The sequence below is a fragment of the Coturnix japonica genome, chromosome 3 (genome assembly GCF_054131305.1).
Source record: "Coturnix japonica strain WE chromosome 3, WE-NBRP24, whole genome shotgun sequence".
Taxonomy (NCBI): Eukaryota; Metazoa; Chordata; class Aves; order Galliformes; family Phasianidae; genus Coturnix; species Coturnix japonica.
Genome location: NC_140665.1, coordinates 74,184,560 through 74,328,738, shown reverse-complemented (window position 1 = coordinate 74,328,738; position 144,179 = coordinate 74,184,560). Strand labels below are relative to the sequence as shown.

General features: G+C 38.9%; 2 protein-coding genes and 2 long non-coding RNA genes across 8 annotated transcripts; 1 reads left to right on the top strand and 3 right to left on the bottom strand.

The window, feature by feature from the left end:
- Positions 1-17,343: 17,343 nt before the first annotated feature.
- LOC107312002 (uncharacterized) lies at positions 17,344-28,217 on the bottom strand. Its single transcript, XR_001554340.3, has 3 exons — positions 27,728-28,217; positions 22,300-22,409; positions 17,344-17,655 (listed from the first exon to the last, which is right to left on the bottom strand). It is a non-coding gene; the product is annotated as an uncharacterized LOC107312002 (long non-coding RNA).
- A 27,931-nt stretch (positions 28,218-56,148) lies between these two features.
- On the bottom strand, positions 56,149-110,137 carry IBTK (inhibitor of Bruton tyrosine kinase). Of its 5 annotated transcripts, none has more exons than XM_015859007.3 (30): positions 109,961-110,137; positions 102,813-102,885; positions 102,214-102,562; positions 98,993-99,089; positions 97,643-97,767; positions 96,109-96,219; positions 95,041-95,211; positions 93,715-93,832; positions 91,999-92,179; positions 90,710-90,833; positions 88,766-88,943; positions 87,509-87,686; positions 86,126-86,722; positions 85,203-85,289; positions 84,176-84,258; positions 84,039-84,076; positions 82,111-82,207; positions 81,635-81,736; positions 80,691-80,808; positions 79,072-79,132; positions 78,152-78,279; positions 75,784-75,896; positions 75,081-75,229; positions 74,347-74,510; positions 72,834-72,926; positions 71,415-71,573; positions 67,011-67,163; positions 59,535-59,603; positions 59,305-59,437; positions 56,149-57,518 (listed from the first exon to the last, which is right to left on the bottom strand). In XM_015859007.3, exons 3-30 carry the CDS (start codon positions 102,535-102,537, stop codon positions 57,393-57,395), a joined length of 4,077 nt encoding a protein of 1,358 aa, XP_015714493.2. In that variant the 5' UTR covers positions 102,538-102,562; positions 102,813-102,885; positions 109,961-110,137; the 3' UTR covers positions 56,149-57,392. The 5 variants fall into 5 exon arrangements, 4 of the variants coding, with proteins under 4 accessions (XP_015714493.2, XP_085398074.1, XP_015714495.2 ...); XM_085541948.1 differs by having other exon boundaries at positions 87,509-87,683; XM_015859009.3 differs by having other exon boundaries at positions 71,415-71,570; positions 102,214-102,885.
- A 454-nt stretch (positions 110,138-110,591) lies between these two features.
- On the bottom strand, positions 110,592-113,930 carry LOC146761498 (uncharacterized). The gene is made up of 3 exons (XR_014944188.1): positions 113,792-113,930; positions 111,758-111,876; positions 110,592-110,718 (listed from the first exon to the last, which is right to left on the bottom strand). It is a non-coding gene; the product is annotated as an uncharacterized LOC146761498 (long non-coding RNA).
- Positions 113,931-131,645: 17,715 nt separating this feature from the next.
- On the top strand, positions 131,646-136,387 carry TPBG (trophoblast glycoprotein). Its single transcript, XM_015859015.3, has one exon. The coding sequence runs from the start codon at positions 132,194-132,196 to the stop codon at positions 133,331-133,333; it is 1,140 nt and encodes a 379-aa protein (XP_015714501.2). The 5' UTR covers positions 131,646-132,193; the 3' UTR covers positions 133,334-136,387.
- Positions 136,388-144,179: the final 7,792 nt, after the last annotated feature.

The following is a 144,179-nucleotide window of genomic DNA, read 5'->3' as shown; positions in this document are numbered from 1 at the left end:
AGGAACTGGATTCATACCTCTCTTAATATAGGCATAATAAGGTTTTAAATGTCTGGGGGAATATGGCATATTGTAGGCATAAATTCTTACCGTTTAAGACATGCCAAACAAGAGCAATGTTTTGAACTGTTTTCAGATTCATTGCTGTGGATACACGATGTCCAAGCTCACATTCTCCACACGCCCAGAACTTCCACAGAATGCTTGTGTCACTGCATGGACACAAGGAGAGTCTGCAGAGAAAACTGCTATAGGAAAGCTAACTTGGGAGCTGAATTTGTCCCTTGCAGAATCACAGAGGTTTTGTTGAATTTTCATAGTAATTTCTTAATAGTTCATCACACATAAAATATATTTACACTACCAATACTTGGCGACTTAGAAGTAAAAATGTTGCAACAGCAGAATATCCACAGTTGCATATGTAATACGCATTATTAATCCCTCACCCTGTGAGTTAATGTGAGACACAGTACTCATTTAGGAAGAGCTCTCAGTAGGAGCCTCTGAAGTGTACAGCATGCCAGGATTTCCCTGCCAAACCTGGTTCTGTGGAAGCACTGGCATCTCTTGATCTCATCAATTATGGACTGAGACACCCTTCTCTACAATGCATCCCAGAACTTTCCACTGTTCCAGTAGTTCTCTTCTCCTTAGATCAAACTCACACAAAGCTTCATCAACTCATCACTGACAAAACTAGACATCAAATACTCCTTTCTTTCCTTGTTCCTCGCTCCCAAGTCCCTTAGTCATTTGCACATCATCCCTTTCTCCTTTCATTGTTACTCTTTTTCACTTATAAATAGATGACTTGCTGTATCTGACCTTTGGTTTGCACAGTTTTCTCCACCCTATGGCTCAGGGGAGAACATTTTGGTCTTTCTGGTTTTGCAGTTCTCCCAAGAATGTAATTTCCTTGGGGAAAGGAAAAAGAAACAGGAAAAAAAAAAAAAAGAAACAAAATCTTCCCCTTTCATATCAAAATCATTCACCCACTTCTAAGTTTAGTTTCTCTTAGCAAAAGCTATCCTGTAATTAAAACACTGGGAGATGAGAATATTACAGAGCTTTCCAGTTCAAGTGAACATTATTGTTTAACATGATAATCTTGTGTCTGACAGTGTGGTAAACTGACTGGCTGAAAAACATGTAGGACCTTCCAATCTTAGGCTTACAGTGAGCACTTTACACTCTTTCACAGGTAGTATTTGCATCTCAGCCAAAACAGCTGATAGATTACAATAGACCCACGCTGATGAGGATTAAATGCTGATACCTACCAGCAGATTATTTAACTTTCACAGCACTGAGCTACCCTCCAATAGGGGTTCTTTACACTTTCTTGGAAAATCTTCATTCACACTTATTCTAAATGTCAAGCAACAGCATCTTTGAAGAACCAAGACATGAGAACTTCCCAACTACACTTACTACTCAAACCTCTCAGTTTTCCTAATCTGGGAAAAAGGGCTCATACTGTCATATAGTATGTTCAATATAACCAGTTCCAGCGTCCACAATTATACATGCATTTTTGCTTGTAGTTCCACTTGTGTGAGACATCTCTTTCTTCAGCATGAGTTTGTACCTCTTGTTCTTGGACTGAACATTGAGTCTTAGGAGAGATGCTGGGAGAAGCATACAACTTCTGGAGATAGGAGCATAGGGGTGTGCATTCCTCCAACAGAGGGAGGGTGACTGTAAGACACTGGCTGTTTTTTGCTTGGATTTCTGCATATAATCATTTTTGTGCTTTGCTTTCTGTGCAGGTGAAACATTTTTAGCTAATCAGGGTCATGACAGTCACCCAGTACTGGATGAATCTGATGCACCTATTAGAACTTAAGTGGGGGCTTCCAAAAAGTAAGCTGGCTCTTCACACTAAGAGAGACTCTCCCTTGCTCTCATCAGTGTGCCCTGCAGCATGCCAGGAAGGAAGCATGCTCTCCCACATTCATTCCTCCTGTCTGCATGCATCGCCTGCTTTGAGAGCCATCAGTGCCTCCTACAACTTCTTGTTACACATTGAGGGATAAAGGATTAGCCTTCTAGATTCAAGAAGTAATAACACACTGCTCAGATTTTGAAATCCAGTGTCTTCTGCATATTCTCCTGAAAATAAGTTAATTGTCAGATTAAAATAAATAAATAAATAAATGTTATGCATAAATAGGATATCAGAAGAGGACATTACATGCCCAGTCAACATGCACAGAAAGCTCAGTGAATCCACCAACCAGTGGATTCCAATCACATAAACTTGCTACTGCTTGCCAGCATAGGATTATTTTCAGTGAAGGTATCCAAGGTCAGCTTGCACAGAACAGATGTATTACACGTGCTTGCACGATTACTCCTTGAACCACAACAAACTCTAAAGAAAGTTGAGCTAAATGCCAGCTAACATCACAAGGTCCTCTTCCTCCACATGCCATGAATGGCTGATGCCAATGAGAAGGGACTACCCTTTCTGGCTCAGCAGACTTTTACCTGTTCTCCAGGGAGCTGAATGCACACTGAAATCATGTCGGTCTACAAGCCAGCCTAAAATAAGAGCAGCTGCCTGCAAAGACTGCAAAGGACACAATCAAGTTGCTGGGTATGCATGGGAAATTTCAGTTGGAGCCAATTAGAATAAGAGAAAGTGCTTGGAGATGCAGGGTGGTCAGGCTCTATTGTCCTGGCTTCATTCAGTGACTCAGACTGTACACTGAAATGCAGTTTTATGACCAAAGAGAAGAAACAAATCTCAGTGGTTGATGGTTTTGTTGTTGTTGTTTTTATATTAACCAAAATTGCTGTCTCTTGCAGCATAGCAGCATCTCAGCACAGTAATGGCATTCTGTGAGTTCAGGCTTTCTTGCCTTCAGTTTGTCTTCCCCATATTTTCTCCATACTAGCCTTCTGGTATTGACTCCAGTCTCTCCCCACACACAACTACTATACAACTCAGTTATTCACAGAGGAGCATGACAGCTGTTTTTCCTCACACATAGTGTTAATGCTAAGTCTTTGGGGATGTGGGGGGAGCAGTGCATTATGCAAGCTAAGGACTGAGGCTTTGAATCAGAAAATCAATTCCGTGCAACACAAGAGAGAAGAGAATTTTGTGTAGCGCCTTGGTCTGTCACCCACTTTTTAGCTCAGGAAAACTTAGAGCAAAGGCAAACAGCAAAAGCAAAGAAGAAACTTTTGGAAACTGCAAAAACTGATTCTGCAGAGGCTCTGGGAGCAGTTAACACAGTCTTGCCTGCAAGCTTGGAGATCCTTACTCCTTCTAAAGAGACAAGTAACATATAAGAAAAGAACATGAAGACACATGAAGTATGAGCTGGAGTATTCTCATTTAAAAGGTAGGAACTGTTAAAGGCTTGTGGTCTGCTCAGATATGCCACAGTTTTCTTAAAACTGTAGAGTTTGTAATTATGAGTTTAAACTCTTAATCAAAGAACTCAGATATACCAGAGAGATAAAAAGCACCGTAGAAACCACCACAGATTTTCACTGGCAGTACACTGTATACTGAAATGTAGTCAATTCAAGGCCAGGCTGGATGAGGCCTTGGCAGCCCAGGGCATGGTGTTTGAACCAGGTGGTCTTTGAGGTCCCTTCCAACCTTAGTCATTCTATGACACATTCATGACTATGACTATGAGAATTATTTGCACAGGTGAGTGGATTACAGACGTTCCTTCTCCCCAGCTCTGAAGTGCAGAAAAAAGGCGGTTGGGGAGTGACCAGTGCTTGGTGGAACAGTGCTCAAAGACAAAATGCGAGCTTTTCTGTGAAACTCTGTCAATGTGGACAACTGAACTATGCAAAACTAACATATCACACTCCCATCAGAATCAAAATTACTGCAAACTGTATATGTCTCACTATAAAGCATTTCAGATGAGTCATTTATTGCTTTTTCAGGCTTCCTAAAGCTAGATCTGCTTCCTACAAAGGACCAACAGAAGAACCACTGAGCAAAGCAATTAAGATAAGACAGGACATTTTCTGTCAAAGATAGCATAGCCGTTGCAGTTGGGAGCAGACATAGAAGATCTTTCTGTAGCTAGTTTCTGTACTTTATCACAAAGAGACCTCCTTTGGTTTCACTACTTTCTTTTTTAAGTTCACGCTTCTTTGTTCCCATGTCTGATGTAAATTCAGAGATTCCTGCTTGTCTCGACACATATAATTCTATTCTTTATAGTCCTTTTTCACAGTGATAGTTTTTAAAGTTTTTTGAAGGATTACAGGCAAAGCTGAATCCATCAGATGATATCTCATAGGTACAGACAAAGAAAAGAGAGCAGAGCTTCATATCTGAAGTGTAATTCTCCATGCAAACTGTACCATCTCATTTTCAGCAACATCCAGTTGTATTAAAAGAATCTCATTCATTTTCAGGCTCAGGTTATTCTTCTTGTTGCAACAAACAGAGAAAAAAGTGTTAGTACCTGCTTCACGTCGTCTCTGTTCTGACAACAGATCATTAGGCAGCCCACTAGACTGGAAGAGTGCCTTACTGTGGGTGATAGAATATTTGCTTTCTTCTCTGTCAGTTTCTATTTTGAAATGTGTTTTTCTCAATAACGGTTTATATGTGAGTTTTGTGCGCTCGGTGTGGGTCTATCCTCTTGTTTTTCATTATTGCTTTTCACTTGTCTGTATTGAAACAAAATTTGGCAGATGCCCCATCATTGGAGACACTCAAGGCCAAGCTGGACAGGGATCTGGGCAACCTGCTTTAGCTGCAGGTGTCCCTGTTCATTGCAGAGGACTAGACTAGATCATCTGTAAAAGTCCATTCCAGCTCAAACAATTCTCTAATTTTATGAAATTTCCTCACAGCCGTTTTTGGAAAAGAACAGGGAAAAAAATTCATGATCTAATTCAAAACATTGCTGGGGCATGAGATGCTGCATGCCCAGAAGAGAGGCCACACTTGAAGGAAAGAGGGAAGATGCATTCCTCCCAGGTCTAACCACGTTGCCACAGACAACCTGAAGGTGGCCCAGGGATGTTTATAAGCAGGACCAACAATCCCACAGCCAGGCACAGAACTCTCAGAAAATCAGCTGGGATCCTTCTGAGTGAGTCTCCATCCTAGATAGGACAGCAGTCACAATATAAACCATTAAAATGGATCACCTGGGAGCCTACAGACAGAATCCAGTTTGCAGGATGTCTCGCTCAGACTTTTTTGCCTTTTCTTCATGCTCTCACCATTTCATAGCAGGTCTTCTTCCTTGAAGGAAGTCAGTGCTTGCCTTGCTGGGAGGAAATGGCAAACGGTGAATGAGTCAACACATGAGTTGAAGAAGGACCCCAAACTTGGAACGAGTCTGCTAGCTCCCAGATCCAAATATGTGGACAGCTCCAGTTCCACACAGCAATCCCCCCAGCCGTGTGTTCACCTCCCCCAGGAGGTAACAAAAATGAGGATGAATATCATGAATTCCCAAATGATTCACAATTAAATGTTTCATTTATTCTGAAAAAAAAAAAAATAAAAAAAAAAAAAATAAAAAAAAATAAAATAAATTTTAAAAAAAGAGTTTTCAGAGCTTCTTTTCCCATGGCAAGAGGGAGAAGAGGTATTCTTTCTATTCCAATTCAGGGGCAGAATTAAACACTGGAACATATCCCCAGAAGCAGAATGTGCGGGGTTTTTATTTTCAACTCTGTTTCTCTATTTGCAGGTGAGAAAGAAGGTGAGAACAGGGCAGAAGGCAGAGATGGTGATGGAAACTGGAAAATAACTGAAAAGGATGGGGTTAGTACTGGGCATCCAGTCTGAACTATGGAAATTCGGATGAACTCTTAAAGACTAAAATGTTACAGATGTGTAAAAGACATGCAATTACACAAGCAGAAACGGCCTTTTGCTAGATTTTTCCCTTTTTTTCCTATCAGCATCAAAAAATATGAGTTTTTCCCCTTGTCAGAGGCCTGAACTCCTGTTGTGATGAGCATTCTGCAATGCAGTTCTGAAAAAGTTCCTTTTTTGTCACTGGCCCCATTACCTAATATTTTGCAGCCCTGCCCAATAAAGATTTATTCATCTCATATGTTCCTGGTTGTGACCTTATGTTCAGCCGTTGTTGGACTGCTTTGTGCTCCACGGCTCTCGTCTTGGCGTTCCCAATCCAGGAAGCGCTGCGCCTGGGAAGACCAGCCTGGGAGCCGGGCTGGGCAGTAAATCCAGCCTTGAAGGACGAGCCTTCCTAAATCAAGCACTCAGCCTCATATGTTTTGTTACTGCACTAATACTGCCCTTAGGAAAACCATGAATAAGCATCCAATATATTTCCAATATGTCACTTAGCTGACACATGTTTTGCTTAGAGTCAGTTTGAATATTGTTTAACTTTCTCTTGAATCCCCTTTCCCTGTGTTTATGATGAATGTCACCGAGTTAACTTTTGTACTGCAAAAAGGAGCCCACCATGAGGGCTTGCACGACTGAAGTCAGCGCTGCGCTCACCTCTCCAGCCCCCTGGAAATAAGTCCAGACTTATTTCACACATCAGTTTTCCACAGTTAAATTCTATCCTTCCACAAGCAGCTGTGTAATTCAGAAAAGTGAGTCCAAAGTTTTCTTTCAGACTATTACCCTCCTTTGCTACCACTTGCTGGCCAGAAGTTGATGGTTTCTAGAACAGACCAAGAAGAAGTGAGAATCCCCATTCCCAAAACACACTGCTCCTACTGCCTTCAGTATTCTCTCCTTCACTTCTACTCCTCGGCCCCAATAATACACTTCCCTCCTGATGAAACTCCATGGCAGTTCCTGTGCTGAGAAATAATAGCAGTGTCAATTCTGCTCAAAGGAGCTCCAAATGACAGAGGAGAGGCTCCTGTATATAGTGGGGAAATAAAAGTTAAAAGGAATCACTGCTGCTGAGGCAATGTTTCAGAGCTGTGCCCCTTCTAATGGCTATTTAACAATGATCAGGAGAACTTTGACCTTAATTACAGATAAATTCTCCCACTCATTCTTCTGACAGAGAAGCTTGAATTCTGACAGATTAACTGCCCTTTGTTACTTCTGCAGCTACTTGTGTCTGATTTATCACTATCTATCAAGCTTTGTTCACACACTTAGTCAGCAAAATGACCTGAGCTTTAACCAGGAAAGGTGATTTAGATTCTATTATATAGTTGATAAAGAATAATGAAAGATATTTTTGAGAAATTCTAGTGAACTCAGCTCTTGAACACTTCATCTTGTATTTATTAAGACAGCATTTGATGGGAACTTCATTGATCAGTTTGATGACTGTGATATTTCTCCATGTATTTTCATACATATAATCCACTATTGACAATTAACATAGCAGTTATTAAAGTAATAGGTTTGATGGTGAGGGCTAATAATTTTTTATTTATTTTTTTTTAAATCAGAGCTTTGTTTACTGTGGGACCTTTCTCTCATCCTCGGCTTAAGTAACAGAACGTTGTGGTTGACGTTCTTTGAGGATTGCACTGCAAATAGAATCACTGTGTTTCTTCAAGAGGAAAAAGTTCACTCTGACACTGAGCTTTTCCTTTAGTTTTACCCAGTGAGAGAGAAATCAGCTGTGTCTGACCTAGAAACCTCAGGCCTCATTTTGAATAACTGCAGAAAAATAGTTTTTAACAGGATTGCATTTCACTGTCCCAGACAAATGTGAATTCCTTTCTCTTTGCATGGATTTCTCTAAACAGGGAAATCCAGTTCCCTTTGGATTCTTCCCCTCTGAGTAAAGGATGAGACTGAGTCATCCATTTGTTTGTCTTTGATGACGAATATTACTCTCTACTTCCAAACAATGTCGGCAACAAAAACAGGGCATCTGGGGCTCAGTTCAGTTATGCTTACACCCTTCCAAAACATTACATAGAAAATATGCCTATGCCTAACTTTAAACAATTGAATAACTCCACTGGCCTTAGCTTGAATATTTCTAATATGAACATTAGCTGGATTAAGGTCATCATATTTACTAAAGCTGTGCACCATTTTCAATGGTAATTTGGCACTGGTGCAGCTCTGCCACTCCTGTCAGTGAAACATGTTTAATAATTTGTTAGTTTGGACATTCTCTTGTGGGAGCACTGTGGCACTCCTGATCTAAGTCAGCCACTCAGGTTTCAGGCGCTACTTCCATGCAGGTCAGTGTTTTTGGCTGGGCTATGTGTCACAGTCCCTCTGCAGAGAGCACTGCTATGCCGCTTCCCTGTCAGACTTGCCTTTGGCAGCTGATAGTTCCATTTGTTCTCCTGTGAGTGCAAAATGCATCGTGTGATGGAAACTGTTTGAAAGCAAAAGCCACACTGCAGCAAGAGACAGCCCAGCCTGGGATCCTAAGCCTTCTTCATTCAGAGCTAAAAGTATTGTCTTGTCTGAAGCAGTGATAAAAGCACAATGCTGCAACTCCTATTCACCTATCCAAAAGCACAATGCTGCAACTCCTATTCACCTATCCAAACTAAAGACAAACAATTCTGCAGCAGCCTGCAAAAATCTGCACACAGAAAATATGAATATTCATGTATTGCAGTTACGGTTAACGAGTTCTCCTTGCCATCTTTTGTTCTGTTCTGCAGTGATATAGGAGTTCTGTTGAGCCAGGCTTCTCTTACAATAGGCAGGATGAAATTGTTTCCTTGGTTAGACAGCTCACCCTTGAGGTATGCTCAAAAAATATCCTTTTTATTTTTTTTCTTTTTTCTTTTTTCTTTTCTTTTTTTTTTTTTTTTCCACATCTATACTGCAGTTTCCAATTAGAAAGGCAATATAAGCAGCAAGAAGCAGCAGGGGAGGGAATAAGATGTTCTTTCTCTTCAGTCTGAAAATCCTATACTGACAAAAAAAGAGTTAGGATTCGGCAACTTGTAAAGTTTCTTTGCTTTTATTATGCATTCATGTCAGATAATTCACATATATGTGCACTCCTTTCCTGGAGGGTTGGAACTGCTGCCCTCAGAACTTGAACTATTCAGAGAGCTGGAAAGATTTGTCTGGTCCTCTGCAGTAACACTTTTATGGGGAAAAGCTTTTTTCTCCCAAGAATATTCTCATTTGGAAATGCGAGACAGCCTCCTCTCCATCTGATAGTGGTTTTCCATTAAATTCTGTCTGGGCAAAATAACTAATCAAATCCCACTGCTATTTCTACTTGCTGCTGAATGTTTATTTTTTGAAGTCATTGCTAATGCAATACGAGATGAGAAAAAATATTTTTATAATAGGGAACAACATAAATGCAAAAAATTATTTCCAAGTTGCTGTTCCTCATCAGCAAAGCCTGTGGTGGTCTGACAGTTATGAGGCATCACCAAGCAATGCATAACTCAGGTTAGGTAATCCAGAAAAGCTCCGTCTTAGTTGGGATCCCAAACAAAGCTTTGGGGCAAATCTTTGGGAAAGTCCCCAGAAATATTCCCTTCCACATGGCTTTTTCTTGAGAACACAGTGCTGACTTGATTATTTTCAGGTGTGACATCATTATTCTGCTACGTGTGCTTATGCTTGCTATAGATTGCAACATTTCAATAAAAAATTGCTGTTTACCCGGGAGTAGAGAGGCTGGGCAGTATCTGGCTCAACCCAGACTGAAGGCTGAAGCAGGTTTGTGCTAAGTTTGAGCTCTTCGTGCCACCTTTTCACCCTCTGAGTTTTTCTTTCACTTTTGGCTTTGTAGGCTCAAAATAACTTCAGTCAAAATAGCGGAGCCTTGCCAGGTTTCAGGTCAAAAGTATGTCAAAGTACAGTTTTACACGATTTCCACTCAACAATAAATCCCTCCCTGCATCTGATACTCAGCCTAAGCTCACTTGAAAAGTATTGGGTTTTTCAGAGAATATTTCTCACAACTGCTCTGAAGAAAGTTGAAATATCGTACTCCTCTCAGAGGGCTTTATCCAAATCCTAGCTAATTGGACTACCAGGGGCAGTGGATCTAGGAAAAGATTTGCTGATCTGCAGAATCAGATTCTGGAACAGTATACACAAGATGGGCCAGACGGAACAATAAAACAAGATGGCAGTGATTTCCTTTTTCAGTTACTTATGGAGGGCAAAGTTCCTGGCAGACATCTCATGAATCACATTTCTTCTTTTACAAACACTATTAGAATTAACACCATTTTAGAGTCACAGCAACAAGCACTGTATTGAGACTGCTTAAAATAGTCAATGCTGCACCTTCAAAGTGCAAAACCAATCCCAAAAGAGGGTTGAAACCTCCAGGCACTATCTGCTCATCTGCAACTATGCATTTTGGCAGTGTCTGGACAGATAGCAGTGTACAGCTTACCTCGTCATTATATATATCTAATTCTCAGAACACAAGCTACCGATTCTGCCCTAGCTATGAGGTATACAAGTAAGGGTATTTCTGAACTGTCTTGATTTATTCACAATAAAGACTTAGACACCTTAGTGTCTCAGCACCACAGCTCAGCTGCCATCTACCTTCAGATATGTCCAAAGCCCCTTCTTTTAAATCATGTTTTCAGGAAGAGAAGAAGAAATTAGATTATTTCTTTTCCTTTTCCCTTCCTTTATTTCCTTACCTTTTTCCTTCATAACTGTTATTCAAAGGCCATGAAAAATAGCTCAGTACTACCAGCTATTACTTTCCCTCTATTTGATAAGATACCTGTACAACACTGTTTTTATATATCATGCACAAAAAATTAAAAAATTTGAAGAAATTGAATTGAAAACATTGCAAAACAGAAAACAAACAGTCTGTGTAAAATAACACCTCATGCTGCAAGATCCCTTAAAACCTATCTGTGTTCTTAATCACTGGAGACAAGGACGTCCTTCAAGGAAAAGGAAATTCAAGGTTTCCTATCACCCATTGTGTTCTACAGGAAGATGGACACACCTGACAGCAACCAATGGGAGTTTCTGGATAGGCATGTGCTCTGTTCATCTACAGAGGACAATTTCCTGATCCTTATGGCTTAACAAACAAGAAAGCCTGGTTGAAAATGAAGCCCTGCAGGTCAGTTCTGCAGAACCACAAACATGCCAACAAGCAGAAAGTGTTATTAACCTCCATTAGGACTAGGCTATCCTTTCAGGTTTTGTTACTCAGCTTTTCCAAAAGTATGTTAGAAATGGGCAGACTCTGAGAAATACCACCCAAGTCCTTTTCCCTCTCTTCTTCTTTTTTCTTTAATTGTCAGTTAGTTTGATGTCCTGTAGAGAGAGAAAAAAAAATGTTCCATGAAGAAATCACTTTGAAACTTAATTTTTCACTGTTGAAGTACTTGGGACACTCACTTTTTTTCCAGCCTTTCTCTAACTCTTATCACTGCTGCTGACTCATCTCCCAATGCTGAAGGAAAAACAGTTTTATGGGAACATGAAGAGGTCACCACTGAATTAACTTTGGCTGTTATAAATGGCTCTGCAAATCATTCTCCACACTGCTATGAGACAGATTTTCATAATTTCTAGGTCAAAGCTCATGCTGCAGGGCAAGAGGATGCTCAGAGTAGCGGAGAAATTCAGGCTTACTTCTTGGGTGCAAAGACCACCTCTCACAGAGCTGCAGCTGATTCCACAGCAATCTCATTTAGTTTTCCCCAGGAAGAAAAAAGATATCTCTCTGACATCCTCCATAAATGCTTATGAGGTGCCGTAAATCAAGACTGATTCCTCAGAAAGCTCCTAGAAAATATAAAAGCTCTACTCTTTAATTTCCCTACCTCTATGATTTACACTGGGGGGTTCTTGTTTGTTGTCCTTTTTATTTCTTTTTTTTTTTTGGTAAAGAAATAAATAAAACATTGAAATATATTTTCCTCCTCCATAAAATCCTTTGTGCTTTTCACACATCTATATTCACCAGTATGCCTGAGAGCAAGTTAAGCAACCCAAACAAATCACAATAACAATGGATTTCACCTGCGCTCGCTGACAATGAATCTTTCACCTAGAGGATAGGAAGTGAATAGTTTTAGCAGAAGACATTTGTAAATACCTCTTGGACAAAAAAAAAATAAAAGAAAAATAAAAGAAAAAAGAAAACTCCTTAGATATTCATGCTGTCTACAAGTACTTCAATCTCTATATTTATAATGACATTGTGTGCAAATACATTCCATCAGTCAACCAGGTTTTGTGCCTGTTCTGTTTTCAGAGGCAGAATATTGTGTGATGAGAATTTAAACAGCCTATGCAGCTGAATGTAGCATTGATCAGTGACAAAACTGTAAAAGTTTCTGCATTATTCAAGAATTTTCAAGGTTATTAAAATGTGCGTCTGTGTTAAGATGGAAGAGATAGGTCAGAGACAGACATAAAACTGAAAAATCACTTCTGGCTTTTAGGAACTACTCCCAAATATTTTTCTCACCAGGATCTACACTGTAGAAGCCACAATGCATGTGTGAGTTAGCAGACTGTTTAGTTATTGCTTATTAAGAAATTAAGGTGTATCTCATTGCCTAATTGTTAAAATAAGTCCTAAATTATTTCCAGGAAAAGTGACACAGTTCAAATAAAAGAATTTTTGCTTGCTTCTGTACTGAAACAGGTTTTCCTTGCAGTTCTCACACTCATCAGACAAGATACCCAGATTCAGCAATGCATTCACTGTACTGTTGCACTAAAAGAGCACTGCGCCAACATGAGGACAAAGGGCATTGCTGCTGCACATTGTACATGAGACCATCTTGCGGCAAGTGTACCAGTTTCATATCACCCATTACATTAATACCTTCTAGCAAGTCAGGCTGAGGCAGGCTGCTCACGTTTGGTGTCCTCATGGACACCAGGCTTGCAGGTTTCAGGCAGGAGAAGGTTGCTAACCACTTACCATTACCACAGAGACAGAGAAGAAGTCATGGACAGAGAAGAAGCCAACTTTGGTTGCTAAAAGAGTGGTGATAAAATACAGCTAATGTCCGATAATCCCTATGTCAACAGTGGACTTCACAGTTGAATAAACATACTTCTAAGTACTGCAGTTTGATTTGACTTGCTTTGTAAGCACGTACCTTCTTTATCCCTTCACATGGAAATGGCTTTCATAGGAAATTTAAGATAAACAGAAGAGCAAGTTCAGTATAGACATGTGGTGTTCATCAAGGAGACCTTTCAGATCAGCAGGAGTTTTCCTTCCCAGATTTGGGAATCATCACCATTATTATCTACTCATTTGGATAACTCCAGCACCCATGGCTAAAAGCCAGTAACTCCCTTGCCTGACAGTTAGACCAACAAAACTTGCAGGACTTGAGTTTCCAGAGAATGATAAAATCATGGGACAAAATAGTCAAATGATGAGTGCTTGCTTATTTGTATTACCAAGCCTGAGTCCTAAGCTTGTTACTCATTGCTATTAATGTGAAAAATCATCATAGAGATCACAGTCAAAATGTTTCCTTGTGATGCCAGTAAGAGTTGCTGTTGGCCACTCATTGTATGGAAGCACAGTTTACACTCACCCTCTTTCATGAGGTGGGCACGCATTTGCCTATTTACATTTTCTAGTTATAAACAGCTTCTTCTTTAAGATTGGATGGCTTGTTTTGAATCTATTAAGGACAGCATTAAATAGCTTCTCTGCAAGAGATCATTGTGTCTCTTGTGTCTTATTTGTAGAAAACAAAAAGAAAACCAGCTGCTGTTTCTCATAGGCAAGGATACATGGGATTATCATATATTCTGGGAAGAATAAAGAGTGTCATTGGCTCATAGCTTTTTTTCAGGGCATCTAGATTTGTAAAGGAAAATAATAATTTTCTTTCTCATAAATGAATCTACCCCTGTTGATTCCTTCTGAAGCCTTTTTCTGCCTTGCCTGATGTTTTGGTTTAATTTTCTTGTTGCTTCTTTTTATTCTGACTGTGCTAGCTCCTGACAGTTTTCCATTAGCCACTTTAAGTGCTCATACTCCTCAAAAGCTATACCTATTCTGTTTCTATTACATAGAAATGTAGTTTGCACACACCGCATATATGCATAAATCTGGTAGAGGTTTTATAAGGTGTAGTCATCTGTGGAATGTACTTTGCAGTATGGGATATCTCAGAGGCCACTACAGAAACGGGGACGTATTCTAGACAGCAATTTCACTTGTTAGCAAGAGGGAAGCTTCCCATGGTTTTATTTTGTTTTGTTTTTTTTATATGAAACAAGTCTGGATGTGCCAGATGAAATCCTGGATCTGCCAGGAAGGAATATGTTGCAGAGCTATAATTTCTCCATTTATCTCCTTTCACAAAAGCTTTGCCCCTAAATTTACAGAATGAACTCTCCATTCTCCAAAACACCACATGTCATTTCAGGACATAGTGAACACCTTTTCCCCAAGCCCAGAGAATGTCTTCTTTTCTTACATTACCAAGCCAATCCTTATGCTTGGAACAGTTTTCCTTTGTAGCAAAACAGTAAGCCTCTATCCAAAGCTCCTTCGAAGGACAGCTACTCTACATGCATCCTGCACAGTATCCTGACCTCTAATCCAGAGGTCCCTGTCATAGAAATATCTATGAAAGTCATTCGCAAAGAAAATTGCCAAGAGACAGATCCTTCCAACTATCAACAAACATAAGATTATTTTCTCCACCTCTGAAAGTTTTTCCTAGGCAACATGCTGAACTTTGTTCTCAACACAGTTAAACTTTGACCTAAAGTAGATTCAAGAAGTCCAAAGAAAGTGAATTTGAAAATATAATAAAAGCTCCCTACCTGCCTGGCGATTTCACAGAATACCCGCAGAAGATACTGCAAAAGCTTTCAAGTTTGATTTCTGCCATATCATTCTCTCAATTTCCATTTATCTCACTCTGCCGCACTCATCATCCCATAGGAATCCTTTTTGTAATATTACCTTGATATTAATTTTACAAACTAATTTGGAAAAAAAAAAAAAATCTGTACAGTTTTTGTTGCTTTTGGATGCTAAATGGTTTTCTGTTATCCTTATATCATACAGTTTTACTGGATTCTTGTAAGAATTAGACTTTAAAGAAGCTTTGATATCAATACATTTCTATTACAGATTTTTTTGAGTATTTCCAAGCCCTTGTACATTACACTAATAACTTACACTATCTGGTCATGAACCCAGAATGTCAGCACCAGAGAACCTCATTAGGATTAATAGCACCACACATAATACCAGATAAAGTATCTTCTCTCTTTCAGGTTTTCATAGCTAAAAGATAGAAGCAAAGTGACTATGGAATGTCCCCAGGCATATGGGTGCCCCTTGTCTAGCTACTTTGCTAATGAATTAGATGAAAAATGGCAAAATAATGAGACTGAATTTAGGTTTCTATTCAAGCAATGTTCATTCCCGCAGAGACAAGTTATTCCCCGTGTCAGTAGTTGCTTGCCTCTTTGGAAGAAAATTCAAAACCTTCTTTCAGCATCTGAAATGAATTAACTCTGTGACTGAGCTCCTGCAGGATGTAATGCATAATGTCTCTGTAGTTGTTCAGCAGTGTTCTCAACAACCTTCACAACATGTGTACACTTCTATGTCGGCAGGAAACTGAAACACTGATCATAGAAAAGTAATTGCCATATACAGTCCTGTAGAGCAACAGATACACTTCCATCAGCTTATGTTTACATGGATCCCTCTCCATTCTTTCTGTCTGGATATATATATATTTATATATATATAAATTATTAAATTTATATATAATTATTAAATTTATATATAAATATATAAATTTAATTTACATTATTTATTTTAGTAAAATAAATAAATTAAATCAGACCTTTAGTATGGAGGCGATCACAGCATCTATACTGAAAAGGCAATAACATCTTCATGAAAAAGAACCACCGACCTTGCTAGAGTGTCCACCATTGCTAACCCTTTCACCTTCATTAAGGATTTTAACGTTCTGTTTTATAAGGAACAGCATCCTATGGTGAAGGCTTTGACCACAGGTAACTCTACTAAAACTTCTGATACTGATACACATCATGTCAAAAAAAATAAAAATAAAAATAAAAATAAAAAAAATTATTCCTTTCAGATCAATAGTAATGCCACAGTTTATTGAAAAATGTCTGTTTGGCCAGTCTCATATCTCCCTTTTGAAGGCTAGATATGTTATTTCTCCAGATTCTGCAAGCATTTTTTGTTTCCAAATATCAGGAGAAATGTTGCTAGACCTTTCATTCCCTTTCACTTTTAAGCCATTTATTATTTCTAAAGCAATGGATGACCAAAACTTGGACTTATCAAGTACTACAATTCAGTTTCTTTCTATGAGACATCATTTAAAGGTAAATTTTGGACTTGGCTCATGCACTTAATTTGGTTGATGCTATGCCAGTTTTTGAACAACTCTCTTATAAATATCTCTTACATGTTTTGCTTGAGCTTGTACTATTAAAAAAAAAATTAAAAAGGATAAAATAAAATTTCTTAAACAAATTACTTTCATTTGTTTCTAATGAAAAAGGAAAATGGAAAAGTATCAAATGGAAGGGAGGGTAGATTTTTGACTGACTAACACAACTAGTGTTCAGAAGAAGTGAGATGCTGATTCTAACAGATCCTCAGAAACAAACAGTGAAAGCAGATACTCTTCTACTGATTTAAAAGAACATTATCCATTCTTGCAAGTGGAAAATTTGGCTCTGATGTTGCATATGCATCTGGCTAGGACAGCTTCAGACTAAAGTGCCTTCTCATAAGTTGTAGCACATGCTGACTTGTTGCATAAGAAAAAATAAAGGCAATGCTCTTCTAGGTGCATATATATTCATGTAGATAAAAACTATCCTTTCAAAAGGTTATTAAACTGATAGAACAGGCCTGAACAGTGCACTCATTTGCAGTTTTCCAGGGCAGTCACAAAAGCTGTGACAGTATATAAAAAAAAGAAGTTATGATGGTACCAAATAAATTTAAAGACCTTACTAGCCAAACTGTACACAACAGTACTTGGATGAATAAGCTGGGAACAAAGGACACATGGGGAAATCATGTGAACCTGGGTGGTTGTTTTTTTTTTTATGGTAGGATAGGTGAAAGAAGAGGAAGATGGTTTTTCTAGCCCCATTTGCAAAAAAGTCAGGAGAAGTTACCAAATAGAAATCAAATAGAGAAAGAAAATATTGTTTTTCTAAGCCTTCCAATAAAGATAACTTTCATTGTGGGAAATAAGAACAAGCAGTGTCTGGAGTATGGGGATGGTTTCTACAGCATATAGAAAGTACTGTTTATAAATATGGCTTAAAAGAGAGAGTGATGCACCAGATTTTTCAGAAAGGAAACAACAGAAATATCTCATTTTTCCTACTGAGCCATTGTCTTTAAATACAATGTTTGCTCCCAGTTAATATATGCTACACCAAGAGCTCACCTGTAATCCATCACATGACAATGGGGAAACAATAACCTCCTAGCATATTCTCAGATATCAAAATGAAGTCATTAGGAACATTATGCAGAACTTCAAATACAGAGCATCCACCATTTGTTTGCATATCTTAGCTTGGATTAAGTTTTAGCAGGGTATGTCCAAAATACTCCTTCATTATCTTAATGGAGAAACAGCCTTTGAAAGATTTAGAGAAGTGAGCTGGGCCATCGGAAAGTTCAGGTCAGCACTGATGCATTTTCCTGGGGCACTTCTCTCCACACCAGGAATCCAGTTTCAGTTCAAGGACCAGGTCCTAGCCTGCAAAACAGTTCCAAGAGGTTGGCTTGTGTCACCTGCTCAAGAAATTGCCTGTGTTCAAAGCTAATCAAACTTTGCTTGAGAGAATTTGGCTGCTAGCTGGGGCCAAGACACCATGGGATTTGATTTAGTAATCATGATCATTATTGAAAGTAGTAACTATTTACCACAGACACTCTTCAGTTCTAAAAGATAAAATGCCATGATATGGTGCTGCTCTGAGCCCAGATGATAAAGAAAATAAGCTTGAAAATCAGCTAGGTCTTTTAGGCTTGAACTGGCACCCATCATCCTCATGCTATAAAATAGAAAGTAATTGGAGAAAAGCCCTCGGTTTCAGTTTCAGAAAAGAGTATCTAATAAGCAACCAAAGGCTGCAGTTTCAACCTAGAGCTAGATATATCTGGAACTCAGTGATAAGTTGAAAGACAAAATTAAAAATATATATAAGTAACAGAAACAAGTAGGTCTTGCATCATCTTCTATAAGACTGTTCCAGAGGGCATTATGTCACCCAAAAGCATTTTAAATGTCTCTTTTACTTTAAAAATATCAACTTCAACACACTTGCAATGAGGACATTTTCACTTTAACCATGTTTATGCAGATGTTATCATTGGAGAGAAAGGAATCCTGAGTCACCACTGCCATTCAGCCCCACTTGATGTGTTTGAGACCTGAAAAGTTGTCAAAACAGGTGAAAGCTGTTCCCAATAACAGTGAGAAAAAAACAACACACAATCTTCAACCTATGAGATACTGTGTACTTACCTGCTGTGCACTCATAGTTATCACTGATTGCATGTGAGCAGTATTTTGCAGGATCAAATCAAAAAACAAAACTGGAAACACTGATTATAAGTCCAAATACTAACTACTTTTTTGTGTTGATTTTTTTTCTCCATGCATCCAGCTAATTTACTCTATGCACTTCAATTAGCCAAGCCAAACAGCAATTGCCAGGTATCCACAAATATGATTCCTGTCTAATTGAGCAAGTATTACTTGAAATTCATACTTGATTATAAATCTGAACTGAGGCTCCCAGACCTGTTTCCATACAAATTCATGTGAAAAGCAGTCTCCAATGAGCATCAAATTATACAGCTCTGATTTGCACCTGTCAATTTACATTTCTTTTAATTTAGGTATAATATTGCCTGGGAGTTTGCACACACATACAAAATGGAAGGAGGAAATGCAAAAGCAGTAGTTCATCTTTCAAGGCAGATGCAGTTTTTACATAGCAAACAGTGTTTATTCGCTTCAGACAGCATGTAAAAAGCAAGAGAACTCTCTAAAGGCGATGCCAAATCTTTTTTTGGCCTCACAGTGGTAACTAAACAATAGGTGAGTTTTCAAGCACAAGAGCACCTCTTCAGGTGTGCCTGAAAAGTTGATCCTTTTTTAACCAAACCTAATGGCCCCTGGATGTACAAAACATAAAGAATGTGCTTGGATGGGATGAGAATTTATTATCAGATGGCTCCCACAAACAGAGCATCTTCCTTAGGCCTCACAATCCAGGCAGAAGCTATGATTTTATCAACTTGTGCTGAAAAAAAACATTTAAACACACCCTTGCCTTTGCAGGAACCAAGCCAGTTTCCAAAGCAATTTGCCTTTTCCTTGTTGCAGCAGCTTAAAGAAAGACACCATAGTTGGGTTACAGTAACACTGCTGTCATCCCTAATCCACTAATCTAAGTGCTGAGAGCCATTTAAATACATTTGTAGGTGTTCATTGGGGTTTTTCTTAAAAGGAAAACAGGAAAAATGTCAGTAGGACTCTTTGAGGAAATGTGCTGTTTGAAGTACTTCATGCTGAGAGGGCATACACATATAGGAACCATTTTAATTCAAGTAAAACAGGATGGTGTTTCTACTCCAGATCCATGATATTCATTAACGCCAGTCAAACATAAGGCTTGATTGGGCAAGGAAAACAATTTAACCTTGGAAAATTTGCAAAGTATTTCAAACGACCAAGATTTCAGCATCTAGAAGGAATTTATTTACACCAGATGTCATAGATGAATTTCAGTTTTACAAGCGAAGATGGATGTTCTCCAAGTGTTCAAATGTCAGTGTTTTTTGAGGTGTAACAAAAGTGTGGGAATCAGAGAAAAAAAAAAGAAAAAAAAAAAGAAAAAAAAAAAGAAAGAAAACCACAATCATCTACTGCACATCTTTTTCTGGACTTCTAATTCATGACTGGGAAAAACTCCTTTACATTTAGAAGTGTCTTGTAAGTGAAATTAGTAAGCTGAAACCAAAAGCTTAAATGTTAAACATTTTTATCATGTTAAGAAATATTTTATTAGCATCATATCTACACCATTATATCTATCTACATCTATAAGCGTTACATATGTGGGAATGGTATGCAATAAATACATGAGACATCTCAGAACCACTTGGTCTGAGACACCTTCTACTTCTTAACCACAGGATGAACTCTGCATCTTGCTTTAGTTTGCCACAGATATCATTAGCCCAAAATATTTTAAAACTGAAGGAAAGCTTTGGCACAGTAAGAACTCTGCTTAACATGAGCATCTCTTAGCTGATAGCACTGGTGCATAGATCCTTCATCAAGAAGAGCTGCTCTGCTAAAACTAAAACTACAAAGTATAAAGGGTAATGTAAAGATGCTGAAAAACATTTCTTTTGTGCTCCTTTTCTTTCTCTCCTTTATCTGTCTGGGGAGATACTCGGTTGTCTCAAAGGGTAAATCTTCTCTATCTTATTTATCAAAGAAAATGAATGGAACCACATGTAGCCAGTACACTGTGTTCTCCCTTGACAGCCCTGAACTAGAAACAATTCAAGCAATAAGCTCCATTTAGTAGCTGCTGAGAGTAGCTGCTTTTACTTTCCTCCTTTGTAAGCAAATGCAAACTATAACTTTATTTCCTGCCTTGTAAACCATATGAGTTTTGTTATACATACAGAGCATGGTTCAGTTCTGAGAGGAATGATGGAAATTTTTCAGTTTGTTTTAACAGGAATTGGACAGAAGAAAAATCATTGGATCCCAGGCATAACAATCACTTATCTAATTGACTAACTAAGACTTTTACACACACCAAATGTAAAGCTGTAAAACTCTTTAAGAATACACTGGATAAGAAAGAACAGGTTCCTGAAGGGGAAAAAAATAACTGGTCTTTATTTACCATTAAAATGAGCACAAGATGGTGAAACTGGACCATGTCTTAAACTACAACTGCAGTTTGTTATACAGTCACTAGGCTAGCCTCAGCAAACTGCTGACTGCTCATAAAAATGTTCTATGTAGTAACTTTTGCTGATACTCTATAACAGATATTTGCTGAAATGAATAACACCTGATTACAAAAACATATCAGTAACAATCTCCATAGGACACCTCACCATCGCCTTCTTAGTGCTGTGAAAATAATGGGAGCTTTAAGATCTTAAATGATTAATGCACTGCCTTAAATTATCATCTTACAGAAATGCTCATCTAATTTTAAAAGCTACTGAATTTACCATCAAAATAGAGGGACACATAATAAACAAATTAAAATGCATATTTTAAAACAAAGAAATCTCTCTGACTTTGTTTACCATTGGGAAATTGAAATAAGACAACACAGTGACCCGATGTAAAGCATTCTCAGATGGAAGTCTAATATTACATTATTTTCAATTGCAACTGCATAATTATCTCACAACGTAGGCCCTTGGAAGAGTTTTTACAATAAATACTCAGACCTAGGTTTTCAGATGTCAGGGACTGCTTCACAGAACATCTTAGAGCAGTTAGGTTATGAGTAACATCTGTGTTACTGATGAAAATACACCTAACTTTACAAACAAGCCATAAGAGAATCACAGTATCATAGGATTTGGAAGGGGACCTCTGGAAATCATCTAGTCCAAGCTCTGACTGATGTCTCATTTTCTAAAGCACATTGTGACTCATCACAAATACTTGACCCATGGATTTTGTTCTTTAAGCTTGAAAACCACATGCTGCAGCCACAAGTTTAGTACAACAACCTAGTTGCTTGAAGGGAACAATGAAGTTCTAGAAATACAGAATCCCAGCAATGAAAAAGCACTATTAAAAGCAAGAAAAGCAGATTGGTAAAGGCCAGACTAAAACTTATTCCTTTATATTTCTGCTGGGCATCATTTTCTGTTAAAATCAGTTATATTTTAGCAGTGACAGAAGTTGCATAGTTGCTACTTTGGACAGTGTGGTGATAAAGAAACCTTGAGCAAAGGAGGCTCCTTAAGTCTGATTTCTTTTTCCAAAGAGAATACTTAGGAAGCAACTGTCTATTTATTTTTATTATTATTATTATTTTATTTTACATATTTTTAATTTATTTATTTAGTGACAAGCTCTGCTGCTCCCGTTTGTTATTCCACGTCATTCAAAGGATCTGAAGCCTACTGATGAGCACTGCAAGCTGAGGCCCAGTACAGATCGGAAGCAGTCCCAGCTAGCCATAATGCCTAGGAAACGGAGCCATGGAAGTAAGAGCATCACCTCCCATTCATCTGCAGCTCAACATTACCTTGTGGGGACCTTCATCCCACATTGGAAAGTAGTGATTATTTCTGCCTAAAAGGAAGTAATAAGACTCCAGTAAGCCTCATCCTTTCTCACCTGTCATAAAATTCTGAGGTGGCAAACAGGTTCCAAGTATGGTTTGCTTGTGTAGAAACAAATGATTACTCCAGCAGCCCCCACAGCCTGAGGACAGGTCAGTCAGTACACTACAGGAGAGAAGAAAGATAAATGAATTTTAAAAAATAAAATGTTTTTTTCAAACTTCCCAAACTGTACTATAGTTTTTCTGCTTTCTTCCTCCATCAGCATAATCAGCTTAGTTACGGTTTTTTATTGAGCTCAGCACTGGCAAAGGGGAAAATGCTCCTGGGAAGACTTATCTGTCTGATTTTATAGCGTAGACTTTGGAATGAAGTGAATGATCCATGGTAATTTATGTTTTTTAATTAATCTGCCTGGAAAAGCAGAGCAGTCCAGTGCTTGGGAGAGTTATATCTTGTCTTTATCTTTTCATTTTAACTGTTTTTACCAACTGGGCAATTGCCTCTGCAGTGTCTCTCAGTGAAACTGGTAGAAGTTCACAAAACTAAAGTAGAAAGCATTCCAACAATGTAGCACTTAGAATATCATTACTTACTCATAGGATATTTGTGGGAAAATAATGGAAATCCAGCAAGAGATTTAAAGTTACACATATGTGGTGTGGAGGCCTGACCACTGGGGTTCAGACAGGAGATAACCCCTTGGGAGACCATCAGAAGCCTATTTTGAAAAGAATACTGTGGTGGAACTCTGCTACATGTGATGACAAATTTCAGAGTCACCAAAGAATCTGACTCAGTTCTCACCACAGCTGTCATGCTGAGTGGGATGCAGCAAAATAGATTAGCATTTGAAAACAAGTTGCTAGATATGCCAGTGGGCAGCAGATTAGAGTTACCACCTTAGTTTCATCTTTGGAAGAGGATTTTTGTCCCAAAAATTACATCTGCATAATGCCCAAAATGTAAACTGAAGTAGGCTTGCCATATGAAAATTGTGCAACTGCACTGCTAGTACTCTCCCATGGATGGGTCACTATACTCTAGAATTAAGCAACAGCAATAAGCCAATGACAAATACACCAAACCACCAGCCAATAGGTCATACTGTCTTCTTCCATCATTTCAATATGTGATCTTCTTTCAGAAGGTCTAATAGTTCAAAAATCTCCAAGGAAAACACAAGAAGTGTTGGTGAGTCAACGCATGACTTATCTTTCTGAGTAATGGTTCTGCTCAGCGGTTCTTTCAAAAGGAAGAGTTTTTCTGCTGATGTAAACAGAAGTTGACCATAGTATCCTAAGGCAGAGATGGTGAAATTTCTTGGTATTTGTGGCTATAATTGTTAACAGTCCAGTTCCCTTTCTGGTGACTTCAGGCCAGCGCTCTGCCACTGAACAGTTTGCCATGGCTGCTTGAGGAGAAGAATGACCTGCGCATGAAGTCCAGTTTCTCTTTGAAGGAAGGTCCTTGCAAGTCTTATAAACAAGCTTACTGCTATTTAGTGAATCACTATTCAGAGAAAAGAAGGCAACTGCTGCACAGTAATTCAGGGAAATAAGGTGATGGAAGTAAAGTGCAGTAAAGCTTAGGAAAAAAAAAAAAAAGAGGAAGTGAAGCCTCTTTAAGCAAAATTACAGCTAAGATTCTGACCCATATCTTGCAAAAACTAACAAGATACTTTCAAACAAACCTACTGATCAAAGGCTACAATTGCACAGCATTGTCTGGTTCTGAGACTAAACGCTTTACCATGTCTCACATCACTCTCCCTTACTTTACACCCACAAAAGACTATCTCAGTCCAAACTGACTAATAGGAATACTCTGGGGCCAGTATGCTCATCTGACTAGGTTCAGTGTGCATGAACCACATCAATTCACTACCTGGAAACACACTAGTTGCCACTAACCAAAATATTGCGTGGGAGCATGCTAGCAATTGAATGCTCACAGTGCAGTGCCCTAATTCATGCCCTGCCCCAGTCCTCCCCTCACATGGTCATATGGATAAAAGCAGAACAAAAAGGAATAATATCCTTTTGAAGACTGGGCATGGTACTCCTCACTTCTCATTATTAAATGTTAAGGTATACTGCTGTCTGCTCCACAGGTGCCTCCAGCACATTCATTCAGAATCTATGTTAATGCAGAATAAGATTAATAAAACGAAATGAGATCTTCACACTTTCAATATTTCAATAATAAATAAACTCAGCACATGAAGAATGAAATCTCAACATGGTGCCCTTGGCCAAAATACCCTTTAGAGACAAAGATGAAGCATAGTCTCCAGTTTCCACCAAACTGCATAGCCAGGAACAAACGGCATGGTTACATCCACAGAGCTAGGCTTACAGGTCAGCATCTTCAACCAGCTGCTTAAGTGTCTCGAGAAAGAAAAACAAGTAACACAGAAGGAATACTTCTAGAAGTGATATACACTATCTCACAGTGATAAGCTCTGTTTTAAATTTTAACCTTTTAATATTTCTGTGGGAATAGAAAGACAAGCATTGTGAAGACAAAACAGGACTGGAGTTTCCATTTCCATGGCACTTTCTAAATGCTGCTGTTACATATGGTGACATTTCATAAACTGCTTTGAAAGGAAAGCTTTTAAAACAAATGCAGTGCCCACATTCTAAACAGAGGAAGAAAGAAGTTTTCAAGATGTATTTTAGGTTTACAGCTCTACACTGTTTTCGTTTTTGCTTTTTGATTTGTTTGTGTGGGTATTTTATTTAAACAGAACTATCAGTATGGAGATTTTTGGTTGTTGACTTGACTTTACACTTCATGTAATTCTAAAGCTCCCTCTTGACACAGCAATTTTATTTTTCTACTCCATTGAAAAAGGAGGCTTTGAAAAGCCTGATTGTTACAGAAATTGACAGATATTAAATCTGACAATTTTGGGAAAAGAATTAAAGACTTATGTCAAGATTGAGTAGATTCTCAGGACAGATGGAGTCTCTGCTACCGTCCATAATTTTACCATGACCTGCTGCTTTGGCACTATTTTAATGTTTGCATTTGCTCAGCTGTGTTTGATCTCTTATCACAGCTGGCTATCAGCCTGCTACAGCTGCTCCTTCTTGACCTTTTGCTTGAAATATGACTTCCTCCCAAAGCCCTTGAGAACACATAGGGCTGAGCTGAACTTCCCTGTGGGTGACAAATTATAACGGCTGCTCCAAAACTAACGCTTCCTACTTTATTATGTTGGCCTATGATGTCAGAGGCTGATACTGGTAGTGTGAGAGTAGAGGTCTAACCTTCCTGCCAGTATTCTGTTATGTTTTCTTGCCACGTGACAGATGGCAGAAGAAGGGCAGTCTGAAAAAAATGCCACATGATATGGAAACGTTTATGAAGAAAAAGTGTGAAAGTGGCTTCCTTCATGCAGAAAAAAACCAGCACCCACTGGCATCCACTGACATTTTCTGAATATTTATGGAGACCAAACAGTGGATGTGAGCACAGTGAGGTGGTGGGTGGTGTGTTGCAGTAGTGGTAAGAGTGACATGAAAGACTCCTATTGTTATACTAGCACTGTGAAGATCAATTTCCTATTATGCAAATGAGACTTTCCAATTTCCTAATTTTCTACTTGCTGACTCTACACAATAGCCAAGGCAGGAGGAAATGATGCATACCCATTACAAATTATCTCTAGCTTTCCTCTACCCAAACTGGTGAGAACGTGAGGGCTCATTCATATCATTATGGTGTTGTTTGAAGAGCAGTAGAGCAGATGACAGAGGTCATTGGTACAAAGCAGAGCTCCACTTCTGCCAGAGTTACAACTTTTTTTCTCTTTGGCTTCTCCTGAGCCTCTCAGGTTCTGTAGGTGAAACTCACCAGCACACTCACTGATCTCTAATCAGATGCAGCAAAAATTAAGAAAAGTAGTTCAATACCTTATGTTTTGATGTGGTTTTTTTTGTTGGTGGTGTCTGTGTGGTTTTGTCTGTTCTTTAATGAGATTAAATGTACAATTTAGGTATTCAGTTCTGCATATATCTGGGCTCAAGCTAGGCAGCTCCTCTAGCAAAACAGACCTGCATATCTGAACCTCTCAGTATTTCCAGGTTAGGCAGGGAATTCAAAAGGCCTGAACTCCACAAGTGTGCAGATCTGTACTGACAAGTACAAAGCAAATTCATTTTACAATATTTTAGCTCATGACCTGAATGTCTATGTCTGTATTTACAGGGGAGGAAACAGGTAAGGAATTATCATCTTTCCACCCTCAGTGTTGAAGAGCAGTAGAAGTACCAGTTATTGATTCTGGAGACTTTAAGGTTCATCCTGCTTATGCATTTACTAATAGGGCTTGTTTCCACACTCACTTGTTTCCAACACTTTCTCCAGGGCTGTAAGTAGTGTTGAAGATGGATTTTCAGCAGATACTGGAAAGAGACCTGGGCTTCCTGTGTAGCACATCTCATCCCTCAGCATTGTCTGAGCAGCCCCAGAGTAATGATTCCTTGACCAGGCACAGTGATGCGGGCAGTGGTGGAACTGCCATACAGAGAGGTATAGCCTACACTTAGACAGCTTCATCTAGGGTGAGACAATGTTCCACAAAGTACCAGTCACTAGATGTTCAGACTGCAATTTTTCTGCCTTTGAAACCAAAAGAAAAGTAATGACTGCCTGGAGAAACCCCGGAAACTGGGAAACAACAAGGGATAAAGATGATATTGACACAGAGCTTATAAGAATGTGGTATTTCAGATCAGATGATTCATTAGCAACAGCTTGATAGGATGGAGGAAGAGGAATTTGGACTGCAGTGCTGCTGGGAACATTTCCTTCTTCCTTCTCCTCATACTGCCTATCTATCTCTTCCTTTCTGCCTGCCAAGGAAGCTTGTTTATCCCTGGCAACTGCAGGTCAGCTCACAGCTGATGCTTTCAGAACTGTGCTTTTTTTACTCGTCAAGATTAAATCAGCTCTGATCTTTTAATTATACCTGAAAGTTCCCCTCAATAAAACAATGCAATCAATGGAAACACTGATTTCTCCTTTGAGGAGAGGAGAAAGAGCAGTAGTCTGCTAAAAAAAAAACCAAAACATAGCAATTGCTACCTGAGCCTCACCAACAGCTGGAATCAAAAGTCAAATCAGTGTGCTAAACATGCTATAGCATTTCCAGTTATGTATTTCAGAGGTAACTGAAGCAGGTCAGAAGAGCCCTGCCAGTTCCACGTTCTTTGGTGTAGAAGGCTCCTAAGGTGAGTCAGTGGCCAGTCTAGCCACAAGCCATCAACTCATAAACCACAACAGGAATTTTAGTATAAGCACCAGAGAACACACATATGCGCACATTCCTATTTTGTAACCAGGCCACCGTTAATTAAGAAACAGATGTTAGATGTTAAACATCCCCTTTGATTTCAAAAGCAGAAATTGCTCTGACTCGTAGCAGCCTTTGCCATCAGAACAACCATATTGAAGAGCCTCTGTTAACTTACCCAAGTGACACAAGGCCACTCATCTGAGGAACAAGATGCAGATCCCAGTCACTTTCCATTTGGAAGCCCAAGACTTGCTACATACTTGCAGTGGAAGGCTGAGGCTACAGCAGCATCCTTGTCACCAGACCTTTTTGCCATCAGTCCAGTCCATGGGCAAAGGAGCTATCCACAGTCACACAAGGAAGCCCCACCAGCAGTCCAGGTTCAGCAAGAGACGTGGGGAATATTCCATCCCAACTCATATCTGGAAAGACGTTGTCATATTCACCTGTGCAGGCTTCTGCAGAAAACTGAAATGCAAATATCGCAGTTTGTACTTTCTCCTTGACTCCACTTTTCCAGGTACATCCAGCTACCAAACAAGGAGAAGAAAATTACTTCATTCCAGCATTAGGGAAGTGCAATTTTAGGGACTGCAGCAAAGAGATCACCGAATCCAAGCATCAACCTATATAAATATATGCTGTTTCTATTGACCAAATCAACATTAAGCTGGTCTTGCTATTTAAGCATTTCTCTGAACATTAGATGGATAATGAACTTCTGCCTTTTCAGTGACTGCACTGATGGCTGGGAGATAACAAGTCAAAGTCATTCCACATTTCTCACAGTTTCCAAAATTTGTTCAAGATCACAACAGAAATTTGTGCCTAAGAAAGGAAGAAAAATTCAAATCCACATGCTATCAGTCTTGCAGAGTACTCAAAAGTGGATACAAAGATATGCAGAGAGAAGCGGGCCAAGTTTGGGGGTAGGGGAGATAAGTTGCAGGAGTAAGTTATTCGAGCATTTAACTTCTGAGTATTCAGAATGTAATTCAGCAAGATACTTGAGCATGTTACAACACAACAATATGAGGTTACACAGATATGCAAAATTAAATGCACCCATAAAGTGCTTCCAAAACTATAACCACTGAAAAATGAAATGCGGGAAATAAAAATGCAGTTTGTGATCTAGGCTCATTCCTGACGGCATCCCAGAAGCAAGAGGAAAGACTAAGTAACATAGGAAAGATTAAGTGCTAAAAGCCTCTTTAGAAAGAGTGTTTTGCCCTTTAAAAATAAAAGTCCATCTTTAAAAAAAAACAAACATCATGATCACTCCAACACTGTACTACAGATATTTCTTGACTATTATGTTAAATGTAATCTTCTGAAAAGCACAAACTTCTGTATGACTAGGACACTGGGAGGTGTTTGTATGCCATTCCTGTTTATACAAAAGGACTGCAGTTTATGATATAGGTTCGGACCACATCCTTGGCCATATCCTATCCCAAGATTTTAAGTTATGTTATTGATTTGACAGTAGCACAGCATATGGAGCAATGACAGATACTGTTTATCAGAAATCATATTTTCACAGCCTGAATGTAAGTCTTCAAAATTTTAAAGGAGAACTGTATTTCTGAGTAAAGAAAATAGCTAGAAAGGTGTTGTCAAATTAGTATATCCAGTATTTGCAGTTATACAGGAATGTGAGTACTAAAAAAAAAAAAAATAATAAATAAAATTAAGAAAGAGTAAAACTTCAATAGCTTACTTGGTTTGTTGTTTTGGGAGGTTTGGTTTGGTTTGGTTTTTAATTCTACAGAAAAGTGAATGCAAAAACCATATGCTGCTAAGAACATTACAAGTTTCCTGGCATTAATTTGGCTGGTGTGAAAAAGCAAGCTTAAAAATGTTTCTATTGCAAGAGTCTTGGATCGAGAGCAATTCATTTCTGCAAGACAATAACAACTCTCCAGCATAACAGATAAGAGAAAGGTTATTCACTCTACATGCAGACCTGTAGGTTCTTGACCAAGTGATGAGCTGGAAATATGAAGACCTCAGATTTCTCCAGTCAAAGAGACCATAACATTCCAAAGAAGTCTCACTAGAGTTTTTCCTCAGAAAGAGAATCCTCCAGCAGAATAGAGTGGATAATTAGAAATTCCCTTTGCCAACATACACAACACCATTTATTCTGCAGCTAACATGGTTTGCTTTCCTACTGCCAGTATGTACAGACAGTCAGACAACACGAAGTAATACAGATAAGATTATTTTTTTTAATTAAACAATGCTTTAACTACTTCTTTTTCTGAAGCCAAAAAAAAAATAAAAATTAAAAAAAAAAAATAGTGGCCAGGACCATGTCTGAGCCCTGTTGAACCCCTCATCATTTAGTTTTTAGAAGATATTGATTGCACAAGAGAACGACATCACAAAAATTCTCATAAACAGGCTGGAAACAAATTCCAGCTCTTATAAAAACAAGCAACATAACAGCTGCTTTAATTCTTCCCACACATAACGATTTCCCTATTATTTATTCTTCAAATTTTCTTTTCCAATTCAAATTTTACACAAAGCACCAGCAATAACAGGCTCATAGATATTCTGTTCCATCTTAATGAAAGATGCACAACAGGTTTCCAAACAATCTCCTTGAACTTTGGGCAAAGACTCAGGTTTTCTAAATCCCACCATTATGACTGAGCAATTCATCCTTCATGGCCTGACTTGTACATGGAGAAAAGGCTTTGACTGTGAGAGTGCACCAGGGTAAGAGGTGAAATGCAGCTGCTCAGAGAAAAATACTGGGCAGGTTTTTTTACCTGTAAGAGGTATCTGGGAAGAAGAGGAATGCTGAACATAGTCCATTAGGCCTTCATAATAACTACAGGTTTCTTATAGTTCTTCCTGTTACAAAGTAGCTTGGTCCATCAGAGAAAAAGACATCAATTTAAATCTCTTCAAAACTAACATGATAGTTTCTAATGAAATAATACCTGGGCTATGCACTCTGTATATCTACTTGCTTGAAGCCTATTATTACTATTATTATTATTATTTTTAATAGCACCAGCACCATCGACAATGAATGGAGATTGCTCCTAGTTCCAGCATAGCCATAGCATCACAGGCTTCAGCTTGGCAAAAACTGAGTGGTCATGTCTAAAGCACACCTCAGACTATCCTGTAGGAAGCCTGAGGGTAGAGCAGTGAACTAAATTCAGTGCATTCAGGTCTTAGAAAAATTCTACAGCTATCAGACCTTCCTGTTTTCTTGAGTTTAAAAGCTGAGATGAGATTGAGATGAAATCCCTCAATTTTGTTTTCAACATCCACACAGGTGATAATATACATTTGACTATATCAACTTTCTCAATTGATTTTAACTAGGATAACTCCATCAAAAGCAAAAGACTGTCTTCAGAGCCCACCCCAATAAACTTAACTCCAAAAATAATGGATAGAGAGATCTGTCCTGTTACTGACAGTAATAGCTTGTTTTAGCTGCAGATGAAATTAATTCCTTTTCAGTTAGGTGTGTTTCAGCAGCACTGTAACTTAGGTTATTGCTTGTAGCTGAGGTGAAGGAGGTGTCCAGGGTTTTATGTAGCCCTGCAGCAAGTAGTGTCAGTTATATAAAACCTCCTCTATAAAGTATGCTGCATTAACTTGTTTACCACAGGCTTGCAGTATGCACATGACCAGTCTCAGTAAATCAGATGCTCACTGCCAGCTTATGATGCCAGTGCACTGGCAGAGGGTAGATCTCCCATAGTGTATGCAATGGTGCCACCTGTTACCCACGTAACTGCTTATAACTGACAAATATATTAGGTGCTACTTTCATTTTACAGGTGGAGAGCAGATAATTTTTTAAAGAAGTGTCACTCAGAATGACAGGAAGTGCCAGGGAGCACATCAAGTCCAATACAAACTCTTCCATATGTCACTCCTCTGTGACCATTTGTATTATTTTCTTACTTATTTGCTGCCATTAATTGTTAGTGCCACAAATCCACTTTCAGAATCCAGTGGGGCTCCAAAATTTCTGTCTGCTGGGCAAGGTGCCCCTCCTGCTAAAAAAATAAAACCAAACAAACTAACAAAAAAAACAAGTAATTATGCATTTACTAATTAACCATAATTCTCCAAGCCAGCTAGCCATTAGTATGCAAACAGCATGCAGCTGGCTTGTCCACAGCCTTAGGAACAGATACGACAACAAGTGCCCACACTTTGGTAGTCCACATTTTGTCTTCAGGAACATATCTATAGATATTTAGCTCAAAACAAATTTCAGATACAGGCTGAATACCTCAGGACAGCACAGCTTCACAGAGCTGATTTTTCTTGTTCCTTTAAATTATTTTGAAACATAAATACATACATTCAAAAATCAGCAGATGATAGATAGCTCCAACCACATGCCTGTTCATCTGCAGTCAAGCAAAAAAATGATAAGATCCCTACTGTGCCAAACACATAGATTTAAGTATCACATTAAATTTGACCACTGTAGCAATACTCATTATATCTCCACTCAAAATGGCATCATCAAAAACAGATGCAACTCCTAACAGCACAGCATTGCTTAAATAATAATTTAGATTAATTAGTTCTTTTTTTCTTATTAGAAAGAATGTATTTTCATCATGAGATTCACTAATTTTCTTTGAAAGACAATAACTGACCAGTAATGAGAATAATCATTAGCAATTAATGCTTTAAAAATAAACTAACCAATTTAAAATCTAAAATTCTGTTTTCCAGTGCTTGTAACTTTCTGCCAGTTCCAACTTCGGTGTGCAGGGCACATAGAACATCAAGCCGCAGTTACGCATATCTTGTACATGTTCCTACCACATGGCTTTGTTAAACATTTCACTATCATTTGATCTCTAATACATTTCCTTTCAGAAAGCAGTGGTGGCCCCTGAAGAAGCACAGGAAACCTCATGCTTCAGTAGCACTATGAGATATATGTAAGAGTAACCACAGGATGATTTAGAGTGGACAGTGACAGCAGTGACAGATGCATTAAGAAAAGTGCTTACAATATATGTGAAAATGTCCCACAGCATGCTGAGTTGTCCTCTCTACTTCCATTTCTCCCCAGTGGGACTGGGATATCAGGGAGTACACAGCCTCTTCAAGCTACGACTGCACTGTTCCATCCATTTCTGTTCTCCAGATTTAATTGGTTGATTCACTTCAGACCACATCTCTGTACTTCAGAGTCACCACAGCATGGTGGTACAACAACATATACCAGCAGAGACTAGCCAGTATTTGTTAAGAGCTACATCCAGCCTCTGAACTCACAGTAATTTAACAATCCACCACAAACAACTGCAACATTTTCTACTTTCATGTTTTCTTAAGTTAATGGAGAGAGAGAAATTTCCCTGAGAGGTACAGGAGCTCCACAAAACATTACTTGCCCTTATTTTAATAGCATTATTTTTGCCAATGGAAATTACTCAGGATGCATTAAAACATGTTTTTCTAACAAAGCGAAGTCCAAATCTTGTTTCCTGTACCAATGTGGATTTTCCAATGATAGAAAATAAAACTTCCCTTTAGACTAGAGAAAATACTATTTAAGCCTTTCTTTTAATCACACAACAGTGGTACATAAAATACATACCTCACCACGCTTTAGTTTGTGGGTAACATAAAGATTCCTCAGTGACCTCAGTTTGATCTTGTTTAAAGTCTGACACATTCTGAAAAGCCTCACAGGCTCTCTAACCCTAGCTACCAGGCATGCACCTACCTCCAAAATAGAGAAGAATTCACAAAAACATACCTGGTACTTTTCTGGGGCTGCGATCTTCAATTTGACCTCTCTATTGCAGAGGCTGTAAAACTTACAAGATTACCTGGGTACCAACAGATATAGCCAATGATTTATTTCTAAAACAGAGAATAAGTGTAGGGTACTCACCCTGTAGTTGCCTGAGGCTGCTATCCCATACTGAATTCGTATTGTCCCCAGAGGAAGCCAAGAGCTTACAAATGATGTCCAGGAACAGGTAAAGTTAGTTACTGGGCATGGAGCTGCCTCAGCAGGAGAGGAAATTCTTTTGGCACCTACAGACCCTGGAGCAGTCTGGGGTTCCTGTAGAGAATTTAAAATCTATCTGGAGGAAGTCAGAAGCCTACAAACCATTCCCTGGAGGATGTAAGGGTAGAAACTGCCTCCAAAATAGACAAAAATTCTCAGGTATCTACCCTGAAGGAGCGTGGTACTTTTACCTCAATTTCAGCTCTCTCAGGAGGAGGCCACAATACTCCCAGCAATGCAGAATTTTAATCCAGAACTACAGCAGAATTTTAAGCAGACTACAGCTCCCTACAACACAAACAAAGCCTCTTAAGTATCTACCCTGGAAAAGTCTCATGCTTCTACCACTTTATTTCAGGTGTTCTCAGGCACACATATCTTCAGACCACTGTTTTCAGATACTCATGCAGAGAGGATGCTCCATACACACACACATACACACAAAAACAACTACTGTTCTGTATGACAGAAGAGAATCTATGAGGATTATGTTCCCTAAACTTGGAGCTTGAGTAAAAATTAGGTTAGCTAAGTTATTTCTAATCTTGTGGAAGAAAATCACTGAGAAACTCCATATGGCTCATATACAACAGCATTTCTCATCTCAGTCTTAACTTCCAGGGTCTTTGACCAACCTACATATCTGGCAGTCTATTATTTGTTTCAAATATAATTAAGTTAGAATACTCCGATCCTTGCCAGTCCTTTCAAAGAGTCAGCTACAACTAGCTTAAATGTAGCTGGGATTACACATAAGTTAAATAATGCATAAGAACCTCATTTTCTGGCACATGCATTTCAAGAATTGTTAGAGGCCTTTGCAACTCATAAAGTGATAGGAACATTTCTACTACCTGTATATCTGCCTCTATTTTGTTTTCCTTTATCTGTATCATCCCAGGATTGCATTAGAATTGTTATTATTTTTTTCTTAACCACTTTGTACTGCAGGATGTTGGATGATCTATTTCTTTTTTAAGCGACAAAATAATAATGACTTTTCAGATACATCATGAGAGAGAAAGTCATTCAGTTATGCACTGCCTAGTTTATACTTGCAATACTATGAAGTTCTTCTAGCAAATTGTTCTGCTGTCAACATAAACTATGTTTATATTAGACAAGTTCAGTGTTCTGGTTACAGACAGCTGATCTAATGAGACTACAAAGCCATTAAATTTTTTCTTACAAGTGAATGGCTGCACTGCTCTTAAACAGAAATTTCTGTTCTAATGAGTTCTTCACATCTCATTTTCTCATACTGTAAGATTAAATATTTCATCCTAACAAGGAAAAAATACTAAATGTATTTTGCACATTTTGTGCACTTTCACAAATAAAGGCACAGGAGATTCTGTTATTCAAAGTAAAAAATACTAAGAAACAAGCAAAGTTATAGAGAAGTTTCTTGCAATATCAAGGACAAACACAGAGGATCACTGCATGAATGTTATCTTCCTTGACTGAAAGGAAAAGAAAGCTATCACAGAACCACCAAATTGCAAGGGTTGGAAGGAACCTCAAGAGATCATCAAGTCCAACTCCCCTGTTACAGTATGTTCCCTACAGAAGGTCACACAGGTAGGCATCCAGACAGGTCTTGACTGTCTCCATAGAAGAAGACTCTACAACCTCTCTGGGCAATCTGTTTCAAGTGCACTGTCACCATTACTGTAAATAAGTTCTTCCATGTGTTTGTATGGAACTTCCTATGTTCAAGTTTTAGGCCCTAACTCCTTCTCCTAACACTACTCATCACCGCAAAGAGCCTGGCCTCATCCATTTGCCTCCCTGTAGATATTTATAAACATTAATCAGATCCCTCCTTAGTCTTCTTTTGTCCAAGCTGAACAGTGCCAGGTTATTTGACCTTTCCTCAGATGGGAGATGCGCTTGGCCCTTTATCATCTTTGTTGTCCTCCACTGGACTCCTTCTAGGAAATCCCTGTCTTTTTTGAACTGGAAAGACTAGAACCAAATACAGTATTCTAAATGTGGCCTTTATGGAGTAGAGTAGAGGGGGAGGACAACCAACCTCTCTCAACCTGCTGGCCATGCTCTTTTTAATGCACCTCAGGATACCACTGGCCTTCTTGGCCATGAGGGCATACTGCTGGTTTATGGGCAACTCTGCTGCCCACTAGAACATCCACATCCTTCTTCACAGAGCTGCTTTCCTGAAGCAGGTGATTATTCCTTCTCAGGTACAAGACTCTACACTTGTTGAATGGCAGCACAGCCTTCCAGTATATTAGCCACTCCTCCCAGCTTTGTAACATTAGCAAACTTGCTGAGAGTGGGCTCTGTCCCTTCATTGGGATCACTGATGAAGATTTTAATGGTCCAGACTCAGTTCTGACCCTTAACCCCCATCACTAGTTACAGTGGCTGATGCTTAATACACAGTTACTACTATTCCTTAGGAAAAAATAATAAATAAACAAATGAATCTCAATAGTAAGTGTGTCATTTTAACACAATTGCCTGATGCTCCAGACTTCACAGCCACGAAAGCCCACTGATACCAGTGGAACCAGAAAAAGCAGGACAAGCACAGCTTGTGCACCACAACAAAAACTGATGATTGAGCCAAAACAGTGTGTGATCTTTCACAGGAAAAATGATGACTTTTGCATAGATGCCAACTCAGACCTGAATTTCTAGCCTCTGAGCTGTTTGACCCATGTTTTAAATATACATCAATTGCCACAACACAAACCTACCTAAATAAACACCCACAGGCACCTCTGAAAGGATGAAGTGTTGAAACACCCAGAGATATTCTGATTAACCAGTTACGACTGTGGTGTCTATGAGACTCAGTTATGTTAAGCCAGTTCAGTCAGTAATCATGGTGACAAACCAAATCAGCCCTTGCAGGATTTGCAATGACTCCTGATGTTTTTCTTGTTACCTCCAGGCCTTTTGACAGAATGGGTAAAGTTCTCCAAGTATCACCACTTTGGCTTCTGCAAGACTCTGGAGAAACTAGTGCTGAATTCTTGCTGAGATGGATGTCTGCATGGTACACAACACGGTACTGTAGCCATATACAGTTGCTGCAGGGTGGAATCATGGCCCTGACAGAATCTTACCTACATTTCACAGGTTCACTGCACAATCAGCCCTGAGAATTTTCATAAGTGACTTGACTGCTCTTTTCTCACTGTGGCACCATTTTGGAGTTTAAAACTTTGCATGAGAAAGAAGAAAAGTTACAAAGGGGAAGAAAAGGAGAGAGGAGAAAGATAAAAGAAAAATACCTTACAGTAACTCTGTAACGTCAAGGTGCATTGTTAACTAGGATTCTGTCCTTTGGGGCTCATTCAGCTCAGGTAAGTAAGATCAAGCTGCTTTGGCAAGTGTCCTGCCCCATATAAATATCTTATCTACCCTTGTTTCTTTATCATTCAAGGAGTCCTGAAGCATAGGGACTTAATACCAGGAAAAAGAATTACTAAACAAATAGACAAAGCTCCTAAAAAATCATGGTTGTTTTAGGTTAGCCCTTCTGTATTCTTTCAGAGATTACTCACACAGATCCCACCTACCAGTTATTAATACACACAGTTCCAAGCACACTAAAGGTTTTCTCAGACATGATATTCTGAGATAGGCATTCAAACTGGAAAGATGGGCCTCATGAGTAGTGCTCAGAATATGAGCCATGTCACCTACTGTTACTTTGGTAATTTCAGGAACGTAGTAGTTTTTCAAAACAGGCAAGATGTTCTACAAACACATACCCATTCCTGAGCATGTCTGGCCTGTCTAACAAGTTTGATTTGTCAAATGTTCTACAGACCAAGAAGCCAAAAGTTTCCTCATCCTTGATGCAGTGTGCTGTCGCCCGTCAGTGCTACTGTACCTCCAGATAAAGGGACGTTCATCAATTTGGCAGACAGGTTTTATGTCTTGCATGCTGCTGGAAAAACTACATGGTTGAAGGAAGTCTATCAACACTCCTGAAAACATCTCAGCAAAGATCTCATTTATGACAGGTATTTTTAAACAGAGTCAGATCTAGATTTTGCTGCAAAGACTTTCTGAGTATTTTAGGAGAACACAGAGGTACTCAAATCTAAATGGGAACAAAATCAAAATAATAGGAGTGAATAAACAGGATATATTGATTGAAAAAAAAAAACCACAACCAAGTACTTCAAGTGACAGGAAGGGTCCAATAAATCAAATTGTTTACTGCTTGAAAGAGAATTTTGCAGTCTTATTGGCACTAACTCTTCCAGTGCCCAGTTAACCATTACTTCATCAAAATTACAAGCAGAGGAATTACTGGTGCTCTCAAATAGTTTGCAAATTTCCCAGAACTTCTTTTTATTAATGTCAATATGCAGTTGGAACATTCTATACTTGAGTTAGTGACTCACAATATTAGATAGAGGCCTATAGCAATCAAAAGTGTCACAAATATCTCATAGTACACTGTAGTAGCAATGTCCTGTAAAATATCCTTTGCATCTGGAATTCATCATTTCCTAAGCAAGCTAATAAAAATGATAAGTTTAGAGATGCCTGCAGCAATGCAGGCTGTACACAAGCCCTTCTTCCACATGTCACTTCACAGTGCTGCTATTAGCATTCATGAGCAGTAAATCTGGCTGGTGGGAGCTAAGCATTGGCTGTCAGCTCATCATGTTCAATCAGTCACTGCTGGTATGAGCTTGTGAATAATGCAGTGTATAGCGAGCACTTCTGCAGATAATGACAAAACATCAAAACAGCAGTAAGGTCATTATGAGTATAAAGCATGAGACTCATTTCACAGTATGTTTTATTTAATAATACTGACAGAAAAAAGGGCCTTTTAAACCCAATAAAAATAACTGTGATGTGGTACCATCTAGACATGAGGCATTAGAGAAGTCCTGTATTGCAGCTAAGAGAGAAAAGGAGAGAAGCTCCATTCACTAACCATCCATGGAGAGGCAGATCCCCAGGACTTTCCTGGGGACATCAGATCTCCAGTGTCCCTGGGATCACCAGGCATTCCAACACCAGGGACACCACTGAAGCAGGCTGCTGTCCCTAAGGCAAACCCTCACAAGATGCTCTTCCTAGTGAGCACATAGAGAACTAGGGTTCTAGATCAGAGCAATTGCTTGTAAAGAATGCTATGAAGAATGAGAAATTTTTGCTGAGGAAAAAGGAACATGATAACTCCAGCTCCATGCAACATTACCAGTTCATGAACACTCGTCTATCTGGAAATGCGATTAGAAGATCATAGAACAGCCTGAGTTCAAAGGAGCTTAAATATCTAGTTGTAACCCTCCTGTTATAGACAGGGACACCTCCCACTAGACCAGGTTGCTCAAAGCAGGATATAGTCTGGCCCTGAACACATTAAGGAATGGTGCATCTACAGCTTACCTTGGCAATCTACCCCAGTGCCTTCACAGGAAAGAACTCATTCTGAATATATAATTTAAATCTACTCACTTAGGACAAGATGCTGGGTATATATCTTCCAGTCACGTAGGTTTCCCCAGGCTCTACTAATTTTTATTTGTATGGGAATATTATTTTTCCTTCAGCACTCGCTTCATGATCATTGTCAACAGCAATGATGACCTGCAAAGTAATTTATCATTTCATGCACTCACCCACCTGCAGAGCTCTTTGTACACACAGAGACTTTCCTACACAGTGCCAAATCTGATATGATATATATATATTTAAAAAAAGGGGGTGGGGGGTGGGGGGGAATTCTTAAATTATATAACAGAAAAAAGGAAGAACGTTTAAAGTAATCTAAGAAGGGTATGCTGTGCAGGAAAAATGTAAGAACAGATTAACATCTCCAGCTGCAAAATGGTGATTATCCTTAAGCGTTTGAATTTTGGATGGGTAATTAACTGAGAAAATGATTATATGTACATGGCCTGAAGTGTTCTTAGACTTACTTTAACATGAAAGGTAATATCCATACGGAAGAAGTGTTCTCAGAGAAAACTAAACACATTAATCAAGTCTTTCCACGTGGGAGGACAAATTCTCTCCCATAAATTATGAAGTTGTTCTTAGATCTTTTTTCTTCAAGCAGAAGAAATCCTACCGTGATTTCATGTAGAGATTTTGATGGCTTGGTACTGTATGAGCATATTCAAGATTAATCTGATCTCAATCCTAGTGCTGTTGTTTCAGTACTTACTTGCAGAGACTATGGTAGCAAGTAAATAAAGTTGCATAGATTCATTGAACATCATTCTTTCATCAGTCAATTGACAAGGCACTGAAAGTAAAGTAGGGCTAGTAAATACAAAAATGCAGCTTATGAAAATAAATGTAGGTGGGCATGACTCACTATTTTCACTTTTTCAGAAACGCAATCTTGTATCATACAAATGATGGACAGGATATTACCTGCTTTATGGAAATAGAGTAGCTCCAAAAGTTCACTTCTACTGCCAGATCCAAATTTGGCTACTCGTTCCCAGAGCTACTGATGAAAATACTGGGTTCATCATTCCATGGGTACGACATTTACTCCTTTTCTGGAACTGTCCCTGTTCACTCCACATTTCTTAGAAAAACAGCTGATAGAGGATGCTGTTCTCTTGAGATCACAGTTGGGGATGAACAAATATGATCAAAAGATGATGTCAATCCATCCAGCAATAAAAGCTTAGAAGGAACATTCCTCCACCAGACATTCAAACTGCTTCATATGCTCTTCCCAGTAAGTGGCTGCAGACCCCCACCTATTCCCCAATGAGAGAGAAGAGAAATAGCTTTAACATGCTACAACTTCCAGCTGTTACTGTAGAGCTGCTACTCTGAGCCCTGATGCTTCTATAGTAGGTATACATTTTATGAAATAGTAACTCCAGGCACCACACAGAGAGTAAGGTTGTTTTCAAAAGCAACTACCATCAGTCTGTGCTCATACTGCAAAAAACACTTTAATCCCAACTCCGCATGACTGCTTCAGACTTCATAAAGAATGTTTTGGTTATACTGAAGGAACACAAGGATCTTCAACACTCCTGCTGAGAGAGCAGAGGTGAGAGATGTGAGATACAGCACACAGAAAATCAGCAAGGAGGGAGCAATGAGGGTCCTTCGAAACCTGCAGGATATTTTCTATCTATCTCCAAAACACATTTCTGAAAACAAAACAAGGAAGAAGCGTGTCATGCAACAACACGACAAGAAACTGTAAGAGAAAAGACACTGCACAGGAAAGAGAGAGAATAAATGAGGCAGGAAGAAGGAGGAGGGAACACAGCAGAACTCATTTTGCAAAGACCTGCAAGAAGCTGAGATTCCAGAGATGACATCCATAGTCAGGTTAAAACTAAAATAGATATATTCACAGTCAGTTCATCTACAATAATCAAAATTATACTAGCCTTCTTCCTGTAATTATTAACACCAGTATATCGGGTCTTACTGCTGTGCAAGGTTCAAACAGTTACCCACATCTTGACCACTAAGCCATATACATCTATCCTCTGCTGACTTATACAGTTACAGAAAACATCTGTAAGAACTAAACCATTACCAGTGGTCAGGTATCGACACAGCAAGAAGCCCTTGCTCTGGGCTGGATTGGCTGAACTAGTTTGCATTCCAGTTTGCAGACCAAGAATACATTATTTGTTGGTGGTCTGTGGACAGCTGACTGTTTAAAGCTTTCTGGCTCTCCTCCTAATTCCACTTGCTAAATTGCCTTATAAAGTAGTTATGTGACGGCAAGGATTTTTGCTTATGGCATTTCATAAGTGTTTATCCTCAGCCTTCTTGCATTTCACATCACTTCCATGTGTCAGCAAGTGGTATCTTCAAAAAACATCTTGTGTACTCATGATTAGCAGAGGGAAATGTCTCGCAGCACTGTGAACTGGGAAGGCAAGGGGCAGATGTGATCCACCTGCTGGCATGATAAAATCCCAGCTGAAACATCATGCCTTGGAGGCAACCTTGGAGTCTCTGAAAGAAAATTCTGATTTCTCATTCTTCTTGGTATGCATCGGTACTGCTGGCACAGAGGGACTCAGACTCTTTACAGGATACAGACATGCTTCAGCCGCAGATTACCCCTGTGTATGGTGATACACAGAGGTTTACCTCCAAGTTCACAGCCAAGACTTTGTAGGTGCTATTGAACCAGAGATCTACTAAATCTCCTCACAAGAATAAAGAGTACAAATTATATGATTTGGCACAAAGGGGAACTATGTCTTATAACTACAGCTCACAGACATCTAAATTGGATAAATCAGGCAATATTAATTATTATATAATTAATACATATATATAATACATAATATATAATTAATTAATATTAATATTAATTAATATAAATATAGTAATTAATAAACAGAAATAATAAATATATTATAATAAGTATAGATAAAATATTAATAATAAATATAATGGATAATGAAAAATAATATTACTGTCATAATGGAGGAAAAAAGAACCAGGCTGAAAAGTACAGACACGGGAGATGCTCTTAGTGGGAAGATGCAAGTTCAAACATACTGGAGTTCCTGGAGTGAGAGGGCAAGGTATATGAAGGCAGAAAGGAAATTATCTTCAGTCTAAGGTGGAGAAGTTCCTTTCACAGTAGTTTTTGCCTTTTACTGAAAATTATTATGTTTTGTGCACATTGTTAAGCTACTATTACTCAAAAGCTTGCCTTGTTCATGGGTCAAGGTAACATGCAGCTGTACAGTAAGTGATCTAAATGTCCTCTCTTTGCTGCATCATGAATATTTTCTCATCCACTTTGAGATCCAGTACAAACCGATTGCATAATGGGAGACTAATATTGTATACTGATGGTAAAAACCAAGACTATGGCAAGAAATACAGGTGCTGCATACTGTCTGGAATTTCCTATAGTCTCTAACCAGAGCAGTCTCAAAATGAAACATGTTTCTCCAATACCTGCTCAGATATGCTCTTGCTTTTCTAAAATAAATAAATGAATGAATGAATAAAAATCAATTTATTCCCCTCGTTTAGATTTTTATTTTTCCATCTTCTTCATGATATTTAAAAGGAGAAAGTGAAGCAGGCTAAAGTGACATCGACTGAGCTAACCATAACCACTAGGAAGAACACAAACTTCAGGAACCCATCACCACAAGAAAGGAAGCTAGAATAAAAATATCACAATAAAGTTTGATTGGGACTAAATCATTGTGTTTTCATTAAAAGGTCAACTATTACATCCTGTAAGTCTAAACTTTGAAAGGCTACACAATTTCATACCAAAAGAGTATTATACAGTATGTTTTTCTTGGGGGAAACACACTTAATCTGAAATACAGTTACAAATCCACATCAAGAGGTTTGGCAGTTCAGGGCAATTTTCATAGCAGGGCTCATTTTCTTCTTCTGCAGATGATTTGGCACACAAAAAGGTGTTAAGGAGGTGTCTAGCAATCAATATCCTGCAATTAATTTTCTGTAACTGAGGGAGCTGGGAGCAGCACACGAAGGTCAAGGCTAAAGAGATTGCACAGTTACTATTAACTACATAAAATAGAGCAGATGCATTACGCTATGTGCGTCAAGCTACTTCCCTTTTCCATATGCACTTGCACATTCATACTGCTTTTGTACATTTCCACTAAAAGCCAGGTACTTCTGTTCTATACTCATGCATCAGATTTCCAAGATAAAAGCACCTGGCTCTCTCTACACCCACCAGATTTGCCAAATCACAGTCTCTCTTTCTTAAGAACATAATGGGTTTTTAAAGGGAGTGTTTTACATAAATTCACACAGGCACAGTAGTGGTAGTACGTTATTTTCATTGAGATAATAGTAAGCTCTAGCTGCTCTGAATGGCACTTCAAGTGCATAGCTGCATATTCAAAGCCACTCGCAGAAATAAAATGGAACAATCAAAATAATTCCTGATTATGCTTAAAGAAAAGCAATTTCAGAGTAGTAGAAATTGGTAGGCCAGCCAAATATTGTTACTCAGCCATGACACATTAGATTTATGTTTTGATGCCTATTAGTTCTCTAATCATTTTCCCCTCAAGCATTGATTTATGGAGATTTGATAGTTCTCCAGGGTTGCTATCAATTACTCAGAAATGATCTGTCCTTAAAAATTTTTCATTGTTCTTGATAAGCGGTGAATCTAAATGCTTAGCTGCATGATTCATGCACATCAACTCTTATTAAAGCTCCTCACACAAAAGTACTAAAAGTTCACTGCAGTAATAACACCATTTAATGCAGAAGCTTTTCTCTTAATAGCTGTCTTTATACAAAGGTGTCTATTTCATGCATATGTCTGCGCTGGCAGAAAGTTCTTTCTTTTTATGATGCTGGTTATGATTTCAGGCAAACCACTAAGCAGGAGGATATTTGCATGAGAAATGGAAGAAATGATTTGGACCGGTACCCTGCTCACTTTATCCTGAAGTGGGCTTAGCTATGCATGCCTTAATCCAGCACGTTTTTAAAAACTCTGGTGATTAAGTCTGCCAAGCAAAGTCACGGTAAGACTTTATTGTTGCTGTTATAGTGGTTTTCTTACCATTTAACTTTAGTCCTCCATGCTTCAGTTCTCTTCCTTTTTCACCACTGACATCAGCAAAAGGTGTTTCTTTTCCCACATTTTAATAGATTCCTGTTGCCATAGATGACCCTTCACCATCCTTTTCTTGAGATTAAACAATTTTAATATTTCCAGTCTTTCTTCAGTTGTGAATCTTCTACACCTGAAATGATTCTTGATAGCAAACTTGTCCACCTCAGCCAGAGGAACTGTGCAGGAAAGCAAGTCCAGCCAACTTTCACAGATATCGTTTTACTGTAAAGGCATAGCAGGAGGTGCTCCAAAAGCCCAATGTGCTGTCTGAATGCAACAGGCATTCCTTGGGCAAGGACTTAATGCAAGACGCCATACGTTCATGAAAAATCATATGTACAGAATTAAGAATGGAAACCATATTTTCAATATTTTCAATTTTCAACCATATTTTCACTCAAGAAAAAGAGTGTCTATGAATAAAACAGTGATAAAAAGCTGCATGCTAGGACTTAGCATACAAACAGGTTAGAGGGTTACTGGGATTCTGTGCATGTCAACAAGTCAGCTAAGAAGATCGAGGAAACATTGCACACACACCCCAGTCACTTGGTTCTATGACTCCCAGTGGAGTGCTGCATCAATCTGCTGCACCCAAATATACATATTCCAGAGAGAACTAAAAACAAAACCTGCAGTGTTTCAAATGAACTGCTGAAATAACCAAAACATGAGGAAAGGGCCCTAGAGAGAAGCATTAAAAAATACAGCATATTTTGTTTAGAAAGTTACCCAGTTATATTCTTTGGGATTCTAAACAAATTCAAATTTTGCAGAAAAAAAAACCCAATATTGGGACAAATGGTGGAAACTAAAACTAAGTAAATAAGATTCAAAGTCTGTTCAATTTTCTAGTGTTGGAGACAAGGCTTCACAGAGTATTTCACTAAACAATCAGATACTTCAGTTGACTTTTGGAAAACAAGCTATGAGCAATGTCAAAGAGCTGCACTTACATCAAGATTTGATTAAGTTATTGTGGCAATTTTCAAACTTGCTGAGTTTTAAAATTCTTAATTCATTGGGTTGTTGTCAATGTGTAGCTTTTAGATACAGCATTTTGTTTATTCAGATCAAAAAAGGAGAGCCAGAATAAAATGAAGTCTTAGACAGGAGGAATCACTGATATTGTCAAGTTGGAAGGTCAATTTGATTCTCTGTCAGTCTCAAGGTAAGTGGGAGCAGAGGCACCTGGGATGGGGAAGTACAGACTTAGTTATCATGGAATCACAGAATTGCTCAGATTGGAAAAGACCTTAAAGATCATCAAGTCCAACCACACCCTAACCATACTAACATCTAACCTAACAACCATCCGCTAAACTGTGACCCTGAGCAATGAGAGGCTGAGGGAGCAGCCCCTCTGAAAGGGACATGAGGGTCCTGATGACAGCAAGCTGAACACGAGCCAGCAGTGTGCCCCGGCAGCTCAAAGGGCCAACCATACCCATGGAGCGCACAAGGGAGCATCCAGCACCCACCCAGGGGTTGTCCTGATCTGTTCTGTGTGGCCTCACTTCAAGCACTAGGTGCAGTTCTGGGTGTCACAGTACAAAAAGGACATGAAGCTATTATACAGTGTCCAAACAAAAGCTACAGAAATGGTAAAGAGTGTGAGGGCAAGGTGTAAGAGAAGCAGCTGGGGTCTCTGGGTTTGCTCAGCCCAGAGCAGAAGAGCTCATGGAGGCCTCATGAGGGCTGCAGTTCTTCACTGGGAGTGGAGGGGCAGCGCTGAGCTCTGCTCTGTGTGACAGCAACAGGGCCAGAGGGAACGGCATGGAGCTGTCAGGGGAGGGGCAGCTGGGGGTCAGGGACAGGTTCTGCACCTGAGGGTGGTGGGCGTGGAATGGGCTGCCCAGAGCAATGGGCACAGCCCTAAGATGCCAGTGTTCAGTGAGCATTTGGACACCACTCTCAGACATAGGGCTTGCATTTGGGTGGAGCAGTATGGTTCCAGGAGTCAGATTCAGTGATCCTTGTGTGTCTCTTCCAACTATAGATATTCTATGAGTTATGCATCTATTTCACGTGCAAATCTACTGAACAGATAGAGAATAATAAAACAAGGGCAAAAGAATAATGGGATCCAAATCCAACCTTCATCTAAATCACAAGCAAAACTTAAACATGAGCCTTGCTGGCAGCAAATAAAGCTTCACTTGTACTCCTATCATTCCCTCACTGCAATCTTCTGTGCTTCTCAGTTTCTTCTTAGACCAGAACTACATGCCACCACTCACAGCAGCATCTCTGACCTCCTGTGAAGTATTCCACAATATATGAGAAAGCCCCTCCCTGTACCGCAGACTTGCAGTCAGGCCCACAAGAAAATACAATCCAGCACAGACCTCCCCCTGAACTATTCCTTTCTGCACAAAGCATGGCCAGACACCATTTCCAAGACAGAAATATGCTGTTGTGCTTCCCACAACAATATTGACATACACTCCCCTAGTATCAGCTCATAAAAACCTGGATCTCATTTCTCCAAAATTATGTCAGTTCACTCAAGAGTCAAGATGCAGGAATCAGACATTCTATCTCTGGGTTTGCTACTAGAGAGAGCGGAAAGATTATATTCCTGGGCTCGCAGGATTCCTCTATTGATTCACATTCTCTCACTCAAATGCCATTTACATCCCTTAATTTGATTACACATGTATTTAAGTTACTGAAACCACTAGTTGCTGAAAACTTGTGCATATGATAGTGTATTAAAGGGTACCAGGCAAAGGGAGGCCAGGTGGGTGCCCTTCTGAAATGGCTGTGACTGTTCAGTATCCTGGATAATCATTAGCAAAACCAGTGGAACAGCAAATTGCTTCCCAGGATGAATGCAACTGCATTTTTACAGCACTCTGCAGAAGAACAGAATAGATAGTAAACTTTAATCCGCTTTCTAAGTTGTGTAAAAATGAAACACTGAATATGAGGAGAAAAAAGAAAGAAAGAGAAAAATTAAGAACCACTTGCACTGATATTCTATAACGATGCTACAAAAAGAGAACTGAAGGGTGATGCTGGCTTCACGATGACTCCAAGCTAGAAACACATTAGATGCAACATTACAGAAGTGCCAGAGACAGACATGAAATCAGGCATTGTGAATATCACAGAGCATACATAAATAAAACATAATCAGTAAGAACCTGGTACTAGATCAGATTGTTGTCTACAAGCAGATGAACTTTACAGAGGAAATGTTTAATAAGTGAGTTTTCTAATGTAGACACCATGAAACTGCCAAAAGAGGAGATAAAGGGAGAGGGAGGTAAGCAGTGGAAGGAGGAGAAACATCTTAAATATGCTGCTATGTAACAGTGGTATTTAAATCAACCATGAAGTAGCAGGGGGTGAGGGAGGGAAATCTTGGGAATTCTCCCAAAGACATTTAAATCCACAAGAAAAAAAAATCACATAGAAAAGACTTTTTGAACATTATAATCAAGACGTTGAAGAAATCACACTGTAATATTTCATCAAGCTACACAAAATGGCTGACTCATGTAATGTCCCAGTTTTCAGAGCTAAACAGATGGCATTAGTAACAGAAATGGAAAATGCAATAGCTGAAATGAAAGCATAAGAAGTTTATGCAAACTCTTCCAAACACTGGAGACCCAAGCCAATGCAATAAAAGAGTTTACATGCAAACACAAGTCGCAAATTAAACAGGGGCAGAGACAATACATGGAGGAGGAGGTGGCAAGCAAGCAAGCAAAAACAAACAGGCATGGAAAATAAACGGGCACCCACTCAGTACCAAATGTAGACGAGATAAAAAGAACACAAGGAGAAATTCAGTGACGTTGTGCAGGAACCTCAGTGAAGTAAGTCTTACACAGAGTCATTCTGTAAAGAGTTTCAGGGGGAAAAAAAGACCCATCAGTGACTTAGAGATTTCTCATCAAGATATTTCAGAAATGCAGAAATGAAAAGCAAATGTCAGCCAGTCCCCCCAGAAACCAAGATAGTAGCAAATAAATTAAAAAGATGAAGAGAGAAAAAGGAAATTTGTAGTAGTGTAAAATAAAATTGTAGAAGATGGTAAAGGGATCTTTATTATAAACAACTATCAGACACAGGAAAGGGTAAAAAGATTGACATTTCACACAGGGTGGAGAAGTCACAGCTTCCAACTAAAACTAAGTGCATATATTAACTTGCACAAAACAATAAGAGACATATATGAGATAAAACCAAGACGGTGTTGAGTCGGTCACTAATTCAGAAGTGAAACATCTGTCAGTCACTGAGCCTGGAGAAGTACTGCAGGTCCTCATCCTGAGCACTACCAATGCAATAGCCATATGGAGGTGCTGGGCTAATACATCCTGAAAGACCTCCAAGGATTCACCATCTGAGACAACAAATGGAGTAAGCTTCTACAGGACAGTAACTCATCTCCCTGCAAATGGTATATCGAAAGGAGATGGAAGCCAGCCAGCACATCCTGAAAAAAAAACAAGCAATGAATGAAAAGGCAATCAGTGTTCAGCATGAGGTCAGGCAGACAGAGCAGGTGAACCACTCCAGCAAAAGGCAGCGAGCTGCTGGCTTGCACCTCAGCTTCATCACCAACAGATGATCCAGAAATACTTGAAAAGTACATTTGAGGAGAAATGCCTGCTATTACAGCTATCTTTGTAAAAATATATCAAAAAGAAAGAAGGTACTTCACTAAGGGAACTGAGAGGTACCTCAATAATTGGTGAAATAGAGGGCCCAGGCTGTATGAAAATGCCTCAACTTATCAAGAAAGTTAAACTCTTAAACAGAAAGTGCCAGCCATTCCACTTAAATGGAAGTTTTAGGCTGGCACCAGAAGGAGACAGGAAAATAAAACATTCGCGTTTATCATCGTGACAGGCTGACCCAGCAGTGGGAGGAAGCATCGTCTGTCCTCTTGAAGACATAAAACATGGAGACAAACTGAGCCAACTTGAAAGCATTATGTTAAAGGCAGCGTGCATCACTGAGAACTGAAGTATTGTGAAAAGAGCTGCCGTGAGAAAAAAGTCAATTCCTGAAAAGCTGGAATTTCAGAAACTGAAATTAATCACCATTACGTGCCCAGCAGTAGAATCTAAAGAGGTGCTAAAAATTAGAAATATTTCGACAAGAGTAGGAGTCAAAAAGACAATTCTACAGCCTCCTGGATGTCAGTATGCTGCTTCAGACAGACATTCAACCCTGACATAGTGACAGGACTTACAATAAGTTAAAGAAATATTAATCACCTCTTCATTCATTTCAGAATGGGCTTCGATTAATTAGCTCTCAATAAATAAAAATCATCAGCTTTTAATCCTTGATAAGTCTTTAAACTGCAATGAGTTTGCACTCCCTCATGCTACCCACTGCATACTAATAGGTGCTATGAGCTATTAGTAACATTTGCAGAATGAAAAGCATGGAATAGTTCCTTTCTGCTCTAGATGTCAGAACTGACAACAGATGAAATAGTGACATCACCAGTGGTTTTTACCTCTTCCCATCACAGAGCCATAGAATCACAGAATGACCTGGGTTGAAAAGGACCTCAAAGATCATCAAGTTTCAAGCCCCCTGCTATGGGCAGGGTCACCAACCACCAGATCAGGCTGCCTAGAGCTACATCCAGCCACATCCACTCATCACCTTTCCTGAAGATATGAGTACAGATGATAATGCAAAGCATAACTGTGCTCCTACATAAGATAGTCAATTTTTTCCTTCATTTGAAGTGGGAAGAGACTCTTGCTAGGCCAGCACACAATCCTTAACCAGAGAGAACGTGTCTTTCTATCATTTCTCAAATGTAATTTCATTTACAGTGAGAAGGACGACTAGCAGCCATCAGTGTGACACAAATAATGCAAGCTACCTGTAGTGGCTCAAAGGATGCTCATTACACAGCAACAGCATTTCCAGTTGTGGTTCAGCTTACAGCAGGTGCAGATTTCAACTAGAAATGTTACTGTAGATTTTTGTGTTCACACTACTGCATATGCTCATGCACAAAAATATTGCAACTGAGATAGAGGAACACAGTATGGAGACAGACTCCATTGCACCAAGGATAGGAGTCTCTCAATAGACCAGTATGCCTTTTGATTTCCCTGCTTCAGTCCAGCAGGAATCAGCAAGCACCTCCTGTATTTCAGATAGAAAGCATCAGAGATTTCAGAAGAACATTAACAGACACAAAATGACAAAACTAATTTGAAATACTCAACACTGCAGACACTGTACCGAGGCTATCAGCTCTGGAGTGACAGGCAGAAAGGCACCTTTGAGAGGCAGTACACAGTGTTTGTGACACAGCAGGTTTTTGTTCCTGAAGGCACAATCCCAAGAGGGATTAAATCCAGCTTCTGTGATGATTTATCAATATTGTGCTTTTAGTTATTGCTGCTACTTATGGAGTTGCAAAGGAAGAGGAAGAAAAGAACTGAATAAATCCTCGAAATGGTGCTTCCAGGAATGAGGAGACTGGAATCTGTGAGATGAGAATGAATGTGGAACAGCGTAAACAATTGCAGCTTGCAATTCCCATTGAGTTTTCAGAAACCCAGCCAAAACTTCCTTTCTGTTTGCCATCGGCAAGAAGAGAGCCCTAGCAGCACAGTTCCCACCTCTGTCCATTTGTACCACTGCCCAGCCCTCACAGCTCTTCTGAAACTTCACATGGATACAGTGACATCGCATGCCTCAAAATGTAACAACACGCTATTATTATGTATTTAAAAAACAAATTAAGCTTATGATTTTTCACTTGAATCATTTTGCCATTTTTTTTTTTCTCTCTGATACCGCTCCCACCCCCAGGCCGAGCTTCACTATTGGGAATCATTTTGTTTTGCTGCTACAAAACCCAGGAAATCCAGGTCAGACATGAGGATTTTCCAGAGGCTGAGGGACTTGGAAGACATTTCTGAACCAGATACTTCAACACAGTCACCAAGAAACCGCAGACAGTTTTCACCTTTCCCTTAGCCATCTCAGAGGCCACCATCACTCCTCCAAGCTGTGGGCACATGCCTGATGTTGCTGGGCCTTCCTGCAAAGAAACTATTGCCTCTGCATTTGGTTAAGCCACCCTGTTTAAGGTACGAACATCACACTAGAACTTTCTGGTAACAACCACCATCAGGTTGCCAATGGCACACTAAGCACTTGTTTGATGGAAATATTCGATCCCCAGACAAGTCATTGCCTGTGAACATAGAATGAAACTAAAAGAGAGATGCAACTCAACCACCTTGTGGAGAGCACACAGGTCCTTCAGGGCAGGAAACAGTGGAGCTTACCCCCAACTGGCAGCTCTGGTCACAAGGCTGCTTGCCTCAAAAAGCCCAAGAAAGGGAGAAACAAGCCCTGCTTCAGTAGGATTTGCCTAGATTGGCAGTGGATGCCCCATCCCAGGAGGCGCTCAAGGTCAGATTGAATGGGACCCTATACAGCATCATCTGGTGGGTGGCAGCCCTGCCCATGGCAGGGGGTTGGAACTGGGTTCCCTTCCAACCTAAGCCATCCCGTGATTCTATGGTTTTATTATTTGTGCATAGCTTTTCTGAGCTCAGCTACATGCTCTGTGTATGACTGGGATGGACAGCTGGAAGAAGAGAGTCCCAGATTTTCCCCCAGGATACGGCATGACATTTAGCGCTGAACCTGAATCACCATTTTGTAACTCACACATTGGTGACCTTCTGGAAGGTAACAGCTCCCTGTTACTGTACCTCACAGATACAGTGAGGCTTACTCATTAATATTTGCAGAGTACAGAGAAAATGTTCAGATGAAAAGGTTCACTACTGATTTATGTATATTAAAGAAAGTGAGCTATTATAGTGCCCATGCTATCAAATAAAGAGATTGCACAGTACATAAAGATGGAGATGACAGATAACACGCCAACTCCGTTTGCTGAAGCGGTGCAATATAATTCAATCCTGCAAGTGCAAATAAATCAAAGAGTTATGGTTACGCACACATGCATGCACACACATTCTCTGTCAGCCCTGATTCTGACGGCCACTTGTACAGTGCATTAATGCATTTACAAAGATGGGATCCTGGAAGCCCTGCTGTGTTCACAGCTTGATGGCTTAATTTTATCTTCACAGCATGCTTATATGTGGGCAGCGTGTCTTGTAAACATCTTAAAATATACACAGTAGGAAAAGGACTGGGATTCTGTATATTTTCCTTTCCTTTGCAGTGAAGACAGCATCTAAATGCAGGCTAAACAAATCTGTGAATTTGCACAAACAAAACACAACCTTTGTACTTAACGCAGTCTTTGCATTTTCTTTTTTGCTTGGCTATTACCTGTTGTTCCGAGCGTCGTGACACTAGATGGCATGAGTGTAGTCCTCATACTCAAGTGCTGCGCTGCCATTGGTGACATTTAGCAGTAGTTGGGGTCTGCAGCAGAATGAACTGACAGGCAGAAAATAACCTTAAAAGCTCAGTCACCCTGCCAGCCTGTAACAGCTGATGAATCATTATGTCTGGAGAGAGCTAAGCTGGAGCAAGTTACTGGTATTTGCAGTGTGGTTCTCATGACCTCTTCACTCAGTGTACAGAGATTATGGACAGACTCACAGAACAGATGTAGCTCCTGTGCTTGAAACGAGGGGTGCCAGGCATTCTCCCACCTACAAGAGCATAACCTGTGAAATAGGCAGCTCTTTCCTTGCAGTCAGGATTTACCGACACCCTCCTAAAGAATTACAGGATGCTGAAATGATTAAATTAAGACTCAATTCCTTTAAAGTCACTTTAGTCTGAGGAGATGTAGATATTTAAATGATTTACCATTAAGAGAAACTAGTTAGGGATCCAGTGCATTTGGATTGTTGCATTCTCCATGTCTTCCTACAATAAACTTCGGAGGAACAAGAAGGAAAAAAAAAAAAACAGCAGGAAGAATAGAAAAACAGAAGATTTTGGGGTCAATTTTTCTTGCTTACTTTATTATTTGAGAATGAAAAAGAAGTTATTTTTTCTTTTAAGGTAGCTGACTCTTGGCACTCCAGTTGTATGTTAACACTGCAGAGAAAACACGGTGCACTTGCTGAAGTGTGCTCTTTTTGCTTGCTTGCTTACCTGGTTTTGGATACACGTAATATAACTTACGCAAACAAAGTTAAACAAGCACGGAGAATTGGGTGGAGAGTATGAGGTTCAGCACGTACAAATGTTGAGTTCCACCCCTGGGGAAGAATAACTGCAAACATCATCAGGGACCGACCTGCTGGAAAGGAGCTCTGCAGAGAAGGACTGGGTGTCCTGGTATTCTCCTAACAAAGCTGCCTGAAGGAGATGCTCTGTTGGATAAAGCTTAGACTTTTGGCAATCTGCTGGTGTTACCATGAGAAGGTTAACCAAGAACTTCTCATCCTACTTTCTTAAGGCTGAGATGCAAAAAAACAAAAACAAAACAACAAAAAACCACCCACAATCAACAAATCACCTTCACAAGCCAAATTCCCATCAGAGCAAGCTGAGGGACAAATGGACTGGAACAGGGTGCCCCAAGAGGTGGTAGATATTATAGAATCATAGAATTACCCAGGTTGGAAAAGACGTTGAAGATCATCAAGTCCAACCTCAGCCTAACCAGTACCCTAACTCTAAAAACCCTACACTAAGTCATACCCCTGAGCACCACATACAAACGGCTCTTAAACACATCCAGGGATGGCGATTCAACCACCTCCCTGGGGAGCTTATTCCAGTAATTAACTACCCTTTCTGTAAAGAAGTGTTTCCTAATATCCAACCTAAACTTGCCCTGAACTGCTTTGCTGTATTGTTCCTATAAACATTTTCATACAGAACATACATTATGGTCATGCAAATTTGCTGGCCTTCTACAATTAAGTGCTTTCTCAAAGTTAAATACCTAGAATTACATTCCAAGAATAAACCCAGGAGTGTAAGTATTCCAGTCTATTTTAACCTAGAAAGCAGGTAATGAGGAGGAAGAAGAAAAAAGTTTTGAGTTTCTGAGGCTAAGAACTCGAACATACCTTCAGATCTTGCCAATAACATTCCTCAAAGAACATTCATAGAGATACTAACGACATTGTTCTCTTTGGGTTTAGAAATTTGCAGACATATGACTAACCTTAATGAAGTTTCAAGTTTCATAGTACTAGTCAGTGGTCACAAAGATGTCTGTATTTCACAGTACAGCAGGCAAGCTCTGCTGGTTCCCTCATTTCTGAGGTTTGTCACAGCTAGAACCTCAACAGGAGACAGTAACCTTTTCATACCTTGTCCACATCTCACCAGGGTGAAGGGCACTTTACTTTGTAAATAAAAGAATTTGATTAACAGGCTCTTTAATGGAGTTCTACAGTCTTGTGGTGGAGTACAATGCGTGGTACCCACTCTGAGACCATTTGATACCTTTGTTAAGCAGTTTCCTGTTACTGCAAAGGTGATCATAATGCTATCACCTCGACCTTGCTCATTCTCTAACTTATCATAGAAGTTAAATACTTACAGGTAAAGTTGTTTCATTTTAAAATCAATCTTTCACCTTCTTATTCTGAAAAAGATCTAGTAATCCTGTAAACTGTTCTGACTTAAACTGTTCACATCAGAATAAGCATCACTTCCAGCAACAATAAAGTTCAGATTGTTAAGCAGCTGAAAAACATGACTGCAATACTGGAACAGCCAGTGAAATCTTTTAGTTGAGCACTGCCGAGAGAACTAAGTTTATTCCAACTACTCAAGAAGAGGGAGAAAGAACAACCATTGAACTTCAAAACTTTAAAGGCACAGTGCAACATCCCTGTAGCAAAAGAACCCAACTTTGCTGAAGCCTTTGTAAATAAATCTTGAAGTTTTATTTATCTTTTAACTCTTGGGGGGAAATTCTTGGGGATTGTTCAGTCAGAAAAAGAGAAGGTTCAGGGTTAATAAAGTGTATAAACAGTCAAAGGGGCAAAGGGAAAGAAAATAGAGACAGACTCTTCTCAGTTGAGCCAGTTTGGGCTGGACAGGTTGGACCAGGTAATCTTCAGAGGTTTATTTCAGTCTCAATGATGACGCAGTTAAGACTGACATGACATTAATCTCAGGAAGTGATGCTGTTTTAGATCAAAGCAAAGTATGTAACCAAAGAAAATTTCAAGTCTTACCACTTCCATACAAAAGATATTTACATCTGTTGATGCAATCGTCTTGTTCTGGATTTTAGTTTGGGCCTTTGCGTGTGCAAAAGCATACAGAGTGAGTTAGAAAACACTGTTTCTATTTCCACTAAACTCTGACAGATATAACTGCATTCCAGGCATTTTACACTCTTGAATTCAAAGTTTTAAGAAACAAAAATAGGATCTAAGCTTATTCAGCTTAGAATCAGTGACAACAAAAACAAACTACTGCAATAAACCCAGACTTTAAAAGCAGTCAAGCTCATCATCCTGGGTTGAAAAGGATCTCAAAAATCACCTAGTTTCAACTCCCTGCTATGTTCAGGGTCACTAACCACCAGACCAGGCTGCCCAGAGCCACATCCAGCCTGGCCTTGAATGCCTCCAGGGATGGGGCATCCACAACCTCCTTGGACAACCTGTTCTAGTGCATCACCATCCTCTGTGTGAAAAACTTCCTCCTAATAGCTAAGCTAAACCACCCCTCTCCCAGTTTAAAACCATTCCCCCTTGTCCTATCACTGTCCACCCTCGTATACAGTCATTCCTCCTTGTTTATATGCTCCTTTCAAATACTGGAAGGCCACAATGAGGTCTCCCTGGAACCTTCTCTTCTTCAAAGATAATTTCACTTAATGAAAGAATATTGAAAGAATCACCAGTAGAATTTAATATACAATTAAAATCTACATCTTCCTTTTTCTGTGTAGCTCCAAAATGCCTACAGTTTTTTTTTCATACATAGAACAAGCACTTCCATATTACTCTATACTTACCTGAAGTATTGATTGTACATACACAGTATGTAAAAGTACACTAACTCAAGGTAAATCAAGATCTTATGGTTTATTGCATTTGTTTACAACTTCTGTGGAGGATTTTTTGGTGTAGCTTAACCTGAAACCATTAGACATATCTACACAGCTTTTTTCAAGACTCAACTCTTATCACACAGTGATCAATTCTCTACATTCATCATCTGCAGCTCTCTCAATTCCAGTTTTCCAGAGTTTGTGAGTATTGACGCTATTGAAAAAGTAGAAGTTCAAACACACCTATACAAACAGACAAACTAAACAGAATATTGTAGATAAGGCTATCCTTTTTTCTTTTCTTTTACGTACATATATAGATTTTTTTAAACCAGGCACAGAGAACTTCAGAAAACACAATACTGAAAGCCACCTATGATAATCTCTGCAGGTTAGGCATTCACAAATTCCACGATCAAGCATTCATCCCCATAGCTTCAGCTTTAACAATGAACATACAGATCTTGCATTTCCTCAGCACTTCAAGTGAACCGTACCTTAAACACAGTAGTTCTAAAACTGTACCATAGTTACCAGAATAAGACTACGGATTAGCTAATTAAGTGCCACCATGCTGTATTCAACTGTGTACTTCACAATGGAACTGACTGCTCAAAGGCCAGTCTCACAATGGTGAAAAGAACATGCATAACCAAACTGAGAGCAGGCAATGGTTGGGCACTTAGGTACAGCACAGAGGTCCATCGTGGAGCATGACAGTTAAACATACTGGTCATAGCAGTCAGAAAACCAGTACATACTTACATAAGTTAAGGAAAACTGCATTACCAAACGTGTACTTATACATCAAGTTCAAGCGTGAACTTTTTGCTATATTCCCAGTTTGCCAGAACTCTGAAGAACATAACCCCCCCAAATAAACTTTAAAGATGTATAATTCTGCACAATCAATTCCACATTAAATCACAAAATAAGCACTCAATTTTCAGCCACCTGTAAGTTTAACAAAAAACCATTAAAATTAGCAAACGCATTTCCAATCTACAGCTTCATGTGACACTACTAATTAAACAGGGCTTGTTAAAGAAATTCTCTCAAAACATACATACAATATATGTTGTGGGTGAAAAACACAGTGAACAAATTACTTCCATTACCTCTACCATATACCTACCGATTATGTGCAATTTTTAATGCTGATGTTAAAAGTTACATGATTTATACTTCACCAGTCTCATTCTGCCTGTAATAAGGATTTCAGAAGTGCATGTATAATAGGGGTTGTTTAACAGTACAAATTAGTGCTTGTTCCACATAGGCGTGGCCATAGGTCCCTGTGGAGCCCTTTCAACAGTCACAAATTCATCAGGGTTGTCAAAAGCTTCGTAGTGGATTAACAAATCTTGAATAGCACATTCCTCAATCTGGAACAAAAAAAGAACATGTATTTCAGTGCTAGAATTGCATACATGCCACTAATAGTTACGAACAGGTTGTGGTGGCCCTGAGTACATCTGCTATAGACCTCATCAGGAAGTAGCAGTACCAAAGGTCTCCTTCACACTACTGTTATGCTTGCAGACCTTGGCCCTCAAAGGAGACCCTGATATCTGCTGGAAGGGCAACACAGAAGAACACATATACCTATGACACTGATGGGATAAACTCAAACTGTTAAGAGAGTGTTATGGGAACTTGCCAGTATCACTCCAAGGCCACTGTATAAAATATTTTTGAAGATTGTGGTGTGAAGATAGTCCTGAGGACTAGAAGGAAGCAAAACGTCATCTTCAAGAAGAGCAAGAAGGAGCATCTGGGTACTAACTACCAGTCATCTTCACCTTTATCCCTGGAAACCTGATAAAACAAATCCTCCTGGAAGTTATTTCTAAACACATGCAGGACAGGAAGGCTACCAGTAGTCACAGTACATATTACAAAGGGGAAATTATGCCTAATGAACCCAACAGCACTCTCATCACAGAAGGGTGGCTTGGTGGATGAAGACAAAGTGGTGGACACTGCTTACCTCTTCAAGCCTTTCAACATTGTCTCCCACATCCTCACAGACAAGTGGAAGCATGGACTTGATGAATTTAAGTGAGATGGACTGAAAACTACCTGAATTGATAGTCTTGGAAGATTGTGAACTACGTCTTAAGACATCTTAGTGCAGAGCTGCTAGTATTAAAACCAAGATCAAGACTAGGGTCAGTACTGCTTAGCATCTACATTAATGACCTGTGTAACGTGATATAACACACTGTCGATGAGGTTGTAGATGACAAAATCAGGGGGAGTGGTTGGTACACCAGTGAGCTGTTCTGCCATTCTGAAGGCATCCAGCCTATCTGGGACATTAGCTGAGAAGAACCCCATCAGGTTCAAGAAAGGAAAATGTGAAGTCCTGCTCATGAGAAGAGTGAAACACAAACACATAAACCAGCCAAATGAATGGAAAGTAGGTTGGCAGAAAAGGATTTGGGGTCCTCGTAGGTAAGTTGACTATAAGCCACCAATGTGCTTCTGCATTAAAGAAGAGTCCTTCTATTAGGGACAGGACTTTCAGTAGATTGAGAGAGATGATTCTTCCCCTCAACTGGTGAGAAACATTTAGAGTTTTGGGCCCAGTTATAGAGTCCCCAGTAGTATGAGAGAGTGGGTTCAGTGAAAAGACACAGAAAGGATTAAAAGCCTGGAGTCTCTGATGTGCAAGGAGAAGCTAAGAGAGCTGCAGTTGCTTAGCAAGGAAAAGATTCAGGGAGATCTTAGCAATGTGTATTAACAGCTGATAAGAGAAAGTAAAGAAGATTGAGCTAGATGTCTCGGTGATGTCCAGCAACAGGACAAGAGGCAATGGACAGAGACTGAAATACAGAAAATTTCATTTCAACATGAGAATCTTTTTTCCACTGCTGGACACTGGAATAGGCCTTCCAGATAGGCCTCCATTAGACTAGACAGTTTACAGACTCTGACTGCAACTATTTTGTGATTCAGAAAATCTATTAGCCATGGATTCAATAGTCAATCAAATATAGATCTACCTTATCAAACTGCAACAAGATGTTATTATTAAATGACATTTAACACCATTTTACAAGTGACGCTAAGTATAATGATACATAATTAATGCCAAAAACTGTTTTCTGAAACAGCCAGTGGAAACTCCTGGTGCTAATACCCAGCTGCAGAAACTTAGCACTTTACCTGGATCAAAGCCAAGGGTTTTTCTCTGCTCCTAATAAGAGCAGCTTCTTGCTGGCGCTCTTCCTCTACAATAGATGCAAACATGACAGGTGCCACAACGGAAGAGTTAACTGGTGATGTTGCTAACCAAGGACTGCAAAAAAGCATAAGACATTATGAGGCAACATTTAGAACAGTGACAGCACAACAGAGAGAAAACAAATTCTGGAATCTAAGTGAGTCAAACTTACTTATGGCTCTCCAGCTGAGGCGAATCCAAAACGTGGCCTTCCGGACCTGGGCTACTTCTAGCTGTGCATCTGGAAAAAGGTAAGAAAGGAGGGTGGAAGTCACTAACAAAGGACTTTCCTCAATCACAATTAAAAATTCAAAGTAGCTAGTTACAAATTTGTACTTTTTTCCCCAGAAGATAGACATTATAAAGTAAGACCAAGTTTGTCTTTAAACGCGATATTGTGACATGAGGAAACACTGATACTCATTTCTGAATGCCAGAACTTACTGGATTTTCAGTTTGAGCTCTGGCATTTCCTAACATTTGAGCACTTGAACAAAAACACTTCAAAAAATAACACACACACACACTTAAACCTGTAAAATATTCAATCGAGTTATGCACTGACAGCACGCACTGTAGATCTGTTTGAAATTTGCATGGAAAGAAACACGGCTTCAAGATAGAAAAATCTTGCATTTAAATCAAAAAGTTCATGTAAAAAGAGCCAGTGCTACAAAAGCACAAGCAAAATATTTCCTCAAGTATAAGCCCAGAAAATATGGACTTCCAGGGTACGTCCTGCAACCACCTCATATTCATATGTGCATGTAACTAGAATTAACCGAATCGGAAAAAAATCCTGAAATAACAACACAGAATTGCCAAGAAGGAAGATTCCATTCTAAGATGTTAACCCGTCTACAAAAATAAGTCAAGTTAGGTATATTCTATGCCTTAAGACATAGTATATTTGACAAAATAATAGTACATCAATAAGAGAGACTTATTCTTGTTATTTAATCTCTCTCTTTGGCAACTTCTGCAATTTCCAGAACTCTAAAAAAGTTTTATAGCATACTATGAAATGCTAACTGACTTTTCTGAATTATTCTATGGCATTGCAAAAATTCTAATGGCATTGGTATTTCAATAAATCAGTCTCAATTTTCTTTATGGCTTTGGTAATCCTCTGTAAGTGGCCACAAACTCTTGGAAACAGGGAAACATCTACAGAAAGCTATCTAATAAGAGAATTCCAGTAACTACTAAGTTCTCTGCCTGGAATTTTTTCCCCACAACACAACTCCAAGGACAACAAGAACCATGATTCCTACTGCTAAGCAATAAAGGCAAGATCTCAAAAAACTTGAAAAGGAACATCCATTACCAGAAATGACATTTCAGTGAACCATGCCCAGCCTTATGTCACAAAACGTAATCTTGCCCACCCAACAGCCAACTACTCAAAGAGCAGAACAAACACAACCATTAACATTTGCCAAGGCATAACAGTGGACTTTCAAAATAGGCTCTATGCAGTGTCACTCCAATGAATCAAGCCCAGCAGATCCACCTTCTGCCAGCTCACACTGCTTCTCTGTTTCCACTGGAAAAGTACAATTCACATGAGTCAAGATGAGACTTCACCTCCATTTTAAGTAATGCTGATCATATCAGACACTAACAAGAAAGTCAGTGCAACAGTGCATAGGGAAGAAGTCAAGAAGGTATGAGGTATGGTACTTTCCAAACTGTCTGTTTCTGGGTAACTACTATTCCAGAACTTCTGAAAGAACTGAACCATGAATCAACAGCTCCATGACAAGAGTGATCAAATCTGCTCTACCATTCTCCACATTGATCATCCGTAGAGTTGCCAGTTCCTTTCACTTGGCATTATTAATTTGCAATGCTTTTTTCCATGAGGATCAAAGAATACTTGGGGAAAGAAAGTAGAAAAAAAGTTTTTGTTTTTCTTTAAATCTCTGGTAAGAAAGAAACAAATGGCAGCTTAGAAAATCCTATTTTACTTTACAGAAGTATCAGGTCATAACAGGTAAACATGGTAAATATGGAAATTTTTTAAGGAGCTAAGTGCCACAAAAACTTTTTATTGTTTTTGTTTTTTTAAATCAATTTCCAATACCTCTCTTTTCTAGCTTACTTCCTACTCACATTGCAGCCACATTATTCATAATTTTACAGAGTAATTTATCTAAAAGAAATATCATAAGTTAGTGGATAGAATAAGCAGCAATGCTGAAACTAACAAACAAAATTAGGAAATCTCATTAACTTTGCAAAGAAGAAACAGCATGACCATGGAACAAAGCAATGGGAAAGAAAGTTCCGTACAAAGAAAAAGACTGAAGGGAAACTATTTAAGCTAGGCACTTTTCTGCTTGAAGAAAACAAGTAGAATCCCAGGTGTACTGAACACAACAGTGAATCAGAAGTATGTCACTGGAAAAAAAAAGTAACTCAAAACAATGTTGTGTAGCTTGGTTCAAATCACAACAACCAATTTTGTCACCATATACCACATTGGATGAAGCTTATTTGGAAGACCTTTAATTTTCATCTCTTAGGTTCAAGGAAGATGAATCTAAATTACTATACATACAGACAAGAACAATTTCTCATTACAACTAAAGAAAGCTAAACATTATACCCATCTTCAAGAAGGACGTGGGAAACTGCAGACTGAGCAGTAACACCTCAATCCTTATAAAGGATGTTGAATTAATCCTTTTCTAAGTCATTTCTGGATGTAGCACCACTGGCAGATTTTGCCTGAACAACATAGCTACCTTCTACAATAAGATGACTGGCTCTGCAGACAGAGAGCAAAGAACGTCACTTTATTTGTCTTTTGCAAGCCAAGTCCTTATGCTCAGCCTGTACATACAGTGTATCCTTATAATCGGTCTAAAAAATGTGGACAAGGCATATGAAGTACAAGATAGATGGTTCTGGATGAACTGTATGAAACCCAACTGGAAACCAACTATTGGTGATGGTCCTCAAGGACTGATATAACATTTAATGTCTTCACCAGTTATTTGGTGGTTGGATAGAGTGTACTCTCAGCAAGGCCACAAATAGATGGGGACAGGCCAGGGGCGCACATGCTGGATGCTGAGTTGCCATTCAGAAGGACCTCAAGAAGCTGGAAAATGGAAAAACAAGGCAAATGTGAAGTCAAATATTTGAAAGAGAGTGTCCCCAGAAAGTAGTACAGGACAGAGGATAACTACTTAGAAAGAAGCCTTGTAGGAAAGGACTGATGTAGTCTTGGTAGGCAGCAAGTCTAAGATGAATCAGTACATGTCCTTGCAGCAAAGGCTAAAAGCATACTAGTCTGTACTAGCAAAAGCACAGCCATACGGTCAAAAGAAATTATTCTTCCCTGCTGTGCTGTATTTATGAAACTACATGCAGAGTATCGTATTTGTGCACCTGAACACAAGAAAGATGTCTGCATGCTGGAAAACATCCCATACAGGACCACCAAAATTAGGGACAAGTGACAGAAAGAAGAGCTGAAAACAACTGTATGCTTGCAAAGAGAAGGTCTCATTGTTGACTTCAACTATATAACATGAATTCTGAAAAAACAAGCAGCAAACATTTGCTTAGTGGCATATGAAGTAAGAAGTAGTAGACACAAACTGCTAAATGGGAAATCCCAGTTAGATATAGAAAGAAAATCTACTGTAAAGATGATCCTACCCTTGAATATGTTGTCTAGAAATGCTGAGGTATCTATACCCTTGGAAATATCACATATCAGTTGGGCCAGGCCTTGAACAACATAATTTAGCCACAGCTATGTTAAGCAGGAGGCCAGCTGACAGCATCTAAATTATTCTATGATTTCAACAATGGGACCACTTTTGTCTGAAGACTAGCTAAATCAGCTTCCAGTTTTTATTTCAGATAATAAAGACTATAAGAGAATTAAAACAAAAAAACAAAAAAACAACCAAAAACCAAGAAACAACAAACAAACAAACAGGAAAGAACCAGAAAAGAAAGGACAGACAACCAAAGAAGGCATCAGTTTCTGCTTGCTTGTTCATTTAAGTAAGAGCATGTCTGCACATCTTACTGAATGCCATTACTCTGATGTCATCTCTCTACTTCATCTCTTTCTCAGACTCTCCTTGCAATGCTCACCTTACTGCACATATGACAATAACCTGCACCTCTCCAGCCATCTGAAAGATACTCTCTGCTCCTCACCCATAATCCAAAGAACTCATAGCACCACTAGAAACAAATCCAAACAGATTGTTTCATTTAACCTGTTTGAGTACAGATAAAAAGACTGCTTTTCAGAGCAGGAAGGAAAAACAAAAACTATACACATGCAGACTTTCCCTAACTGCAGTGAACAGTTCCAGTGTCACAGCACACTCTAGTGTTCAATTAAAAGACAAGTGTAACTACCTGTGTCATCTACCTCAATTTAAGTGATGCTTTAAAATGTAGGAAACACAGATATTTTGAAGCTGTTTGTACATATGTACATTTGTGCATCTTGCTAGCAAGATACTTACACCAGATGCTAAATCAATTGCAGATATTTCAGCATGCTAGATTAATTCCTCAGCTGGCATCAAAATAAATAGGAGAAATGGAACAGAGGGGAAATGAGAAACAAAGATATACAGAAAAATGGAAAGAAAAAAAAAAAGCCTAAAAACGCAGAACTTGGAAAGATGGAAGTCTAGAAAATTAAAGACTGATGCAGAGAAGTAAGTGCATGGAAACAACAGGCCAAGTATCATCAGTACTGAACTGGCCTGATTAACTCAGTTGGCTGAACTTGCCATGACTCCTGCCCAGACACTGTGATGTCCTAGCACTTAACTTCCTGATGTTTCTTGAGAATTTCTTCACTTGAAGCCATTTCAGGTCTACTGCCTCAAAGATCTAATAAATGCTCTAAGAAAAAGAACACAAACACTGGTCTCTTGCAGAATCTCTTGGGTTTTGCTGTGCCATTTGACTCATGTACTAGCTATTAGCTCAATATTAGCCACGCCAAAACCAGGCCATTCCCATGCAAAGCCAGAGAGATGTGTTTCCACTAAGACTCTTTACTGCTCCCTAGAGTAATGTAATAAAGACAATCTGGGCAGCCACAAAAAAAAGTCAAGTCACATCAGGCCTATGTTTTTAGCTTCAACTGTGAGCTACACTCACACAGCTGTGCAGCGTAACTCCCAAGACTAAGTTGTCCCTGGAAACAATGTAGCCACATCCACTTGGCCCAGTTTTCGAGCTGATGAGCCTCTGGACCCAATCCAGTTCACATCTCCACATTCATGACATTTTTCATCTGCAGAAACTGGAAGATGACAACGTATGGGAGCATGTTTACCCCTTCCAGTGTAAAAACATGAAGTTTCACATTTCATCCAAAAGAAGAAAAAAAAAAAGAAAGCTGACACAGTAGTTGTGCAAGTTTCTTCAGTGTCCCATCAGTAGGCCTGACATTCAGAGACAAGGATTCCTTATGCTTTACAAACATTCAGTTTCCTTTCCTTAAAAAGGAAGAGGAAAGGGTGCAGATAATGAATCTTTACTGAAACAGCTCTTGAAGTCTGCTGGCAAAAATCAGAGCTTGCTGTGACAGGAGCTGACAGTCAAAGAATAAAACTAGCTCAAAGTAGAAACCTTAATCCTTACTCCAGATGGATGAACCTCGATCCTTTATACCTAACAGAAAGAAATAAGCATCTTTAGAGACAATTCAAAACAATCTGAAATAGCTCTGGAAGTGCCCTTTTTTTCTGACTGATGATAGACAATCTAGCTTCCCGCTAGTTTAATATATCATTTTCAGGCAGCTAACGTATTATGCCTGGATTCAGCTCAAAGAATCCAGTTTAGAGCCCGCAGACAGGCCAGACTGAACAGACTAGACAGAGCAAAGCAAAAGGAAATTAAATGACTTTATGGAGATCAGAGACCACGTGACAAAACTATTAAGAGCATCCAGTGTATGTTCCCTTATCACCAGCTCACACTCTCTCTCACGTGATCAGAAGTTTTACTGCTTTGGTAGAAACTAAACTAGTAATACCTGTTATTTCTGCATGTTTGTGTAAGTGCGTCTCCACTTACCACAGCTGCCTCAGCTTTATTTCGCTTTCTGAAGGAAACTTCTGCCACACTTTCCAAATCCCTCTTCTCTCCTTTAACACCATCCCCCTCACATATTTCTTTATTTTTCCACTCATTTTTGCTCTTTAACTACCAATATGGCACATACTACTTCCACTATAGAGTCAGCACTTTCTATACAATTGAGCAACCAACAGGGAGGCCCAGCAGAACTGACTTTTCCTTCTTGTACAGGCAATTTTTTGGAGTGGGACAGAACAGATGTTCTTTAAAAAATAAAAAAGGATTGAGTTGTAATGTGTACCTGGGACCTCCGTGCACCAAAAGGCTCTGCAAACTCTTCTCCCTTTAGTCAAGTTGTTGGTGGCACAGTTAATTTGTAAGAAAGAGCTGTGAGAAGATGCAGTCGGACTGCCCCTCCTCACTGATTATAGCCCTGACTTCTAGATCTGAGCTCACCTGTCTCTCACCCTTACAAATGTATCTGTAGTCGCTGACTGTGGCCCATACTGGTCACCAGCAGAGAGCCTGCCATGCTCCCCTCTGGCACAGTGGGGGTGTGCCATGCCAGCCTTGCTGCTACCTGAATCCTCCAGTATGGCAGAGCAGCCAGACTTTGAGGTTTCTAGATGGCAGGTAGGAAAGTCAGTAAGGTTTTCAAACCATCTGTCTCTTAAATATATTTTAAATGCCTTGTGTTTAAAATTCCTGATGATAAAGCAAAGAGATGCAGGTGGATGACAACTTGGTCATAATTACTTTCAGAAATTAGGCTGATATTTCTTTCCTCTCAGCTTAGATAGTAACACTAATCCCAAAACATAGATTTTATTGAAGAAAGCAGAATGCAGGGACAAAACAATTCAACCAAAGAACAATGTACATCTAATTATCATACAGGAATTTACATAGACATCAAAACAGGTCACTTTTGTCCTAGAATTATAGTATCCCACTGATTATAATACACAAACATAAATGATACATCAATATTTCAGTAAGCCTTCTGGATTGTTTAGGTGCAATTTTTCATGCAATGAATCAGCTTGTAAAACAACTCAGATTAAGGACTGCTCTGTGTTTGAATAAATGAATTTTATTCACCCACTGGTTACAGAAAAATACTCTTAAGCAAAACTCTGTTTTATGCATGCCATATCTGAATCCCAGAAGATATTTTTCTATCTTCTGCAGAAATTAGATGTTTTCAATTTTTATACACACATATATGTACATAGATACACAAGCATTTTGTTAGTAGACTGAAGTGTTTGTGTTCATGTGTGTGTATCTATATGCCCACATATACAAATACTTCTAACTATAAACATAATACTAGCAGTGGCATTATATTCCTTAAGTCTAATTCATTTTCTATTTATAATAGTATTCCATGCATAAAATCCTATTAATATTAAAACACTACTAGGAGAATACTTTAAGGATTTAAAAATTAAAAAAAAAAAAAAAAAGGCAATTTTATTCTTTCAAATTCCTGCAGAAATTTAAATAGGCTACTATGATTCTGGCATAGGAGTTGTTATTCACAGTTAGGAAAAGACTGCTCTCTTACCTTGTGGTGCTCTGGACTGGTGAATCCTCAGCTCCTTTATATCCAGCCCTCTTGACAGTAGTACCAGGTAAATTATTTGCACTCATATATTTTTCTTCCTCCGTTACAAGATCACGGAATGATTTCGGCAAAGCAGAATGCAATGAAGATGACCTTTTGGATAAATAGGTAATTAAAGACATACATATATGTCATCCCTTCAAATGTATCAATTTGGGTCATATTGTGAAACACCAGATACATTTTAGACTTTGACAAAAATCAGCAGACACAGCTGCAGAGCAGAACCAAGACAGTGAATGAGTTACTCACAGCTATTGGAGGTTCTAAACATCCCTTAAACCACAGTGAAATTCGCAAAACTGATATGATTAGTTTTCTTTTACTTGCTTAAGTATAATGTACACTGGTACTGAATGAGAGTTCAGTATCTCTCAAAAACAGAATGAAAATACATCCATTTAGAATAATAAACAGTATGAACATTTTCTGATCCATAAACCTTTATTTACAGAAATCAAGGTAGTTGCCCTCAGTTTCATTCTTCCCCATCAAGACTTTAGATTTAATTCCCCATAAATTTTCCTACATTTAACTTTACTAACCACAACAGCCCTACCTAATTTCAAAGGTCTATTTACAGTATGCCAAATACTAGAAATACGTACTAGAATAACAGTTCTGCTTGTCATGAACTCAGAAGGTAACAGATCAATTATAAATATTACTGCAGTAGAACAAGCTACTAATTGTGCAACTACCACAAGGAGAGGTACACTTGAAGTCAAAGATGCTCACACTACATCAATGCAGTATAAAAATTGACAAGTATCAAGGGAAAAAAATGTTACAACAAAAGTATCTGAATGCTATATATGGTATCTGAGTCATACACTAGAATACGCAGCATCAAGGGCTTTTTTTTGTTTGTTTTTCTTACTGCATGAGCTGCACCATAGTCATATAAAGTGGAATGGGAACCACTAGGTGGAACTTGGAGTCATTCCACGCATCCTCCATTACAACTATCAGCTGACTTACAAGAACCACAGAAAGTGTTTTACCAGAACTTCCCCAAGCTTATTTATACCAAGTAGGCAAATAGCTCTCTAGGGATCTGCCATCACATGAGCCTTGTGTTGCTAACAGTTTAAATAGCCTATCTGTCTTCATGAAAATTCTGTACTGAAGTCAGACTCACCAGCAATCCAGAACCAAAATAAACACACACCATCAACAACAAAAAAGCCAATAATGTGATTGTGGCATTCTTAACGACTCTGATCCTATCCAAAACAATGGGGATGGCATGAAATGGTTTAGCTTAAACTACTACAAATTTTCTTAACAATAATAACTCTCAGTTTGCCTGACACACTGTCACATACCTATTTAATATGTACCATTTAAATATAATTTAAACATTATCCACTAAAAAAAATGAAAGAGGAGAAAGTTTTTCTCATCTGTAACTGCAAAACATCCAAGTGTCAGGTTCCAAGACATCTGCTGATGTTTCATAATAAGCTAAAATATCAACAAACTGAATACCTAAGCATAAAAAAAACCCCACGTCATATATATGAGTTCTCAATAAAGATTTCAAATTTATACTTCCATTCTTGAAAAACCACAGGTTCTCTCAAGTTTAAAAAACAAAACCAAAACACAACAAAAACAAAAGGCCTACCACTCAAGATCAAAATCTGGAGAACTAAGAAATTCAATACAAATACCTATCTTCTTCTACTTCATATTCTCCAAGTATTATTTTTTCTTGCTTGTCTTTTTTATTTATTGGGTTTTTTTTCCTCCCTTATTTTCACCACCTTCACAGGAGGTAGCATAGCTCCAGACCACTTCCCAGCTATGAGACTGGAGGATGCTTTTGGTGGAAAAGTTGGGCATGGTGTACAATATACTGAGCATTAGTCAAACAAAAATGAGTCGGAAGGTCCCACACCCTTCTGGCAAGTGTTCTCACTGCACATCCAAGATGAATATCTTATTTAATTGGAATGCAAGCTCTATGGCTTTGACTGTATTGAACGCATGGAAACCTCCATGTATTGCCAGAAGCACTCTAACAGTCTTTTGTGAATTTACAGACTGGATCTTTGCAAATATGGTATTAGAGGAGTAACACTTCTATTTTAAATAGAAAAAGCTGCTTTGAACAACTGATGACTTGCCTTCTGAAGCTTAAAGTTTCTTCAACAAATGCTTTTTTACAGCAGCTAGGCATAATTTGAAATGTTTATTTACCTCTCACTAGCTCTTTTCTAAAACTTTGGAGCTACCAGCAGTTTCCAGATCAGCAGCCAGAACATTGCTAAGGAACATACAGAATAGTCCATAGTGACCACACAAGCAACAGCCTGGATTCCATCTTCCTGATGTATACGCCCATTGGCACTTCCACTTAAGACTGACTGTGTAACACAGTAGAGCCCAGCTACTTTCAAGAATGGTTCAATGAAAAGCTCAAGAAAACTATGTATTTTCTGGACTGACCTAAGTCTACTCAGAAAAACAACAACAAAATAATAATAATTTAAAAAAAAAAAATCAGTCAATATTTGCTTTTTAACTGTAAGGAAAAGTTTACAGGTATTTGGTAGCTTAAAAGTAAATAACATTCAATAGGTAAAGAATTAGCTATAAGAGAATAGATCAATAATTTGAATAGTCAGTGCAGCCCAACGAGATGGAAATTATGCTCCATATTTTATCAGCTTCTCTTACTATCTTATTTTCTATATTCAGAAGAAAATAATCTAGAGGCATTTATTGCACATGATTAAGTTGATCAGTACAAATACATCTAATGAGTCACGTATCTTACACTATAAATTAGGACTCAAGGAACAAAAACATTTCTGAAGATATTCAGTTAACAAGATAAACTCCTCAAAATGTCTTCCAAAGCCTACCTCAGGTTCTGTAGTACCTAATAGTTGTGTATGAAGGAGAGAAGAGGAAGACAAACCCATACAGTTACAATCCCACGTTATCTCACAGCCCCTTGCCTTGGCACCCAAAATAATCTGCCATAAAACAAAACATAAAGCTTTACAATATTTATGTAACAAAAATTGGAAGTGACTAATGACACTTAAGATGACTCACTGAAACTACCCTTGAAACACCTACAGCAGCAATCACTAACATCAGAGCAAGCCATGGCAAGGGATGTTTGGTGAAGTTCAGGCAAGAGTCACTAATTCAGATGAAAGGTCCCTGCTCTTATTGGATGCATGAGGAGAACAACCGACTCACACAGATCCCAGTCCACATAATTAACAGCCATACTGATCTCACACATCAGCATGGACATCCCCAGTGCAACCCATCAGGTGGTGTACAAGTGGAGGACTTTCCTTACATGCCAACCACTGATGGGCATAAAGTCAGTGGGTTTGTAAGGACACGTGAACTGATATGAGCACGAGTGACCTGTGTACACTGTCACTGTAGATGTCAGGTTACACACTGCTTACTCATAATTATAACGTTAGTAATAAGATTAAAACCAGTAGCTAAAATTCTGCTGTAGCGACATACCCCTGTGAATGTAAGTTGGACGCTGGAAGTACACAGAGTATAATTTTCTTTTTAATAATCAGCTCATTATAAACAGATGCCTACAAAGACTTCTTGCCCCTGCTTTCATAAATCCTTGGTGGAATCCTAGCCATCATAGATATTTATTCTTCAAGTAAATAAATATATTAAATTCACATCTCTCATTGCTACTTGTACAGTTGCACTTCTAAGATTTCATCCTGTACCAACTCAAATTGTGAAAAAGAAATCTTAAAATGAGGCAAGCTGCAATCTTTCACTGCTGCAAACCCAGATTATAAATAACTGTTCTGTTTGATACAGTGGCATTTATTTAAACATTTTAATTGTGTGAAATATGCAGTAAAGTCATTTTAAACACATTACATTCCACAAGAATCCTTAACACTAGTATTTATCACTAACTTACTCTAACCATTTTAGCCCATTCCTCCAGGAAGGACTAACACTTTTTTTTCCTTTTTGACAGAGAAAAGCAGCATTCCTAATGGTTATTAATAATCCCTTCCTGACTATTTCAAAGCTTTGTTCAACCTTCTTTTTCTTTATATCACTTGAATACCACCTGCAGATACCACATCACACACAGACAAAAATCAGATGGGACAGTGCCTACTGACTCACCTGTAGCAGAACATTAAACAACTGCTAAGCTCTAATTACTGCATGTCCCCATCCCCAATGGACTTACTACCAAACAGACACAAACAGGGTTATTCTTTTTAATGAACAGGTCATTTATTGAAGAAATTGCTTCTAAGAAATTATTTAAGGAAGAAATATCCAAAACTGAGAAGTGATTTTTAAAATGTAACATACCATGCATTTCCTAGCTTCGTGACTTTCGTAGGTGTGGGTGGTACGGTTATTAGTGGAGTAGGCTCTGTGGTGCTAGTTACAGACCCATTATCTTTTGCTGCCAATGCAATCATTTTCCTTTGCTTCTGAGAAAGCTTAATTCCATGAGAAGTCATTCTGCTGTGAATTGATATTGCAAAGAGACATGTGAGATAAGTGTCCTATCAGATGACTTGCCTTTAACCTTGCACACTAAATGGAGAAATATTCCTTTCCTAGACCAAAATACTGTTTTAAGTGCAGTGACTATAGGCCAGGGGTGGGCTGGATGGCTGAGGAGCAAAAGGAGGATCAAAAAGAATCAAGCGACAAAAAGAAACCATAAAACTATCCCATACTGATTCCTACAAATGAAAATATGCAGAGAAGGAAAAAAGTCTCTAAGAGAGGTCTACCATCAGATGAAGACTACTTTTTAGATTAGTGACTTGTTTTTCTTAAAGACCATTTGAAACTTGCTTCCTGAAGCCAAAAATATTCTTGCGTAAAAATGTATACAACAGAATATAGCCATTTTCTTTTCTATTTAGTGATTTGTATTTTAAGCTATTTGGATTCTTCATTCTCAGCTGTTTGGCTTACAGCTTCAAAATCTACCCAGAGAACAAGCCTTTATAAGGAAAATAAAACAAACCAACCAAATTTTTTCTTCACAATTACCCTAAGCATTTCTTACTGACTAGATAACATATTTCTCTCTTATGAAATGCAGAAACTCATCAAAGCATTCCAGGGCTATTTTCCTGGCTTTCTTTTAAAAGAAAATTACACTTTAAAGGTGCTGAAGTTACCCCCAGTTCTCTTTCATATGTCACCACTTAATAAGTATCTGCTTTAACTTACTGACTCCTAAGAACACCTATTTCTTTCATTGTATTTGAGAGGTACTTTTCAAAGCAAGAACCACCCTTGCTTCTGACTGAGCAAGAACTATGAATATCAATGTATCAGGTGCCAGGGGAGGTCAGAGAATACAAGACAAGAAATACACTTCAGGATTGAGTATACTGTGGTCCAGAAGTAATTTCTTAAGTGCTGTGGATGAGAAAGACTTAATTATTTTTGGTTGAAAATAATGCAGTTCAGAAAGCAGGCCAATTATTTAACACAATAATTTCTAATGTGCAAGATGTGCCTTTGCAGTAGTGACCAAAGAAGACTGCAGTAAAATAAAGGGATAAATTCTGAATCCCTCAATAAAAAGCTGAGTGAACAGAGTGAAAAGTGAACAACATCTTTTCTCCTGCTCCTTTTCAAGTATGAAATAGCAGAACCACTGAGTAAATTCATAATGGCCTGCTCTCACACTTTTCTTTTATAGATTTTTGTTGGATTTTTTTGTTTGTTTATTTGTTTTTGTGGGTTTTTTTTTTCACTAACCTTGAATTTGTCTTTGGCATAGTTCCACATTTCTGCATATTTTCTTCTATTTCCATGATAGTTCTTAGATCCATAGCAGGAGGGCTGACAGGGCTAAATGAAAAATCAGAAGTTACCTTCCAAGGCACTCATTTTCACTTACATTCCATACTACCAACCTTCTTTGAAATTCTCTATATCACACTTAAGATCGGTAATCATATAGTTTATGTCTGTTTCCTCCATTATGGCAAATCACAAATACAATGTTTCTGACAAAAATTTCATAAATATATACATATTCAAGAACATGCCATAAAATACTCAATATGCTATTAAAAAAAACCTGAACTATGATTGCTTTTAAAAAAATCAGATGCCTAAACCCAGGATTCTTATTTAGCAGTCAACTGGTCATTTTAAGTATAAAAAGGCACTGCTCACAGCTATTTCACGAAGACTGAATTAGATCTTCCTTTGAAGAGCCTGTTTAACATTACTTCACATCGCAGTGAAATTTGGAAGCTCTCTCCAAACACCACCTACATTCTCAAACATTAGAAAACCATTTCTTTTTTGTAAATGATCTTCCTGAAACATCTGTAGAAATGAATGCAAATTAAATCCAGACATTTCTAAAATTTACGCAGAACTAGAAATTAAAACCTAGGTATTTGAAGACTCTTGTAAACAAAATTTTGTTACAACGAGATTCAAAGACAAACTCTGAAATCACACATACAAAGCACTTTGTATGCCTCTCCCTACAGGACTAAGCAGTGAATTAATTATGTTTCAATTATACTTCAACCAAACATACTATTTACCCTTAAAACACTATCTGCTGTCTGCCTTTTTTTGGATATCAAGTGCTAGCAATACTAGAAAAAGCAAAGAAAACATATAAGGAAAATCCATAAAGGTACAGGGATATTACAACAAACGCCTAGGGTTTGTTTGTTCCTTCTCACTTGAATCTTCTAAGGAACATTGGGCAAGAATTCTAACAGATGAAGGTAGAACTTCTTTCAATCATGTCTAAATACCAAAGAGTCTCTGCACAAACTACGCTTGCACAAATATCTGGCAAGATAAAAGTCTCAATGGATTCTGCTGTCTAAACTATACATTTCAGAGTTTGGACTTCTAATTTCTATAGATTAGCTGTATTCACAAAGCAACAGAGAAGAAAACTCTGGAAAATTATCACGGTGTGATTCCTTAAGTCCTTAACCTCTTCTCTATTCAACTTTTACTAACAATGAGGCAAGACGAACCTTCAGTCTACTATGGTATTATTATTCCTCTTCCATATGCAGATACTGCTACAGATAAAAATTAATAGTCATTTATTTTATTAATGTATCAGTTAAAGCTTCAGTGCTGATTTCTCACAGACCACTGTAGTCTAAAAGAGTGGCTTACAAATGTCGAAGCACGATAGTGGTTCCAACAGGATGTTACTAGCACTCACAATCATATGAGGAAGAAATACTGACAGTAAGCTAAGTAGGTACCACAATAGTTACTCCACCTGAAACTGCTTGCTACCCAATTGGGAGAAGTTGCAGAGCTGTTTTTGGTACTGGGAATGGACTGTGGAACAGACTGTGTCAATGCTGATGATCCCTTGTATGACTTCATCTCCTTGTTCTGTTGAGAGGCTTTTGTAACCAGACTGCATGCTTTATCTTTCATCTGGAAAAAAAAAAAATAAAAAAAAGAAATAAAAATAAATGAAACACACAAAGCCAGAAAGCACACTATAAGTATTCTTACATTCTTCCCCACAAAAAAAGGAAGTCAACACTATAAGCTATAACCATAGCTACATATATATACATATATATAAAACATATATCTATGTGTAACTATATATACAACATTATAACACTATAACTTGGAATGGCATGCATAAGATAAAAGATCTTAATAAAAATAACATAAAAACAGGCAAAATATTAGTGAATCTCTGCTCAGTTTTATTTGTATCTCTCTTTTTTTTTTTTTTTTTTTAATACATACTCCACTCTGAATGATGTAAGTCCAAATGTGTATCTTGATAATAGAAAATTTACTCCAAGATGTTTTATTTCTAAAGCTGTGAGACAGGCAGAATTATTTCTAATTTATTTCTTTGTCTGTTATGCCAAAGTCTCTCAATTTTAAGCACAACAGTTTCTCAGAAACACTCCACAAATACAAGCTGTCTTTTGATGGATTAGATAAATGACAAAAAAAATGTTGCTAGAAACAAAGAAATCCAACCTCAGTCCTGTCTGGATGAAAAACTTTTGTGAAGTCAGGGGACTGCAAGTCTCTGGGGCTACTCACTCCTGCGTAACTACCTTCAGAGTCAGATGTTAGGAGTTCTGGAAGCGATTCTACAGAGTTAGTTTTATCCAATTTTATGGAGCCTAGGAAATAAGAACAGAGTAAACCTAATATATCATCAAAGCAGGAGTAAGCAAAGCAAAAATTATTAACCACATATTTTATGTATAAAAGAACCAGATTACCTATCCCAGTATATTAGACAAGAATAACTTCAAGCAGACTTAAAAAATAAATAAATAAATGGTAAGATATTGATGCTTCTAGTTTCTTCTCTCTGTCTTGTTACATAAAGTCTCATGAAAAAAATAGACACTTTTCTGTTAAAAAGTCTTCCTCAGTATTTTCAACAGTGAGTAAACTATTTGATTTTCCAGATAAAGGTATGTGAGTAGAAATGTTACACCATGTGGGAAAGTGCCTCTTACAAAAAACATGCTTCTATAGAAAGCTGTGGGCACAAGTTTAAGGTGATAACCATTCTTTCAAAAAAAACCTCAAGTCTTCAGAATTCACTGTCCAAATTCAGCAGCAGACTTTGCAAGTTTTAATTACCAAAGTACAAAAATTGTACTGTACTGCAAATTAAACTGCATGTTCTGTTATTATAACTGCAAGGAACATCTTTCCCACTGACCTGTAGAGGCTGGACTCTGAATAATGTCTGAAAGATTATATCCACCAGAGCTGTCGGAGCGTTTCCGTGGCTTCTTTTTTGCTTTAGTTTTTGCCCTTTTGAAAAGAGCTTCCCTATTAAAATCAAAAACAGTACAACATGGACTAAAGCATCAAGAAAATCAAGTCTCAGAACTATCAATATCAAGCTTTTCAGCCAGCAGCTGTAGTTACACTTTAAATAGCAATAACTACTCCCACCAGCTGTCAATAGCTTGCTTGTTCCTTCTCTGACACTTCCCCGCTTACCTCAAATACTTATTAAATTATGGATGGTGGGGAGGGAGGGAATCAAGAGAAAAAGGAAAAAAAAACCCTCAGGTAGACTTTGTTTCTGATCTGTTCCATGGCACAAACACTTGTGCTAAGACAACAGAAGACGGCAGCTGCATAGACTGGCACCTCCACCTAGGTCAGATTAAACTTGCTACAAGTTCCAATATGTATCAGTCAGAAAGTGTCAGAAAAGTAACTCTTCCACAACCCCCCTCTCTCTTCCACCATACAAACTGACAACAAAGTAACATTCCTGCTACAATATTAAGGTATAAGGTCATGTTACCAGAACTTAACTTGTTCCTACTTAGGATACAAGGAACAACTTGAACTAAAGAGTATCTTTATTTATTTCAGCACAACTATTAGAAATTCAGAATTAAATTAATAACATCTCCAAATTCAATCCTACATCAATATTGTAACCATAAGTATATATATATGGCTTGAGTTCTAATACAAGACAGTCTCTCAGTTCTCTTGACCTACTATTTCTTCTCTAAACTTGTACTTTAGTACAACTTTATATTACTAAGCCATTATATCAAATGAACCTCTTCACAGTAATGCAGAGTTTACAGTCAATTTGTCCAGTTACAAAGCTGTACTTAAACAAAAAACACTATAAATTTACTCATCAGAAAAGCAGCATGTTTTTAGCCTGACAAGTCTCTACAAACCCAACTGGTGTCACTTCCCAATCTTTAGATAAACGTTGTAAAAGAGGATAACGGAACACCAGAAAAACACCAAGGCCAAATTACCTGATCTACAGCTACTTGGATTACATTTTCTAACAGTTCCTAACCATAGGAAATTTGCTTTATTATTCTCCAGCCAGAAAGCATTCACTTCAAATTGACAGATAAAAAACAACACAAAACTTGTTGTTTCTCATGACATACTGATAAAATTAAGAAATGCAGATAAAAAGTATTTTTCAGACAGATCTATAGTACAGTAAAGACTGCTAGTTTATCTCTAAGTTTCTAATTCAAGGAAGTTCAATGAGCTTCATAGTTGGTTGAATAAATAGACAGGTTCAGCCATGTAATGCACAGCACCTATATATTTGCAATGCTCATTCTGCTACCTTTGATCACATTACTTAAAGGAATAGTTCAGTTCATAACTGAAAGAGACCAATAAATATTCATTCCAACTGTCTGACTGCTTCAGGGCTTACCAAAAGTTAAAGAACATTAATGATGGTATTACCCAAATGCCTCATGAAGACTGAGGAGCATGGGACATCAATTACCTCCCTAGGAAGCCTGTTTCAGTGCTTGATTACCCAGATGGCAAATTAATGTTTTCCAGTCCCCATTCTAACCCTCTTCTGATGCAGCTTTGTGATGTTTCCATCCTGTTATTGGTTCCCATGAGCAGAGCCCAGAACTGTCTCCCTGCTTCCTCTCCTCAGGGTACTGTAGAGAGCAGTGAGGCTGCTTTTCTTCTCTACATTGGACAACCCAGTGTCCTTAGCCTCTCCTCATAGCACATGCCAGCCCTTCTACCAGATCTGTTGCCTTCCTCTGGGTGCTTTCAAGAACATTCACACCCTTTGGTTGTTTTTATTGGGTTTTTTTTTGTTTGTTTGTTTTTTTATAGAGTCCAGAACCATGCACTTATTCAAGTTGAAGCTACGCCAAGACTAAACGGAGCAGAATTACCTCTTCTGACCGGCTGACTGTGATGAATTTAATGTACCCTGAATTGCAGTTTGCTACCCTGGCAGCCAGGTGACACTGCCAGCTCATACTGAAAAGCTGCTGTCACCAGCACTCCTCCTAGGTCCCTTTGTGCGGAACCACTTCACCTAGTCTGTCTCTGTGCATCCAGCATTACTCCATTAGTAAGCTGGAGGGACTAAGAGGTGGGGAGGGACTTTTCACTGCAATGTACAATACTTCAGGGAACTGAGAGAAGTCCTTGAAATCATAATTTATCCTATTTTCTAATAGGCCCCCCCAGAGGGGGTCAGGTACCATACAAAGACAATTAAATACCACATATAGCTCACTCAGAAATATTGATGAAAACCAGATACTTACTGAGAATTCTGTTCTGTATTCATTTCTTCCCTTATAAAAACAAAGTTCTCTCCCTCTTCAGGCTCAAAACAACTTAAGTCAGGTCCATCTGGATATGGCGTAATTACTCTCCTGACCATAGCAGGAATCTGTAGATAGAAGAGTTATTACACCATTGCTCTTATATCAATTGTTAGCAAATACCTGATCTCTCTTGCACAAGGGTCAAAACGACAGTTACTTAAAACACTTTTACAGATTAAGTAATTATTTAAGCAGGTTATAAACTTCTGTTACATTTCTAAATAGGCCAAGGCTAATAGTGGTGACTATGTTGAAGAACAGTGGTTTGTAGTTGAGAACCTGCTCTATCAATTAGTGTTCTTGCATTCTTTGTGGCTGTTACAGTTTCCACAGAAAAAAAAAACAAACAGGAGGCATTAATTTCAGACTGACCTACATATGTTCCCAGCTGCTTATAACCCCTGACAGAAAATGCTTCAGGGTTATGCAAACTCACATTCTTTATTCTTTAACCATGTAACAGTATAATGTTTCTTGGTTTTCCCTTTGTGCATTGAATTTCAACTTTCACATTATTTTTCTCGTTGCTTTTAAGATTTCTTGAGAGCACTTCATTTTTCACTGGAAAGACACCTTTGCTTTCTTTTCCTTCTAAGTTTTCTTCCCCAGACAAAAACTGTTCATTAACAAGTACATTTAATGTATTAAATATGCAATTTAAGTACTTTAAAGAAGGATAGTATTGGCTAGTGAATAAGAACATATGAGCTCCATGGAAGTGGCTATAGCAGGGGCTAGTTTTTCTTGAGTCAGATATTCTCCTGTCAGCCCGTCATCTAAAAACCCTGCAGGTATATACATCTTACTCACTTGATCTCATTTTAAACCTAACCTTCCACTGAGGTTGTATGACTCACCATTTTCCTGTAATAAACAGAAAGATCCTTTACAACTTCATCACTTAAGATATCCAGAGTCCTAAAAATAAATAAAGAACATACAAATCATGTTAATGAAAAATCCAAATGAATGTTCTACACAAATCTCACTTTGAGACATATATAGGCTCAGACATGGAAGAAAATGAACTCAAGCCATAAATGAATTAATGCATTCATTATAAGGCAGGATTAAAAATATACACTTTCCAAATAGTCCACTTTTACTTAATAATCAGTTGTTGTAGAATTATCTTATCTATTCCTGCATACTTCCAAGTCTTCCTTACAGGTACCTAACACCCCAAGTCTACATAAATTTTTCCGTAAAAATCAGCCACAATATCCTTTGACACTTATGCAAAAAAATAATACAAGATTTTACTCAACTAGATTCTGCCTTGTCTGCATGAACAGCTTTCCTTCCACAGTGCTATCATGGCTCATTTTCAGCTGTCTCAGGCCTATCAAATCAGGAGTCTTTCCACTTTCCACCTACTGAGGGTATTCTCGTTAAAATGGAGATGCAGATCTGTTTCTAACTAAGAATGCTGCATGTCCTTCCTGGGCTTAAAATCCAACAAATCTTAATTAAGAACAGCACTGAACACAATAAATTTTTATTCTCCTTTCAAAATCAAAGCTTAAAATGTAAACAGATATGAAGATGAGAATAAGAAAATTGACACTATCGATAGATTCTTTTATCTGTGATACACATAGAAGATCTTTTTGACATGGATCTGAAGTGCTGGTATTCTGAACTGGTTAAGAAAGATCTCTAAAAACTCCTGTTGATAAAAGCCTAGGAAAGCAGAGAAGAATGGTAATAAAGAAGAATTTATGTATAAGCCTTTCCTAGAAAAGAAGATCAATGAGCTTACCCTGAGAAGATATTATTTACTCTGGAAGTAACTCAAAGTCCTCTATGAAAGCAGTGACAGAAAACACCTTTAACCTTACAGGAGTCTAGCTGAATATTTATGGAAAGCAACAGTAAATCATCTGTTGAGCCTTCACTGCAGACAGTTAAAGCAAATACACTATCAGAAGACGCAGGCCCATCCTTTTCAACACCATCTAGTGGGTGGCAGGGGAGTTAGAAACAGACAAGCTTTAAGGTCCCTTCCAACTCAAGCCATTCTATGATTCATTCTACAGTTCTCAGAAAACACACCAGCTATAATTAACTTACTCAACGTAAATTCAGTTAGCACAGTAAATATCACATGTATAAAAACAAAACAACAAAAAAAAAATCAGAAAAAATGCACACACAATTTTATGCATCTTTAAAAACAATGTGAAAAACACGGAACACGATCAGGCTTAATGTCAAAGAACATTAAATTCAAGAGAAGATTAACCCTTAACTCAAGCTTTTCAAGCCAGATTGGAACAGCTGTAGGATGGAATGTGTATAATATGTACATGTATGCAACTACTTTCTTTCTACAGATGTGGCAAAAATGATCTTCTCTTTAACACAGCAGCACTCAGCTGTACTTTAGCTGCTCCTATTACTTCCAACAAATCTGCCCTTTCTGGAATACTTGACTTTAGCAACAATACATAAGCTCATCTGCATCCCTCCTTACCTTGTTTCAAGTAAAGCTGCCATATTGAGTCCTATGAACTGCAGGCAGGACAGTTTTAACTGTTCAGCATTATACATCGCTGAGAACTCCAGCAACTCAGCAGCATTCTTTAAAGTTACTGCAGAGAAAACACAACAAACTAGTAAAAAACCTCATGTAGAAATGTTTAAGACTTACTGCATAGCATTAACTACAGCAGGCTCCACATAACTACACAGCAGCATGAACACAACAGCTCGTTCAGAAAAACAGAAAGCTCCTACCTACAGATACTTCAATTTCAGTTTATTGAAACTCAGCAGATCAAAACAAAGAGGAAAAATAAAGCTAATAATTACAAGTTTCATTAATTAAAGAGAAATAAGAGAAAGAAAAGAAGCGAGAGGGGGAAAAAATCAAGAAATGACAAGTAAAATTTTATGCTGACATTGAATATGAATCTGAGAAATAGTATATAGTGCTTTCTAGAAAAGGCAACCTTTGTATCCATGTAGAAAGAGCACCGTATCAAACAAACAACGGAATTACTAGCAGAACTCAATACAAGGACGGAAATAGGACAAAATTAATTCAGTGTTTCCATTTTAATAGCAGGAAGTTTTAATTTAATAAACAGCAAACAAAAATTGGTAGAAATAAAGGTTTGATGATATTTGGGTTTATTTTTATTTTTTATTAAAGAGGACGAAGAAAAGAGAAGAAAAGGAAGCATAGAGAAGGAAAGGAAGCATAATGAAATAAGGATTATGGTAATCTAGATCATCCCCTTGCCAAGAAAAAGCAATTGTAAACAGTTGTGTGATTAACAGCAGAAGGTAACAAGTACAAAGGAATTAACAAGTAATTCTGTGCAGAGATACAGAAGAAAAGGCAATAACATTAACATCTAAAAGAAAAGTATATTTTAATTTCTAGAACACTGTAATAGAAATGGCAGAACTCACATTTTTCTGCAATGGCTACTTCACATATCTCTTTGAGCCTGGATATAAGAAGCTGGTCTGCTACCACAAGAACATTGCATATGAATTCCACATTTTGAGAATCTGGAAAACAAAGCATCAGATTAGTCAATCATTTAAGCAATTGTTACACACAGCTCTTCAGCAAGATTTTAATGGGACAAATGTACTGGCTCTGCAAATTCTGATGGAAGCTCACAGTACAAGGAATAGCTTATAGATGAGTAAAAGAAGTGATTTTGCATATTTATTTTTAAGACAGAGAGGGAAGAGGAAAATAGAGTTTGACAAACAGAAAAGAAATAAAAAACCATGGGATAAGAAGCCTCAAAATCTGAAGTCACACCAATTTGGATTTTCTAGATGAAGACATAACACAAGCATGCTAACTATGGAAATGGCTTTAAAGAATATATATAAAACTTGCAGGAACTACTGTTGAGCTGAAAATACATTACCTTTTATTGCAAGAGCTTCATCCGTATACAGGTAATCTACTATTATCTGCAGTATGTCAGAATGTATTGGCATTTCCAGAGCAGAACAAGACGAAGACTAAAAAGCAAAAGGAAGGGAAATAAAGAAGTTGATTACTTAGAATAAAATAAATAATTAAGAAAGTGATTGTATTTAGCAAATCATATTTGAGCATTTGGACAACAGCTGTCCTAATTTTAGGAACTGATCGCAATAAAACAATAAAAGTCTTGCCAAACTTCTAAATAAACAGCCATGAAACAGTTCAGTGTTTCTTCAATTTGATGATCTTCTCTAAAAACTGTCCTTAAAAATATTTACCCAGAATTGTTTAAAAGCAAAGCATGGAACTCCTTTCCTCTCAGTACAGAATGTTTAGTGAGATTACAAGTTTTCCCATTTAAGAATAAAACTGAAAGGTTAATTTAGCCTTTACTGTTAACCCTAGAGAAAACAGGGTCATCAACAATCACTACATTTGAAGAATCATCCTAACCACTAAGGTAAGCACCAACCACTGAAGTAACTGTCATCATTCAAATGTACACAGCGTCACTGTACTGACACATCACCCAACTTAGCCTTAAAGTCTTACAGAAATTGACATTTTCATATAACATATAGAGTCCTTGATTCAGAAAATATTTACCTTTGAATGTTTTACTTACTTACGAATATTGTACACTTCAAATATACTTACAAAATAACAGACTGACAATCTACACATAACAAATATAGCTATAACTAATATCATAGTATCATAGTCTCTTGCAGGTTGGAAGGGACCTTAGAGATCATTGAGTCCAGCCCCCAGGATTCGAGCCTCCTGTGTAACAAAGCAGCACTTCTACCACTTGCACCACAGGGGATTCGAGCCCGGGCCCCAGTGTTGCAAAGTGGCATTCCTACCACTGCGCCACCGGGGCACACATAAATATAAATGGATACTCAACAATTCAATTTTTAATTTTTATTTTAATTACTCAGCTTTGTGTTTCAGATACGTTTTCTTGTGGATGACTGAAGAAAAGGCAGTAGAGTAACTTAAAGAATTGGAAAAATGTTGTTACTCAGCAACAAGAGCTGCCAGTATTTTGCCAATTTACATCTCGAAAAAAAAAAAAAGAAAAAAAAAAAAGAAAAAAAAAGCTATGTGAAGTTGAGAAAACTTGCAAACATTTTAGCTTCCAGTCTCTAAAAAACAGCCATTTACATCTTTCCCCTTGTTCATTAATCAAAATTAATAGCATTCAGGTTCTGAAACAGAGGCATCTAAATGAATTCTCAATGTCAAAGACCACAGAATCAAAGAAATATCAGGGTTGGAAAAGATCTCCCAAGATCATCTAACATCTAAGATACTGGTGCACATTCAGCAAACAGGAATAGAGATAAACAGAAGACCTACGCCTTTTGAAACAGCAACTGAGGACTAATTGTAATAGCCTTAATAGTGAAAGTCAAATAGAGATACTGCACATTAACTTCTGATTCTACAGTACCTTTCAATCAGTACCTACAAGTACAGCATTTTATTGAAACTGTAAGATCTTGTACAGAAAACGAATGATAATACATCCAAAGGCATCAGTATTCTCCAAGAACAGGCCAGCATCAACCCATGAACTAGCTCAAAATAAACTGCCGAAAAAATAACTTTATCTCCTCTGATATTCAATCTTTGATTTATTCTTCTCATACAATACAGAATCTCAATATATAGAGTAACTAAATCTCAGTTACTGAGTAACTAAAAATAGTTGTTTTCTTACAAACAGGATCCACGAATTCAACCTTATTTCTTCTCCAATATTTAGGGACCATTATTGCAGGAAGAATTAAAAAGCTGTCCCTTACTTGCTGTCATAAAAATGTACCACTAGACATTTTTGTTTATCGGTAAGCTTACCTCAATCCACGAGCTGCTTAACATGCTGTGAAAATAATCTGTAAAGAAAGGCATTTCAGTTCAAGATCCAATAAAAATCCAGTTTAAAAAAAGACAAGTATTACATATTATATATAAATGTATATACACACACATACCAAGTCTTGCACAAAGCACACACTTATGACAAGGGAATTCCTTTCCATCTGAAGACTTCAATGTCACATCGCAGAGGTATGAACTAGAAGATATTTAATAGGATCAGAACTGTGACTGTTCATCAGACATGTAAGTTATAGACTCTACGAATACATGCTTCAGCAAGTGAGGACTTAGATTTTAATGTAAAACAAACAAACAAAAACCTAACAGTAAAGGCAAGATAATTTCAAGAGAAGTATTTTTCAGTCCAAAGTACAGTTTCTCAAAGGGCAGGCACCCTATCTCAAGATTTTTCTTTCAAAAAGTCACCAATTATTGTTTCAAACAGCTGTGACCAAATAAATTATGGCTAATTTTAGTCAATCTAAAAGCTTCCATGCTATTCATTATTTTCGTTAAATTAATAGCTCCTAGAAGCTTCAACAAATCATTTTAAGAGCAAAGGAATTCAAAACCTGTAAAAAATTTACTTTTAAGCGTAATAGCTTTGATTATATCAGCAGACCATTCAAGCCTTTGTGTATAGATATCCCAATTAGATCAATGGAATTAAAGGACAGCCCTTTGATGAAAATGTAAAGAATTTCTTCTACTGAAAGATATTCCTGATTTTTTTTTCCATTAGAAAAACAATAAATTCTCTTATTTCCACTTAATGTAGTCCTAACGTAACAGCAAGCTTACTTGCAAGAGATTTAACTGCCTTTGACTGAACTACCCTGACAATTTCCCCTGGCATTAGCATTCTAGTTAATCTGTAGAACAAACTGATGCACAGTAAGAAGTATACTATATACATACTATACATAATCCATCTCAGACCACTAATTCATATATCGCTACATGAAGATCTACAAAGAAAATTAATAAATGTCAGTTGTGAAAGGAATAAGAGTACACCAGATGCTAAAATACAGCTGATAAAACTTAGCCCACACTTAGCAGACAATGAGATGCCAAAAAAAAAAAGAACAAGATAGCAGATGTGAGGAAAGTTGTGTGAAAGCATGTAAAAAAGTTTACCATTTTTTCTGATTAAACTTCATTTTGTTCCCATTCTTCCTGTTGACAACATTAATTTTTCCATTTTCTAACCTGACTCCATCCAATCTGCAAATCATTAACATCGGTAATAAACAGTACAATCAGTATGGAGTTCAAACCATTAAGAAAAAGTTTCAAGAAGTAATAACATTTCAGTCCATTCACCCCATAAAACTGAAAACTAATTCCATCTGTCATGGAAAACCACAAAAGGCCAGTTGCAAAATATACCTGAAATTCATTCTACATCTTTGGTATCTGTTTATTTTAATGAAAGCTGCACTGTCATACTGAAGGCTGAAGTCCAGCATAACAGAATCAAAAATCTAGAAGTTACAGATTCTACTACCAGGCAATTATCTGAGCAATGACAGTGCTGTGGAAGAGATACACATTTCAGCACAGGCTTTTTAACATCCTAATTTAGGAAGGCTTGTGAATTGGAATAGTAAAGATACAAGAGCACTTCTCATGGATTAAGAGGCAATGTACTTCCAACAGGGTGCTTTATCATGGCAACTTTAATCAGAAATTTTATTTTTAGCAGTAGATTCACATATTTTCTGATTAATTTAAGTATTTGTGGAAAAATCACCTGCCCTGAAGTAGCTCGTTACCTTCACTGAAACAAAAAGATAAATGTGGGAAATAATGACTAACACAATTCTACGTATTCCAAGTGTTTGCTCATTTCCATTAATTTCACCATTAAGAGCATATCAGTTTAATAGGAATTTAGATGTTTAGTATGAAGCAACACAAGATTTTAAAGCTTTTATACTTGAAAAAGGCAGATTTAGCAAACCTAACTGATCTTTCTTCCCTTTTAATAAGAAGCTAACACAAACAAAAACTCTCCGTGAAGAACTTGCCAGAATATAAATGCATTTACTCTCACCTACCTTCCACTTAAATTGCTGAGTCCAAATTTTTTTGCAGCACTTTGCAGCATTTTTATGAGGTTAGCTTCTTCACCTACAGTTTTGTTTTTTTTAGATTTGTTCTTTTGCTTTTCATTTAGAACTTGCACTTGATTATTTCTGTAAATTTCAAATGCAGACTTCCGATTAACATCTTCATTGAAACTCATTTTGTTCAGGTTAGAAATTAAAGTATCTTGATACTCTTCTGATTTTTCTTTATGTAGGAGTTTTGGTTTGTAACCATGAGTCAGAAGATCACAAGTATCAGTGTATATGAACTGCAGGAGGTATGCAAACAGATCTGGATGAACTTTCTCTATTACATACAGATTGCATCCAACAGCATCTTCATCTTTACGGTAGACATCTGGCGTTTCCAGCTGACTATCACTGGAAACAAACAGTTTCTTAAAGAAGTCAGAGCGTACAGCCAAGATGTATTTGTGCACAGCGTAAGTTCTGGTGCCAATCTGAAGAGTCACATCATGGATGCTGTCCATTTCATCTGTTTCATCTAAGAGCTTGCCAAAATCCTCTCCAAAACTTGATAGTGATACACTTGGAATTTCATAAAGACTAGAAAAAAAAAATTGTACCCATAAAAAAAAATCCTCTATTTACAAACTCAATGAAAATTTAAACAGTATGCTTAGTGATTAGAGTAGGGCAGCCTCCTTTTTCCTCTTACAGTGCTGAACTACTTAGAATTTTGGGTTCTGTTTTTTAAAGAAAGAGGTAATACTATGCTACTTAGACAATTAAACCACATGCATAAGATCTGTCATATCAAATACATATTGGAATATCAGATACAGCACTTTTGTCTATACAATTAAGCCCACAAGACGTATTTTTTCAGATCTTCATTTCATTTTTCCAAAAAGAAAGCACAAACATTTTCTATATTTCATATCACAACTAAAAGCAATAAGAAAAAAGGTGATATTTACTCCTGTATCAGACATACTGAAAACTATTAAGAGAACATCATTCAGTGGTCTTCTATTTTACATTCAACATCTTTTTCCCCAAAGATCCACTTTTCACTTTCATTTAAAAGTTGATTACTAATGACTACTGAGGTAATGAGTTTCTACAGCATTTACACTCAGACTGTATTAAGAAATGGATTGCAAATTCTTGCCTTAAACACTTCATCTAAAAATACTATCCTAATTAATCAAAGACATCTCTCCTTACTAATTTGTTAGTTATTAGCTGTGCTATGCAAGTGCTATTTTCTGGCAGTATGGATAACTATATATGACTTCTACGCGTGTGGAAAATGGACTTTTCTGAAAAGCAGAATAATTTGTTATCACATGCACAAACACACAGAAAAAATGATGTTTGTTGATATACCTTGTTTTAGGGTCTGACTGTAAAACAGCAAAATTGCATCCATTAGGATCTGTGGCGATACTAACAGCTCGGTGGACAAAAGCAAGTTTCTGAAGTCGAATTCTTTCATACACATTGTTTGTGTCATATGAAAGAGACATTTCAGTGGAAGCATTTGGAAGGCTTGATACTAGCTCTGCTAAAAACACAAAAAAGCAAAAAGGTCAAGCTAATTAAATTGAACTGATTAAAAAATGTTAAGATTTATGACTTCAAGTCCACTGATGCAGTCACTAATAAAGTTTAGATTACGCTGATGATTTCAGCTCACTTAGCACCACTGAAACTTTCAAAAGAAAGAAAGGAAAAATCCACACAGAAGCTCTCATTCATTCCAAAAGACTCACAAATGATGACTAAACATTCACCTAGTCAACAGATCTGAATTCTGAAGTTTCCTAAAACATACTAAAGTTGCAAAAATAACACCAATGAGCAGAAACAGTGTGCTTATAGATACATACCAGCATCAGGACAAGGAACAAGAAAATGACATGCACTCAGGAGCTACTGTACAATACATCAAATAAAAGCAAGTAGTAAAAGAGCAAACCTAGTATGCAACTTTGCAATGATCAGGAGGAAAGTTTTTTGCTGTCAAAGATTAAGTCCATTTCAGCATAACAATTAGGATGTAATCTAGATATCAGAAGCAGAACTGCAACATACAGTTGTAAAACACAAACACAGCCCAGATTGGTAGTAACTCCACTTCTACTTATAAATTTTTATGGCACTCCTATAAACAGAGCCAACACTTCAAACTAAAAACCTGTCCTATGGTAGAGAGGGATCTTCTCAACCAAAAATCAATCCATCAGCAACGTGAGCCAAGTTAATAAGAAAGAAATTGCTCTGGATACCATATTATGCCCAGGTCTGGGAAATGAAGTAAGATTTCCCTAACTAAGCAGTACAAGCAAGTACATCTCTTTCTGTTCAATACCAATTTTCTAGGATTGGTCATTTAATATGTGACAAAATTGCTATGCTGTGCATTTGTGCTACTACTGCTCTTCAGAAGTAGTTTTCTTCCCAGAAATCTCTGATGTTAACCAAAAAGGAAATAAAATACTGCTGGTCAGTGTACCAACCATTAGCCATAGAGAAAACTCACTACATAATACTATTAGATCAAGCAGCATAAAACAAGTATTGCAAAGGTCCAATTAATCCTTTATATTCTAATACTTAAAAAATAATAAAGTAATTACCAACCTTTCTTCTCTTGCATTTTTCTTCCTTCCTCTAGCCACTTGCCAGTAAAGGCTTCACCATCCTGTGTGACAAACATCATTTCATTCCTACTTAAAGCAACATCAGACATGAAGACTTGTCGGCCGTATACCCAACGACATTGCTTCATGGAATTACTGGATGACTTCCAGCAAAAAATCTGTAATATCAGCAAAAGTATTTTTCAGAGAAATCATATGAAAGCAGTACTGTACTTTTTAAACATAAGAATGTTGTCATTCCAAAGTCACATATGAAAGGAGAAGGACATTCTTCTAAATCTTATCCTAAAAAAATAAAAACATCTATTAAAAAAGAACCCATGTGTTAAATAGGGAAAATTATGATACTGAAATCCATTTGCTCATAATGAGCATTTGAAAAGCTTCTCTGAATATTCAAACATCTTTGTAACTGTCATCTATATGGCAGGTTTTACTTACATTCCAATAAGGACAGAAAAAGGTATCAAAGTCAAGCCAAGCAACAAGACTGACCCAGTTGATTTACAAATCTGTACAACTGATTTACAAGTTAGGTCAAATTCAAAACAAGAGCACAGAAAAAATGCTAATCACATGACTAAAATCCTAAGCTTCTTTGTACCATCCAAGGTTCTGCAGATGCAGGCCATAACCAAACATAAACATGGAAACATACAACATAAATGTGAATACATACACACAAGCATACAGATAAATTTATGCCTTCATATGTACACACATACACATAATATATGGTACACATTGGTAAGATTCCCTCTAAGTCTTCTCTTAGCTGAAAAAAACAACAATCAAGCTATACCAGGAGTTGCTAACTGAGGAAACAGAAGTGTTTCCTCAGTTAGATCCTCTCAGATACCCCATTTCTCAGTCTAAAGCATCTCTCTCCTTTTCAGAGTCTAAAACACAAATCCCAGTATATGCCAGTATTCAGCATGGCAAGATATGCAGTGTAGGTTGACACAAAAAGGAAGATAAGTAGTTTTTTGTGCCAAAGTATTACCCCAAAGATGCTGAAGAGACTCTACCAATACCACAGATACTAGAGAATAAACCTCATAACAGGACTGAAGCACAAGTTTATGACCTCCGAGGCAGCTAATGACCTAACAAACAGATATGATCTGCTCAATCAAATGCAAGGAAAGAAAGGGAAACACCTACACTGATCACTATTTTGATACACAGTTTTTAACGTTCTTTAAGGCAGCATTTTGATAACAAAATGTTTTTGTAAGCACCACTAGGTGGCACTGAAGGCTAAGGTCTCCCAGTGAACAGACCTAAGCTAGGAAAGGCTGGCAGAGTATTCTGTAGGAGCCTGTGAACTGCTCCTCTGTGAGAGGAGGAAGAGAATAAGACAAAATAAATCCACCATAACATCACAGATCTAAGACGACACTGTTTACATACAGCTACAAATCCTTAGTTATTCACAGAGCTTAGCTGCAACTTTTCTGAGACTGTTTCTGGAGGGTGCAAAGGTGACGAGGGAGGTGAGGTAAGAGAAGATAGAAGACAAGAACCACGTACGCCCTAACTTCTTTTGTATGCAAAAGTAAAACAGTTTCAATCTCCATTAAAAGGCTATTAGATGTTCACAGATTTAAAAATGAAGTACTGTAGATCACTCCAGTAGTTTTCCCATAGCTTTTTAATATATTATAGAAGAACACATCACTAACAGCACTACGCAAAGGAATTGTGCATCCTCTAGGGCTGATTTTTTACTGTCAACAAGTTTATAGAAAAACAGAAAAATATAGTTATTTAGTATTGTAGCATGCATTTTATCTTCCTTTCCAAGGTAAGTCCTATTTTGATTTCTTTAACCAGAGGTTCACCAAGGGAGCGTAAACAGTTTCATACTTATTATTCAGTAAGCAGTTTGCTGTAAGATTGGTACTTTAGAAACATAACTTACTCTTCCAGCTTCATCCAGTGCTAAAATGCAGATCTTCTGACCCCCATTTTCTTTAAGATGCTGGGTGTCTACCTTGTATTCCAAATAGCCCCCATTAACTAGAACTTTTTTAAGGTTCAGCTGTCTGGAAGAACACAAAAGGTTATAGTAGTATTTTTTCCATCACAAACAAATCTTGCTTCTAAGACCAAATTATATCTACCATTTAGATAAGTAGTAAAAAAAAAAAAAAAAAAAAAAAAAAAAAAAAAGCACAGCTAAAATAGTAACACTGACAAGCTACCTAAATGTAGCTATCTGCTGGCATAACTAACATAACTGCTAATCATATTTTATTAGTAGACTGCACAGACCTATTTTGTATTTTAAAAAGTCACAGCATATTCATGTTTTCTTTTCATGATTAAAAAACTGCTTTAATCTTCAGAACCACATACATTTCAGTTTTAATTTTGTTTAGCAGTTTATAGTAAAAGACCTTTTGCCCTTTTATTCCAGGAGTTTCTCAACTTCCCTCCAATCTAACTGCTTAAAGCCATGGAAGATAACAGTTTCCAGTTTCTTAGTGTAAGAATGGTTATTTAACGATAGAGAACAGAAGTATAAATAGTAATCCCTAAGCTAATGAATACTGGTAGTATTTCAAAGGTAGCTGAAAAGATAACTGGAAGCTGTTGAAAAAACGTTCATTACCTCTTCTGATCTGTTCACGAAAACTATCAGAGAGAATGAGATTAATTAACTTAATTATAATTTATGAGTCATAGGCCCAGTTTCTTCAACAGGTTTTACATACAGGTTTTAGCACATGGACCAGGTGGGATCACGAGGTCCCTATTCCAACCTAAATTACTCTATGCAGCATGCTATTTCCACATGTTCCTTATGAAATTCAGAGCCACATCGACTGACTCAAAAACAGAACAAAGCAGGACATCCTCAACATCTCTACCCAGATACATTTAAACAAACTGAAATCAGAAAATGAACAAAAAATTACCAGTTTCAAAATTATTAAGCCTGCAGCATGAAATATTTTTTCCTACTGTTTTGTTTAAAATATCCTTAGTAAACAATGAATGGTATTCGGTCCCATGTAACAACAAAATAAACTCAAAAAAGTTGCTGCAGTTCATATGACAACTGAGAATGAAGAAAACTCAGAGTAGTGCTGTACTAGTGTTACTTTATACACAAAACTGTGTATAATAATAATTCTACTGCAAGTAGAAGCCTATAGTGAAACCTTCACCTCAAACTTCATAACAAATTAGAAAAGTAACACATACTTTGAAGCAATCTTTTTGCACTGATAGTCTGCAAGTAAATAAATATCCCCTCTTTCAGTAACACACACTGTAGCACCATCACTTGCAGACACCAGCGACACAGAAACATCTTTATGGTGTAGAGCAGAAACTTGTCGAGGTGCAGTTACACACTTTTCTCCATTAGGATCCAGCAGATAACCTAGAAAATACAACCCACCCCCCAAAAAGTATTATTTAACATTCCACACAACTCAATTAAAGAACATATTGCTAACCTACTTTGAAGAACCTTTAAATTCTTTAAGATTTTCTAGGTATTAGATAATTCACCTTCAAAGCATTAAGACAGATGCACCACACATACTTGCTAGTTTACCATGAATTCCTGAAAATATTCAAGATCTGACATAAAGTAAAGCACGTTCTACAGGGCCAGCTATTTAATAGCATTAGACTATGCAGTAGCATTGCCTTTCATCTCAAAGAAAGAACTTCTATCCGATTGCATTACAGTTTATAACACTAGAAGTATTATTGCATCAACTATCACTGGAAGGTACTAAACAAGCTTGTCATAGAAATCACTGTACGTGCATATAAGCACTAAGGCAGGGGACTAAGGTGAAACAAAAGTTGAAGTTGTAAGTGTAGGGGCTCAGAAAACTTAAAGATCAAGTCATTACTGCTCAGCTGCATTGAGAATCTGTAAAAATGTACACAGCATAACCCTGTGCACTTATATCTGCAACACAAAGGCCTGCAATCCTGTCCTAAATGCACAGCACCACACCCAAATTTCCTGTAGAGGCACAAGGTTTATTTTCACAGTTCTCAGCTGACACAACAATACCACTTACGATCCAAGCTACTGTATTCATATCGTACTGTATTGGGTGGGTCTTGTGCATAGCAGAAGAATCTCAGTAGCACAAGTAACCACAAAGTAATGTATAAGATAGATGCATACACACATATAAAATAAATATTCATTAGTAAGATGCTTCTCTGACAAAGGTATTTTTATCAGATAACTTTTTACTCTTAAATAGGAACACAAAGGTGTATAAACCAGATTTCAGAATTGATGCAGACTAACTGTAAGTACCAGAGCTAGCTAAGTTTTGTCTGCATAAAGAACTGTCCAATTACACTATTGCAATATATGTTTATTAAAAAAGACAAACGCAACTAAAGTATCCCATCAATACAACAAATTAGGAAGTTTACATGTTGGTAACATGTTTTATTCAGGTTCTCATGTCAGAATAATACTGAATTAAGTAAAGGTTATGGTAATTAAAAATATATACATATATCTACATTCAGGAAAAGATTTCACTTCAAAAAGTTAGTATATAAAAAATTAAGAGTAATTTGTTTACACTGGACAAATGAGATAGTTCATAATTTATTGAAGACACTATCAGCAAGACCTTGCATAATTTGCAACACTAACAGTAACATCTATATCCTTAACATCTTCTATAACAGAACCACACAAGAAACATAGAAGCTAAGTCAGATCAGCTCCCATCATCTCAAAGTGTAAACATTATAAAAAATATTCTTTATAAAAAAAAAGTGGGGAGGGATGAAATCATCAGATTGGCAAAAAAAAAGAAAGAAGAGAGAAAGCTTTAACCAGGCTTCTGTTGTAGGAAGCAGACAGTAGCTTTAGTACGTGTAACAACTTCTAATGGCTGTGTTTTACTTTTCAGAACACTTCTACCTTACCTAGTTGGCCTCCATTCAGCCCCATGGTATACACTGCTTCCTTAGTCCATAGCACTGTATGGAATCTGCCTGCAGCCACTCCAATCACCATTCTACCTTTCAGGTTTTTTGCCTGAACCTAAGCACAAATCCAAAGTACATCTTAATATTAAGCAGCAAAGAGTGAATTTCACACGTACAAACTTCTGACAACATTTAACTTCTAAAGTCAATAAGAGTACAGTATTGGTATCAATCCATGTACAGTCTATTAAATAGGGATTATTTCAGAAGTTTGTCAAGTGGGACACTTGTGCATTTATGACCAAAAAAAAGAAAGCTTTTTTGGTCGTCTTTTTATTGTTATTTTGCACTATTTAATCAAAACTAGGATCAAATCCTTAGACGGTCTTCAATCGTAAGATGCAAGGATTGCAAAGCACCTGTGTAATACATGCAAAGAAGACTAGAGTGCTGCAAAGGTGTCATTTAAAGTGTTTCAGTTGGTACGCCCTAATGCTCTAGACACCCTGTAGAACAATATGCAACTAATTTCGGACTTCATATTTAACTTAATCTTGACCATCAAGAACTATCCGGAAAAATCAAAAGAAATACTGTGGATATACAGTTATCATGAAGGGCATCCTACTGTTCCTCTAAAAACTATCCTACTGCACTTTGGCAAATGAGTTTTTCCTACTTTAATAACACTGATAATACAATTTCATTTTTTGGGTTTTTGTTTGTTCTTTTTTACTCCAGATGGAATTTGTTTTCAATGGTAGAACAGTTCTTATTGCCTTTTTAAAAACATTCAGAACAAATTATCAATTGAACATAGAAAAAAACCTCAAGTTGCTGATGCCGACACCCTCTCCTGAAGGCTCGCTAGTTCTTGTTAATTATTTCTTAGCCCTGTTTCTATTCTTTCCAAAGCATCACAACTCCTAAATCATTAGCACTTCCAGCAAAGGATACAACCATCATACTCTTAGATCCAGCATCCAGTGATCCAAAACGTGCCAAGGTCATTAGTCTCAAGTAATACATATCTATTATTATTATTACATCATTTCAGTTACAGAACAGTTAGGAAAAAAAAAAAAAGTTCTTGGAAACTGCAGCTTGTATCATACTTATTGCTACAATCTTTTGTATAGTCCAGGATACAAATAAGAATTTAAGATTGAGATGTACAGTAGCACAGAGTCAAGATTTTATCTGAATTCAGCTTTCATTTCAACGTCAAAAGAATTTCACGTTTCACTTTCTGATAATAATAATAATAATAATAATAATGAAAACAACAAACACAGCCAAGCTTTTGGTTGGCGTTATTCTTACCTGTCTAGGAACACTGCAATTAGCAGGAGGAGGAAGAATACCTAATTGATGGAAAGTATTTAGGCCAAACGTGTAAACACATCCATCTTCTGTTAAAACAACAGTATGATCTTTAGCTGCTGCTATCTGGGAGCAATGGTGGCTACTCAAGCCTTCCACAAGTCTTGGAACCTAAATAAGCACAGAAGTGTTATATTTACCAAAGGCCATATGTATAACAGAAATTCATAACAAAACATTGAAACTACAGATGAAAATGTACATGAACATACAACATATTCATGAACAAATTTACCGTATCCAATCCAATTAGACATTAAAAACACATCCTCTGCTGTCAGTGCAGGCCTGCTCTAAAACCAGTGTGGAAACTGTATCTTGAAGACAACTACACAACTATTAACTTTTACCATTTTTGTTTTTCTTTTAAAATCATAATAGTTTCTCCCATCCATCCAAATACAGGATAATCTAAAGAAAGTTACAGAGAATAAGGAAGGAGTTCTGTATCTTTGACTCTTTATGCTCTCTAATGGGAATTCTCCTTTATATGAATATCATCCCCATTTCAAAACATGAGCTTCCATACCCTATGCAAGAAAAATTGTGTTCTTCTAAAAAAGTGCTTAAAAGTGAGCTTTGGTCTTCATAACAGCATTCAGAACACAGTATCAAGTTCTACCAGATACTCAGTACTAAGAATATTTAACAAAACTGAATACTGTACTGTAAACTTAGTGCACGCTACCAAGAACAGAAGGTAAGATATTTAAGTCTGAACTGTACGGCCATTGTATTTGTCTCTTCAAATTTCATTTTCATATATTCTAACAACGTTCTATTCAAATGAACTCACTCAACAGCTGTGCAAGTCTAACACAAAATAATCCTTCTGTCACCTTTCATGATGTTATTTAGCAAGGAAAAAGGAGGTTGTCTATTTAAACAGCAAAGCGACTGAATAAGTTTTAAGAGTACACTCACAAGAACTCTAATTCAGTTTTCAGACTTTCTGTTTGATATAAAGGAAAAAAAAGCTAGGCTACACAAAAAATAGCATTAAGTTACCAGGCATGTTTGCTCATCACCATGTCCCAGGCGCCCTCCTTGTCCATGTCCACATGTATAAATTTGACCTTTGTGGGAAAGGAACACTGAGTGGAATTTGCAGAGTACCACCTGAAAGAATTAGGGTGGGAAGAGAATAGAGGACAATTTTATTTTCTTGGATAACCTAAGAACGCCTACCCAAACCACCTAGCGAACAATTTCAGCTTTAATAATGATAACTTATTACAATACATGAACATGAAACTATATGCAATGCTGCAACACAGAAACCTTCATCCCAAGGTGTAAGTAACCTAAGCAAAGAAGAATGCAAATGATCAGCATTGTTACTACGAGCAACTTTTTAGACTGTTTTTATGATCAGCCAACAGGAGGATTCTTTTGTTTTCACTATAACTGCTACTAAGAATTTCATAAGAAAAAGAAGAATTCAACTGAAAGTGAGATGCACCTGAACCAGTGCATCTTGCTGACCTTTGCTTACATAGCAAAGCTACAGCTCTCTCCATACAGACACAGTGACTAAGCTGGTCAATGTACAGAGACCCCAGAATAGATTAAATTATGGCAGGCCAGTTCAGAAAGGAATCTCTCTGATTTTCAGTAGTGTACAGGTACAAGATAACTGGATTTAGGCATGCTTCTAGTTATTTCACTTCTTCACCAGCATGGTGAACCTCTTTGAAAGCTAAACTCTAAATGAGGCAAAAGATACAATTCATCTGATCATGAGAATATGAGTAAGATACCAGTATAAGAGCAGATGTATTACCAAATCAAATCAGAAGTAGCACAAAACACTTGCTTTAAATTTAATATGTACATTAACCTACTTCAATAGTTTTGTTTATTGAAGTATGTTCAAGTAATGGCCTCATAGGCTAACAAAGACTGTTTTAAGGGTAAAAATCCTGCCTCAGAGTTGCTGAAGGAAACTGTAACACAGCTGGTTAGCACTAATTGCTAGATCAAGTTTTTATTGTAAGCTTTGAATTACTCTAAAACTGAAGTCACATGAAGTTAAAAGGAACAATCTACCATTTATAGGAGGTGTGCTCTAACAGCACACATGCTACTTTCAATACAAGAATTTGAAACCAACATGTCACAAAAATTCACTGTCCCACTTCTGTTCACTGTGGGAGTAGAACAAGAGGTTAGAAACTCAAAATAGAGGAACGCCAAGTTTCTGAACTCTTTAATTATCTTCTAGCTATTGAAACAATATTAATTATCAATAGTGATCAAAAAACATTCTCTCCACTGTAATAGAATTATGGTTTCATTGGGTGTGACTGGGAGGTAAAGCAGCAAGAAAATAATACAGAAGACCTTGTCTAATATTCCTCAGCTGTTCTGGAAACAGCTTGCTTAGAAATTACCAGAAAGAAAAAATAAAAATATACAAATCAAACCCAACAATTTTTCCTTGTTAATTTGCAAAACTTGATTACATTACTGATTGTTGTTTCCTTCCACAAATCCTTCCACATTTACTGAGAAAGGTGCCTATGTAATACTCCCAAAATACCTGTTTGATATACACGCTGTTACGAGGAAAGAGGTCCACCAGTTCAGGATGATGTTTACTCTGTTGACCTCCATGACCCAATGTAAAATTTATATTGTTTCCCCACGTGTAGACTTCTGTGAGATCTGTAATGAAAACATTAGTCTCTCTGCAGCTTGTAAATACAGCAGTTTCATACACACCAACTTTGAGAACTCTTACAATTTCTATTAAAAATTTGAAGGGGAAAGATGATTTTTCACCTTGAACTGAAGCTGAAAAACGTATGTTCTAATGAAAAGGTATCATCTTAGAGGTTGTTTTAAGACAACTATGTGTACAAGATAAGCCACGTTATTCACATTTACGTTCCCTTTTTGTAAGATGCAAATGTTTCACAACAGAGTTACTACAGTTCTTAGAAGAACACTGCTACTACTTTAAGGATACATGGTTTTAGTTCTCAATTTACTGAAAAGTCATTCCCCCAAAAAGGTTATACCCTTCTGCATGTACATTTGAGCATTTGATCCAACTATTATAAGGCTTAAGAGAGTTTACCATATTAAAATGTAAAATTAATACATGAAATTCAAGATTGGCGTGATCAAAACCACTTAAATTGACTGAAAACAAGATGAAAAGAATATATTTCACTGTGCAACTCTAGAGACAAGAAGACAGGTACAAAAAGCATAAAACAGCATTAAAAAAGTTGGAAAAACTGTTTCTGTCAAAGAAAACATTGTGTACTCAGTTATTTATGCTTTTTTTTTCCCTTGTGTGCTCACTTCCCATTAGGAAATGTTGTATTTAGAGTGACTGTAGCCAACTTATATCAAGTTATTTTACCTTAAAAGTATAGATTGAAGAATACACTCCCCACTTTTCACAGAAGACACAAAAGTAATGTAAACCACTCTACTGAATTCAAAGACATTTGTCTTTGGTAACTTGACAATGACATTTGGAAGCCATCCAGTTCAAGTCCTCCTTCTCAAGCATGATCACTCAGAGCTTGCTGCCTGAGATCATGTCCTTTTCAGGTTTCAAACAACTGCAAGGACAGACTCTGCGAAATCTCTGGGCGACCTATTAAATCCCTTGCTTTTGTTTGATGTCTTTTTATTAGTTATTCTTTCCTTCAAACCACTAAGCCAGTCATTATTTGTTCATTTTTGTCACGTACACAAATCCTGTGTCTACTGCTAACAAACATTCTGCACCTGCTGTTTTATGGACAATACTGACCCAATATCCTAAGAAATATGATAGTCCATACCCTTCTAATTAGAAACAGAAAACACTGTCTACACTGTGACATTAAGACATTGAAATACTTCTCCTTGTAAAATACAATTTATTTCCTACCAGTTTTCTTGAATACCACATGGACTGGTCTGTCTTTCATCACGAGATCCAAAGCTGACAAGCCTTCTTTATCCTGAATGTACAGACTAACACCATGCTGAAAAAGAAAGAGAGAAGGGGAAAAAATAAAAATAACTCTTCTGCTTTGAAAAAGCCACGTAATCGTTTAAGAAGCTACGTATAACTATAACTGATCTTTAAAACTGATGAAAAAAAATCTTCCGAATCTTTCTAGTCAGTTGGGAATAGATCTGGGGGGGGGGGGAAATGTCACATTAATCGTGTGGTTTTGTTCAACTATATACGTTTCATGTTAATTCATTACCTGGGATTTTACCATACTGGTTGAGTAATAAGATGTGATTGGATAAACACAGAAGAAACTCATTTCAAGGTAAAAGACTGTCATCTAGGAAAGGTGAGTATTAATTTAAAAAAAAATGCATTTATCAGCTTTGAAGAATACATTTTCTTTTATTACCCAATTAATAAAAGTTTTGACAAGCTAGAGGCAGGGGATTAAAAATAAAAAGCCACCTACTATGGCTTTGAAAACAAGCAGGGAACAGTAGATCACAGATGCTGAGAAAAAAGACAAGAGGGTACAAATAGCCAGACAAAATACTAGTGAGGAAGTTTCAATAGCAACAAGCATTAATAGGTTATAATTTCCCTCTTTTCATAAACCTCCAGGGACAGTGACTCCACCACCTCCCTGGGTAGATTGTTCCAATACCTCACCACTCCTGAGAAGAAATTTTTTCCTAACATCCCACCTGAATCTTGCCCAGTGCAATCAAATGCCATTACCTCTTGTCCTAGCACTAGTTACACAACAGAGGAGACACACAGATCCCCCCCACCTTGTCACAGCCTCCCTTGCAGTGAGTGATAAGGTATCCTCTGAGCCTCCTCTTCTCTGAAGAGATCCCTCTGAAAAGCCATCCTATACCTAGGCAGACTGATACTTCTCAACTAGGTGTTATCTACAAATTTACTGGGAGCGCACTCAATGCCCTCATACAGGTCACCAATAAGGATAATGAACAGGACAGTGCCCAGTATCAACACCACTTGTGACCAGTCACCAGCTGGATTTAACTCCATTCTCCACCACTCTCTGGGCCTGGCCACCCAGCCAGTTTTTTACTCAGCAAGAACTGTACCTGTCCAAGCTACAGCCAGACAGCTTCGCAAAATACTACAGGAGACAGAGTCAAAGGCCTTACTAAAGTCTACATAGACTACATTCACAGTCTTTCCTTCATCCATTAGACGGATCATCTGCTCACAGAAGGAAATCAAGTTGATCAAGCAGGACTTGCCTCTCATGAATCCACACTGGCTGAGCCTGATTTCCTGGCTGTCCTTGCACACACCATAAAATCACAGTCAAAACTATCTGTTCCATGACATTCCTCAGTCATGACAGACCCGTAGCTCCCTAAGTCTTCCTTTTGACCCTTCTTGTTGACTGTAGATATTTTATATACATACACATATATATATATATGTATATATATGTGTGTATGTATATAAATATATATATGTGTGTGTATGTATAATAAATATATATGTATATATATATATATATATTTATATACATATACATAACAAGACGGGTTATCAGTGGTATCCAGTGACAGGTATAGCTGCAATGGGTACAAATTTAAACACAGGAAGTTCCATTTAAACATATAAACACTTTAACTGAACTGGTGTTAAAACATTGAAGTACAGATGTGCAGACTAGCCAATTGCTCCAAGGTCCCTTTCTAGCTCAGCTATTTCATAACTATGATCTATAACACATGCTTTTAAGAACACATGCTTTTAATAACACTGCATAGCAGAGCGAGAGTTAGGAAACTAGAAGGTAGAGCACTCTCCATGACTCATTTTTCTTCTAAGAGGAATACCAACAGAGCCACCTATCATAACAACCTCACATAGTCATGCAACTGATAAAAAAACACATTTGGGAAAAACACTAACAGCCTCCTGTAAGCAAATATCAAAGCCACAGAGACACATACACACACTAGAGGATTCAATACCTTCTCAACCATCACATATACAGCTTCCAGTTTTATACAGAACAGAACCACCTACAATTCTCATAAAAACATTTACTTTTGGAAAGCTTAAAGAAAACCTCCTCACTATGCAGGAGTACAACACATGAAATGCATATTTATCAGTTATCACACTTCCAATAATTAAGAACTACTGGATCCACATCTACTTTGTTCAAACTGCTTCTTGAAAGCAGAGAGTTTAATGCTTACAAATTGCTAGTCACCGCAATGTTAGAAAGCTGAACTCAAAATGCAAAAGACTTTGCCTTAAAGTTTGCTTTAAGTCATCCTGAACCACAAATATTTGGCTAAAAGGAGCCTGAACATCTCAATCAAATGCAGATCTTCCTGTTGCTCTACTCTGCACTGGAGGAACAGAAGAAGGAGGAAGTAAAAATGAAAAACAACTTGCTAAGAGGAGGGGAAGAAGCAGCAATATAACAAGGAAGGAACAAAGGGAACCAAGTGGAAGCCCTGGTTAAAATATAAATGAAATGAGAATAAGTGAACTGGGTCTGTATAGCCTTAAGAAAAGAAGGCTGAGAGGGGATTTGATCCAGGTTTATAAATTCCTGAGGTGTGGGGGCCATAGTGGTGAGGCTGGTCTCTTTTCAGTAGTGAGCGGGGACAGGACTAGGAGTAATGGGATGAAAGTGCAGCATAGGAAGTTCCACATGAATGTGCGCAAGAACTTCTTTATGGTGAGGGTGACAGAGCACTGGAACAGGCTGCCCAGGGAGGTGGTGGAGTCTCCTTCTCTGGAGATATTCAAGACCCACCTGGATACCTACCTGTGTGACATGGTGTAGGGAGCCTGCTTTGGCAGGGGGGTTGGACTCAATGATCTCTGCAGGTCCCTTCCAACCCCTACAATTCTGTGATTCTGTGAAACCAGTCTTTCAGGGAAGTCCACAACTGACTGGGGACTCTTACTCAGAGCTTATTTCTTAGTGGGCAAAGACAGATATATTTTAGGAATACAAAGACAAATTTCAAGTATATCAGTGCACTATGATCTAAATACAGTGCTAAGATAACCTTCAAGAGGCTTTCAGTCATGTTTTAAAACCACTCACTTTCGAGTGACTGAGACCACTCAAAAACTCACAAATTCCAAGAAAAACTGCAGTTGCAAATACTCACCTTCAGTAGCGACAGAACACAGTCGATGTATCCATAAAATATACTTCTGTGCAAAGCTGTCCATCCAGACTCTTTGTCTTTTGCCAAGAGATCCACTCCTTTGGTCTCAGCCAACCAGTCCAGCACACCTTTCTTGCCACAGGATGAAGCAAGATGTAGAACATTTCTACCAAAGGCATCCTTTATAGTTGCAGCGTTGTAGCAGTAAGAAGAAATAAAGGCTTTGATCTGACCTTCACTTCCTCTGGTTACTACAGAAATAACATCCAAAGCATGCTGTAGAGATCGACACTTAGAAGTGCAGTCTGGCAGGAGAGAATTCATCTTCACTTCGGAAGCTGCTCCTCTCCTTAAGGGGAACAACCATTAAGAATATCAAGGCACTCCAATTCGGTATGCAACACAGTGCCTTCAAAAAATTTGTAATTCCAAAGATGTAAATCCAGTTTTATTGAGCTGCCATCAGAAATCTTTGTAATGTTATATTTGGCACTTGATCCAAATAAATACTTAAAAATATATATTTTAAATAGTCTTATTTCACCATCATATATAACAAATATTGTTGTCCATAGAAAATTCTGAAGTGAACTGACTACCTTATGTGTGGAGAGGGGGATTCCCCCTCCACACTCCTTTATTCTTCTAAAACTCCATAATTGCAAGGGAGACCTGAAAAAAGAACAAAACAGAACAGATTAGTCAATAAAAAAAAACTTTTCCCTCATCAACTGCACAAAGTTAAATGCATATCATACTAGAGCTTACAAGTGCAGGCGTAAAGTAGCATGGGTTAACTGACTTGTCTAATGCCATTTGAGCTTACTGTCAGGCATTTAGCCAGTCTAAAAAGCCATGAATCCCCTCCCCACCCCAGCCTTGGAAGGTAACTCCTCCCCTTCTTTGAGGCTACATGATGAACCAGGAAAAAAAACAGGTAAACTAAAAAACAACAACAACAACTTCCTTTCCCAGGAAGGAACCACCTCAGGACCCCAACAGTTTATTAGGAAGCAAGGACTGAACAGAAGGAAAAAAAAATAACCAAAACTAAAGAAACTCAAGCAGGTATTGAATACATCTTGGCTCTGTCAATCTTGCCCTGGAGGAGGATAACCACCAGTTTCCCTTTGCCTCTGCAATAAAGGATTAAGCTTAGGGTTCTCTTCCTGGCCCCAGAGCCCACCCTCGCCCTACTAAGTCTCTTCTGCAGAATGAACAGCAAGGTCCCTTCTACCACATCCAGAGCTACTGACATGTGAGAGGAAGGACAGCAAAAGGGGCAAGTAAAAGCAATCTGTACACACAAGAATTCAGATTGCTGGCTGCCCGCAAGATAAAGGTGTAAAGCTCCTGGAACTGGTAGGAAGACATGAAGTTGTGGATTGGATAGGGAGCACATCCATGCATATTTAAATATGTGAACTTTAATGCACAACTATTATGAATGTGCTTAATACACTTCAGCATATCCATCTCTGGCATGTATTTCATGAAGAGTAAACAAGACATGACCGAAGAACTAACAGACTATTAAAAATGTGAACCTATATTAAAGCGTTACTGTAAGCAAATACAAGACAGAATAAAAATCACATATGAAGTCATCTAAAATAGGAAAAGTGAGCTATATACATCACTGACGCACTGCATAGTGCATACTGGTATTCAGTCCTTCATACACAAACCTGTCACACATCAAAAGTATCAAAAAAAGTATCACACACTCAGTATCAAACTGAGTCACAGTATCACAGTCACAGTCTCCTGCGGGTTGGAAGGGACCTTAGAGATCATCGAGTCCAACCCCTGGGATTCGAGCCTCCTGTGTAGCAGAGCGGCACTTCTACCACTTGTGCCACAAGGGGGATTCAAACCCGGGTCAAGTATTATTAAATGCACAACACTAATCCAAAGATATTAATTTAAACATCTCATGACAAGCCTCTGACAGTTATTGTTCCACCTCATTCAGAAAAGATTAAATACTTGGAATGCAAATCTACAGATCACAATTGCTCATTATGATACTTTCAAATCAATTTCAAAGATTAGGGAAAAAATAGTTTTCATTCACTATAATTGAGTCCCTCATCCCTGTCCATGAGTAACACTTAGAAATAGCTCAGAGTCAAACGTGGCCACAACCATTTAGCTCACATTTGCCATAGTGAGTTTAAGCTCACCCTGTTTTCCAACCAGCATATCAACCTCTGCAATAACACAAAGTTTAACCCATACCTGTATGGACTTCTCCTTCCACCTTCTTTAAAACCTTATACTACGAAGTAAGCCGACATCACGGGCTTGAAAAGAAGTTTTAGTTTCAAGCACATGGCCTGACGCTGCCCCGAGGAATCAAAGTATGACAGGTAACTGTTATTAGCAGCCCAGATTGCCAGGGCATCAAACTCTTCTAGATGGTAACTATTCTAAAATATATTGAGGTATCTATAGGAAAAACTATCAGTACTCAGTAGATAAAACCATGCTGTGCAGTAGTATGAGTTTTACTTTATGCCTTGTGAAGAATATCTTTAGGACACTACTATTGGCACTACAAAGAAAGAAAAGTAAAATCAACAAGCAGAGGGAAAAATACGCAGAGAAGTCAAAGAAAACTACTGAATCCCTCAGGTAAACTGATAGGAAGTGGCTCTGCCACTAAAGGCAGCAGTCCTGCCATGCCCCGTGGCATACCATCCATCCCATGGGCTGACACTCATCTGTTTACAACACTGAATTGCATGGGTAAATGATTCAGAAGGAAGAACAAACTTGTACCAAAAAAGAAACCCAACCAAAAAAAGAAACTACACCACAAGAAATGTTACAAGACATGAGCACACAAATAAGAAAAACTGCCTTATTAAAGCACCAGAGCTCTAGAATAAGAATCTAAGAGTCCCTGACTACCACACAGTAATTCCATTATGATGATACTGCAACTATGTGGATTATTTCTTTATAAGTCACTCTAACCCAGCCCTCCTTATACATACAACAACAGATACTACATTAGGACGTTGACATATACACCTCGAGTTTCAAGACAGAAGGCTGCTGTTCAAGTTTACAACTCTCTTCAACAAAGACTGAGACATCAGTAACACAGTCATGTTATTACAACATCTGAAATGAATTAATAATCTTATCTGACTACTTTTACATATGAAGTAGGTCCTGAAGTGATATCTTAAAACTTTAAGACTGTGATGCTCATGTCTGTGTGAAAACCCTGTAAGTGGTGTTAAAAATGCTGACTTGTAGTACAAGATCACAGAATCACACAGAATCACAGAATGACCCAGGTTGGAAGGGACCTCAAGGATCATGTAGTTCCAACCCCCCTGCCTGGCAGGGCCACCAAACATACACCTTTACTAGATCAGGTTGCCCAGGGCCCCGACCAACCTGGTCTTGAACACCTCCAAGGACGGGGCATCCACAACCTCCCTGGGCAGCCTGTTCCAGGGCCTAACCACTCTCCTAATGAAGAACTTCCCCCTAACATCCAACCTAAATCTTCCCTCTTTCAACTTAAAACCATTTCCCCGTGCCCTGCTACTGTCAGCCCTTTCAAAGAGTTTATTCCCCTCCTGGGTGTAAGTTCCCTTCAGGTATTGAAAGGCTGCAATGAGGTCACCCCGCAACCTTCTCCAGGCTGAACAAACCCAACTCCCTCAGCCTGTCCTCATAGGGGAGGTGCTCCAGCCCCCTGATCATCTTCGTCCCAATTGAATCAGCAGCACCCAAAGGAAGCTCAAAATGTGAAGACCATCATATTTTCAAACTTGGTACTCCAGGGGCTAGAATATACGTTGCTTTTGGTTATGTGTTTGCTTTTTATTTGAAGCTATTTCTGTAGACTTCTCATCACTAACTATATTCATGTTATAACATTAGTGTTTCCCTAATGCTATAATTATTGAATGATAAAAAGGTAAATAACATCATCAGCTTTTAGACACTTTTATTATGGAATGGGTTGGAATTACCTGACCTCCTACTGTCTATAAGGTCTCTGGCCAGAGAGGAGCCATCAGACCTTAAGGAATCAGAACTCCTGCAGCTGGAAAAGTAGCAGTCACTTTCTCAGTCGCTGTCTTTCAGAAGCCAGATGTGTCAATGGCACGGCATACACAGCAAAGTTTTTGCCATGCCTTGAACACCAGCAGCCAGCACAGAGAGACCACAAGCTAATGGATAAAGAAAAATGCCAGACTGCCAACTTCCACATCTGTGCAATGCATTACAGTAACTCAATCGATAAACTAGTGACACTGCTTTGAAACCCAGCTCCTGCCTGTCTTGATAGGAACATATTTCTCAATATCTTATTTGATCATTACATTTAGCATAACCTGCCCTCATCCCATTCACTGTTTCAGAAAGGATTTATTTAAGTGGCGTTGATTCCTTTCTAAATTTCAACTACAACCAGGATGTACTCGGTGAAAAAAACCTCCCTAATATTTGGCTCTCCCACAACAAATTAGGAGCTTCTATTTTCCATTTAAAAAAAAAAAAAGAAAAAAAAAGCCCAAACTTTTCTTGTCAACCCTAATGATTTTTTTTCATTATTATTTATTTAAATAGTGTAAATGTTGCAGCTTTAAAGACACAAAATTGATTTACTTTTCCATTTGACAAGGAATTGCTAGAAGCTTACATGAAGATTAGTGATAGGCAACATCATAGAATCATAGAACCACAAGGTTGGAAAGGACCTATAAAATCATCTAGTCCAACCGTCCTCCCTTTACCATACCTACAGAAAACCCCTAAACCATATCTCCTAGCTCCCTATCCAGGTGCTTCTTGAACACTGCCAGGGATGGTGACTCCACCACCTCCCTGGGCAGCCATTCCAGTGTCTGACCACTCCCTGGGAAAAAAAAAAAGTTCCTTCATACGTCCAGCCTAAACCTCATCTGATGCAACTTGTGGCCATTTCCTCTGGTCCTGTTTGCTGCCTGGCAGAAGAGGCCAAGCTCTTCCTCATCACAGCCTCCCCTCAGGAGGTTGTAAAGTGCAATGAGGTCTCCCCTGAGCCTCCTCTTTTCCAGGCTAAGTCATACACTACAATGAGGCAAATCCAGCCTTATAAGGGCACAGCAAGTTCTTAAACATATCCAGGGTGCCTGTGGGGTTTTTTGTTTTCGTTTTTGAACAAGCATGCTGACATTCAACAATGTTGCCCAAGTTGGTCCATTCAGACTCCTTTCACAACATCACAAAGGATATGTAGCCTAACAGCCTGCTAATGCTAAAAATATTTGCCCCCAAACCAAACTTTACAAACAGGCTACTTGACTATTAAGCTAATAAAAATTAAAACTAATATCGCTTTAGTTCCATAAGCCATAGATTTTGTTTACTACTGTTACTGATTCTCCAGGGTTTTCTGTTGACTGAAGTCTTATCTAAGGACAGCTTTGACTAATAAATACTGAAGGAGTTTAGAATCTGACAAAAGACACCAGCAAACTGAAGCTAAATGGTAATATAATAATCATAGCACTGACACTAAACAGTGTAGCCTCAAGGATGTATTGTAAGAAGCCACTGAACACAGATGAACTTCTAGATAAATATCACTAAATACACCTTTCAGCTACAAGCCTTTAAAGAATAATAAGATCATTAATTCCTATTCATGAGATTACATACCCAAAGAGTGTTTAACCTATTCAGTAACCCTCTCCACATTTTATAACCCCTCGAATAATATTATCTGAATATAAATATATTTGATAGAGAAAAATGTGATAGAATCATAGAATCATAGAATTACCCAGGTTGGAAAAGACCATGAAGATCATCAAGTCCAACCGCAGCCTAACCATAGTACCCTAACTCTAACAACCCTCTGCTAAATCATATCCCTCAGCACCACATCCAAACGGCTCTTAAACACAACCAGGGATGGCGATTCAACCACCTCCCCGGGGAGCCTATTCCAGTACCTAACTACCCTTTCTGTAAAGAAGTTCTTCCTAATATCCAACCTAATCTTGCCCTGGTGCAACTTGAGGCCATTTCCCCTCGACCTGTCACTTGTCACTAGTGAGAAGAGACCTGCCCCACTCTCACTGTAAGCACCTTTCAGGTACTGGAAGAGGGCGATAAGGTCTCCCCTCAGCCTCCTCTTCCCCAGACTAAACAGCCCCAGTTTCCTTAGCCTCTCCTCATAGGGCTGATTCTCCAAGCCGATGGAACAGACAAGCAAAAAAAAGGGGGGGGGGGGAATCTAAGTTACATGGTATATTGAGTGATCTGGAACTCTAAAAGCAGCTCTTAACTACTTTGCAGGGGTACTGTATACTTGTTTAAAAGTCATAGAAATTAATAGATCTTCTGTTCTCACTACACAAAGCATCAGATAGAACTGGGCCTCTAGTTCGGATATCAAGTTTTAAGAGAAGCAGAGAAACAGAAGGGAACTGTGAAAAGAGGAACCAGGACTCCAAAGGTTTACGAAACAGCCTGAGTAGAGGCTGAACAAACTGCATCTATTTTATTTCTTAGCTGTATTTTCCACAGACCACATGGAGCCTTCAAACAAGAAGGTTACTGCATCATGAAAAAATCCATCTGTTACCCGATAGCAGGATAAGTAGTCATTCCTTCAGGTTTCAAGAAAGATTATTTATCAGGAAGTACTTTCAAATGACAAGCTGAATGCAAATACCCACAGATATTCTCAAAATTGACTTGACAATGAAGTGCCGCTCTGCTACACAGGAGGCTCGAATCCCAGGGGTTGGACTTGATGATCTCTAAGGTCCCTTCCAACCCGCATGAGACTGTGATACTGTGTGTGATACTGTGATACAAGCAACCCAGCAAGTTTCAAATACAACCTGCCTACAAGTAAAATGACAGACAAAATCCACCTTGAATTATAAAGCCTGCTATGGTCCCACTGCCACGACAGACTCAAGGTGCTTCCTTTACCAGTCTGGGGCCTCTGTGCCACCACCCAGCAGCCCTGTAACAAGTGGTGTTTAGAGGTTCTCATACTCTACAGCTTCCATCTTCAGAGTGATGACAGCAAAATCCTTCCAGGGCTAACACTCTGAATTGAAGGCAAACACAACTGCCAAACAACCACCATTTTAGTAACACTATCAACAAATGAAAACATACGTATGGGAAGTGGTAACAGAGAAGCATAGTGCATGCAGCTATGGACATTTCCACAACGTACTGGGATCCAGCTCTAGATGTGCAGCTTATCTGTCTCACAACAAAAGAGCAACGGAGAGAAAACGCTTCCTAGAATTTCCTATACTTAAAGCTATGTCAGATAAATACATCGAGTCTCCGGAAAAGCAGGGTTAAACAGCAGGGTTAAACAGCACCCATCCGGGTGCCTTCATATTTATTTCTGTAAACCACAAGTTGCGATCAGTCTCCACGCAAACCGAGAGCTCCACCGACCACGTCAGCACAGGGAGGGCCAGGTGCCAAAGATCGGGCACTTGGCCCTAACAGGGCAGCACGGAAATATCCTCTGGAGCTAACGATGGCAGCACCCCGCTGCTGCTGCTGCTCGGAGGCAGAACCGCTGCCGGCACCCAGCACAGTGTGGGCTGGCAGCAGGACTGGGAACCTCCCCATAGGGAAACCATAGGCCGCTACCAGCGCCCAGGGCTCCATAGCACGTTATCCCTTCAGCCGCCGCCCTCCCCCCGGCCCGGCTCCCTGTGTACACATCAGCAGGTCGCGGGCCGCCCCTCACCAGTCGCTAGATGAATGGGCTCGGACGGGCAGGGCGGGACGCGCGCTGGGCACCGCAAGGGCTCATCCTTAGTGACAACAGAACCGGAGCGAGGCCAGGCCGCTACAGATACCGCTGCACCTCCAGCAGCGGCGGCGGCGACGAGCCCGTGCCAGCGGAGCAGGGCACAGGGACACCGCACCCACGAAGAAGCGAACAGCCCATTGGCCTCTGTGACGCCGCACCTCGGGCGCCGATTAGTTGAGACTGCCGGCCACGCTCCGCCCATCACGGTGGAGCCGGGATGGAATGACACGGCGAGGAGTGGGGGCGGAGCGGGAGTCAATGCAAGATGGCGGCCGCAGGTATTGTGTGGGTGCGGCGTTGTGAGCGAGGAGTCTTGGTTTGTACACAAAGGTTTGAAAAATTCACATCCAAAGAGATGAGCCACAGCTCTGGTTCCTCAAGCAACTCAAGTACTGCTTTATTGCACGTATAGAATCATGGAATCATAGAATTACCCAGGTTGGAAAAGACCTTGAAGATCATCAAGTCCAACCGCAGCCTAACCAGTACCCTAACTATAAAAACCTTACACTAAATCATATCCCTGAGCACCACATCCAAACGGCTCTTAAACACATCCAGGGATGGCAATTCAACCACCTCCCTGGGGAATGATGTATTGGATGATGCAATAGGAAGGACGTGTTACAGATTAGTCTGAAGCAGGATTCATGGTTAGCATTTCATGGTAGGAAGTGATTGATAGGTGATACCTAAAGCAAAACACAGAATAAAACAAAAAGAAAAATCACAGGTTACTTGCAAAATAGAGAAGAGTGTCTGTATTAATACTTCTGCCAACTTATGTGCTTATTCATGGCTACAATTTTATCCCAGAAGCAGTGCAAGCATTAAGTACTTTAAAACAACCTAGCTATTTTTTAATCTCAAAACATTTGAAGTTGAAATAAGCAAATGCATATTCAGCAGCAGCAGTTTTTGGGGAAAATGAAAAGAGTAGAAGTTTTACATTGGTGAATCACAGGCATTTTTATCCATATCCATATCCATATCATCTGACCAAGTTAATGGGGAACTCATAGTCTCATAGTCTCGTGCAGGTTGGAAGGGACCTTAGAGATCATCGAGTCCAACCCCCGGGTTTTGAGCCTTCTGTGTAGCAGAGCGGCACTTCTACCACTTGCGCCACAGGGGCTGCTTTCTGTATTTCACTGTACCAAAGGTTCAGTTTTCCAGCAGTCCATCCCCTTGGTAACTAACCTTGTAAGCTGTGTGAAATTTATTGATGTGTTATTTTCCTAGTGATAGCTTTTTTTCTGCTTCAATCATGAGCATGTTTCAGAGGTGGCCTTGCTACAAGTAATGCTGCCAGCTGGTCTGTGAACAGTAATGACCATCTGGGGAGATAAGGAGGTCCAAATACAGCTGAAGTCAGCCATAAACAGTGCTTTGTTGTACAGTAATGAATTCAAGCTAACAGCTGAGGCAGGCATCCTTTGGAGAGGTAAACAGAACAGTGGAGAGATCAAGAGCCTTAAAGGAGAACAAAGTCCAAGCCAACAATAATAGATTGTATATGGGAAAAATAATTTTTAACAAGCTAGAGTGCCCTTCAGGCACTTTCTCTTTCATAGTGCTCAGAGTACAACTGTGAAGAATACAAGAATAGGATCTGATACAAACAAAACTTGAACAATAAACAACAGTCTTTTAGTAAGTTGAGTTTTTTGTGTTTGTTTGTTTTGTTGTTGTTTTCTTTTTTAAAGAAAAACAGGATATTAACTACTTTACCTATTATTTATTGTTGAGGATTTTCCTAATTGTTCCCAGCTCACAGGCCAGTAGTGGAAGTTCCTGCTATTTTGTGTCAGTTCTTCAAGAGCAGCCAAATAGCAAATGCTGTTCAGAGGCTGAGGATGATAAAGTTTGATTTGCAGAAACATTTTGAGGTGATAAGGTAGCTAGTTAAAAAACAAACAAACAAAAACAGTTTAAATAGAACCTGTTTAAATTAATGGTTTTCTTGTTTATCAAGACATTAAAGAGTCTTTTCTAAATGGATGGTCCAACAGCCAGATTTGTGAATACTTGAAGCATGGAGCATGTGCCTGACTATTAAAAACTATTTTTTTTACTCTCCAGTCTGTGGCAGAGAGGTCTGAATTACCACTAATCAACATGTAATTGTCATTGGAAAAAAATGTGCCTTTGACTTTCACTGTGACCTTTAATAGCAGTTTTAGACTTGCAGTCAAAAATCCTTAAAAAAAAACAAACAAAAAAAAAAGGGAAAGGGCAACACTTAAAGAGGCAAACCACTGTACTTATTTACTTCAAGAATTTGAGGAGGATATCAATTTTGAGAGGCTCAGTTAACTTATGGGGTACATTTTTTGTGTGTTAGTATGCATCTCAATTCATTGATAGTTGAGGGTCTTATAGGTTGACTGCACACCGAATGTGTATGCTTGCTTAAAGGTAGGGTAGATTAGGCTGTGAGGTAGACATTATCCCATTAAGCATCATTCTAGCAAGCTATGGATCTTTTCAACTCCTCCAGAGAAGTCTGCAGAAATATTGAGTTAAAGTTCTGTTGTCTGTGTACTGTCCCAAGCTTAAGGCTGATGGAATAGTTAGGGGAGAGGGTATAAGTCACAGTAAGGAAAATAAGTGTTCTGTACTTTGTGCTATCACTGTAACAATCTCATAACAGATTATTAAAATTGATTCTGAATGTTGGGAAAAAAAGATGGCAATTACTTTTATCAGCCAGTAATCCAAAAGTTCAGTCTATATCAAAAAGGGAATAATTTGTCTTTTTCATTTTCAGCTACAGTTAAGTGTCTGGTGATGGATTTCTGCTCTCACATTTCTATTTTTATGCCTCAGCTGGCCTAATTATTACCAGAGTCCTCTGGAGCCTTTAGTAATAATTCTTATTGGCAGCAGTAATACTCTCTGCTGAAGAAAAAAATTAATCAACTCCATGCTTATCTTCTTCTATACTAAATACATTCCTTATGGTCTTTCCATTTCATGGACTTGAAAAGGGCAGAAAAGTATAAAATATTTGGCAATTTGTATTAGAGAGATAACTGGAAGATGAGACCTCTTAGCAGGGAAGATTTTTGCTTTGCCATGCAAAAAACAAAACAAACTACTTCAGCCATGCACTCAAGAATTTTATATATATAAATATACATATACATATATATATATATATATATTATATATATACATATATGTATATACATATACACACATATATATACATACACACACAGCGCATCTCTGAATTTATAAAGCATATATTCATCTTGCATTAAGAAACCCTATCAAGAAACTCAGAGAGACAGGAATACTAAATTCCACCTGAGAAAAGTGTGGAGAAGTTTGAGGATAAAATAGAATTGAAAGAAGAATGGTAACATATGGACCACTCCCTGAGGTCTAGTTGGACTACTTCAGAGTTCTCATGAAAATAAAGCAGAAAATGAAGATGCAGTGAGCACCAAAGAGCTTTTGCTTAGCAAGGAAAGCAGGTTCTTCATCTGGCAAGGCTGGGAACTTCTACATAGCCATGGCCCATCAGATACCCTGACATCTTCAAGATCTCCAGTTGGTCTAATTAGACTTTGAGAGCATTCCTGATATTCAAAGTCTATTTTCTGTTACTATGCTAATCCACAGACCCAGAAATGAGAGTTAATTTCAAACGATACAAGCTGTATGCAACAACAAAGCACTGTCCATAGCCTTGTACAGAACTGACCAGAACGTATGGAGTGTAAAATCTCCACAGCTAGCATGAACCTTTGCACTTACCTTGCAGTGCCATCTACAGTCTAAAAACTCTTCTGGCACTCAGGTAATACCACGGATTCTGTTTGCTTAGTAACTCACAGCATTAGCACAATAATTTTGTGATAAAAACTCAAGAGTTTGTTCTGTGTCTAAAAACTCCAGACAGTTTTCTTGAGCTAATTTCAGCTGTGCCAGTGAGTCACTGAGTATTGTGAGTCACTCCCAGCACGGTCAGAATCATAGATAATAACCTCTTCAGATAGGACTGTTCAAAACAGGAATTTAAGTTACCTGCTTTAAATTATCCTTCATATGAGCCTGTATCTTGCCATTGACTCCACTGCAAAATAGGGTGGATTACGATTTTGGTTGTCTAAATTGCATTGAAACCTAAATAAAATGATAAAATTACAGTTGAAGATGCAAGTGAAGCTACAAAAGGCAAATGTAGAGTTTCTTTTTTTCTGGAAATTTTAAAACAAAGCTATGCAAGACAGGAAGGAGGATCTTAAAAATGCAAAAGGTTTGGAATTTCATGAGAGGAAAACCAACATACGCAGCTATCATCTGAACCCACTTCAAAAAGATTGCATATACTTAAATTACATTCCTGACGATAATCAGGAAATACATACAATAAATCTTTATGAAGTTTTGGTTATAGATTTTAACTTTGATTCTAGCAACTTTGAATCATCTGACTTTCCAACGAGGATTCTAGCTACAAAACCCCAGCAGCAGTCCATCTTTGGACTGACATTTTGCACTGCGTAAACAAATACTGTATTTTTCTATGACCACAGAGCCACAGTTACTGACAGTTTATGAGTATTTCTCCATTAAAAAGGAAAATATTTTTCATATACTACTTAGAGTTCATTGGAAATAAAATCAGATGAAGTGGTTGATTAGTAGTCATTATGGAAATGATCCTTCACTTAATTTATTCTGGTTTTACAAATGTAATGTATGAATTTCATACAAAATGCTGATTCATAAGCTTTGAAAAAGTTACTCCAAGTTAATGAACTTGTTTCTGAACTGATCATTTAATTTCTATTTTGCTTTCAAGCAAGACGACCAGATTGCTGTCTCTTCCACTAGCATTGGTTGATGCAGGGTGAATGCCTAGTTATTGTACTAACAATAGAATAGTGTTTTAATTGAACTGTAAGCAAAAATACTGTTGATGTTCGTGAAACATTGTGGATTGAATAACCCTAATGGTTTTAAACTGGAAGATGGTAGGTTTAGACTAGATATTAGGAAGAAATTCTTTACTGTGAAGGTGCCAAGATTCTGGAACAGGTTGCCCAGCGAGGCTGCAGATGCCGCCTCCATGGAGGCATTCAAGGACAGGCTGGATGGAGATTTGAGCAACCTGGTCTAAAGGAAGGCATCCCTGCCTATAGCAAAGGCTTGGAACTACATAATCTTAAAGGTCCTTTCCAACCCAAGCCCTTCTATGAATATAGCAACCTTGTTCCTGAGCCTCAGATCAAGATTTATAACAAAGGCAACCAAGGATTACAATTGTTGCGTATCTCACTGCAGTCTTAGTTGTATCACGTTTTCATAAATATATTCCTCTTCAAGAATCAAGCCAGCTCCTGTATTTACACACACTCTGAACCATGCAGTGCTGCTGGGCAGCCATGTGTGCTATGAACACTTTTTTTCTGACCAAGGAGTACTTATGCTGAGATGATGAATAAGCATCGACAAATACATTCATGATTGGTAGGATGGATTTTTAGTCTGGTGGACATACTACAGCACTGTAACAAACATAAGCAAAGCGAGGCTACACAAAAACCAGAAAGAAATGCCCTTTCTGTGATGTTTTTTCTCATCATTTTTGAAGTACCCCGCTAGTTGCCCAGTTCCTACTAGCAACAGGAGCACAAAAGACATTCTCCAGTCAAAATACCAGTTTCCCACAAAACACAAATACGTGGTCCTTATGCTGTTTTATTTAATTATTAATTTACACTTTCCAGACTATCTTAAAGAACATTTCTTTCTTGGAAAACGGCAGTCTCCCTTTACGGTTTCATTACACAGGAAGTGTTTGGCCACTAGATGCCACTATCGAAACACGTTTGCTTTCCTTTCGTCCTCTGGTTACTCAGGAAAACCAAATTCAAAAAGAAAGAAAAGAATGATATTTTTATTAGTAGCTTTTTGGAAAGCCTTATTCTTAAGGCATAATTCAAAATTAAATTGAGTAAACTAGGTTTTCTGATGAATCTGGTATAGTTTCATGAAGGAGAACCAGAGAGAATTATCTTTAGACTACCACAAGTTCAATTCGTATTTAGCTATTTTAAATAGCTGTGGTACCATTTAGAGCCAAAGTGAATTTGTTTCGTCTGTTCAAACCTGATTCAACCAATTCAAATATTACAGATTCAAAAATAGGGAGAGAAAGTAACGTGAGATTTTTATTTAACTGGCCAGGAAATTGTTCATCATGTTAGTTCTTCCCTAGTTCTGCCGAAGTCCACTTGTCAGGGAAGGTATTCTTTCCTCACTTGTGTGAGAAACTCCCATCCCTTCTCATATGATAAAGATCTGATAACCAACAGCCAGGATAAAAAGAAAAGAGCCCAGCATCTGGACTATTCTTCCCCCCTTCTTTTCTTAAGGCAGGCGAAAATATAAGTTTTCTCATTACCCTGACAGTATTGTGCAGAGTAGGAGGACCCATCCCATACAGATATTTTATGGAGACGAGAACAAATGCACAATTCTATTTCTAGATGCTGGAAATTGAACGTGTCCCTTAGTCATGTAGAGATCTCCTTCTGAATCAGAATGTGTCAACACAGGCTTGCTTTCATTTCATCTAGTGGTTATCTGAAAAGCTATCCTTGTGCTAAGTATTACTCAGCTCTCAACAAGGTACACTGCAGACAGCAGGACCATTTCCAGCCTTGGAATATCTGGCAGAGCAAGGAGGCTGACCTTAGGCGCAGACTGAAAAAAAACATGGACAGTGTGCTGCAATTCTGATGCCATTCTGTGCAAACATGGTGTTTTCATTGGCATCACTTGAAATAAAAGTAAAAGGACTTGAGCTCCAAACCTCTCAGAGGCATTTCAGTGAATGTTCAGTACTTCAAGCACTGAAATAGAAAGCAAGTTATTTCAAAAGGATGCTAAAGATGCAGACAATGATTTATTCTTCATTTTTAAAAGCCCACTTTTTGAAAAGACTTCTGAATACATCTGCATATTCCCCAGCTATATCCTTCCCTAACTGTTGCTGCTAAAGTCTGTGGTCAGCAGTAAACTGCTTCCAGAACAAGTGGCTGCTGCATCTTGAGAACCAGTGTAGCCTGCTTGCTGCTTTTTAAAAACCTTAAAAATGGGATTACATGCAGGATCAAATTCAGGTTTTTACAGACCAATAAGTACTTGCTCACTAGAGCATAGTGTGCTTACACTAAATCCTGAAGTAAACCCGAATTTCAAAAAACCTCTTATTTTAACCTGAATCAGACCAAATCTCTCAAACTTAATTAGCACAACAGAGCAAACTACAGCACAGGCATTACAGTGGCCATCTAGGACAAAGAATAGGATGGAGAGGCAGGGATTCCATAAGGCAGCTCTGACAATTAAGAAAACATAAGTTAAAGCAGTTTGTCACACAGTTCATAGCACCTTTTGGCACCCTTCCTATCACCAGTGACACTGGAATACTAACATAATGCCACCCAGTCCACAAATGGATTTTTTAGCAGAGGTATGTAACCTCAAGAGTAAAATACTTCAAAGTCACCATGGTGACCAGGGAGCTCCAAGTCAGCTCACCATACTAAATTCCATTTTGGCCTCTCAGCACAGTGACAGTGCCAATAGAATAGAAACCACTAAGAGTACAGGCTCCTTGTCCTGCAAAAGAGCATAGGAGATTATTAGGTAAAGAAAGGTTCCCAGATAAAAGTGTTTGCTTTTTAAATGAAAGACCAGAAGCAACTCCCAGCTGTAACTGCTGGGTACCAGTTCATTCACCCACACAGCTTTAAGAAAACCTCAGGGAGCTCCTGCTGCTCCCAGTCTATGGCCTCACTTTGTCCTAATGATTGCTTTATCTCAAGGAAGGGGCTGGGGACAGTGGGAAGTGTTATTTTAGCCCCTTCTTTTCCTCTCCTAATTCTCAGTTCTCTCCAAGCATTCTCATTTGTTTGCCAGGTAGCCTTCCTTGCTCTCTCAGCTCTATTTTTATAGAGAATAATATGAAGGAAGAAATAAGTATCATTTTTCATGCCAAACCTCATTAAGTAAATTTGGTTCATCTACTTTCCCCCAACAGGAAAAAAAAGTAGAAAAGGAAAAGTGTAACTAGGAAGTCAGTCTTCCCCCATACTTCAGTAGCACCTTAATGAGCTGACCTGTGAGAAATTATTTTTGTCTACCTTAGTGAAGTGTTCTCAGCAATGTCTCACCTCAGCATTGCCTCACGTCCTGGCTCAGCTACACAGCAGCACAACAAAACCTTTATTATGTTCTTACCAGTGCAGGCACATTTTATACTAAGTGGCATTATACTACCCTTCCACCAAAGCACACAGAAATAAGACTGGGGCAAAAGATATCCAAAGGATGTATTCGGAGCTCAGAGTTGCACTAACAAATTTTCAAGTAGCTGGTGTTGCAGAGCTGTAAAATGGATGAGACACAACATGAGATTTTTGTAATAAATAAGCTCAAATAAATGGGGCTTGATAAGGCAGTGTGTGATGATTCATTGGCTACTTTGTAGGATGGTGTCATTACAGGCTCTCCTCAGGGTCCTCTTCTTTCTGCATCCTGCTTTTCTATGACTTCAAGCTTTGTGCTCAGCCTTTTCCAGCCTGAGAGGACTACTGACAGCTGGTTTTGCAGCTCCTCCCAACAAAGGGGGAGCAGGCAATATCTTCACACAACTGCATTCTTCTTTGTCATCACATGGAACCCAATACCAAAGCAGCCATGACTTTATGCAAGGACAGAAAAATAAAGTTATAAAGGTTGCTGCATCTGAAAAGTAGGAAGCAGATACTCCAAACTCTTACAGAGTTCTCCCTTTAGCAGCTAGTAAATCTGATCTGGGACTCAGCTGCTCCTCACATAAAAATGGCATATGCTGCTGAACTTTCAGATGCCTCAGCACCTACAGATATTTTAAATTCACAAAAAGTCATGTCCAGATGGTATAAGACTTAAAACGTAGTTTCTCTCTCACTCTGGGATTTGATTATGTCCTGTCTTGCTCTTTATATTGCTTGTACCTTCCAATTTACACCTCTGTAAAACATTGCCATTTGGGTAAGGTGACACCATACACATACCCGTAAGTGGCTGCATGGGAAACAAAGTAGGAGAAAATTAGATCTTTCATTCCAATCTGTCCTGCAGGAGAAAAAGAAGAAAACAATCTAGAGAGAAAAGGAGAATAGAAATTGCCAGCCAACTAAGACAGTGTAGCAGATAAACAAAACTATTATTCTTTCATCAGTCAGGGAATCAGAAGCAACCTGTAGTGCACCCAGACACTTCACTTATGACTGCTTTTCAGAGATCCCCAAATGCATGTACATCACAAAAGGAAATCCATGCAACTGTTCTGAGGAGTTTCTCTTCCTGAAAACTTATGACCAGTGTGATCCTGCTTCCTTCAGAGTGCACATTGACTGACAACAGTGATTCATCCAATCACAAGCTCATATGGTATTCATCAATGGCCAGCAAGCACAGCAATGCCTATTCTAATACAGCTGAAACAGTAGGCATCTACCTAATGCACCTGAAAAGCTGCTAAATACTTCTCTCAGCACAAGAACAGTCCAAGTGTATGTTTCACACTGCAAGAAGAGTGCTGAAAAGGTTTGTGCTTCTAAGCAAGGAGCTGGATTGCTGGCAGCTGCCCACAGAGCCTGCACAGAAGGGAGGAAAGGTGATTTAAGAGCAGCTACTGGGAAAAGCTCTGGTCTGAGACTCTCTCAAAAGCCTAACTGGTGTTTTGCACAAGCTTATAACTCTCATCTTACATCAAAACATAAGGTCAACTGTGTTTACAAATCTATTGATTACTGTGAAACATTAATACTTCATGCATCTGTTGTATTGTCTGGGGCTGCTCTTTATGGTAAGTCACAAGAGCTTTTTAACAGCTGAAGATCTTTGTAAACGTGTGGTGCATCAGAGAGCCATGGAAGTTGTAGACACACTCAGAACTAAGCGGTGCTATCTGGTGAAGAGCTTTAATCAGGCTCCCAAATACAGAAGTGGAAGGGAGAAGACTGTAAGGAACAGAGATGTGTTAAAAGAGCTCAACATCAGTCTGACTGCTTGTGTGGAAATTAGCATAAGCAGAGCAGAGGGTTTGGTAGCAGCACCTGTAGTCCTTTCTTACTCATTGCCCCTTCTCCAAAAGTAAGGTTGTCTTAGGAGGTGGGAAGTAAGCACTGCTTTCCCCCAAGGACATGGACATCTGCTACTCTTACACAGAATAACAGACAAGTTACATACATTTTAGTTGAGATAAAGATCTGAACTTCTTGTCTCTGTATAGAGGGCATCCAGTATGGTGTGCAGTTCTGTTCGTAGAATATAGCTAGAAACTGAAACATACATATAGAGATACTTGAAATTTAAATCAAGCAACTATTGTAATTTTGAATTCATTTTGACCTAGTAGAGTTACTCCCTTTCTGTAATTAAGCCTATCATAAACTGTAATAGGGGCTAAGTCTGATACTGTAGTTATAAAAAACATTAAAACTGCCTCAAAGGAAAAAAGTATTCAAAAAGTATTAACTTTTCATCAAGAAACAGGTGAATATGACGTTAATCTGTCAAAATAAATCTGCTCCTTATTTTCAAAATATTGTTCTTACACAAAGAACATCTTGTAAACAAATTATATACCCTATCATTTGCATTTAACATTGTACCTGAAATAATTTCCTCCCACTGCAACAAGAAAAAAACATTTTTCTTCCATTCTGCTTCACATAATACTCCTCAGGGACATTAGTGAGGAAAAGTTTACCACAGAGAGGCACCTCTGTAGTGGCTGAGACAATGGGCTAAGATGCCCAGAAGCTAAGGCCTTTTGTTACAGGTCTCCTTCCTTCTGTGTTGGATTCAGACATATGACTCCATTCTCCTCCACAGAGAGGAGGAATAGATTTGTGAGAGAGAAGTCTCATTTTATTCAAAAAACCTAAGTGAGTCTATGTAAATATAAGACAGGTTAGTTTCCCTAAAACAGAAATGTTTTATTACTGCAGGTAAAAAAAGCCAACCACTCGGATACTGTTGTGTGTGCTCAGCAGGTGTCTGAGCACTACAGTCATTCAGAACTCATGGTTTGAGATGAAATGATTTACTAATTTAGAGAAAAGGAAACTGGTTATTACTATACATATCCATATATATGAGTGTATAAAACAAGTGATGCACAAACAACTGCTCACCACCCCAACCGATGGCCCACCTAACACCTGAGCAGAAGCAGAGAGCCAGATGAGCTCCCACCCTCTTCAAAACTCCACCTACATGATACCACATGGTAAGGAATATCCCTTTGGCCAGTTTAAGTCAGCTGTCCTAATTCTGTTCATTCCCAGCTCCTTGAGCCCCTCACTGCAAAACACTGGTTAGCAGCAACTGCAAACATGGTTGTGCTATCAACACTGTTTTTCTCCTAGAACCAAAACATAGGGTCACACTAGATACTCTGAAGAAAACTACTCCATCCCAGCTGAAACTAAAACAGATACAGAAAGTTAATTGTAGGCTAAACAAACTAAAACTACTCCCCTCATTAACCATTTGACATCTTTGCTTAAAAAGTTTCAGCTTTAGCAAACCTAATGCAAATACCGCAAAAAAGGCTTTTTCAAATCTACTTCAAACTTTGAGATACTGTTATATTTCTCAATTATTGGAATGAAAAGTATGTTCTCCACTCACCTGAAGACTTATACTGCACGCAGAAAATTTACCTAGACATAACTAGCTCTATTTCCTTCTGAAGCACAGTATTTTACCCTTTAGCACACTTTGTATTACTTCCTATAGATTATTTTATTTTCAGATTAAAATAAACTCAAAAAAACTCAAGAACTTTTTTTTTTTCCTACAAAGATGAAGGTGATATTAAAAAGTAATTGCAGGATACATTTTCCCTATTCATGTCACGTTAATAAAAGCACTGCCTGAATAACAAATAAACCTTAAAGGCTAAAATCACAAGGTAACACATGAGATTTACTAAGTGTAGTGCAGTTTATAACTACTTCTTTCTTTTGTAGGCTGAACAGTAAAATTCAGGCAGTAACAAGAAATGCTAATTCCATTCTTTTTTCTATTCCTAGGGGAAATATTTTGATATTATAGGTAACATATTCAGTTCTTAAGTAGTGTTATTTTTCTCAATGGTAATCTGCAACCAGTATTTATCTGCCTTGTAGAGACATTGACTGTGAGTATTGGGGAAGAAAGTACCTCTGCAACTAATAAATAGTTAGAAGTCTTAAAATGCATCCTGATTCAAAAACATAAATGCTTATATGGAAGTAAAATCAAACTTCTGGAACCACAAAGTTAATATTCACTAAAGTGATAGCTTTTCTCTCCCCATTTTCTATGTGAATTCATATTCACACAAAACTACTATCTGAATTCATGTTATGAGGGCTTACTTATTATCATATTATCAGTTATCTTGAAGGAAGCTAACAGGGGGACTTAACCAAAGAAGAAAGTACATGTAACAATCAGAAAGATCAATACAGTAGAATGGTTACACAGGAGGCATAATAACAAAGGGACTAGCAGAAAGGTGTTACAAAGGAAAAGAGCTCACCCAGCTCTGAAGATCTAGGCTCACAAGGAAAACTCTACAAGGAAGGAATCTCCAGCCAGAGAGCCTCCCTAAGGGGCACTTAGTCCTTAAATGAGATCTAAGAGAAGCTCCACCCCTTCTGGTCACACAGCTGAATTGCCTTCACCTGTGCTCCCAGGGCTGATTATGTCCTTTCCCCACATGCTCAATCAGTTGTTAAGGCTGTGACTTAACAGTTACCATACAGTATGAGAAGAATTAACATGCTCTTCAGAAAGCAGAAAAATGGGAAATAACATCATGGTTGTCCTGTTTCATATCTTCACTACTGTAAATAGCAACTATAAAACATGGGAATTATTTTTTCTTGTCTGAATTGGAAAACTATTGAATTCCAAGCATGCAAAGTAATTGTGTAATCAGATGAAAACAGCTACATGAAGTTTCTGCTCCTATTACAAACATCTGCAGTGTCACATTATTTGTGTCATTCATGACTTCATTGTTGTCTGTTTAGCACATTTGGCTAAGATGCCAGTTCAAGTCTTTCTTGAGAGATTTTCAACATATGCCTTCCTCCTCTGGTTACACAGACTCATTTTCTACATTGGTCAACACCTTTTAAAAATAATCACTCCATACCCTAGACAAATAAGTAAGTAGGTAATGTCACATTGCCAGGCTCTGCACAGCCAGGTTTTATTGTCTTTCAGAGAAATTTAAGAGACCCCTAATGAAATGCCGAGTTAAGGCAAAGCACAAAAACTTCAGTAACCTGCCCAGTTTTTGTGTGGCACCAAAAAGGCACCAAAGTTTTTTGGCTCTTGAAACCGTGGCCAACAATTTTGGCAGTCACACTGTGCTCCTGGAAGGTGGCAACATGCTGTCTCTGAAAGGGAGTACGATTTTCAGTGCGTCCCTGAAAATGTCAGACTTTTTGTCCAAACTACAAGATGAAAGTAATTAAGACACCTCTATGTGTGAGTAAAAGGTGGAACTGTCAAGCTGTGATCTGAAATATTCTCCTGGGACAGCCTGCAAATACACAAGCTAAGCAGTCAGCCATGCACATCCCTGTACATGAAGAAGCTAACAGTACAATTGAACATCCTAATAGGAAGCTGACAAGTACTCGAGGCTCCCATTCAACCCAACATCTGGACTCATTCACAGTCTTTAATTTCAAAAAGAACTTCCAGAGCCTAAAGGAAGCGAGATATTGCACTCAAGACATATTAAACTCTGATGGCCAGTAACTCCTTCTACCAGGCCCCAAAGGCTGACTACCCTTTTGAACTCAAGAAGTAGCAGTACTAACAGAGCAATCCTGACGTGCTACTTCTCATGTAACCAGGCAGTAGAAAGCCTGCAGTATGACCTCCATGAAACCACCCTTATCAGACCGTGGATGGAAGAGTCACATTTACCTTTCTGGAGTGGGTTCTTGCAGCTACTGCTACATCATCCAAATCCAAGCAGTACTGGGGTCATAAATTTTAGATGACACCTTATAGCTATCAAATTGCTTAAGGAGCTGCACGCTTCTCAGTCTGTCTATGAAACCTCATTGTTAATCAATGGATCTGACAAAAGATTGCAGGCTGGATTTTTTTCACTATCACAAATGCACTAAAATAGTTGAGACTCATCCCAAAAGGCTGAGGATGATATCACCGACATTTTTTCTCTTTGCTGTAACGAAGGAAGATTTTTGTCTCAGTTAATTGTGAGTGACGTTAACAAAGGTTAAAGATTTTTATTGATTCCAGAAGACCCAAATTGAACTCTTTGTCTACTTCTGATGCTTTTATTACCTTTTGTTATGAGAAAGGAATTTCAGGATGATGGTAAGTATCTGCAAAATCATACAGATGTATGTATGGATAGTTTTGAAAAGGCATGTCTCATGAGAATGATAGATTTGCTTAGGAAATACAGGATATGACTGTGTCTTAAATATTTTCCAAAGCATACATCTTGTACTTATTCTTAAAGATCAGTTAAAGAGCAGCTTCTCTTCTGTTTTCTAAAACCATTTTCTCCATTAGCATTCAATCATGCTGCTCTCAGAAAGTAAAGAGAGAGCATCTGAGGATGTTCGTTTGTGTTAATTTGTGCATTACCACTCAACATGCCAAAATACCCTCTGTATAGATGCAAATCAATTAACAGGCATGTTTTTGGTTGTTTTGCTAGAATGTAGGTAAAATTGGTTTGAATTTTGGGTGGTGCTTTGTGGAAACAGGAGTTGGACTTGATGATCCTTGTAGGTCCCTTCCAGCTCAGAATGTTTTGTGATTCTGTTACTTGGAAAGTGGGAAACAGAATCTCAATGTCAATCTGTCAGCGCCAGTCACTTCTGAAAACAAAAGTTGGGAGCATAGATGAAGCAGCCTGTATCTTTACTGCAGGATTCAGGGTAAGGCTACAGATACCTGTAGCACTAGCCACAGCCTCAAGTTTATCTGCTGGCAGTATGTGCATTATATAGTTTTCCATTGGGTGGCTCCACTCAGCTGAAGGTAGGTAAAGGTGTTATTTCCTGAAGGAAAAGCAAAAGAACAGAGATTTTTGAAACAGGTCTAGACAACTCCAGAGCTCCTAGCAGCATTAAATGAAATCTTGTCCAAGGCTATTCCTTTTCCTCTGTATTTTTCCAGCTATTGAATTTGCCTTTATTCTCCTACAACTCTGAATGTTGACCTGGCAACTTGAGACTGGCAAAGCAAAGGCATTATCCACACTGATTCTGGATGCTGGAGGAAATGCCAACTTACTGGAGATTCAGCTGTCATAGGATATATAAAAGCTACCTTTATTTTATGTAGAAGCAATAGGTTACTATATTTTTAAAAAATTTTACTTTTATTTTTTTCATTTTGGTTGGATCACAGTGAAGAACAAATCCTGGTCCTTTTTTCTGCTTCTTCCGTTCTCCTTTCTGGCTTGTAGAAGTTGTTTGAAGAAGTGTGAAAAAGTGAGCAGGCTGCTTTTCTCTGACAAATGTAACAACCTATCTCCATGTATTTCTGCAAATACTAAGAACTGGCTCTTCATAGTAAAGTTAATATCAAGTACTGAAACTATTAGCCATTCAAGACAAAGCTGTCAGCCTAGTATCCAGCTCCAGTTTAAACCAACCCAAGACCTCTGCACCCAGTGTAATCAGTTCCAAGTTCTGGCAATAACTATAATCTACCTATTTATACCTATATCTATCTATATCCACCTATTTACCTATTAAACAATAAGACTTTTCCAGCACCAAAAATCCTGTGTAATCTTTTTCTAAGTATGATCTAAAGAAGATTTAACCATTTTAACAACTCACTTTCTGTCCATTTTCCCTTGTGCCACATTAATTTTAGAGCTGCACATTTATTTACTCTGCACCATCACTCTGAACTTCAGAATATTTCACCTAGTTGTAAAAGAAACAACTTTCACCAGCCTGGATCTAATTTAGTGCCATTAATTCTCGCCAGTCAAGAAAGCAGGAATTCTTTTGTTACATTGCCTGCACCACCACTTTAGGAGACTCAGCTCAGCCAACACTGTTATAATGCCAACTCTGCTGTCTTTTAAGTGATGCGCCCTTTTTTTCCTTTCCAACATCACGTAACAAAAATATTTTTAAATCGGTACTTCAGAAAAGGGTGTGACCTGTAGAAGCACATTTCTCGCACTTATGGGAACTCTGTGTATGATAATGTTGCCTTGAGATTAGCTCCAGATGGAAGCTGTTTTCTCAGCTCTTTTACCCTTCTGAGGTAAGAATAGCAGGAGAAACAACATGGAGAATGACAGGTTTAGTCTGCGCTGTAAGCTGTCACTGTTCTCCAAATGTGGGTTGGAGCAGTCACAATTATTTCCTGCTTTCCTCAATCCCCCCAAAATGAATCGTACGTATATATGGTTCAACCTAATGCTAGTACAATCCTTCAGTGCATTCCATGTCTACACTGTGTCTCTTTGGAGGTAATCTGCACCCAAAGAAGAACTCATGTTTGCAAGCAATCTATAGCCTTTCTTCAGCAGTGTGTGCTGGCTACCGTAAGAGGCAAAGTGCAGGACAAGGTGGATTTATACTCCAAATCTGTAAGATTCTGGCTCTTTATTCAGGACTGATTTTTCTTTTGCACTCTATATTCAAGAGTAACAAACTTAATGGAGCAGACTTCAAACCATTTACGACATCAGGCTCATAATTATAACTGAATTTCTAATGTAAAATGCACATGATACCCATAAAAGATATTACAATTGCTCAGTAAGCACAGTAAAATTGATTTTCACTCTCCAGCTAGTGATGACACTCATCATGTTTTGTTACAACATTAAGTACCATAGTGTATTTTTAAGCATGCAAATTTGGACAGAGAAAGCTGATGTTTTTTGATCCTGATGATTATTTTATTATAAAGAGAGTACCCAAGCAAACTCTCCCTCTGTGTGATTGAAAAGGACGTTCTGATTCTTGGCCACAGTGTCAGAGCAGCACAAGTAAAGTCAACAATACACACTGATATACATTGGTTGGACTTGATGATCTTTGAGGTCTTTTCCAACCTGAGTAATTCTATGATTCTATGATTCCTCTCAAAACTCTCAGTTCTTGCATTAACTATCACTACCTTTGCCTTTCTATCTCACCATACTGGACTTCTCATCTCTGACTGCAAATACACTAGGGTATGCCATCTTCTAATCCCCTAGAAATCAGCAGCAGATGAAAGCTGGAGTCCAGCATTTTGACTCAACCAGGTGCTTCCTTCACATACTTTATACAACAAAAATGCAAATTGGCCCAAGAAATGGGATTTTGATCTCAGTGAACACTAGGAGCAATTGTGTGCATCAAGGCTGTCACTGTGGGGTGCTAATCCATCATGTAGCTGTAACTAGATGATCTTTAAGATCCCTTAGAACCCAAGCCGTACTAAGACTGATAATTCGCTCCAACGATTTCCCAGGGCTTCAACCAGACAGCTAGTTTACTGCTTCTTTAGAGGACATCCCAAGTGGACACAACCAATACACCAACTTCCCAGCTAAAGTCTGCCTGTATAAGCTGTCCTGCAGTGCGATTCAGGTAAATAAGTAAATGGAAGACAGTTCTTCCAGTCTTACAAAAAGGACTAAGATCGGAAGGCTTATTTTGCGTAAATAAGAGTTCTAACTGTCATGGTTTAGTCTGACCTGCATAGAATTTATAAGGAATTTAGTCTAGGTCACCTAGACCTCAAATTGTTAAAACCTTAAATTGTATAAAAAAGAAAAAAAGAAGAAAAAGAAAAGGACATAGTGGGGGAAAAAATTACCATTTTCAAATACATTTAGTAATCTATCAAAGGAAACTTGAAAGTAAAAGACATGCATTCCTGAACAAGAATAAAGCAGGACTGAAAATTCACCCTGACCTGTTCCAGCATGTTGAATCATCCTCTGTATTTGGATGAACTCAGAAGCAGCCACTCATATCCTCCACATCAGAGCAGGCTGAGCTGGAGCAAAGGCAGAGGGATGCACACACAGAAGCAGCACTTGGAACTCAGCAAGTTCTCCTGCCAGGTCTTTTCCTAGAGTATGCTTCACCCCAGCTCCGGCTTCACTGACAGTAGTATTCCTTCTCATTTGAGAAAAGGATATTAATAGTAATCTACTACTGGTACTAAAGATGGAGTAAAGCATAAAAATATGTAAGAAAATATGCACACAGCTTTATCTTGCAGAGCAATTAATGGCTGAATGATTTCCACATGGATGCACAGATAATCACAAGTTTTATCCTGCATTTATCATACAGACAGTAAAAGCCAGAATAGGTCAGCAGGTCATTAGGGCAAGGTTGTTTTGTGGTTGGAACAAAGTGCCAATTAAAAAAGTATTTGAAGACTGAATTCTTTATTGTTTCAATTTATATAAAAATCAATAACTTCCATAAAAATGGAGGTGTACCTAAAAGAAGACAGACAGAACATAAATGTTGGTGTGCATGAGCATGTGAATACTGAATAAAGCATTCACACCAGAATTCAGTGTAGCAGTTGGTAGCTTAAGTATTTTTATGGCACCACTCTGATGATGTTTCTTCAAATGTGGCTGAGTCCTGTGGGAAACAGAAGGTGTCCTTTGGAGGACCTGCTGGATCACTCCATGTGAGGAAGCAGATGGAGTCGCAGCTTGTTCTTCCATTTTTGTGGGAAGATATTTTTGGTAAAAGAGAAGAGTTCTGGTCCCTGTGCTATTGCTCACTTTGCGTACAGTCTTTAGTGCATCATAAATACTCCTCCAAGGCCACTTCCTATGAGGTGCTAAGTATCTTCATGCAATACTGAGGCAATGTAGGAACATATCACAGAGGAAACATAAATTTCCCCATCAGTTCTCACTGGTTCTCCCTACAGCTGTGTTCCTTTAGTCAGGAATTTATTTTTAGACTGAGGGAGCTGAAATATTGGAGTAGTGACTTTTAAAAGCGAGCAGTTCTCATCACTGTCACACAAAGCAAACTGTAAATATCTGCAGAAAGAAGGTCAGAGGTCTCTTTCATAACTCCCAATGGCCAACACAACTTCCAGCCACAGCCAGGAGCTCCAGATCCACTGGGGGACCACCACAAGCCTTCTTCACAGAAGCTTCTCAGCCAACCCAGAATGCTATCAGCCATAGGAACAATTTCCTTATAGTAAATCATCTTTCACTTTGAGTTCTCCAGCCAACATCATTTCTTTTCAAATATTGTGTTTTAACTCAGAATGAAGTTTTGCATAAATTTTATTCAAAAGCAAGGAGATGACATTCTATGGGCTGGCCAATGTAAATTCCCAGATCAGTCATACATACTGATACATACATACCCAAACTGACCTGAAAGTACATATTTTTTTTCTTACTTTTTCTCTCTCTTAGCAGATTACAAATGTGTCCAGGAAATCCACCCAATACCGTTTATACATCAGAAAGCAGCACTTCCATTTTGGAATGCACATCTGAGAAAAGCTGTTTTGTTTAAATGGGAAGAGAACAGAGCAGATTAATGAGTGTTTTTCTCCTTGCAAGCTTAAACAAGCTTAGCAGGTGCAATTCAGTCCTGGCTAATAGGAAAATACTTGCCATTTATTATTTGCATTACTGCAGCACATCCAAATACAGAACAAGGAGTTCCCTGCACAAGGAGCCAGCCATCTGTACAGGGCAAGAGACGTGTGTGTGTATAGACAGTCACTAAGTGTTAAGAGGACAATTTTGGTCAGCATATTAAAATCAGTATTTTTATTCTTAATTCTATTAAAATTGACATTGTATCTTAACATTTTAACAAACAAACAAACAAAATACAGATGTGGGTACATTCAGTATGTTTTCTAGGCTTGGTCTCAGATTTTTTTGTTAGAATTTTCAGTTACCTATTTTGTAAGCCTACCTTCTTTTGGAAGCTCCTTCTTACTGACCACTGAACTTCACTGTTGTCTAACAGGCCAACTTTATTTCCTTCTTCAAGACTTCCAAAGAATTCTAATAGACTTGGAAAGCATGTCTTTCATTTACAAAATGTGGGCTACCTTCACCTACATCCTTTTCTAAGCATTATCTTACAACAGCCATCCAGGCCTGGAGCCCCCATCACAGGAACAACGTAGAGTGGGTCCAGAGGAAACAACGATGGTCAGAGGGCTGAAGAACTATGAAGAAAGGCTGAAGGAATTGGGTTTGTTTAGCTTGGAGAAGGGCAAGTTCCAGGGAGACCTCACTGTGGCCTTGTAGTACCTGAAGGGAGCTTACAAGCAGGAGGAAGATGGACTTTTTATGCAGTCTGATAGTGATAAGACAAAAAAGAGGGGAAACTAAAGTTAGATGTTAGGAAGAAATTCTTCACTCAGAGGGTAGTGCAGCACTGGCATAGGCTGTCTGGAGAGGTTGTGGATGCCCCATCCCTGGAGGCATTCAACACTAGGTTGGATGGTCATGGATGGTCATGGGTCATGGCCAGCCTCATCTGGTGGGGGGCAGCCCTGCACAAAGCAAATTACTCTCCCACACTACAGCACTCACACAGCCTGAATCACTCAGCAAGCTCCTATTTTACTAAGTTGGCCCACAGCGTCAGAGGCAGATGCTGGTGGTATGGCTGCAGAGGCTGAACCTTCCTGCCAATATTTCACAGAATCACAGAATTGTAGGGGTTGGAAGGGACCTCTAGAGATAATCGAGTCCAACCCCCCTGCCAAAGCAGGCAATTTATTTGCATTTGTTGCTGTACCACAGATCAACACTTACTGATTATTTCCGGAGGCCAAACAGTGAATGTGAGCACAATGAGGCAGCTTGTGGTGTGTTTTAGGTGGCAGTGGGTCACCTCCACTAGTGCAGATGTTTACGAGTGCGGAATGCAAGCTCTTGTTCATCACTGGTGGAAATGCACGGCTATTGAGGGTGACTGTATTGAAACATAGTGTTTTGTAGCAGAGAATTTGCTCTATCAAAACGTGTCGCTATGATTTTCGTATCTGTTGTAGTTTCCATGTTAATAAATGGGAGGCATTACTTTCGGAGCTATCTACGAAAGTGGACATTTAAGTTTTTTCCTCTCCACGGCGAAGTTTAAACCTCAGAACGAAGCCGTCGAGGTGCTGCTCCTGTTTGCGGGTTTTAGGATCTCGAGAGGTCATGGCAGATTTATTGTCGTTTTGTTTAGGAGATACTGTGGGATACTTTGCTTCGACGGGATGGGGCTGAGAGAGACGCCGAGCTTCCCCCTCCTCAGTCTGCTCGGTGCTGAGAGCAATGCCTTCAGCAGGGCAAATCACTGAAAACAATTAAAAAAATAAAATGAAATAAAATGGTCAGAAGACGGGAAGGCTCTGCCGGGGAGCTTCGCCGTCGGATCTCCCCTCGGAGGGCGGACGGGAGCCGAACCAAGCCGCCCCGTCGACGACAGAGCCGAGGCAACCCCGCACGGAGCAGCCCAAGGTAAAGCTCCGGCCGCACCAACGCACCCGGGGGGATCGGAGCTGCGCAGCGCCGGGCTGCTCCGCCCTCCCGCCGGGCTCCCGGGCACGGCCGTCCCGCAGAGGCGGCGCGGAGCGGGGCGCGGGCACGGCGGGCGGGACGCGGGCGGCTGCGGGACGGCCGGGAGCGGGCTCGGCTCCCCCCGGGCGTGGCGGCGGTTGGTTTCTCCTGGCACGGAGGCAGGGCCAGGCGCGGGGAGGTGGGCGCGGAGTTCGCGGCGGCGGCGCGGAGTTGCCTCCGGGCGCGGGGCGGGAGCGGCGGCAGGAGGTGAGCGGCGGAGCTGCGGGACGGGGCCGCGGGACGGCTCCGCGGGCGGCACCAAGCGGAGCAGAGCGGGCGGCCCGGGAGGGGAGGCGGCGGGCGGCTCGAGCCTCTCGCTCCTCTTTGTGCTCCGCGCTCCGCGACCGGGAAGGAAACTCTTGTCGGCGGGGCCACGTGTGGCGGGGCGGGGGGCGAGGCGCGGAGTCGCGCTGTCCTCTCGCTTTGCCCCCGCTCCGCGGCTCTCCCTGCGGGAAGCGGGGAAAGTTTGGTCCCGGGCCGAGCCGCCGCCTGCCCGCGGGGCGGGCGCGATGCCGGGGCGCGAGGCCGAGCGGCGCGGCGCGCTGTGCCTGGGGCTGCTGTTGCACGCCCTGCTGGGCTGCGGCTCGGCGCAGCCGCCCGCCGCCTGCCCGGCCCCCTGCGAGTGTTCGGAGGCGGCCAAGACGGTGAAGTGCGTGAACAAGAACCTGACGGAGGTGCCGCCCGACCTGCCGCCCTACGTGCGCAACCTCTTCATCACCGGCAACCGCCTGGGCCGCCTGCCCGCCGGAGCGCTGTCCGCCCCTCGCCTGGCCGAGCTGGGAAGCCTCAACCTCAGCGGCAACCACCTGCGGGCCGTGGAGGCCGGCGCCCTGGCCGCCCTGCCCGCCCTGCGGCAGCTGGACCTCGGCGGCAACCCGCTGTCGGAGCTCAGCCCGCTGGCCTTCGGGCGGGCCGCCCCGCTGGAGGAGCTGGCTCTGCGCGGGGCACTGCGGGAGCAGGGCGCGCTCCTTGGCCTGGCCGCCCTCCTGCAGGCGGGGGCTCTACGCAACCTCACCCGCCTGGAGCTGGCCGACAACGGGCTGCTGCTGCTGCCCGCCGGCATGCTGGGCGCGCTGCCCGCCCTGCGGCACCTAGACCTCAGTAACAACTCGCTGGTGGGGCTGCGGAACGTCTCCTTCCAAGGGCTGGTTCGTCTGCAGAGCCTCAACCTCAGTGACAACTCGCTGGGTGTGCTGCGGAACGGCACCCTGGCCCAGTGGAGGGGGCTGCCCGCCCTGCGGCGCATCAGCCTCAGCCGTAACACCTGGGTGTGCGACTGTGCCATCGAGGACATGGTGGCCTGGCTGAAGGAGAGCGACCAGGTGGAGGGCAAGGAGACCCTGAGCTGCGCCTTCCCCGAGAAGATGGCGGGCAGAGCCCTGCTGAAGCTCAACACGTCAGAGCTCAACTGCTCCACACCTGTGGACGTGCCCTCCCAGCTACAGACTTCCTACGTCTTCTTAGGGATAGTCTTGGCTCTCATCGGGGCAATTTTCCTCCTTGTTTTGTACTTGAACCGAAAAGGAATCAAAAAGTGGATGCACAACATCAGAGATGCCTGCAGGGATCACATGGAGGGATATCACTACAGGTATGAGATCAACGCCGACCCCAGGTTAACAAACCTCAGCTCCAACTCGGACGTCTGACAGCGCCGCGGCAGTGGCCGTGCACCATAGCTATGCATGACATATAGACTGATGCTTCGCCCTCGTGCTCGCTTCCCTCTCCCCAGAGAAATCTCGGACGTGCTCGCAGCATGAAGGGGATATGCCTCTTTGCGTTGCTCATTGCCATCCTCCCTTTGTTCTGAGACACCGGGCAGCTGCGCATGGTGTTGCACTGTATGCAAGAAACAAGCTGCTACTTCTCCTCTTCCTTACAAGTTCTCGTGGGGGGAAATTTTTTCAGGATCTCAAAAGAGAAAAGGATACTGTGCTACAAAGCCACCAGAGTTTATAACAGATACATATATACACACACACACACAATTATCATTCAACAAAATCTGCCTCAACTTTTTGGGAAAAACATTAGATCCTCTGTGCCAGTTTTAAATCTCCTGTATCTGAATTGTGATGACAATGTTTCCATTTCATAGACTGAACTTGGGATTTAGGAATACAAAGAAACTCCTTTTTATCAAGTCCTCTGTTACAAAGAAGGAGAACAAACAGTGAGCATGCACAAATACTTCATAGTTTAACCTGTTAGGACACTTACAGTCTCAGTGACTCACTATTTTATACTGTAATTTTTGATTGCAGTTTGCCTGAAAGTGGGTTGTTGTTTTTTGTTTTTTTTTTCTATATAAACTGCAGCTAAACTCCATTTGAACTGTTGAATTCAATAAACAGTCTTGCAAGAACTTGTGTGGAAGTTTCCTGTTTAATGAGAAATGTATGGACATCTAAGAATAACTTTACGGGCTCTGGAGTGATAGCCCTTCAGTAGTACTCTGAATAAAATTTTGTATGTGTGTAGCTTCGAGACATAAATGTTGATGATGGTTTTGTTATGTACGCTTGAAGAATTACACTGATTACGATGAGAGTGGTTCCACTTGGCACAAAAGCCCTGCTTTGCTCTCTTGAGGCAAGTGCAAAACGTCAGGACGGATGCGAGGGTCTGTCTAGCTGGGAAGGTACGAGCTGAATTCACATTAGTTCTTCTCTACCATATTGAACAACATTCAGATTAAAATGTGGAGTCGGTAAGCAGAAGGAAATTGTACCTGAATGGAATTGGTTTTTTCTTTTATAAAAGACATACTTGTAGATTCTGATTGAAATTGGATGCAGCTCAGTCGTGTAGTCGGTGAGCTTCAGACTTGTAAATCAATGCAGCACTCAGTAAATTAAGTGCTTACTGTTTCATTTCAAACTCTCAATGCAGTCCTTTAGTGATTACATTGAGTTACTTGATGGAACTTACGTTTATCTTAAAACTTCTAGCAGGTACATTCAAGAATTGTATTATTTCTCGTGCTTATTACTTGCTTGGGAATGCATTGTCATGTAAATATACGAAGCATGCAAAGGAAAACTTGAAAAATGCATCATCTAATAAGTAATTCTGGTGGCTTATCAAAAGGTTAACAAGAACCTTTCAAACGCCGCTGATAATTAATGCACTTTTTCTAATACATTCATAGGTTCTTGATAAAAAATGTACACTGAGTGTGAAAGTGTAACGTAAGTCGGTACCTTTCAGTACAGTGGTGGAGCTTTTCTCATGGTCACTGTTACTGGAAGCTCTCAAGAATCTCTAAAATATTACGAGTTAGCAGCTAATTTTCTTCGTTTTCAAAAGTGACAGGTTTCCTCATAGATAGATATACAACTTTTGGTAAGAGCTCATAAGTATGAAACAGTCCTCAAGGTATCAGATAAAAAATGTAATCTGTTCTGGGCAGCAGTATCATTCAAATGCATTTTTCTCTCTCTTGTAACTTCAGACACTGTCAGAGCAAGTAGCACAGGTTGGTTCAGGCTAATTTTCTATTGCTTTAAATGGGCTTTATTCAATACCAGCTATTTTTTAAATGTGCTTTTATACACTCGCACTCAGAAGTAATAAAGAATATCAAGTACAATTAACATTTTGATAAATGGATGTATCCGACAACTGATGTTAAGTTAGCGATAGCCTGTTTGTGCTGCTGTAATTTAAATGTATGAGCAATACCTGAATAACAACATCTGAACTTGTGTGTGGATTCTTAAATTGTTGGCCTGAATGTTAGCTGCACATATTTTAAGGATAGTGTAAAAATCCCAGTGTGGTTAATTATTACTGTGCAACTATGCAAACTGTTCATACTTAGCATTCATATAATAGTCCATGTAACAAGGTAGAGTGTACAATAGCTGTGCTGTGTGTCGTGTATTTTGGAGATTATCAGCTTACACTCATCTATACAGTACCAAGAGGAGAGGAGCATCATCCTTGCTCCTGTAATATTATGGATAAAATGTGTACAACCAAGCCATTTCTTGGGCAGTGTCCTGGTTTTGGTAACATGCTTTCAAGTAATTGCAGTAGAAACCTATTATTTATAGTGTGTTAATGTAATAAACATGCATTTATGGAACTATGTAAGGTTAGGCAATGACTTGAATCACAGTCTGTCACCACCAGACTGAGTGTTTGTATAGTGAGCAAGTGTAACTGTTGTACCACACTTCTTATTCTAAAGATAATAATTATTTTTGTATCATAGAATGTCTTTGTAATAGAGTTTTATTAGAGACTTGGTGATGGCTCCTTTAAAATATTTCTTTCCCGCTTGCTTACATGTACATTTAATTAGGATGTAACAGTAAGCATGTGTCAATACTGTGTTGGATAACGTTCTCCTGCAGTGTTTGGCTGACAGTGAATGCTTTGGTGTTTTGTACAGTGCATTTGTTCTTAAATCCCTTTCTATAAACAGTGCTTGAAATCTGTTATCCCTTCCTATTACAAAATAGGTATGGTGGTACTCGGAAGGCATTTAAAAAATAGCTCCCAAAGTGCTTCAGAGCTTGGTTTAAAAGTATATATTTTAAAAAACATCAATTTAAGGGTTCTTCTGAAGCACATTTTATAATCCTATTCTGCTTTGACACCTAAAACATCGATTGATTACTATTTCCAGAGCAGCTTAATTAGCCAGGCTGTTTTATTCATACATTCTTCAATAAAACACGTGCAGTACTAAATGCCTCTAAAATGTGTTTTGTATACATAAAACCCCAGAGTTCTGCGTGCTGCAGCTGTCATTGATGTTTCGTGGAAAACATAAAGCAGAGGGCAAATCTGCAGGGAAGGCAACACGAGTAAGAAGCAAAAATGAGGGATTATCCAAGGGTCAGCTGCCCTCTTAAAACTAGTTGTGGTTGTAATGAGCCCAAAACTTCCTCAGAGGAATAGTGCGAGGGACTGAAATAGTTCTAATGCATGTTGTTTAAATATTTTCACTAAGCACTGTTGCCAATTAAACAAGAGAATTTTCTAAGTCTTCCTTTAGCTGGGGTAGCTCAGTGTTAGCTCAGCTGATGTATTTTACTCTCGGCAAGCCAAAATATTCCAAGTATTTTTTGACATGCAAAAAGTAATTTGAAGCTATGCGTAAGTACTCTAAATCTTTTTGTTCTGGGTGATTTGCCTTTCAGGAACTGGTGGTATTCCCCAGCGACACACTGTCTGGTGAAGCAGCTTGCTCAGACCCGTGTTCAGTTGTTGACTGAGATGTCGCTAAAGACAGGCATGACAAAATATTCACAATACAACTGCACTAAGATCCCAGCTCATTATTCTACCAGCATTTTTCCCCATGTTATACTCTGCACTTTATGCATCTACATCATTTCTTCTTTGCCTCGTTTTCCCAAGAAATCCGTTAAGAGGGGAATAATAAATCTGCACAGGTAGAGAAATCATTCTGAGTGCACCTGTATCTGTGGTTTAGCATCTTCATTTCCCTTTACATCTTAGCATGATAAAGAGCCTTTGTCAAGGTGGACAGAGTGAAAACCTGATATGAACTGTAGCATCTGAATGTTGAAGAAGAACCATTCATTCTGAGCATATGATGAAAAATAGCATTTGGTAAGAAAAGCATTTCAGTTTCAAGCTTCCAAATGGCATTTATATTTCTAAGAGAAAGTGGAAGGGAGAAGCTTATAAGGGAAAAAGTTATCAGCACCGAAAATCTCAGTACTATTGCCAGGAAAAATCACGGACTGATTTTGTATTTTATGTTGAGGTCATATTTTATGGGTATGGCTTTAATTTCCCCTGTTGCTATAAATAGAAATTTTGCTATCAGGCAAAGTCACGTCCTATAATATTTGTAATGCAAGTGTTTCTAATGTGCATTTTTTGTGGGGTATAATAGACGGTGGAATTCAATTTGGTGTCTGCTGATTTAATAACAGCTAGATCAGGCCCACTACGTAATGCTCTGTTTTTGTAAGCGTGCTGTTTACTAGTTGCAAAGGCCTTGACTTGAAAGCAAACAGCAAAAGCCCACCAAGGCAGAGGGAGAGCCAGTCTGCTTAGGGAGTAGGACATTTATTAGATATTCCATACATGCTCAGAGGAGAGATGTAAACCTCGCAGGAGCCGAGGGTCCTTTGCTGATACAGAAGTGTTACAGTGACTTCTTGAGTCAATCGAGCAGCAGCAGGAAAGTGGTGCCTTGAACCAGTACAATAAACATAACAGCACTCCTCTCCCAGCTTGGAGAAAAAATGATAGAAAGAAAGAAAGAAAGAAAGAAAGAAAGAAAGAAAGAAAGAAAGAAAGAAAGAAAGAAAGAAAGAAAGAAAGAAAGAAAGAAAGAAAGAAAGAAAGAAAGAAAGAAAGAAAGAAAGAAAGAAAGAAAGAAAGAAAGAAAGAAAGAAAGAAAGAAAGAAAGAAAGAAAGAAAGAAAGAAAGAAAGAAAGAAAGAAAGAAAGAAAGGAAGGAAGAAAGAAAGATCGCAGGCTTTTCAAAGTAAAAATCCAGATGTGCAGTATATGTATCTCTAAAAATGAATTTTGCTTTCTCAACCGTGTTAACAATTTTCATGCTGTCACATCCGTGGAAAATCTTGCTGTGCCAGAAGTCATCTGTAGTGTAGGCAAAGCTTGAAATCAGGCTCTCATTCCCAATCTTATCCTAATTAGAAATAGGGAACTATTAAAATAATTTCAATGATGCTCTAGGCGCTATTTGTATTTCAGTAATCTACTACTTGGAATTACTTGTATTTTTCAAAGTATTCATTGGATAGCTTTTCCTTTCTGGTGGCAGAATAATAAAACAACTGAACGTATTTGTTTTCTAGTAATTATGCATGAAAGCATCCAAATAAATTAGCAAATGTTTCAGTGCGTAGAGTGATGAAAATGTTAGGGATCTATCTACGATTCTAGAATATTGCCCTACTCTAGAAATTTTACATATGCAAGATACTGCTGTGAATATCTCAAATTGAAGCTGTATTTCACAGTTAAAAATGATAATTGAGTAAAAAACAAAATGTATACCAGATAAGTCATAAATGATATTTGTTCACTGTGCTAATTTAATTATTGTAAATCCTTGTAGATACTGAGATCTTTTCTGTCATTTTCTTTAGCACTCAAACTGATTATTGTACTGCGAATTTGCATGACACAACAGTAGAAGAGCAACTTCCATCTAGATAGCGCAATTCAATTGGCTAATTTAAGGGATTGTGCTTTAATAGCTTTATATTTTGGACATAATTTGATAGCTTTTTTTGTTGAAATATGCCGTATTGACTTGCAAGATGGGTGCAGATGCTAAATTTAACAGTGGTGGACTTTTATTTTTCTTAATGACTGGATCAAACTGTATTTTAAAGTCTTCAAATATGTATTTACGTAGTGAAATACAGAGACACTCTTACTGACAGCATGAATATTATGAGCGTGATGGAATTATTAAAGGAAAGCATTGCTGAAACAAAATGAAGGGTAAAAACAGCGGTCTGGAGGTGAACTATCTTGTTCTTTCAGCTTCCTTTAATGCAAATATTTAGACTGTGACTATATGGAAATTCAAAAGAATGGATGTTTCTTTTTTATCTTAGATAGCTATTGCAGACCTCTGAAATTTTAATAGGATGGAGCAACTTTATGGGGCTGTCCCAGGAGCATACCTGGTGACTTGGTTACCTGTGTATCTAAGCTGTTTGCTGTTACTGTTTTTTCATATTGTCAGAGACACCTAATAGGGTTGGGTGTTTAGCTTGACGAGGAATTGGCTGATCTATCCTAGATTTTATCTCCATATGGCTGATCTGTCTCAGTATCAGTCCACTGCCTACTTATCTACTCCATTTGTTCCGGTGTAAATTTTGTCTGTGGCATGGCCTGTACCTTTGCATGTGATTATATGGTATCTGCATGCAATCATGGGCATTTATGTAATAAAGAATCCATTTGTCAAATTGGAATCATCAAATATCATGCAGATGTTTTCATAAAGTCACAGAATGGCTCGGGTTGGCAGGGACTGTAGAGGTGACCCAGTTCCAGCCTCCTGCCATGAGTAAGGCTGTCCTCCACCAGCTCAGGCTGTCCAGGGCCCACCCAGCCTGGCCTTTACTACTTCCAGGGATGGGGCACCCACAACTCCAGGCAGCCTGTCCCAGCATCTCACTGCTCTTGAGAAAAGAACTTCTTTTTAACATCTAACCTGATTGTCCCCACTTTTAGTTTAAAGTCATTCCCTCTTATCCTATCGCACTTCCCCCTCTGGCTTATAAACTCCCTTCAAGTATTGGAATACTACAATGAGGTCTCCTCAGGGCCTTCTCTTTCCCAAGTTAAACAAGCCCAACTCTCAGCTTTTCTTTGTAGGAGAGGTGCTCCAGCTCTCTATCCACCTCATTTTGTATATAAACATACATAATGTGAATGTAGGAGAATGAAGAGTCTGAGTCCTGCCAACCACTTTCTGGTGCCTGACTTTTTCCCACATGCTGCACAAGGGAGTCAGGCACCCACGTGAAGCCCTTGAGGAACTCTGGGTCTCGTACCTCACCTTGCTGTACACTTAGCGCTGGTATTGATGGCTATGCAGGTTGGTGCTGAGCAGACCAGGCTTTCTAAAGACACTCCTTTTGAAAATCTCTGTAGGATCTGCTTTTAAAGTACTTTAAGGGCCTTCATATTCAAAGCTACTGAACACCTTTTAAAAGTTGCATGGATGGTTGTATTAAGGTAAATTGAACTAAATGTAGAGACAAGTGTTTAGTGTGTAAAGGCGAGTGTCACGTATACACTTGAGTGACACTATAAATACTTGTGAGCGCTTTCCAGATTCCCCAGTCTTTGCTCTCTGATGTTGTTGTTTTTTTTGATTCAGTGAGGTCTCCATAACGCTTCTGTTTAGAATATCCTCTCATCCAGCTGATGAACAGAGAATTGGATCCGACTCCTGGCTCCACACAGCACCACACAAAATTCAACCCTACGCATGAGAGCACTGTCCAAACTCTCCTTGAACTCCAGAACTTGGGGCCGTGCCCATTGTCCTGGGCAGACTGTTCCATGCCAACCGCCCTCTGGTGCAGACCCTGTCCCTCACCCCCAGCTGCCCCTTTCCTGACAGCTCCATGCAGTTCCCTCGGGCCCTGTAGCTGTCACACAGAGCAGAGCTCAGCCCTGCCCCTCTGCTCCCTGTGAGGAGCTGCAGGCTGCCATGAGATCTTAATCATCTGCAATCTAAACACTGTTTTTTCAATCACATCTGTGTTGTGCCAAACTTGATCACTTCACCTTGGTAAGCAAAGACAAAATTGCCATGAATTAAGTTAAATAAAATCAAATCTCGAAGGTTTGTCACTAATCAAATTAACATAGAAGGTGATGTCTGTTATTATGCTTTCACAGTGTTTTTCTCTTGTCCTGTTTGCCCTTTTCCATTCAGTTTTCCAGCACACCAGAGGCTCTCATAGCAGCCCAGAGACACACTCTAGTTCTGAATTCTTCTACTGGAAAAGAACATTTTAGTTTGAAAATACAATCTAGAGGGGGAAAAAAAAAGAAATGAAAAACCTGCAGAAACAGTGCTTGAACTTCTCTGACATCCAGGATAGCAAAATGGCACTGAAAATAGCTCCACTAACATAGCCTTCATTTGTCAGAAATTCTACATACGCAGAAAGAAAAGGAGTGCTGAATTTGCACTATGGATTTATGTGCTATATAAGTGGATCAGGAGACCTGGCACAACAGCTCACTGAAGCATGGCTCCAGGCACTCCTCCTCACAGCCCTCACACTCCTTGAGAACCTCAAGTAGGACTCAGGTGGGTCTGGGATAGGCATAAGCAGGCCATGATGATCACTATTGCAGCAAAGGTGATTTACTTTCTTTCCAGGCATGTTAAGAAAGAAATTCCAGTGCTTATAAGTGTTAATACAGAAGCAAACTAGCTGGGCATAAGCCCGGTTTCATAACTTATCTGTAAATACAAAAAAAAAAAAAAAAAAAAAAAAAAAGAAAAAAAAGAAAAAAAAGAAAAAAAAAAGCTCTAAATTTGAATTTACAAGGAACAGATGTCTTTCTGCAAGCCTGAGCCTAAATCCAGTAGGATTTCCAATTTCATCCAGGATATAATGACACTGAAATGTATTGCAAACAGAAGAATGACTTGTTTCTCCTGTAGCTCTGCAGGCTGTGGAGTGCATGCTGTACAGAACAGCACAAGGTGTTGCACACCGCAGGTTTCCAGGGAGACAGTCACAATCCAGCAGGGGTTACTGTTGTTCTTAATAAAGCATTGTAGATTTTGTGGTTTTAGAAAATTTTCGGATCAAAATCACACAGATACCAGATAGGATTTGATAAATGACATCAAGTAACGTGATTTAACCTATTTCAAACAAGCACATATCATGCTGCAGTGTGTGAGCTTACAGCAGATGATGAAGCTGTTTCCAACAGCTAGAAATGCCATTTTAACCAGTAAGAAAAGTCTTCAAATGGAGTATTACTACAGACTGACCCTATCACCCAGCATTTGATACAGCAGGCAAGGGAGGGTCTTTGACAGAACAAATTGTGTAAGAGAGAAGCCTGGTTGAGCCAAAAGCCTAGTGTAACGTCAGCTGTTTCTTCACACAAGTAGAAGTGATGAGGCAACAGTAAGGATACTGAAGCAGAGGAGGACACTGTTTCTTTCAGAAGTTTCAAGGTGGTTTTTTTTGAGGTTTATTCAGAGTTTTACTCTGTTGGAGCTGTAGCCAGATCACACATCAGCATATAACCTAGCTCAGTGGCAAATATCAGTACCAAGATGTGCTATACATTCCTTTTCCATTACCATTGTGCTGCACTCTGTGCCTTGCAGGCATGCCTCAAGCAGTTGTTGTTCTCTCTTTCCCTCCCAAGGGGAGCGTGCACTGTCCTAGGAACAGCCTCTGCTGTATGTTCTGGAAAGAAGCCGTAAGCAAGTTTAAGCACCTTGTACTTAACAAAGAAGGCTGAATATTCCCTAATTCCTGGAGGAGTAAGTTCTTTTGGAAAGCCTGATGCTTTTCTGAGAATGTTTTGTTTCCTGTGCAAAAAGCCTTTTGTCTGCATCAGGTGAAAAAGTTCAGTGATACCCGTTCTTCTCATCTTCAATTTAGTTCGAAGCATTCATCTTTCTAAAGGAATATAATAGTCTTTAAGTCTTCTTTCACATTGCAAAATAGAACATAAGCTGCTCATAAATTTGGTGAGGCCCATAGGAAAATAATTGTTTAGAAACAGTGAAAAAGTATGAAATGCTAAGCTTTGTGCTGTGACATACCCAGAGCTGCCGTCTCCCACAGGCTGTGTGCCACTCTCCTCCTACTAAAACCACTCTCCATACCTGCCAAACTCTTATTTCCAGTTGGAGGAGACAGGAAGCCTCTACTTCAAAGCTGCCAGCCAGCCACTTTCTCCCCTCATATTAGTGCTACAGTGCCATTGCACACAGAGAGTTTATTCCCAGCTGTAACTGCAGCTTACCAGAGCAGCTCATGCTGCCTCAGCCTGCCCTGTGAGCCCCTTGGTATCTCAGCCATACAGGCTTCATCTCATGGCCTCCTGCACACACAGTATTTGAACCCCAGAGCTGCATCAGCTAAACTCAGCATGTGCCAATCCAAGCTTCGCAGCCTCTTGAGACAAACAAGGAGAGCAAGGGTAAACTGGAGATGTGCAGGCAACTTCATCACCACAGGAACTGCTCTCACTTTCTTAAAAGTAAAAGGGAAAAACATCCCCATCCCATATCCTTTTATTCTTCATATCTTCTTCCCATAAGAACACAAATAAGTAAAACTAATTTAATACACTCTCAAATTCCACACAGAATCATTAACATTGGAAAAGATCTCTAAAAATCACCTAATCCGACCCCAACACCTACCTTGCCCACTAACCGTGGGCCTCAGTGCTGCATCCACACAGATACTGAATACCTCCATGATGGTGACTTCATTACCTCCCCAGGCAGCCTGTGCCATTGCCTCGCCACTCTTTCTGAGAATATCAACACACACTTAAATGACACATTTTAAAACATTAATCTTTACTAGTCTTCTGTATACATGAAAACACGTGTTCCCTATCCTCAGGTGGGGCTGGACATATAGTTCATGTGAGAAATTTAATATTAAAGTTTCACGTTCAGGCTTTTGTGGTTTTTTTCTTTGTTTGTTTGGTTATTTATTTATTTATTTTTAAGGAAAAAAAGAAATAAATCTTAGGCCTTAAAGCTCATTATTGCAGTAAAGTCCTCTAATAACTGTTTCTGAGAACAGGAATGGTAGCACAGGTTCACACGGCAATTTTTAGCATCTATTATATCTTATGAGTAGCTTTAGAATTCGTAACTTGTAAAACAGTCAGAGAGAAGCCTATCCTAGATGACTAGTTTAGCACAAAACACTCCCCTGCCTCCTCTTGGATTTTATTGCTTCTTCAGCACTGAGATGCTGCCAATATTTTGACATTTTTT

What these genes read in the sequence shown, in the direction of transcription:
- TPBG (XM_015859015.3), top strand. Translation starts at nt 132,194, where the DNA reads ATGCCGGGGCGCGAGGCCGAGCGGCGCGGCGCGCTGTGCCTGGGGCTG.
- IBTK (XM_015859007.3), bottom strand. Translation starts at nt 102,537, where the DNA reads ATGAATTCTCTCCTGCCAGACTGCACTTCTAAGTGTCGATCTCTACAG. An exon ending in AGTAGCCATTGCAGAAAAAT is followed by an intron (nt 80,809 to 81,634) that starts GTGAGTTCTGCC and finishes TTTTCTCTGCAG; the next exon opens with TAACTTTAAAGAATGCTGCT. An exon ending in ATGCCAAAGACAAATTCAAG is followed by an intron (nt 71,574 to 72,833) that starts GTTAGTGAAAAA and finishes ATCAATTCACAG; the next exon opens with CAGAATGACTTCTCATGGAA.